The sequence below is a fragment of the Camelus ferus genome, chromosome 21, assembly GCF_009834535.1.
Source record: "Camelus ferus isolate YT-003-E chromosome 21, BCGSAC_Cfer_1.0, whole genome shotgun sequence".
Classification (NCBI taxonomy): domain Eukaryota; kingdom Metazoa; phylum Chordata; class Mammalia; order Artiodactyla; family Camelidae; genus Camelus; species Camelus ferus.
The window spans coordinates 25,847,319-25,990,008 of NC_045716.1; the positions used below are offsets into that span (position 1 = coordinate 25,847,319).

Here is a 142,690-nt window from a genome sequence, read left to right on the forward strand (position 1 = left end):
GGCATCTAAACCCCTTCTCTGCCTTGGCCTCAGCCCCTCCTGGCTCATTGGGCCTGGTAGGAGACTCAGTGTACTCCCTGGGGAAGGGTGAACTGACCCCTCTGGAACGGCCAACAGTTTCTGGAAGGAAGCCAAACCTCAGGGCCAGAGGGCACTTAGAGCAAAGCTGTGTAGGCATTTCAGCCACTGTCCCCGCTGGCTTCTTGCCCAGAGTTCTTGGTAATATCATATGAGGGGGGAGTCATATGAGGACTGTTTTATTGTGGGGCCAGGGTGTGGGTATCAGGGTGACTGGGCAGAGGCCCCGGGAAACAGGCCCCTCTCAGTGTCAATTCTAATTTCCAGTTTGGAATAGGTGGCTTACAGGGAAAATTGGCCTCAAGTTCTGTCTTTTTGAAAAGAAGGCAGAGAAAAATCTGCCCAAGTCACCGTGGTGTCCTGGAGAGTCTGTCTTATCTCTCCCTGGTCACTGAGGACACCAGGTTGCCCCGCAGCCGGGCCTCCCTCCTGCAGAAGTCCTGGCTCAGCGGCCCGAGCTCTGCCCTCTGCTCCACACCGATTCACACGGGGATAACCTGAGTTTCTCTGGGACACAACAGCCTGGTGGCGGGAATGGCTACAGTCACAGCTCTGTCTGCCCTCTGGGCTGGGGTGTCCCCTCACCACCACCTCAGAGGCACACTGTGATGTGTGAACAAACAGGAAGGCGACTCCACTCTGCAGCTCACTGCCTCTCGGAGGCCAAAGTCACACAGCACGTGGCTCTGTGGCTGCAGGTCCGTGTCCTCCCGGGCTGATCTCCTCAAGAGCCGCCCCACAAGCTGCAGGCCTGGGGCTCCAGCCCTGAGCACCCCTCTGAGGCTCCTGCCAAGCTCTGTCTTCGGCTGAAGCAGTTGAGCAAACCAGCCTCCCACATTTTGTGACACCCGAACTTCTTCCCACAGCCACTAGGAACCCCAGGCCTTCCTACTACCTAAGTCTTTGAATCCGGGACTTAACATTTTGTTCCCCGGAATATTTCCTGTCTGATCCAGGGGAAAGGAAAAGACAGAGTTGAGCAAAGACTCCGCCGCTGGGGCGGCTGCAGGCGCTCGCGGAGCTGGCTGGGCACAGACGCCGTCCTCGCCGTAAGGCAGACCCGATGGGGTTATCCTTCAGCTGACGTGGCCTTCTGAGAAGAAGACGTACTTTCTTTAGTGGAGAATGAAGGCAAACATTGTGGGGTTTTCCTGGCATGTTGGAATCTAAGCAATGGGGAACATCAGGGTGCATGTGGACTCGGTTCTTCTGTGAACTAGAGCGTCCGGGCGGATCAGTCTGCCCCGAGGGAGGCGACACTCTGAGGTGGGGGTGCCGTTTGTGTCCTGCCACAGACCCGGGCTCCCTAGGCCGTTCCCACTCTTGATTCCCTCTCAGTGACCCTTCACCCCTGGATGAGATGGTCCCCAGCCTCTGTGGGAGGCTGGAGTCAGGTTGAGTCTGCGGCCTTGAGATCCTGGCACTTCCCTTGCTGTTCTCCTGTCTCCAAGCTTGTCCCTTTGGGGCCCCTGAGAAGTTGACTCTTTAAGACAAGGTCCACATTTCTGAAGGACCATCAATCCTCCATTTCTGTGTCTTTCAGAAGAGGCAAGTAGAGACCCTAATCCCTGCACCAAGAGTGCCCAGACTTCGGTACATTCAGGAACCCTTGACATGGCCTGTTTTTGCTCTGCACCTCAGCTTTTCTTTCAATGGAAAAATACTGTGTGTTCTGACCCCTCGGTGGGGAAAAGGAAGAGGGAGCGAATGACTACTAAAGCATCCTTGCAGCCAGCTTGCAAGTGTTAGTAAGTCACAGCTCTCCAGGAGTGCTCAGGCCTGCCCTGACCTGCTACCTGCCTCCTGAAAAAACCAGAAAGTTTAGATCAGCAGTCGTGTGGGGCCACAATGTGGGAAGCAGCCAAGGAGCTTGGCTCTGCTCTTCCTCCTGCCCGTTGCCTCGTACTGCTGTGGCACGTTTATCTCAGGGCTGCACCTGGACCCTGGCCTAATAAATTCCTCCAAAGGTATGCAGACTACACAGACTGCTTCTTCAGGTGTTGGATGAGGCCAGGGTAACATAGGGAATAAAAGGGGAGATTGTCATAAACATTGACTCAGGTCAGGGACAGAAAACCACTGGAGCTTAAAATGCAAGGCTCTGAGTAAGTTAATGAGCTACTAAAAAGACAAGGCAATGCTACCATTATCAGATCTGAAGCTGGAGTAAAAATTTAGGCATATAAGAATAGGCCTCAAATGTGAAGGGGGGAGGCTGGAATTTTGTACTAAGCCAGGCAGACTGGTGTAGTCGGAAGGACATTAGACTTTGAATTTCTTTTATTGATTTATAATATTGTATTAGTTTTAGGTGTATAACAGTGATTCAATATTTTTATAGATTATACTCCATTTAAAATTATTATAAAATAATGGCCATATTTCCCTGTGCTGTAAAATGTATCTTTGTTGCTTACTTATTTTCTACATAGTGGTTTGTACCTCTTAACCCCAGACCCCTATGTTGCCCCTCGCCCTCCCCTCTCCCCACTGGTAACCACTGGTTTGTTCTCTGTATCTGTGAATCTGTTTCTGTTTTATACATTCATTTGTTTTAATTCTTAGATTCTACATATAAGTGATACTACACAGAATTTGTCTTTCTCTGTGTGACTTATTTCACTAAGCGTAATACTCTCTAGGTCATCCATATCGTTGCAAATGGGTGTATTTCACTCCTTTCCATGGCTGAGTAATTTTCCATTGTATATACTACGTCTTTTTCCATTCATCTGTGGATGGACCCTTAGGTTGCTTCCATATCTTGTCTATTGCAGGTAAGGCTGCTATGAACATTGGGATGCACGTATCTTTTCAAATTAATGTTTTTATATTCTTCAGATGTATGCCTAGTAGTGGAATTGCTGTATCGTATGGCAGTTCTATTTCTAGTTTTTTGGAGGAAACTCTGTACTGTTTTTCGTAGTGGCTGCACCAATTTACGTTCCCACCAACAGTGCACTAGGGGCCTCTTTTCTCCACATGCTCATCGATATTCATTATTTGTAGACTTTTTGTTGTTGGTCGTTTTGACAGATGTGATGTGAGATCTCATTGTGGTTTTGACTTGCAATTCTCTGATGATTAGTGATGTGGAGCATTCTTTCACGTGCCTGTTGGCCATCTATATATCTTCTTCGGAAAAATGTCTGTTCAGGTCTTCTGCTCATTTTTTAATCAGGTTGCTGATTTTGATATTGAATTGTATAAGCTATTTATTTATTGTGGACATTGATCAGTCATCATTTCCAAATATTTTCTCCCATTCAGTAGTTTGTCTTTTCATTTCATTTTCCTTTACTGTGCAAAACTTTTAAGTTTAATTAGGTCCCATTTGTTTATTTTTGCTTTTGTTTCTTTTGCTTTAGGAGACAGATCCAAAAAAAAAATATTGCTATAATTTATGTCAGATAGTGTTCTACCTGTGTTATCTTCTAGGATTTTTATGGTTTCAGGTCTTTCATTTAGGTCTTTAATCCATTTTGAGTTTATTTTTTTATATGGTGTTAGAGACTGTTCTAGTATCATTCTCTTACATATAGCTATCTGTCTTCCAAAGCAAAAGAATTATTATGTTAAGATATGTTCCCTCTATACCAACTTTGATGATAAGTTTTTTTTAAATTGAAGTATAGTCAATTTACAATGTTGTGTCAATTTCTGGTGTACAGTATAAGGCTTCAGTCATACATGAACATACATATATTCATTTTCATATTCTTTTTCACTGTAAGTTACTAAAAGATGTTGAACATAGTTCCCTGTGCTATACAGTATAAACTTGTTGCTTATCTATTTTATATATATTAGTTAGTATCTGCAAATCTCAAACATCCAATTTATCCCTTCCCACCCCTTCCCCCCTCTGGTAACCATAAGTTTGTTTTCTATGTCTGTGAGTCTGTTTCTGTTTTGTAAATAAGTTCATTTGTCTTTTTTTTAGATTCCACATATAAGTGATATCATATGGTATTTTTCTTTCTCTTTCTGGCTTACTTCACTTAGAATAACAATCTCCAGGGGAGGGGAGTGGGAAGGGACAGACTGGGAGTTCAAAATTTGTAGATACTGACAGGCATATGTAGAATAGATAAACAAAATTATACTGTATAGCACAGGGAAATAATGTGTAAGATCTTGTGGTAGCTCACAGTGAAAAAGAATGTGGCAATGAATATATATATGTTCATGTATAACTGGAAAATTGTGCTCTACTCTGGAAACTGACACAACATTGTAAACTGACTATAACTCAATTTAAAAAAAAAAGAATAACAATCTCCAGGTCCATCCATGTTGCTGCAAATGGCATTGTTTAATTCTTTTTATGGCTGAGTAGTATTCCATTGTATAAATATTGCTAGCTCATCAAGTTTCACCCCCAAACAAACATATAACCAAACAATCCCCATGGGAAGTTTGATTGGAAATACATTAATCTGTAGATCAACTTGGAGAGTATTGACGTCTTAACAGTTCTGAAGTTTCAATCCATGGATATGGTAAAATCTTCATCTACTTATGTTTTCTTTAGTTGCTCTCAAGGATGTTTTATGGTTTTCTACCGGTATGCAAAATACTGGTCCCCTCAGTTTGGGGGGAGTCTGGGCTGAGCTTGGGGCAGCTGGCCCTAGGCAGGTCACTCCAGCTGTGAAAAGCCTCGTCTGTTTACCCCAGTGAACTAGACAACTATTGTCAGTTTCTCTGTATGACAGGTGGGGAAATACTGGGAAGCACTGGGACGTCTTTCTAGTTTTCTGTTCCTGACCACTTACAATAAATTGCCGTGTCGTGTGCGGGAAAGAATGCCATCCATAACACCCACCAACCCCCTGAGTCCCTGAGCTGCCCACCATTTGCCCCAGCCCGTTTGTTTCCATGAGCTGGTTTGTACAATGTGTGCCCATAAGTTAAGAGGGTATAGTCTTGCAAAAACAATAATGTTGTTATGTACTGAGCATTTACCAGGTTCTGGGTGATCTACAAATGTCTTCTGAAGTCTCCAAGAAATCCTCTGAGGTTGTTAGTATTCTGTTTCACAGAAGAAAAAGCTGGAGTTTTGAGAAGCAGAGGAACTGCTAAGTGGTAGAAACATTTCTGGGAACATGGCAACTAGATCATCTGAAAACACTTTCTCTTCAAAGCTCACAGAAACACTGGGGAAACTAGAGCAAACTTTTTTTTTGAAATAGGTTGTTGAACTTGGAAGAAAGGAAAGAAATCACTAAGGTCCAGAGAAAGATCTTCTCTAAGTGAAGAGAAAGCTGAAAACCAGTTATCAAGCAGTTTGTTTTCCCAGGGTCACTTTGGGACAGGAGAGAAGGCCCAGGAACTGAGACAGGGCTTAGAGCCCGACCCTCAGGAGGCTACACTCTCAGGGAAAGGTTTGGGGTCAGATCCGGTCTTGTTGGCAAAAGGAGAGTCATTTATTCGCTCACACATTCAATGACATTTTGGAAAGCCTGCTGCTATAAATGCTGGGCTTGTGTTCCAGGCACTTGGGGTACAGCGACAACACAAATATAGATCCCTGCCTCTGGAGAATTTGTATTCTGGTGGGGAAGGGACAAAATAATTAATAAACAGAATAGGTAAGCATGATAAAAGGAGATGCGTTTATTGAAAAAAACAAAGCGGGGAGAAATGGATCAGGAATAACAAGGGAATCACTTACCTTGGCCTGGACTCCGGGGAGAAAGAACCCTCTCCTGCGAATTCTCAGCCACAGATCTGCCTTTAGGAGGCACTTTTGTGCTAACTGACATTAAGTACTTGCAGAACCTCAAAACACTAAGGCAAGTAAGGAACATAAATTGGCCCTAGGTTTTTGGTGCCTTTCCACATTATTCTAGGGGTATGGAGAGGCACTGCCTGACGAACACAAAAGGAACCCCTCCACCCAGGCTGCCAAGGGTTCTCCAGACAAAGCCCAAATTGAGCTCACGATGAAAAATATAAAAAACTCTTCATAGCAGATTCAGGATTCAATTCAGTGTCTGTTTGATCCCAAATCCCATGCTCATACCTTATCTCCATGCCCTCTGCAGAGGCACCCGGACTTCTACCACACATCCTGTGGGCCAGACCCACAGCATGTAGGCTCACAGAGCCTTAGGGTTGGAAGTGACCCAAGAAATCGCCTACTCCAATCTCCTGACAATGCAGGACATCTTTCTGTAACATGACACAGATCACCATCAGCCTCTGCTGAGCACCTGCAGGGAAGGAGCGTACATTCCTTCCCCGGAGAGTGGGAGGTCTCACTGCAGAGGCCAAACAATTCTACCTAAGGAGACTGACAGGCTCCTTAGTCCTTCTGGGCCAGGAGATCTCGGGCAGGATAATTAACCAGCTGAACTTAAGCCTTCTTATCTGTAAAATGGGGGTACTGTCTCAGAAGATCGTGCTGAGGCTTAACAGAGCAGTAGATACACGACAGATAATGTTATTCCCCCCTCTCTTTAATGTCTGTAAGTGATCAGTGAAAAGACTCACTCTGCTTTGCACGAGCCAGATCAGATCCACTTACAGGCATGAGATTTTTTAAAATTCAAATTTTAGGGAGGGCAATTCTCATTCAGTTCAACATGACAGTGGGAAAGAGTTTTGCATTAAAACAAACAAACAAACGATTGCTCATTTCTATTTAATTTTCAACCCACACCATCTCTGCATTTTGAGGCCTCTTCTGTGGCGGGTTTGAAAGCTTGTGGCTATTTATTCCATCTGGGATGGGATGCAGGGCGAGTCTGAGAGCCTTAACTGGGGACTAAGTGTAAGCTTCACTGCGAAGTCTGACTTCTTTTTTGGTCATCCAACTTTTTTATTTTACAGATTCAAGAATAAATTTTACTGACTTAGGCTCCTTAATTAAAAACTGAAGGAATTACTTAAGTGCAATATAACTCATGTGTTTTAAGTGTAGGGTTTGATGAAATCTGGTAGTCACAGACAACTGCACAGCCACTCCAAACTCAAGATACAGAACAAATCCTTCACCTTAAAAGTTTCCCTTTTAGGCCTCTGATTTTAAGAGGGACATTGGCAAATTGGCTGGGACCCAGGGTGAGAAGTCTTGAAGTCCTGGCATAGGCCGGTCACCTCAAGGAATGAGGGGCCTCCACTGACTCACCGAGGAAGGAAGGTCTGCAGGGGACACGGCGCTCAGACATTTGAGGAGCTGCTGTGCAGAAGAAACGGGAGACAGCGTAGCTCATAGGGGGCTTCTGCTTAGGGGCAGAAGCGAGAGATATTTTGTTTCAACATAAAACGCTTTCGAAAAACAACATAACAACTATTTACAGATGTGAAGGTGAGTGAGAAGCAGAGTTAAAAATCAATTACTCTAGACCCAGCACTTGGGACGTGGCGAAGTCAGAATGTGAACCGCAGCGTTCTGATCTTCATTCCAGATCCTCCCACCCACCCTTCCCCTGCGGAAGCTCCGCCGGAGGCCCGGGGGCCTGGGCTCGAGGCGGAGACTCCCGGATTGGGGTCAGCGGCTCAGATGTTTGTCATTTTCCACCGTCTACCCTCGGACTTGGGCAGAGCCTTCCCGGGGAAGACAGGAAGCCCTCCGAGCGTGGGTGGAGGAGGGCGAGGCGGCTGCGTCCTCCCTGCCGGAGCAGCCTCGTGCCCCGATTCGCCGTGTGGGCCCAGCAGCCAGGCCAGCGGGGAGCCCAGCGCTCTCCGCCTGCGTGGGCGCTGCTCCTGCCCCGGGGCTGGGGGCCCGGCAGCGGGGGGGACGCGCCTGCCACCCACGCGGCTGGGCTGGCCCGAGAGGCTGTGAGCTTGGGGAGGGAAGGCAACTGTCCAGAGGTGGGAGGACAGACACAGAGCCCCCTCGGGTGGGAGAGGAGGAGGGGCAGAGGGTGTAAGACAAGAGGAAGGGCTGGGGCGTCAGCGGCTCAGCGTCTGGGGAGCCCGCAGGTAAGAGCTCGAGCTCACAGCGGGAGGGGAAGGGTGGGCCTTGAGGGACTTCGCTCCATTGCATGGGGCTTCCTGGCTGGGCAGCACCGGTTACCGCTCCGCAGGAAGACCTCAGGGCGGGAAGATGCTCAGGTGATGGTCCTCCGCCAGGCCCTTGGCCTGGGGGCCCGGGAGGACCCTCAGGCAGTGGGCTTTGGCTGGGTGTGACCCAGGCATCTGCGGAGGAAGGCGCCTGTCCTCCCTGCTTCTCTCCCCTCCTCTTCTCCGGGAGGGGCCGGCCATGGGCGGCCCCCTGCATCGTTAGGCAGGTGGGCCAGAGTGTCGGGTTCACTGAGGGTTTTTCAGGTCCGCTCAGCTAGCAGGAAGCAGGACAGAGGTCACTTGAACTCAGACCACAGTCCCTGTTAAATACATCAGCTTTTAAATCAACCTTTGTTCAAAGTCCAGTGAGTTCCAAGACTAGACTCAACAGCAGAGCGAATTCCCCAGTGAACCCCGCAGCTCGTCTTCCTCCGGGATCCAGGTAGGAACTGACTGTGTCCCCCTAACTGAGGGCACTGGCCACCTGGGCCCGAACCACCTTCGTTTTTCTTTTTCCTTTTCTAAGCAGTAGTGGCTGTCCAGGTCAGAAGAGAGGCTCGTGGGTAGGGAGCCAGGCCCCTTTGGTGGTGGTGGGGTCGAGGCCTGAAGGATTGCTGCCCTCTGAGTTTCCCTCTGCTTGAGATGCCCCGACCCTTGCGGGTTAGGGTCTGCTTCAGGAAGGAATTGATAAACTGATTCTCAGAAAAAGCTTTCCCAGGATTGCACGGGGGGGGGGGGTGTTGATGTGCAGTCACAGGGAGTGTGACAACAGACCTCCCGGGTCACTGGGGGGCTACTTGCAGGGACTTCCCACTATACACAGGCTTTGGAATTAGGGATTTTCTTATGGAAACAGCCCTTAAAGGAGATACTGTCTCACTGGATAATAAAGACAGGGGTCTCTCCTCTTTTCATCACGTTGTAGCACTAAGAATTGAGGAAAAACAGTGGATTTTTAGGCTGGCTGAATTTTAAAACCCAGATCCCCAGTTTCTACCCTTTGGAGTGTCAGGTTCTTTGGCTCTTGTGAGGTCCTGAAAAATCCTTTCTTTTTTTTTTTTCTTTTGACATCTTCCCCCCTCCCCCGCCCAGGTGATTCTTGGGTGCAGGTAGTTTTGGGAGCCACTAGTAGCTTATTTCCTACACAGAGGAGGGGTCAAGGGACTTAAATGTGACTGTCATCTGAGGTCAGCTTCCCAGCTTAAGGAGACTCCCGGTCTGGGCTGGCTTTGTAAGCATACATTCCTGCTACAGTCCCTGCAGCGTTGCACCCACGAGCTCTCAGTCCCATATCCAAAAGTCATAGGGGCTCTTTGTCTCAGGACACGGTTGTCTAGTCATCTGGAGTCACATGTTCTTTCCTGCAGCAAATAACTCAGGGACTTTGAGTTTGTGTGTTATGACAGAGTAAATTGTTCTTATCTTTGACTCTTATTTATTCTTTGCACCATAAACCATGAAGTTGCTGGTAATGATGCCCTATGTTCATAGGCCCCTGGCGCGACTGCTCTTCCCCTCCCGGGGAAAGACCATGCAGCGGATTACAACAACCTGGGTTTTGACTGAGTTGTTAGTGACGGACCATTAGACAAGTCACTTCGTCACATGCAGCTTCAATTCCATTGTCTATCAAGCCTCTCGTCTTTTCCCCAAGGCTGAATTGAAAATGAAATTATAAATGTGTTTGAGCATAAACACAAATGTGCTTACATTGCAAATGTGTGGATCCAAAGACTTTGGGGAACAGTGGGAAGGAACAGCCTTTGGTCAGCAGGGAGATCTTGTCTTGTCTTTTAATCTCATTGAGCCTCTGTTTAGTCACATATAAATAAAGAGTTGGGATGAGATGATCGCTAAGGTCCTTTTCAGCCCACCAGGTATTATAGATCCTGGAGCTTTGAAGTCTGGACCCTTCTTCTCATCTGGGTCTGAATTCAGAAATGAGCTCCCCAGGAATGGCTTTGAAACTCAGCCTCCTCCTCCCTCCTCAACACCATATCGCATCGTTTGTAGCCTTTGTCATCAGCAATCATCTTGTTTACTTTTTGTCATCTTTGCCAGGTGTTACAGGCTCCAAGAGAGCAGGGGTCTTGTCCTTTGTGTTACCTCCTGTGATCCCGGCTCTTAGAAGGGCCCCTGGCATAGAGGGGTTGCTTAGATATTCTGATGAGTGGAAGCTGCTGTCGCAGGGAAGGGGCTACAAGAATAGAACCAGGATGTTTGGATAAGCTGCTCTTGCCAGAGAGAAGGCTGAAGGACTCTGATACTCTCTCAGGCCCCTGAGGTCCTGAGTCTGATGGAGGGGGAGTGGGCATCTATGGTCACACCTTGATTAAACGATTTTCTCATTTGTTGCATGGGAATTTGATGAGAGTAGCAAGTTAGAGCTCGAGTATTTTCCTGAAGATCTCAGCAGCTCTCTTTCTCGGACCTTCATGAGGGTCTCCCCAGATCTCGTTCATCTCTCTGCCTGGTGGGTATCACGGCTAAATGATTGAGAATGAAAAGCCTGAAACCCAGAGCACTAACTCACTAAATCTCGATTTCCTCATCAGTCGAATGGGCATCGTGGAACCTGATTCCCGATGTTACGAGGAGTCCATGGGACGATGCCCAGAGAGCCTAGTGCACGCTCAGCACTCCTGTTCTGATGATCTTCAGGCAGCTTGCTGATGGGCATGAGCCAAGGGAGGGAAGGCGCCCAGGCAGTGGCAAGGGGTCGTGATAAACACAAAGGATAGCCCCTATGGGGGAGGGTATAGCTCAAGTGGTAGAGCGGGTGCTTAGCATGCACGAGGTCCTGGGTTCAATCCCCAGTCCCTCCTCTAAAAATAAATAAATAAGTAAACCTAATTACCTCCCCTGCCCCCCAAAAAGATTAAAAACAAAAAAGACAGCCCCTAGTCTACTCAATGGCGTCTCTGGGAGGTTCACCCTGGTCTGAGAGGGCTACCAGCTCCTGAGGCTCTGTAAACCCTGCAGCTCCTCTGCAGAACGGAGTCCAAGGTGCTTCGGTCTAACCAGACCTGCTTCTTACTGTCAACATATGCCTGCTTCTGGGCTTTCAGAAACTTTCAGCATCCCCTTAAATTTTTAGAGCCTTTTTCTTCCTTTGAAGATGGGCCGTTGGGATTCCATGAGAACTCATAAAGGGTGCCTAGGCTCAATACCTATGATAACAGTAGCAAAGATTTTCTTTTCAAGATTCTAGCTCCTGTATTGGGTAGTTGTGTCTGAAACATTCTTCACTGTGCCCTGGGCTCTATGAGGGCAGAACAATGTCTAATCTGGGTTGAGCCTCGGTATCTGCCTCACAGGAGGGACTGATTTATGAGTTATTGATTATATAAATGATCCTTGACATTTAGAGGATGGAGTGATTCCTTCAGACGGCGCTGACTTGGAAAGGGTTGGTGTGTAACCTAACATCTGAGCTGAGCCTTGAACATGGGTAGGTCTTGGATTTATTCACTTGGAAAAAGTGTTTGCTTAGGCCCTTCTATGAATAAGTTACCAAAGGAGGGTGTTTCCGGCCGAGCATGTGGCGTGAGCGAAGGGCAGGCTGGGTGGGGGTGACCACACATAGGCTGGTTTCATGCCTGCTGGGAGCCAGAGGGGAATGAGGGGATTGTGTTGAGCCGCAAAGACTGAGCAAGGAGTCTGGACTTCAGTTTCTTGAATGACTTCTTGAAGTTATTTTTAGAGACTCACATGGTGAGAGCAAGATGAGGAAGTTTGTCTTGAGGCAGTGACTGCGGAAGACTGGGGGCTGGAGGACTCTGGGACACGGGAAAAAGTGAGGGAGTAGAAATGCAAGTTCACAGGGTCTTGTAAAATGAGGCGTCAGTTTCAGGAGACACTCTTGCTCTGCCCCCCCCCCCCAATCCCTCGCGGGATGGTTTGGCTCTGTCAGCAGCACAAGGGTGACCTTCCTCGGAGGGCATGTCTGATTCCACGCGATGTCGACTCCGTCTCTCTCCCAGCCTGCAGAACCCTTAGGTAAGCAAGGAAAGTGGGGAAGGCCTTGAGCTCCAACCAGGAGTCCTGCCACAGGGGACAAAGTGTCATCATGATGGATGGTCAGGGGGAGCGGCATTTAGTACCAGCAGTCCACACGAACTGCGAGGTAAGCAGATGCCACTCTATCATAAATGAGAAATAAGAACTACCCACTGGGCCTGTGATCTCTCTATTCCATTGGAACACATGTCATTAATTTCCCACACCTGACATCGGCTGCTGGCTAAGACCAAACAGTAACCGTCACAGGGGGAAATACAGTTAGTAAAAACATATTTTTGGGCCCTATTTACTTTTTCTATTTTTGATACTAATTTAAAACAAATATACTTGAGCGTTTGAATTTCCAAACCTCTTGCTTTTCGAAGGAGAAATCCACGTGGCTTAAATATTATCTGCAGCAAAAATACAGGATCTGCTCTACATTTTTGAAGGTAGTGTATTTTTGAAGAAGAATGAAAGTGAATTGCGTTTATCTCCTCCTTGTTCAAGACACCTGCCCATAGCAGCTGAGATACAGGAGGGTTTCTTTTATGATGTTGGAAGAAACAGCGCGTGCCCAGGCTCTGAGGCGCAGGCAGGAAGCCCACGGTCGGGGCTGACGGCTGCGGGGAACTCCGCCTATAGCTGCCGACTTAACATCTGTTGTGGGCCACGAGGGGGCGGCCGGTCCGTGAGCCAGTGGCATGTGGGTTGCTAAAGGAATTTACCAGAGATGAAGTATGGGAGTAGAAAGGAGTTTATTAGGGAACACTGCCATAGCCCACAGTGGGCCACACAGACGAGAGAGGTCTGCGTGAGCCCTGAGGGCCTGTCACTGGGGGTTTTATAAGGTCGGGTCGCAGGGTGCCTGATCGGCTTGTGGGCAAGTCTGATTGGTTGTGGGTGAGGTGAAAGGTTTAGGGTGAGGTGCGGTGGGGTTTATGGCTCTGATAAGGTGAGCATTCCCCGGGGCTATTAGTTTGTTAGGGGAAACACGCCCAGCAAAGAATGTCAGACATCTGAGAGCCCAGTGGGGGTTGTCGGACTTTGAAGGGCATCCACTGGCCCAGCAACATCCCGCCTCTAGCAACTGTATTTTTCCAACAAAAGCCTAGTGATGTCTTTGTGTTACTCAGTGAGCAGGTGTGTGTCTGCTGGAGAAGCTGCGTTCCTTGCGGGGCTTGATGTGCCGAGGCGCCTGGCCGGGCTTCTGGGGAGTGTTGCTTTCTCCTCGCTGAAGTTCAAGGTGTTTTCTAGACCAGCATGGAGTTCAGTGCAAAGCGAGTAACATTCAGGTTGAACGTTACCCGACAGCTCCTGCGTGCTCTTCCCCTCGTGCCTGGATGAAACAGAAACAATTTACCCTGTGGTTACATCCCAGGTTGTACAATCAAATATCCTTCTCCTGTGGCAGTCCCTAGGGTTAAATATTGTTAAACATTGTCTTGCTAAGTTTTTGCTTTTAGTTTTTCATGGCTCGGGTGTTGGTTGCATAAGTGCCTTGTGAGGAGAGGCTATGTTTTCTTTGTAGTCCGATGCTCACTGCATCATTGATTCCTCACTATTAGGTAAGATGGTGGTGGGTCCAGAGTACTCGTGACTAACGGTTGTGGGTTACTGGATTTATACCGTGATCCTACGGCATCCTAGATTTGAGGAGATAGGCAAAGAAGACAGTGCTGGGGTTCTTTCTTCCCTTACGGTAGTCACTGCAGCTGGCTGTCACTGGTGACCAACCCCTTCTGATTTTCCCCACCAAGCAGAATGTTTTGTATCCCACATCCTTCCTCTGATCTTTTGGAAATCCAGTGACGTTGTCTTCCCTGGTGAGAGAACCTGTTCACTGGTTCCTCCCTGGTGACCGGGATCTATGCATACAGACATGTGTCTCAGGTGGTGCTTCCCTCACTCCGTCTTCTCCACCCTCGTCTGTCCCTCGGGTCTCTTGACTGGTGTACCTTGTACTCACGTCTGTCAGAGCTGGTCTCTCCATGTGTTGGGACTCTCTGGCCAGCTTAGTTCTATAGAAGCTCCCGGGAATCCTCTACCTCCTGGATATGTGGCATTGGATTCTACTTTTGTAATTCCCTAGCTTTCAGACTACGTGATACTTCTGGATTCAGGGAAATCTGAGTTCGTTATTCGAGCTTGATTTCATGGGGAACAGAATCTTCAGTCCTGACTTTTCAGCAACTGAAACAAACTTTGCAGAGGTGGTCCAGAGTGAGGAGGTGGAGAATCCCTGAACTGATGATCAAGACGCCTGCCTGTCCCTCGTCCGTCAGTCAGTCTCCTGGCTGCTTCACAAGGGAAACCAGGAGCCCGGCTCAAATGGTCTCACAGGACACGGCTTCTCATTGCAGCAGGCCTTCCGGTGTGTGCGGAGCGGGCTCTTCTGCTCCAGATACTATGCTGAGAAATTTTACATGTTTCATCTCTGGTAGTCTGTGCCTTGTCCACATGCGTTTCCTATTTTCGGTGTACTTTTATCTCCAGCTTGAAATTAAGGAAGTCACTCATGTTCTCACAGCTACCAGGTGGTGACACCAGAATCAAAAACTGGGTTTGGCTTTAAAACTCCGTTCTTTCTAATGTGCTTTACCCAGACTAGAAAGCTGAGGGAAGACGGAACTAAAAGTCCATATTCCCTTCACATCAGCCACATACCTGTATGGCTGCTTTAGACTTTTCGTTACAGGAAACTACTCTGTTCTGAACATCATTTAAGATGACTTTTCCTGTGTCAACCCATTGATTTTTTTTTTTTTAATGGAGGCACTGGGGATTGAACCCAGGACCTCGGGCATACTAAGCATGCGCTCTACCACTGAGTTATTTCCCTCCCCCCAGCCCCTCTATTTTTGAAACTGCTCCATCAGTCCCTTCTCCCTTCACCGTTCACCCTGCTAAGCCAGGCCCTGAAACACTCCATCTTTCCAACCTTAGCCTCTGGCTTCTCTTCCCCGCAAGTCACACTGGCCCCACAGTCTAACATTCTAATGAGCTCTGTGCTCATTGTGAGACAGGAGGAACGGGGCCAGGGCACGGCCGCTGAAGGAATGACGCAGCAGTTGAGGACAGGACCAACGGGTTAGAGCCAAGATGGCGGAAGACGCGACTTCCAGGAGACCTGGAGCCTCGTGGCGCTCCCACAGGTGCCACGACCGGTTCTAGGCTAACCTTAAAAGGTCAAAAAGTGGGTGGGGGCCTGATTCCTGGAAATCCCTGCCCATTCCCCGAAGTATTTGGAATAACCCTCCTACTCATGAGCGTGTGGAATTACGGAGCCCACAGAGCCTAACAGCCGCGCAGCGCGGGCGCGCGCTCTGCCTGTGGGGGCGTCTCTCTAAGTAAACTTGCTCTCACCTTGCTACGCCTGGCTCTTGAATTCTTTCCCGCGGGAGGCAAGAACCTATCCCCCGGCAGCAGGTGTACCCAGAGGCACTCTCGCCTCCCAGCCTTCTGGTTTTACGCGCGTCGTGCTCCAGCCTGGGGTGAAAGTCACCACTTCCTCCTTCTACTCCTGATGTGCGTCAGGGTGAGAAAAAGCCACGGGAGCCCATGCTGGTTGGTCTGTTGTAAACTCATGAGGTCTAGTTCTCTGTCTAATGAAAAAAGTTGTATTTAACCTAAGTTGTTTCTTAGAATTTTTCTTCTTTTTTTTAGCTGCAGTCTAGCCGATTTACAACGTCGTGTTAGTTTCTGTGAAATTTTGACTCGACCTGTTGACTCATCGTAGGGAAGCAATGCTGTGGCTTTGGACGGCCCTGCCACCTGCCAGCCCCAGGGTCCAGTCCTGTTTAGTTTACCTGAAGTTTCTTAAAACTTTGAAATAGCTGCCAGCTTTAAAAAAATGGGGACATTTCACATAAATCTAGATTTCTTGGTTCTCTTGAGGAGTCGGAAGACCCTGCACGCTGGGTCTCACTTCCTCCCAGCCGCTGTCTGCGAGGGAGGGAGGGAGCAGCGGACCCACAGGCCTCTCCTCGCCAGCTTCACAGGCTTATCAGTCTGAGCCCAGTGGATATTTTGGTTCATATTCTCAAAGTTCCCGATTTGTCTCAGTTCCTTTGCAGGAGTGATTGGAATGAGGTGAGTTGACCTCATCGTCCTATTCATCTCATTTTTCCCACTTCTCTCTCCTGCCTCAGGAGAAGTGTTCCGACTCGCCAAGGCCACGCCCCTCTCCCGTGTTCTCCGTCATCCCTTGCTGTGCCAACATTAAAAATAAAGCCATGCACCCGCCCTGCTTCCCCCTCGAGTGGCTGCCCCGGCTCCCTCACTGCTGTGTTTCGGATGTGTCTGTATTCACTGCCTCTGTTACTTACTAGTATCACTTGCTCCTTAGTCTTTTATCTGTCTCGAACTTCCTGTTTTCTAAACTTAGTGGCATTTTCTGTTTTCATTCTCCTTACCTCTCAGCATCATTTCGCGTTAACTAGCCTACCTTGAAACTCTTCTTTTGGTTTGGACCACACTCAAAAGTCTTGGCCTTCTGACTGTTCCTTCTCTGCTTTGTCGTCTTGTTGCCTAGATACAGGCCTCACCACCCGGGGCTTTATCCTTGGCCCTCTTCTTCTCATATTCTCACTCCTGGGCGTCACCTTGCACAGCCACGCAGCCTCTAGTCCACCCTCTCCTGAGCTCTAGGCCCACGGAATTAGGGCATCCCTGCAACTCAGAACTGAGAGGAGCTGGAAGCACAGCTGTGTTCTGACTGAGCTGCGACCTCAGAAGGCTGAGTCGCGCGTGGCCTGCTCTGTGCAACAGAGGCCTCTTGCTCATGATCGTGAACCCACAAGGAAGCTGCGTGGGAGTGAGGGGAGCTGTAACTAGGGAGAGTAATAGGACCTGCTGTACCTCCCGGACACTAGTCACGGGCAGTGTAAGAAAGTATTTTGGGCACCTGTCCTGTCTGAGGCCATCTCTGCGTGGAGAAATCTGAGAGCAGGATCGAAGAGTTAACACAGTATGTCACGTAGTTCCTCCACCTCTGCCCTCATGGCTGCCATGCTGGGACAGGTTCTTCACTGCCTGTGAGGAGCCTCTGACCTGGCTTACCTCCAGTGTGTCTTCGCTCCAGTCCATCCCTCCTGCCATTTCTGGAGCCCAGCTCTGATCCTGTCGTTCCTCTGATTCTCAGCCTCAAGCGGTGCCTGCTGACACCGAACTAAGGTCGGATCCCTTGGGCTGGTGTTCAAGGCCTTTGTGGTCTAACTTGTCACCCATTCCCAGTGACATGTTGGCCCTCCTTCCTTGGCTGTTCTTCAGTCTCACTGGGTTGCCAGCTATTCTTTGACCAAACCCAAGAAGTCCCCACGTCTGTGCCCGACGTCCCCACTGCTCTCTGTGTCTACAGTGTCCTCTTCCTACCTCTGTGCCTGGTGAAATCTTATCCATCTGCTGTCAATGTCCAAATCAAATCTTCCCTAATATGTGAAACTTGCCTTAATTTGCCTCATGTTGTAGGTCTTATGGTATTTATACTCTGCTCATGGTGGTAGCTATTTTTGTATTACAACTTTCCCTGCACCCCTATTTAGCTGTGAAGTCCTTGAGAATAGACGTGTTGTTTTACTTTATTCCATCAATCATTTAACAGTGTTTTGCATGTAAGTGTGAGGCAAGTATTTGTGGTGTGGACAAGTGGAATTGGGTTTGGGGTAATATGTCTTCTTGATGTTCAGTAGAAAGTTGAGGGGCCTATGTCTGTGATCCTAAACCAGCTTCACCCACTCCAGGGTGCTAACTGAGGAATCTCATTGTTTGGCCCCAGACATGAATGGAACTTGGGTTTCCACTCATAGGGTGATGGAGGAGGAGAAAAGGCCTCAATTCTTAACGTGGTTAGGTTTGGGGGGTGGGGAGGGCCCCTCAGACTTAATTCATAAGATAAAGAGCCCAAGGGAACTGTTTTCTAAAATTTATTTTTCATCTTTTAAATTTTTATTGAATTATAGTCGGTTTATAATGTGTTAATTTCTGGTGAACAGCGTAGTGATTCAGTTATACGTGTATATATTCCTTTTCATATTCTTTTTCATTCTAGGCCACTACAAGGTATTGCATACAGTTCCCTGTGCTGTACAGTAGCACCTTGTTGTTTATCTGTTTTGTATACAGTAGTGTGTGCCTGCAAATCCTAACACCCACGGCGCCTGTTAAAGGTTGTCTGCATCTGCTTGATCCTGTTCGCCTGGTTCAGAACTAGAGCATGGGGAGGGAGGCTGAGGCTCAGACTGCAGGTTGCCGCCCACTCCCGTGCTGTTGGCCAGGCAGGCCTGCGGGCAGAGCTGGATCCTGAGGACTGCGTGGGGTGACCAGTAGCCTCTCCTAACCAGGCTGTCACCTTGGTTCTCAGGTTGAGTAAAGGTGAGCTCAGGGTAGCTGTTAATAGTTCACCCAACCTTGACATTCTTCTCTGACCTGTGAGGGCGTCATCCCAAGACTGAGGGGAGAGGTGGGGCCCTCGAGCAGCCAAGGGTGGTTTTAAGCACTAGTTTCTCAAGCTAGTGGGGAATCTAAAAATGCTTATGATCAGGTTTCAAGCCTGGAAACTAAGACAGTAGATCTGAGGTGGGGCCTAAGTGTCTTTTTTTTAATTTTTATTTTTTGTAAGTCTCTGCAGGTGATTCTGAGGGCCAGCTAGGATTGAGAATTAAAATTGTGAGGTGATTGTGAATTAAATGAGATAATGTAGCATGCCTGACATGGTGAATTTTTAAGTGGTAACATGATTCATTATTGCTGGCAGCACCTGATGGTCAGATTTACACTGTCAGCTAAGTAGACCTGTTCTCTCAGGTGAAAGCAGCTGGTGCCTTGGGGCCAGGCCCGACAGCTCCCAGGACCGAGGGGCTGAACGGAGGGCCTCCGGTTCTTGCTGGCTTCGCTCTTCGAGGAGTCGTCGTTTCTTTTCCTTCCTGAGAAGAACTTGCTCTTCCCCTGGCTTGTGCTTTATCTGATGGGTAGCAATTTCAGGGTTCTTTTACAAAATACCTGGAAGCTTATAGGAGTTAGGCAAATAACTCTGTTTTAGAGAAGAAAATAATTTGGAGCACACGGTGTTCCCTTCTGTACTGGGAAGTGCTCTGTGCGCTTGTCAGGTCCCAGTGTTCCTCGGGAGATGATGGGTTTTTGATGAATTCAGTGGCTTCAGGATGCCTTCCCTCCCAGCCCTGTCCCCTGCGTGGGGTAGGCTTATGAGCATCCGAGCCCACGGCAATTTTTAATTGGACATTTCCACATGTAGCAATTACTGTGGGACAGGGGACTTTTGGACGTGCTGGGTAACAAGGCAGACACGCTTCTCAACAAGTCCCGCTGACGAGGATCAGCTGAAACGGAGTCTCTTTCCCCAGTTAGCCCTGCTCAGACAAGTCCTGCAGGCTCCAGCCCCACACACTCAGACTGAGGGAAAATGAGGCTTCTTCTCAGCCTTGGCCAACGAAGCTGGACCCTCCTGGCCTTCTGAGTCTCACTGGTGTAGCCCGGATGCCTCAGGGACAGCTCCTGCTCCGAGTGGAGCTGCTGGGGACGGTGGGTGTTGACTGGGGACCGAATCCGGGCCCATGTTGGTGGCGGCCTGGGAGCTGGGGAACCTTGGGCTACCTTGGACTTGGAGAGTCCCCTGGGTCCCCCCAGCTTTTTCTTTCCTGTGGAAAATAGCCCAGTGGCTTCAGTTCTTTCTTCTCTGGCCACATTCAGAGGTCCAGGCCTGCCCTCCTTTGTCATTATCTAGCCTTCCTGATTTCTAAACTGTACCTGCTTTTCCCTCTTGACCATGGATGTACTATTCTCTTTCTTGGTAGCAATAATCTAATCCTTTTGGAAGAAGGTAGGGGTCCAAAGCTGCGATTAATAATTAAGGTTGATTAGGGAGAAGGTAGAGCTCAGTGGTAGAGAGCGTGCTTAGCATGCACGAGGTCCTGGGTTCAATCGCCAGTACCTCCATTAAAACAAATAAATAAGTAAAAACCTAATTATCTCCCGCCAGAAAAAAAGAAAAAAAAAAAAAAGGTAAAGATTAAGGTTGATTAAAAAAACCTCCTTGGCTCTGACCCCAGATTTTTTCCCGCCCACGGCCAGCACTTTGTTCTCTTTCCCACAGACAAGCGACTTTGTTGCCAAGAATTGACTTTTTTTCCTCAGAGCTCAGAAATGGTTATGGCTTTCTTTCATTCTCAGTATTTTATTTTGGCTGTTTGACCTGGGGAACAAAGCCTACAGAAGATCTGAAGGACTCCAGCTCAGATGACCGCTGCTGTGTTGTATACACCCACAGGCCTTCACTGGCTCTGTGTCTGTCCACCGCAGGGCTCTGGTCTCTGGATTTTCTCAGGAAGCTGAAGATGGGGCCGGGGGCTGAAGAAACAGAAAACAAGATCCTTTTTTTTTTTTAATTGTTACTTTATTTACTTTTAATTTTTAAAAATTGAGGTATAGTTGATTTATATTACTTTATACAGGTGTACAATGTAGTGATTCAACATTTTGGTTGACTGTACTGCATTTAAAGTTGTTATAAAACATTGGCTGTATTCCCTGTGCTGGATAAAATATCCTGTAGCTTCTTACTTATTTTACACGTAGTAGTTTGGGCCTCTTATCCCAGACCCCTATCTTGCCCCTCCTTCTCTCTCCCCACTGGTAATCACTAGTTTGTTCTCTGTATCTGTGAGTCTGCTTCTGTTTTACACATTTGTTTGTTTTATTTTTTAGATTCCACATATAAGTGACACCATACAGTATTTGTCTTTCTCTGTCTGACTCGTTTCACTAAGCATAATACTCTTTGGGTCCACCCATGTTGTTGCAAATGGCTAAATTTCATTCTTTTTTTATGGCTGAGTAGCATTCCATTGTGTGTGTGTGTGTGTGTGTGTGTGTGTGTGTGTGTGTACACACAGCATCTTCTTTATCCATTCATCTGTTGATGGACACTTAGTTTGCTTCCATATCTTGGCTATTGTAAATAGTGCTGCTATGAACATTGGAATGCATGTATCTTTTTGAATTAGTGTTTTGTTTTCTTCAGATATATACCCAGGAGAGGGACTGCCAGATCATGTGGCAGTTCTATTTTTAATTTTTTGAGGAATCTCCATACTGTTTCCCACAGTGGCTGCACCAATTTACATTCCCACCAACAGTGTACTAGGGTTCCCTTTTCTCTGCATCCTCACCAACATTTGTTATTTGTGGTCTTTTCGATAATAGCCATTCTGACAGCTGTGAGGTGATATCTCCTTGTGGTTTTGATATGAAAGAAGAGGAAGAAATCGGAAACACTATCCTTAAATACAAAGTCCCTTCCTACTTAGGTCCATAGTCCCAGGCATCCTTATCACGGAGCAATGACACAGCCTTGCTACAGTGACTGATCCCAGCTCTGATTCCAGGACCAGCGTAACCCCAGGACGTGGCCTAGACAGACCCAGGGCTGGAGCTGGCCCAGAGCCAGCCCTGCTGCCCCCTGGTCAGACCATCTCTCTACAAGATGGCACAGGAAACACATAGTTTTAGGGCCCCCAGGGTCCCATGTAAGGCCAGGCTTTGAGGTTTTGATCAGCTTTCTCCATTGGTATAGTTGAAGGTATTAAATATTTCATCAGTCTGGTGTGGGCACCAGCACTGATCCTTCAGTGGCTGAACTGTGGTGGGTGCAGACGGTGGAAGGAGCTAATCTAGGGCTGGGAGCAGTGACTGGTTCCCAGGCAGCCTGGGAGCATTTCTGTCAGCATGTTTGTCAGTGTGAATGGGCTCTGTCTAACTCTCTGGGCTTCAGCCATAGATGTGAAAATAAACCCTGACTTTAAACACCTGAGGCTTCAAAGCCGTAAGTGTAGACCAGAGTGATCGCTGTCTGGCCGCTGGGATTCTTAAAGAAGTAAAAAGACAGCTTGAGGTTTTGCCCAGAAATGGTGACTTGTGTTTTCTTTATATCAGGTATTCACGTCTCTATTGAGACAGGGGGCATCTTCGCCTCTTCTCTCCCCAGACACTGGACCGTCTTACTAGCAGGGAGGTTTCACGTTCCACCCTTGAGAAAAAGAAGATCCCCATGGCTGACACCAGAGAGCGTGAGATTGCTGACTGTTGGGGGGGGGGTACCTTAGAAAAGAGCATTCATACGCTGATCACAAACAGCCTCACCTCTTGATGAAAACATAGCATCTAAGGGCCTTTATTTTGATTATAAGGACATGTTTTGAATTCTGTAGGATTTGGATGAGGTCAGAGGGCTTTTTTCCCCCCTTCAAGGCTTTGCAGGCCCATGAAATTGAGAGCTGTTAGGGATCTAGGAGTAAGTGTGGACATAGATGAGGATTCAAGCTGGGGGTGGAATTGACGCTTACAGCCTAGGGAATCAGCAGAAAGAGAAGGAAAATATCAGAGTCCGAGGGGCTGCGCCGCGGCGCCTGCCCGTGGGGAAGCCCCACTCTGGTCCTGCCCTCTTCTCCCCTGACTCGCCCCCTCTCCTCCCAAAGCAGCGTCTTCCTGGCGTTAGGTCATGATGTGGCGGAGCTGCTACGGTCTCCCAGGTGTGGGCACTGACCACGGGATCGTGGCTTCACTTTTCTCTTCCCTGGATCCTCAGGAGTGTGGGCGCAGGCCTCGGGCCCTGGTGAGAGATCACTTGAAACATTGTCTCTTTGTTTCTTCTTTCCTTGGCTGCTTAGTCATTCGTGTCCCTGGTGGCCTGGCTGCCAGACTTGGCTGAGACTTGTGAAACAGGCAAGCGAGTGGGGCGTGGGAGGCTGTCTGCCCGGTTTGTACTGTCCGTCTCTGTGGGCGCGGAGGTCAGAGATGGCTCTCTCCAGTCACCATGGCGTGGCTTTGAGGGAGCCCGGAGCACTTTGTCGTCTCCCCTCCACCCTCTACCCTGGACCCTGTATGGTCGTCTACTCCTGTCCCTCCAGGAGAGACAGAGGAGGTACTGGAGGTTGAAGACAAGGATTTGCCCTGCAGGCAGCTGAACCAGCAGAGTCTAGCCTTCTGCTCTCAGGCCTCCCCTTACGTCAGCCGTCCTGGCCTCCATTCTCAATCCCCTATGAAAAAAATAGCTTAAGCCAGGAAGGGCTGGGGACCCCTGGCAGGAATCTTGGCCTTAATAACTTGGGTGCCAGGGCCCCAAGCTGTTGGTTTTCAGACTTTTCCTTTCCTCCTCCATGGCCCAGGACCCGGCTCCTGCGATGGGGCAAAGGAGGGGCAGCACGTTTGGAAATGGAAGGGGCTTCAGGAGGGAGAGACCTGACCTGGCTGTGGGAACTCTCTCTCTACGGGGCATCTCTGCTCGGCTCTGACTTCTCTGTCTCACTTCTAGTGCATCAGGTCAGCTCTGAGGCCTGGCTCCTCTGATTTTTAATTCTTTGATGTCTTCCTTATCTTGTCCTACCTGACCACTCCTGCTAATTGTTCAGGTCTTAGAAAAGTCATTTCTCCAGGAAGCCGTTCTTAATTCTTCCCAGCCCCGTCCCCTACTCCTTAGACCCTTTGCTGTGTTCTCCTTTGTCACTCGGGTCTCCCCTAGCAGGTCATCCACCACATGTTACTGTGAACGTATGTTTCCCTCATATGAGAGGCAAAGTATAGGTCTCTCTTGTCCACAGATTTACCTTCAGTACCGAGAACTTGGCAAGCTCTTCAAATATTTAAATGAAAGTGGACTTGGATTTTCTTAAAATTTCGAGGTAATGTATTTGGAACCAATTTCTTTTGGTCAGAGGACAGAGAGGAATTTGGTTTTGGAGCTACTGAAATTGAAGCAACTATGTTCAGTACCCAGCCAAACACATGGGTCTGAAACTCAAGTGCAAGGTCATCTTTGGGGGAACTAAATTTGGAAATTGTTAGCAAGTCCTAGAAGGTGGCCTCCTGTACCCTCACTGTTGCTACCCAAACAGTCTAGATTTGGTGCGATTAGAAGAACAGAGCTGTAGGAGATGAGGACAGATTTCTCACCTCAATTAGATTTTCTTTCCCATGCATTGACACATCTGTTTTTCATCACAGAAATGGCCTCCACCTTCAACCCCCGAGAATGTAAACTGTCTAAACAGGAAGGGCAAACCTATGGCTTCTTCCTGCGAATTGAGAAGGACACCGATGGCCACCTGGTCCGGGTGATTGAGAAAGGCAGCCCAGCAGAGAAGGCGGGCCTCCAGGACGGAGACAGGGTTCTCAGGATCAATGGTGTGTTTGTGGACAAGGAAGAGCACATGCAGGTAAACGGGGCATCTGGGCTGCTTCTAGGGTCTCTTCAGTCCCCGTATCTCTGCTGATAATAGTTTTTGGGGTCAGTGGAGCTTTCCTGGCTGCCACTGGCAAGACAGGACACCTTTATGGCTATACTCTCTGCTGGCTAATCAAGTCTCCTACAATTAACCAAGAACTGTAAAAATTATCCCTGGATTTGAACAGTGTCAGGTCTAATATGCGGTGCATGTTTGCTACATGAACTATGCTAGGCAATTTCACATTCACTGTTTTGTGAAATCCTCATCATAACCTATGAGGTACGTATTCCTATCACACAGATGAGGGGGTGCAGGCTCAGCTAGGTGAGGCTAGCTAAGGCTCAACTTAGCTAAGGTGTTCATGCAGCGAACATACGGAGGGTCTGACCTGGCCGCAGTTCTGCCTGCCTCCACGGAGGCGCTCTTTTCACCGTGGTGTGTTGTCTCCACACAGACCCAGGAGGATCCGCTGTGTTCAGGGGCAGCGTGCTTCCCTAGAAAGGAGCAGTCCTAGTAAGAGTCCCCTGGGTGGGGCTGGGCTGCAGTCTAGATTCCAACGGAGGCCCAGCCTGAGCTGTGCCTGGGTCTCGGGAGGGGCCAGCTGGAGATGGCTGCGCACTGTCTGCTCACTGGATGTCAGGGATCCGCCAGTGGGACCTCCAGAGCCAGATAATGAGCCGGATGGTGAGCCCTGCACCCCCTCCCACCCCCACCCCGGCGGTTGGTAGAGGGTTATTGGTTAAAGTTATCTTTTCCTTTCTTCCTCCTAGGTTGTGGATCTGGTCAGAAAGAGTGGAAATTCAGTGACTTTACTAGTTCTGGATGGAGATTCCTATGAAAAAGCCGTGAAACAACAAGTGGACTTGAAAGAGTTGAGTCAAAGTCAGGAGTCGAGTTTGAGTGATAAGAAGCCACTGTCCGTGATGAACGGAGGAGCACCGACTTGGGCCGAGCCACGGCTCTGCTACCTGGTGAAGGAGGGGACTAGCTATGGCTTCTCCCTGAAAACCGTCCAAGGTGAGCTTGAGGGCGGGGCATGGACAAACAGCTTTCCAGAAGAAAGATACTGCTACGACACTGCTGGTGGCTCCTGTAACTCACTTTCAGTTGCTGTGGGTATCCAACAGCAGCTTCTCTCTCTCCATTCCGCCCTGGCCCTTCCTTTGCTTTGCACAGCTGTGCAAAGAGGGGTCAGGACATTGGACAGCAGCACCGTGGGGGACACTGGGCACTCCTGTCCTCCGGGGTTTGTTACGCTGCAGCTTTGAGGCCAGAGGGTTGGAGGGTTGATGCTTCTTTGTTACTCTTTTCTAGCTTCCTTAGGGTGAAGGTGGAGGGGAGACTGGAGAATCAGAGGCAAGAAAAAGGAGGTTCCTCATAATGGCTACTTTTAATAAGAATGATATCTCTTTTCATCTTTCAGAGTGCCCAGGTGGTCATTTATTCAAAAAATTCTTGAGCCCCTATTTAAGTATCAGACACTGTTACACTTGCTGAGGACACAGCAAAAGTCCCCACTCTCCTGTGGCATTTAAATAGTACCCTTGTTGTCGGAGAATAGTTCTTGCCTCGTGCAGGAAAGAATTCAAGAACAAGGCAAAGTGAAAGCAAGTTTGTTTAGAGAGATACACACACTCCATAGACAGAGTGCAGCCTGTCTCACTCAGAAGGGGAAACAGCTGAGGAGAAACATACTCCATAGGCAGAACGTGGGCCATCTCAGAAAGGTGAGAGGGAGAGCCTGAGAGGTGTGGGGGGTTTAGTTTAAAGTAAAAGTAGATACATGCTCCACGGACAGAGCGCGGGCCGTCTTGGAGGCGAGAGCGAGCGCCTGCATGGTGAACGGCTGTTAGGCTCTGTGGGCTCTGTAATTTCACATGCTGATGAGTAGGACGATTATTCCAACCGCTCTGGGGAAGGGGCAGGGATTCCAGGAATCAGGCCCCTGCCCACTTTTTGACCTTTTAAGGTCAGCCTAGAACCGGTCGTGGCACCTGTGGGAGCGCCACGAGGCTCCAGGTCTCCTGGAAGTCGCGTCTTCCGCCATCTTGGCTCTAACCCGTTGGTCCTGTCCTCAACTGCTGTGTCATTCCTCCAGCGGCTGTGCCCTGGCCCTGTTCCTCCTGTCTCACCCTCAGCTGTGGCCACGCTCTGAGGTGCCTCCCTGAGATGGAGCTGAGGGTTCCATCGTGATTTGAGAAACCCCAACCATCAGGAAGCAGTGGAAGCTCTGCTTCTGGAATTTCAGAGCAGTCAGGCTGACCTGCCCTCAGCTGACCAGGGTTTTCTAATGGTTTCCCTGGGATTTAGGTTGGAGCCATAGCTGTGTTAGACTTTTGGTTCTGTTGCTGAAATATAGGCCCCCGTCCCTGATGAGCCGAAGTGAAACTCAGAGAAGCTCTTAGTGCATAGGAGAAAAGAGGCAGCTTTATGACTTTGCCGAGCAAAGGGGGCTCACAGCAGGCTGGTGCCTTCAACACTGTGAGCCCCCTTTGGGGATGGGGTGGGTGGTTATACAGCCATGGCTCAAACAATAAAACATTGTTAACAGTCAAGAATCATTTTCTTGTCATAAGACTGAGAGTGGCGTCATGATGTCTCCAGGCGACCAGTTCTATAGAGGCTAGAGAGTTGGTTGTCACGTTTTCGATCTCTTTATCTCGTAAGCACCCACAGCGCGGTCTTTCTGGTAATTTAGCTTTACTTTGTAAGGTTACAGTTCCACGACCTTCTCCCAGGAGAACGACTCAAAAACCAAGCATGATTATTACTTTCAATTACCAGAATAAAGTAGAAACAGTAAAATTAATAGCTTTAGTTCTAGCCTGGAGCTGTGAGTAGCAACCAGTCAGTCAGGTTAGTTGACCGTTTTAAGGGCAAGCATAAAAGTAAGCCATCTGTTAGCCCAAGTGCGGCCATTTTATTAATTCTCCTTCAGACCCACCTCTAACGTTGTGCCTTCCCTGTCCTGTCTGGTACTGGAGAGGCACGGTGCTGGGTCATAATTTGATCAGTGATAAACAGCAGACCAATAGCAAACACAAAATAGTCTCCAAGGCTTATTTAACGTGTAGCAAGAGAAATAAACTGGCTATAAGAGGTGTTTCTCAAGTTTGTCAGCTATTAAAACAGTGACGTAGGTGGCCAAGGGAAGCTTAGCATTTCTTAGAGGCTCATTATCTGTAAAATGATAAAAAAAAAAAGAAATTATAATTCAGATTCTATTCATTTGGCCCTGGTGTAATGTACATGGGGAATGGTGGAGATTAGCTCTATGAAGAAAATGTTTTCTTCATGACAAATATGTAACAAGGTAACAGGAGAAATGTTATGTGTTTAAGGAAGCAGAGTTTAAATTACTGGTACTTTTTACAAATGATTTATCTGGTCATCATGAAGCTACCCTTTGTCCAGGCTGAGATATGAGTATCTTGAAAGAGTTGGTGGTATTTTTAAGAAGCACCTAGATCATACCACCCACTGATCCAAACGGCCTGTGTGTGTGTGTGTGTGCCTTCCTCCCCGTCCTGTGCCTCTGTCCTCATTAGCTGGTGTCAGTGAGATTTGCTGACTCCACTGGGATGTGATGGTTGGAGATGGTATTAATTAAAGAGGACAGAATGGAGCAGATGCCTCTGATTCTACAAACGTGAAGAGAGGGAGTGAGACCCCATGACGTAGCATGGGCGTGACCTGGTGCCTCCTTGTTCCAGAGGCTAGTGCCTCCTGAGGTCCTCCTTTGCATTTAGTTGGGGTCAGAAATCCTATTCACATTGACAAAAACCAACGAGTAATGGCTGTGTTAAGCTGTGTGCTAGGAGCTGTCACTGTAACTCTAGGTCAGAAGCCAAAGTCTATTTGAGTTAGCCCTAAAACAGAAAGTTCTACTTTTATATTATTGGGAGAAAACCCTTTATTGCTGGACTGTGTGTGAGGGAGTGGTGACACCTGTCCACCCCCTTCTCCCTCTCAGGTAAAAAGGGAGTGTACCTGACTGATATAACACCTCAGGGTGTGGCTATGAGAGCTGGAGTCCTGGCTGATGACCACGTGATGGAAGTGAATGGCGAGAATGTAGAAGATGCCAGCCACGAGGAGGTGGTTGAAAAGGTACGTCCCAAAGGAGGGCCCTTCTTACTTGTCTTTCAGTCCACTTACTGGGAGTGACAGGAAGCCCGGAGTGGTGGTTTATGATGGGAGGAGCACAGTAGTGAGGAGTTAACCCTTTGTATTAAGAGTGAACAGACTCACCAGCGGTGTAAGCAGTGTTTTTTTTAACTGAAGTTTAGTTGATTTACAATGTTATGAGTTCCAGGTGTACAGCAAAGTGATTCAATTATACATATACATACATATATAAATATATTCTTTTTCAGATTCTTTTCCATTATAGGTTATTATAAGATTGAATATAGTTTCCTGGGCTATAAGGTAGGTCCTTGTTGTTTATCTATTTTTTGGTGGCGGCGGGGGGCAGGTAATTAGGTTTATTTATTTTAGAGGAGGTCCTGGGGATTGAACCCAGGACCTTGTGTGTGCTAAGCATGCGCTCCACCGCTTGAGCTATAACCCCTCCTTGTTTACCTGTTTATATGCAGTAGTATGTGTATGTTAATCCCAAACTCCTAATTTATCCTTCCCCTCACCCCTTTTCCCTTTGGTAACCATAGTTTGTTTTCTATGTCTGTCTATTTATGGTTTGTAAATAAGTTATTTGTATCATCTTTTTTTCAGATTCCACATATAAGTGATATTATATGGTATTTGTCTTTCTCTGACTTCACTTAATATGATAATTTTTAGGTTCATCCATGTTGCTGCAAATTATTTCATTTGTATAGCTGAGTAATATTCCATTGGGGGTATATGTGTGTGTGTGTGTGTGTGTGTATATGTATGTATGAACTATATATGTGTGTGTGTATATATATATATATATATATACACATACACACACCACACATATTTATTCATTTGTCGATGGACATTTAGGTTGCTTCCATGTCTTGGCTAGTGTAAATAGTGCTGTGTGAAATAAGCAGTGTTAATATAGGTTTTGGAATAGTCTTTGCTAGTTCTATGTTGTCATGAAGAAAGTGTTTTAAAAAACCATTATCTTTTGGGTCTTATTTGTAACTGATTGGACTCCCCCTCTGAATTTATAATAAATTGATTGTTGTGCCAGTGCTACTAAGCTGTTCTAATACAAGCTGGTAGATAACCAATGTGGTGATGAATGTCCAGCTACACATGGGGAGCGATGGAGGACCTTTTAGACCCCAAATCTTATGTCTCAGAGTGGTTCTATGAGACACAGAAGGCACTCTGAGGTTTCCCTTTGAGGTCATGTGGAACCTTGAAAATTGACCAGCTTTACCTTCTCCTGGTAGAAGGATCTTTCAGGTAGATCTTTACTTTCGTTTCTTTTCCAGTTTTCACCCAAGTATCTTTCTGGGTTTTTTTTTTTAAATTTTGGGGCAGGGGTAGTTAGGTTTACTTACTTACTTACTTTTAGAGGAGGTCCTGGGGACTGAACCCAGGACCTTGTGTGTGCTAAGCATGTGCTCTACCACTTGAGCTCTTCCCTCCCCCCACCCTTCTGGGTTTCCTGAGTTCCAGCTCTCTCTCATCTTGGGCTCAGTTAGCATCTGTGTGACGTCATACTTAACAAAGGGAAACGGCAACTGTAGAAGGCTTACACTCAGGCCTACAGCCCGAACATCCTGTTGAGTCCAGAGACTGTGCCTCTGTGTGGAAACTTTCCCGTTTCCCAGCGTCCTTCTTGGAGGTTGATGTTGGTCCTCACCTGTGCATGCTGTTGCAGGTGAAGAAGTCCGGAAGCCGCGTCATGTTCCTGCTGGTGGACAAGGAAACTGACAAGCACCACAGTGAGCAGAAGATAAAATTCAAGAGAGAAACAGCCAGTTTGAAACTGCTGCCCCACCAGCCCCGGGTTGTGGACATGAAGAGGGGACGCAATGGCTATGGTTTCTATCTGAGGGCAGGCCCAGAAGAGAAGGGTAAGGTTGGCGAGGCAACCATCCAATTCTTCGTCCCAGTCTGACTCCAGAGTCCCAGCAGGCCCCCAGCTCCCCATCAGATCCATGATGGAGACAGTGAGAAACTAAAAGGCAGAGCTGGGCCAGTTTCCGTGTCATATGGCAGCCTGATTTTGGGCGTTCCTAGGTTTCCAGAAGCATAAGGCGGCAGAATTTGGGATCTGGGCAGTGATATGCTGGTAAATTGGCTCTCTGGGGGAGGGGAAGCCCTGATTTGTAGCATTTGTGTGTGTGTGTGTGTGTGTGTGGAATAAATACCCCCCCATCTCTGATTTCAAGTTACCCACATGCTGTCACAGGATGCAAAGCTGAGAAATACTGTGTAGGCCTGGTTCTCATGAGCTCGTAGGAACCAGCTCCAACACCCCACTAGGTCTGAGGCAGAGGTGTGGACTGGGGTCTGGGACTTGAATAGAACCAGGAGTCTTCCTGAGACCTTGTAATTCAACAAGTAAAGAACTCAGGTCCTTCCATGGAAGCAGAATACAGAAAACAATGTAGGTTCAGGCCATGCAAACTGTTACCCACCCAGAAGTTGCTGTTTTCTTTTAACTATATATATATTTCTATTAATTTATGAACTATTAATTTGGTTCATAATATGTAGAAACATCCTTGAGGCCTTTGAGAATATCAAATGAATCAGACAAAAATTCTCTAGTCAAGGAGCTTCCAGTTTAGTAGAGAAGACAGGACATGTGTGCCTATGACCGAAGCTAGACGGTCAGAAGCACCTTAACACAGAAGCAAACAAAATACTGGGGAAGTTCAAGGTTGGAGCAAGTTTTTCTCACTAAAAAGGTCCTGGAAGGCCTCATAGTGAAGCTAGCACCTGAGCGCAGGCTTTGTAATGGGAATAGAATGGACGCCCTGGGGTGCCAGTGGGAAGGGCAGTAGTTGTACTCAGCATGCCTTTTATATATATTTTACAGGGGTCTTAGGCTCCAGCAGAAGTCTCACAGCTTGTTTTTTAGCAGTCTGATTATTTATTTATTTGGGGGTAGGTCAAATCGTCAAGGACATAGACTCCGGAAGCCCGGCGGAAGAGGCTGGCTTGAAGAACAATGACCTGGTAGTTGCTGTCAATGGCGAGTCTGTGGAGTCCCTTGATCATGACAGTGTGGTGGAAATGATTAGAAAGGGTGGAGACCAGACTTCACTGTTGGTGGTAGACAAAGAGACGGACAACATGTATAAACTGGTAAGTAATACAAGGCCATATATTCATGAATTAAGGTTGGATTCATTCACTCAGGCCCTCAAACACTGGCTAAGTTACCACTTCGATTTTCAAACTGGAAAGGGCATAACGATCATCACTAAGGCTGCACTGAAGCTCAAACTGGTAGACAAAGGAGAATGCCAAGTGGTTAGTACATGAGTTTTAAGTCTTTAGATTCAAGACTTTGAAAGAATTTGCCAACATAATTGCAGAATTTCTCTTGGTGATCTAAGGAAAATCTATGAACAGTAGCCTGGAAATAAGGTGTAGCTGTGACTTTTTCCCACACAGGGAATGACTGGATTTTAAAGTCTAGACCAGTAAATCCTATTAATCCCAAGTCACAGCCTAGGAAGGGCTATGAAACGGCTTACAAGCCCTTAGCAAGGGAGTAAACAGACTCACCGAGACCAAGCTGTGTCAAAATACCTTACTGCCTCTTAACTCTTAAAAACAGCTATTGTCTGCATATTTTACAGTTTTTATAACACTTTTATCACAAGAACTGAGGTTCATGCTAACTTAGCAGACATTTGGGGACCTTCTAAAGTACCCTTTGCCTTGCCAGGTGTTGGTCACAAAAATGAACAAATATGAACTTGTTCTATGTGATACACTATAAAAGAAGCATCCAAAGGTATAGAAATGATACAGAGGGAGGAATGTTACGGGTGGTGGTGGTGGTGGTGACCCCTTTTGTAGATGTGACTTGAGCTTCGTCGCCCAGTTTCAGAAAGACAGAAGCCACTATTTGAATCCACGTTTTAATGCATCCCTCTCAGCACTGCATTTCGATTAAATATTTTAAGACATTTGTGTAAAGTAGATTAAAGAATGAACTGGATGATGGAAAAAAGAATGGGTTTTTAGCTGGTTGAACAACCGTGTCTAAAGCATCCTTGATACTGGAACAATGTCAGCCTGAACAGACGTTTCCCATGGCGGGCTGCCTGTTCCTGAGCTACTTTATCATTAGATGTGGACAGAGATATGGAGGATGTACTTAACAATGTGCTGATGGATAATTTACTAGACACTATAATTTATATTCAAAATATCCAGTCAGGATAGAAAGGAGAATAAAAACTAAGCTTAAGTTTAAACAGGAATAAATTTCAAGTACTATATTAGCTTAAAAGTAAATTTTATGAATATCAAATGGTGAGACCTGATTTGATGACTTTAGAAAAAGAGCAGAAACTTGATGATACTCTAAATAGCTGCCCGCACCCAAGAAAGGCAACTTAAGGTTACATTAGTTGGCACTTGGCTTTTGGAGATAATAGTATTACTGTACTGAGTTGGTCAGACTATACTTGAAATTGCTGGTAATGTAATCTTGGGTCAGTCACCCTCCCTGACCCTGTTTCCTTTGCTGTAAGATGGGGGTAGCTACTGTGAAGGGTGGCCATGAGTGTTAAATGAGGTAATATTTAGAGCACTTAGAATAAATCCCTGGCACATGGAAATGGTATTGTTTAAATATAATTTTATTTTTTATATTGAAGTATAGTTGATTTACAATGTTGTGTCAGTTTCAGGTGTATAACAAAATGATTTAGTTGTACATACATATATGTATTTCAGATCCTTTTCCATTATAGGTGATTACAACATATTGAATATACTTCCTTGTGCTATACAGTAGGTCCCTGTTGTTTATCTACTTTACCTATCTATCTAGCTAGCTAGCTAGCTACAAAACTGAATCACTTTGGGGTACACCTGAAACTAACGCCACGTCGTAAATCAACTATACTTCAATTAAAAAAAGACACTGTGGGAATATTTAGCTTGAATAAGCATAGACTTCGGGGAAGAGAGAATATTTTCAAGACTTTGAAAGGCTAAATGGTAACTATGTGAGGTGATGGATGTGTTAACTTGATTGTGGTAATCATTTCACAGTGTATATGTATATCAAATCATTATGTTGTACACTCTGAATATATACAATTTTGTCAGTTATTCTTCATTAAAGCTGAGAAAAAATATGAAGCAAAAATTGACAAAACTGAAAACAGAGATACAGTTATACAATAGTTGAAGACTTCAATATCCCATTCTCAATAATGGGTAGAACAACCAGACAGAAGACAGGGGAGGAGCCAGAGAACTTGAACAGCACAGGCCCTCTAGCCCCGACAGACAGACGCAGACACAGAGCACTCTAGCCAACAACAAAATACACATTCTTTTCAAGGGCACATGGGATAGTCTCTAGGAAAGACCGTACGTTAGGCTGCAAATTAAGTCACAGTAGCCAAAAGACGGAAACCACCCGGGTGTCCACTGACAGATGAATGGATGAAAAAACTGGCATATGTATGAATTAAAAAAAATTTGTTTTGGTGGGGGAGGTAATTAGGTTTATCTGTTTTTAGAGGAGGCACTAGGGATTGAACCCAGGACACACTTAGACGTGGTTACATGTTTATACTCATTACTCCATAACCAAGCTCAGTCTTCCTTTAGACCTGTTCTGTTTTGGGTAGTAGAGAATTTGACAGCCCATAATCACATGTATCTGAAGGAGAAGTGGAACATGCAGTACTTTGTAAACTACAACAGCTCATTTAATTAAGTGTGACTACTCATACTTACAATTAATGTTTTTCCCTTTATTTTCAAAAGGCTCGCTTTTCTCCATTTCTCTACTATCAAAGTCCAGAACTGCCTAACGGTTCTGTCACGGAGGCTCCCGCTCCTGCTCCCGCTCCTCCAGCTGCCCCTCTGGAGGCCTCAAGCCCAGACACTGCAGAGGAAGCAGGCGACCATAAGCCCAAACTTTGCAGGCTGGTGAAAGGTGAAGATGGTTATGGCTTTCACTTAAATGCGATTCAGGGTCGGCCAGGCTCATTCGTCAAAGAGGTATGCTGATGTGGTTCCAGCAGCCCACGAACACAGCCACGATCAGGAGGGTCTCACTCGGGCTCACATAAATGCTGTTATGGTCCCGCACCCTTTAAGATAGCTACTGGTACATCCTAAGCTCACACCTTTTGTTTCTTAAACATCTGCTCCACCTAATTGTCTCTTTACTTTGAAATCAGATAAACAGAATGAGTGGCATGACTGTAGTTGACAGTCACCATCAGCTCTGACAGGGAGTGACTCTTGTTTGCTTCCGTGCATTGAGCATAATGCCCCTGCCCTGTAGGGGTCGACAGAAGACTCTCTCCATAGCTCTCAAGTTGGGAATGAAGGAGGGGGACCTATAAAATCCCATGTCTTCAACCCATAAGACAGACAGTGGAAGTCAGCCGCTGTGACACTGCTCGTTTGAGCACGGAAGTTGTAGCTTTCATAAGCAAAAAAGCACGGCAGCACCACCCCCAACTTCCGCACCTCAAGGAGCAATAACATAATTAAGAGTAAGTTCTCCAACTCCCCATCTTGCCTCTGAAGAAAAGCTAGGCTAACATTCTTTTACCATGTTTGAAAGTCCTAACTCAGAAGCTCTATTCACAGGTGCAGAAGGGCGGCCCTGCCGACCTGGCAGGGCTGGAGGACGAGGACACCATCATTGAAGTGGATGGAGTGAATGTGCTGGAGGAACCCTACGAGGAGGTGGTGGACAGAATCCAGAGCAGCGGCAAGAGTGTCACGCTCTTAGTCTGTGGGAAAAAGGCCTATGATTACTTCCAGGCTAAGAAGATCCCTATTGTTTCCTCCATGGCTGATCCCCTGGACGACATCCCCGACTCCGAAGGAGGAGCCCCGGCGGAACCCGAGCACGACTCCCACCTGGCAAGGGAGCGCGTGAGTGCGGATGTGCTACTCTTAGCGGTGTAACTAATCAGAGCGTGGCAAGCCCTTAGCAAGCGCAGCACGTGTCTACGTTTGCCACAGAGTTCCTGAAATGCTAGGAAATGACAGTGTAGACAACTAGCAAATCCAGCTACCACGAGGGAGAGGAAGCAGCCTGAGGACAACAGGCTTCTTTCTCAGAGCATGGAGCTGACAGTAACTGTCTAGAATTGATAAAGCAAGAAATAAAGGCAGCTTATCAAAATTATAATGGGAACCACCCAGAGAAACTGAACCAAACTATTTACGTATAAATTCGGGATCTGCCATTTATCAGCCTTGGGCAAATGGATTTATTCTCTATGCCTCAGTTTCCCCACATATCAAACAAGGATAATTTGTAGGATTGTTTTCAGGATTATATTAACTAAGGCTGTTAAAGTGTTTTGAACAGTGCTTGGTTCATGGTAAGCATGAAAATGAATGACGGTGGTTAGAGAAAGTATTGTTTTTTTTAAATAACTGGCAGGCATTCAAGTTTTATTACCGGGTAAAAGTAAACATTGTTCTGCATGTATTTGGATTAGATAAATTCCTTGGTACGTCTCAATTTCTTTCCATAGATGAACTTGAGGTCCAAAAGTAAACTGGCCATCCAAGTTCAAAGAGCAAATGTCTGGCAAAGCCAAGACACTAAGTTTTCTATTCTTACTTCCGTTACATTAATCCTGATTGGTAATGTAAAACACAAACACTCACTCTTAGTGAATACATGCTAGTTCCGTCCACTTGGACCGCTGAGCAAAATGCCACAGGCTGGGCGGCTCGCAGACAACAAGCACTCACTGCTCCCGCCCCGAGGCTGGGAGGGCCACGGCTGCGCCCCCGACAGACCCGCGCCTGGGGGGGGGGGGCCTCTTCCAGGACGCGGACCGCTGGCTGTTGCTGTAACTCCATGCGGGGGGACGGGCTGATGGCTGCGGGGAGGCACTGCCCTCATGACCCAGTCAACTCCCAAAGGCCCTACCTCCTAGTGATATCGCCTCAAGGAACTGGATTTCAACATACGAATTTTCGGGAGACACAAACATGCAGACCACAGCACACATGACAGTCACTGGCCTTGTAGTCTGGACTGTTTCACAGAGAGAGAATTCTGGTTGTCTGCTACAATTCTATTATCTCTCTACAGGAGGTCGATTACAGTACTGAGCTAGCTTTATAGGAAAGAAATGTGTGCGCGTGTGTGTGTGCGTGCGTGTGTGTGTGTGTGTGTATATATACAGAGAGAGACAGAGAGACAGAGAGAGAGAGAGACAGAGAGACATGAAGAAATGAGGGGGTAGGGCATAGCTCAAGTGGTAGAGCGCATGCTTAGCATGCACAAGGTCCTGGGTTCAATCCCTGGTAACTCCTCTAAAAAATAAAGTATGTAAACCTAATTACCACCCCCCCAAAAAAAATTAAAAAAAAATTTTGTTAGTGCTAAATAGTAAGCAGGAAACAAAGCCAAGTGTAGAATTCAGGCACCGGGCTTCTCCTGAGCGACTCTACCCCCGACTTAAGCCAGGCAGCTCCAGGAGAACAGACCGCCAGCTCCTGATGTGCACTCTTACCACTCACAGACCCTGTGTTTCCTTTCGCACAGGCCCACAGTACAGCCTCTCACTCTTCTTCCAGTTCTGAAGATACGGAGATGTGATGAGCACAAGCAGCGGTTCTGGCTGATGGCTGTTTCTGGGTATTTGATAGGAGTCCTTTCCCAGGGAACGAGCTGCCACCCGTTTACTGTCTGTCAGGGAAGAGCTCCACTGGAAAGCAGTTCATCACGTCGGACTGTCTCCTGCTGCCGCCTGTCCTAGGGCGGCTACTGCAGACGGCTTATTTATGGTCACCTTGGGAAAAGCGAAGGCAGGAGCCAGGTGCTTTTCATGTGATCTCTTCCAAGCTTCAGGTTACCTGCATTTCTCTGTGTGGTGTTATCCCTTCTACAGGCCCCTAGAGCACTGACGACGATTCATAAATCATAAATCTATGTATGTGAGAGGTGCTGTTAAAGTGTCCCAGTAGACCAGCTTATTAAAATCATGCTTTTCTAAGACTGCTGTCATTGCTAATGTCAATGCCATTAAAAATGCTTTTTAAATATGCTTCAATTTTCCCTGATATAACCTTAATAGAGCTTTTGTTTTTGATAAACTTCCTATGCTTTAACCTTAATTTTGCCTCTAGAAACCTCAAACAAAATAAAACTCAGAATTATATCCTAGCAATAAAGAGACTCTCTGGTAATAAAATTCAAGATTTTTTAAAATTGCAGTTCTGAGTGTCCTACAGAATCTCCAACAGCTTCATTTTACAGATGGAGAAGCTGAGTCCGAGGCTGGGGAAGCGACGTGCTCCAGTTAACAGCTACTCCTCGTTTCACCCCACACGAGGAGCAGATGGAAAGAAAGAGACGTCATCATTGAATTGAACGCAGGGTAGTTCACTCTTAAATAATACTAAGTTGAAAGGAAATCAAGAAAAATGATGTACTTCGAAGTCTCTCTCCGTGGACCCTATTTCCGTCGCCATCATTCCTTCCCCAGAACAGATAACCCCTTGCTTAATTAAATGGGGCAGTGGTTGGGAGAGGAGGGGTGGGATGTCAGCTCACGCGAGATTACACAAGCATAATTCCAAGCTATCCTTGATAAAATGAAACTAAGGCCAAAGTTTTACCACCTCTGATTTTAATGATAGTCAATCTCAAGGGAAAGCTGTAACTTTCTCTATGTGATCCTCAACTTAAACAGAAACCCTGTGTGCCTGACCAGCTGCCTTAGATTTCTCCTATCCAGAATTCCAGGGTGCTCCCCCCCTGGTTTCTTGGCTCTTTCCTACCCCCACGACCTCCTGTGTGCACCATCCTCAAACCCCCGCCGGGCGCTCCGGGCCAGGCACTACCTGAGTTCCTTCTCTCGCTCGTGTTCCAGCTGATGCTACTGCCGATCACAGTATCATCTGCGAAGGAAGATGTCAGCTGGAGGTAGAACGTGCTGCCACAGCATGTTGTTTGTTTTAAAGATATTGGGCCCTGGTCCCCTCCATCTTTTCCCTCTTATATCCAAGTTCAGACTCCACTGGCTGGTAGCAGTCTGTAATAGGCATGAGTTCAAGGCGCCATATGCTTCTCCGGTGCCTGTTTATGAGCCAAGTAGAGGAAGAGAATGCTGGAGAGAGCACTGACCAGGAAGATCACGTCAAACCAGCGGTGGTAAAAGTTGAACTGCAGCTCCCCAAGGACCTCAGTGACAATGGTGCGGTACTCCAGGGGCATGCTCATTCGGATCAGCAGCACGGAGGAGACGAAGTACATGCCCTGAAGTGACACGGATTAACCCAGAAGTCACTGTGAATGTAGTGAGGGACAAGCCAAGGGAACTTGAAATATTGAAATGTGTGAAACACATTTCTGGTATCTTACGGCTGTAAACATGAAGCTAGTTCATTAAACTCACCATTATCTGTGCTAATAGCAGGACAATGACATTGGAAGACTTACTGCTGGAGATGGCATAAAAGAACTGTCAAGAAAGGGAGGAGAGATGAATTTATACAGAACTACTAGAGTCTTGTGTCAAAAACATTTTACTATGTAGTATGGCTAACGTTTAATTAAAAGTGTCTCTTCCATGCCACAGTTCTGTATAGGACGATTCCTGTGATTAAGGCTATAAATCAGAGGTTTAAATTGACTGCCCCAAAAGGGTCCAGTCATAGTTTTCCCAGACGGACAGCTGGTTGTTTTAAGAATCATAACATGAAAGGATTCCAATTGCCATCAAACGTTTCAGAAGCTATGTGATACATGTGACTTTAACATCATGATAAAACATTAAAACAAATTACTCCAGGCCACTCCAAGCCCTGGTAACTGTTACTAGGCTCCTGAGCTTTTTCTACAACTGCTAGGTGCCTGGAGATCCCTTCTGCCCTCCCAACCTCTGCTCTCCTTTCATTTAAGCAACTCTTGGAACTTGAAGTCCCTACCTCTTCTACCAGAGAGGAGTTACCTTCCAGCTCCATGAAGCCTTCCTGTGCTGATCAGAAAACAGCTGAACACTCTGCTCCTCTTACTTCCATATCCTCCTGACAAGGGATTCCCACGCTCTCGCTCATTCACTCCAGTGCCTGCCAAGTCCCTACCAAGTGCCAGGGTCTGTTCTAGATGCTGGTGACACATCGGCTAACAAAACTGCCGGTGACTCACTCTGTCACCTTCGGTAAACGTACTGACCTGACTGGTGCATGACGTAAATGCATCATCGCCTATTTTGTATTAGTTTAACTTTTTCTTTTCTTCCGCTGTATGTCTTTTAAATATTTATGACTGCTCTTCAAGATCTCAGAAGGCAGATATCTTAATCAGGTAAAATCATCTCACGGTGCCCCATGTACTTAAATAAAGTACTTTTTAACTCTGTGATACAACATACCTTGGTGAGAGTGATCAGCAATCCTCTGATGGATGTGACGATGATTATTCCAACCAGGATGAAGGAAATGTGTTGGGACCAGAACTTCACCTGCCACCATCACAGGAAGAAAAAATACTTGTTAAATCTCTGTCCAGAGAGATGAAAAGACTAAGCAGATGCATTCTGACTGCTTATGTGGCTACAAGAGGAAACTTCACTAGCCCCTACCTGATCTTAAAATAATTCTTAGGGAGGGAGGAAAATGAGTAAGTGGCAGCTGCAACACCTGTAGGAAGACTGCAGACTTAAAATTAGCAGACTTAAGACTCAAGGGGGGAAGAAAGCAGACGAAGGGAAGAAAATAACAGTAATAAACCAGAAGAAACAGAGCTAAGGACGCCGTTTCAATACAGTAAGTGAAAGGCACGAATTAAAAGGAAACCGAATAGCAGCGTGGTAATTTTTAATATATGTGAACGACAGTCCTCGGCTCACCCAAAACTTTATAAAGAATTTTTCTTTTTATAATAAAAGAATATACAGACAGTCTTAGCTACAGTCTAGGAATTAGCTGACGTCCATTTGAATCACATGATAATTGTTTCTCCTCTTGGACTGCTTCAGAGTGAGAGGGAGCTTCGGTACCCTGTGCCTGATTGAGGGCTGAAAAGCATGGGAAGGGGAGCTGCACTGCTAACATCTAGGAGACGTTCATTCAGGATGATGAAATGTGGAGCATGTACTGAGGTGCAGATGGAGGCAAACACATGCACATCAACTAGCCTCCATGCTGATGAGGAAGAGCGTTTCTAAAAACTCGCCCCAGCAAAAAATTTAAAAGAGGAAAACACATATGCAACAGCAGTAAAACATACTTCACTGTATACTTTATACACCACTTGAAGGAAAGACACCATGCTTCTTCACATGGAGAGGGTACACTATCGATTCATCATCAAAACGTACACTTTCAACTGTTTCTCGAGGAATGGAGGTCAATTTGCTCTGGTATATTTTCATTTTGTCCAGCTACCAGGGGCATGTCGAGCTGAGACGGATGGCTGGGGGAGCATGCAGTCTGTGGCCAGGATCCTAGCACAGCTAAATGGCCCTCGCAGGGACGAAGGACATGACATTGGTCTTGTTATCAAACTGCTAATCAGCTAGGATCACTGCCCTTATATATACTAGTCTATAAATAAGACATTAAACTTAAATCGGGACAAAGAGTGTGTTTAATGACAGTGGTATTATAAGACAGGTAGAAAGATGATTAAAAAGAAACTTTGTACACAGGTTATAGTTACCATTTTTAGCTCAAAGTCCCATTGATAAACATAATTTTTACAGCACAAATCATTTCAGTTCTAACACAAAACACTAATTAGTAGTTAATTTTTTACCAGAGGAATCAAAGGTGAGCTGTGTGTTTGAAGACCTTAAGCGTCACAGAGAGAAGTATGTGAGTATTTGGTGAGGGGTAGCTGGTGCGGGGTAGCTGGTGGGGGGTAGCTGGTGGGGGGTAGCTGGTGAGGGATAGCTGGTGGGGGGTAGCTGGTGAGGGGTAGCTGGTGAGGGGTAGCTGGTGAGGGATAGCTGGTGGGGGGTAGCTGGTGAGGGGTAGCTGGTGAGGGGTAGCTGGTGAGGGGTAGCTGGTGGGGGGTAGCTGGTGGGGGATAGCTGGTGGGGGTAGCTGGTGAGGGTAGCTGGCTACAGAGCAGAGGAGGAACTGCAGAGATGTCCAGCATCCAAGACAATAAGTCCCAGGCATTACCTATGGTTTTATGCCCTTTACAAATCTGCCATATAAATATGACAAAATACACAGAGGTGAGTGAGAAGAACAGAAGCACAAACAAGGACTTATAGTAAGGAGTTAGAATCTAAAGTATTGTAATTTATAGCAGGTAAAATAGAAAGAAATAACAAACTAGGATTTTGATACAATTCTTACGTCAAATTGGATTCCCAGATAATTCACAGTGATTTCAATGCCTCTTGTGACAGGATCAGTTTTCCCAACTCGATCAAAAACGATATTAATGGTTGCCTGCAGAGACATACCCTTTTACATTAGCGGGTCTCAGTAATCACTATTTCAAAAAATGATTCAAAATAATGAATTAATCACCAAATGTATCTTGCAAGTGGATATTCCTAAAAGTGCAATTCTACTCTCAATTTAAATCATATATAAGATATAACTATCCTATACTTCTTTTCCATACAGAGTAAAGGGAAATAAGGCTACAACATGAAAACTTAATTTATCAGGAGCCAGAAAGGTAGCACTCTGGTAGATAGAGTCAGGGTAAGAGAATCAAGGAATTTGCAGGGTCATTCCCCGTGGTTATTCTCTGAAAGCTCCAGGAGCAACCACTCAAACAAGAAGATAGTTACAGCCGGAGATCAAATGGAATTATGAAAAATACCTCATATAACACAAAAGAATGCAGAAAAAAGAACACATGGGACAAATAACAACATATAGCGACATGACTGTTTTAAACTCAAGGTATCAATGGTCACTTGAAATGTAAATGGTCCAAACCAGCGGTTAGCAAGCTCTGCCACTGTCACATGACAGCAGCCACAAGCAATGTGTAGATAAATGGGCTCAGCCGTGCTCCAATAAAACTTTTTCAATAAAAGCATGTGGTTGCTGGATTTGCCCTGTGGGCTGCAGATAGCTGACTCCTGGTCCAAATATGCCAATCAAATGGCAGAGACTGGCAGATTAGATAAAAAAGCAAGACCCAACTATTATATTGCTTAAAGAAACCCATTTTAAATACAAAGATACAAATAGGTTAAAAGTAAAAAGATGGAAAAAGATGTATTATGCTAATGCTAATCAACAGAAAGCTGGAATGACTATATTACTATCAAAGCAGATTTCATAACAAAAAATACTGCCAAGGATTAAAAAGCTAATTTCATAATAATAAAATAATCCCTTCAACATGGGGTACATAATGACCCTAAATGTGTATATACCTAATAACAGAGCCTTAAAGTACATGAAGAAAAACTGGTAGAATTAAAAAAAGAAATAGACAAATCTACAACAATAGGTGGAAATTTCAACCTCCCCCTCTATAATTGATAAGTAGTCAGAAAACCAGTGAGAGTACAGACACTTTCACAGTACGATCAACCACCCTGAACTAGCTGAAATTATAGGCCGTTCCACCCAACAAGAGCAGAATACATGTCCACTCAAGTGCACATGGAACATCCGTCACGGCTGACCATATTCCAGGCCAGAAAACAAATCTCAATACATTTAAAAAGATTCAAATCATACAAAGTATGTTCTCAGATCAGATGGAATTAAATTAGAAAGCAATCACAGAGTGATACTCAGAAGATCCTCAAGTGCTTTATAACGTTCTTGTAAATAACCCACAAGTCAAAGAAGAAATCAAAAGGGAAATTAGAAAGTATCTTGAACTGAATGAAAATAAAAATACAATATATCAAAAAAGTTGCATTTGTGAGATGCAACTAAAATAGTGCTTAGCAAGAAATTTATAGCACTGTAACACTTATATCAAAAAAGGTTTCAAATAAACGATCTTAACTTCCACTTTAAGAAGACCCCCAAAAAGCAGAAAAAGAGAAATAAAAAAGATCAGAGCAGAAATCAATGAAATAGAAAGCAAAAAAGGAGAGAATCAACTAACCCAGAAGCTGGTTCTTTGAAAAGTTCAATAAAATTGATAAACTTTTATCTAGACTGATGAGGAGGAAAGAGAAAAGACAAAATTGCTAATTTCAAAGAGGAAAGAAAATTGTCAATATTAACGATGAGAGAGATCACTTCACATCCACTAAAATGACTATAATCAAAAAGATAATAAGTGTTGGCAAGAATACGGAGAAACTACAACCATCGCACATGCTGACAGGAATGGAAACTGGTGCAGCTGCTTTGGAAAACAGCTTGGCAGTATAGCAGTTTATTAAAAGGTTAGAGACCTGATTATCTATGTAGAAAATCCTATGAAATCTATAAAAAGCTTCTAGAACTAATAAGGGAGTTTAGCAAGGTTGCAGAATAAGAGATCAATATATAAAAATCAGTTGTAAATTTATATACTAGCAACACTCAGAAACTGAAATTATTAAACATTCTTATTTATAATACAATGAAAAAACTAAATACTTAGGAGATAAATCTGACAAAAGATGTGAAAGATCCATACACTAGAAACTATAAAACATTGCTGAGAGAAACTAAAGAAGATCTAAATAAATGGAGAGTTGTATCATGTTCATAGATTCAAAGACTAATTTTGTTAAGATGTCACTTCAAACTGATCTGAGGTTCAGTGACATTCTAACGCAAATTCCATCAGGTGTTTTTGTAGGCATTAATAAGCTGATTCTAAAATTCATATGGAAATGCAAAGGTCATAGAATAGCTAAAACAAGTTTGAAAAATAAAGGCAAAAAATATCTATCAACAGAAAAGAACAGAGTACAGAGCCAGCCTCACATATATTTGGTCAATTAGTTTCTGACAAAATTGCAAAGTCACCTCAATAAAGAGAGAACACTCTTCAACAAACGGTCGTAGAACAATTGGATACCTATGTGAAAAAAAGTGAACTTAGATTCATACTCCAATCTCATATTAGAAAATTAACTCAAGATAGATCATAGATGTAAATGTAAAACCTAAAACTATAAAATTTCTAGAAAAAAACATATGAAAAAAAATCTTTGTGACCTTGGGTTAGACAAAGATTTCTTAGATACAACACCAAAATAACCCATAATAGGAAAAAAAAAAAAAAAAAAAGACAAGTTGGCCTTCATCAAAATTAAGAATTTCTGTTTTTTGAAAGACACTGCTAAGAGAATGAAAAGTCAACCTACTGACTGGGAGAAAAACATTCTGACACACTCTCAAACCCAACAGAAAGGAAAATACACCTAATTAAAAACTGGCAAAAAAGTTGAACAGACACATCACCAAAGAGGATATACAGGTGGTGAATAAGCACATGAAAAGTTGTTCAACATCATTAGAGATCAGGAGCATGCAAATTAAAATGATTTGGTGCTGCCCAACACCTATCAAAACACCTAAAATTGAAAAGACTGACCACAAAGTGTTGGCGAGGATGTGGAACAACTGAAACTCTCAAACGCTGCAGGCAGGAACGAAAAATGGTACAACTTCTTTGGAAAAGTTTGGCCGTTTCTTCAGAAGTTAAACCTACATCTGCCACATGGCCCAGCCATCCTACACCTCCGTGTTTTCCCCCAAGAGAAAAGAGAGCATATGTCCATATACAGATTTGCACACAAATGTTCATAGCACCTTTGTTTGTAATATCCCCAGACTGAAAACAAGTATCTATCAGCAGGGAAACAGGTAAACAGATTGTGGCATATCCATACAATGGAATACTGTTCAGCAATAAAAAGGAATTAACTATTGGTACAATCAGTGACATGAATGAAACTTAAAATAGTTATGCTGAGTAAAAGAAGTCGGGAGGGGCTTCAAGATGGTGGCAAGGGAGGACAGGGAGCTTACTCTCTCCCAAGAACACATCAAAAGGACATCTACATGTGGAAAAGTTCTGAGTAAAAGAGGCCAGACAGAAAAAGGGTACGTACGATAACATTCCATTTACAGAAAATCCTAGAAAATATAAGAGTGTACAATGACTGCAGATTAGTGGCTGCCTGGGGACTAGGGCTGTGGGAGAGAGGTGTTACAAAGGGCCTTGAGGAGGCTTCTGGAAGTGATGGATGGATATGTTCTTTATCTTGATTGTGTCAACTTACCAAACTGTACACTTTAACTATGTACAGTTTACTGAATGTCAATTATACTTCAATAAAGCTGTTTAAAAACGATACGCTCTCCTAAAGGCTGCATCTCAGGAAAAACCTTTTAGTAGCTTAGCTAACTGAATATACTGTCTTCATCCATGCTCTCCCACTGAAGGAGTCAAGATTTTAAAATATCTTCTGAAAGGATATTAAGATCACTTTATTCGAGCATTAGATCTGTTGAATCCAGAAACCTCCATCTATCTACATTGATCAAAATTAACCAAAAAGCTGACAAAGCTCCTCTTTGTGCAAACACAGCCCCAGTAGGAAAGTCACCAAACCAGAAAGTCAAATCAGCCTTTTCTATAATCACACTGAAATCCATTAATACCTACAGATGAGTCACAAGTAAAGACAAATAATGCGGTGCACAAAATGCACATAAAGAATAGAGCGTTAAGGGGGAGCTACAAAAGACTCCGAGCTATGAGCACAGAAGATGGATTTATCAAACATGTTTCAGAATTTATTTTTTTAGGTATACACAAATTATTAAAAAGGACAGGTAGTTTCTGTTCTAAGCTGAAGGGAGGAGTTGTGTTACATACAGTCATACACTCATGGGTAAAATGGAACGCAGGGTTAAAATAAGAAACTTTTATGTCCACTTCACATATTCCATAATCTAAGACTTTACTAATGATCTCTGACAGAAGAAAAATGCAACCTCCCTTTTCTAGGTGACCTGAAAAGAAGGAGGGGGAAAGAACGAGGCTCAGAGATGTGAAAGATCACGTTCTCTGTTGACTCAATTGGATCTGGAATTTAGTTCAATGCCTCAACCAAACCCACTTTTCTTTTTCTGCCATTATCAGGGAAAATCACCTAAACCCTGACAACTAATAATATACATACCATGAAAATTTTCCAAACACAGTAAATAGAGAAGAAGTAACCCAGAAAATTAAAATATTTCCCCTTGAAAGTTTTGGAGTATTCTATTCTCTCCTGAGGGAAAACAAACACAAAACCTGGTTAGTCTCAGCAAAACGTAAATTTATACCCCACAATAATATTCCTGCCTCTATGAATCACCGTTCAGGCTGAGCCAACAATTGAAACCACACATGATAATATTAAAATAACAGCAGGAGTAGTGGGCAACGTTTACTGATTACTTTAAGCCAGAAATTAGGATAAACACCGTATATGCATTATCTACTTTAACCTTCATAACAACTTCTGTGAGATGTGTCCTGTTTTCTTTATCTTACAGGTGAGAAATCTGAGGCTTAGTGAGGTTACATAAATTGCCCAAGGTCACATAGCTAGTGAGCTGGGTCTCACTCAGGTCTGTCTGCTTCCGAAGCCTATGTGAACCTCTGTACTATATGGATATCCCTGTGAAGTGACTCTCAAAAAGGATCTAAATAGTCTGGACAATCTTAACTTAAGAGATTTTGCATATTTAAATTATATTGCATTTTAGACGTAAACAGGAAAGTTACTTCTTGCATTAGGTCACTTCTTGATCTGGATCCTTTAAAATAAGGCTAGACCATAGCAGTAGGTGTCTTATTGCTCTTACAATATTACTAACTTATACGGGAATAAGAAGCAATCAGAGGAGCTGCCGTCAGAGCCACCATCCTGGTCTCGGCTCAGTGGGGAGCGGTGTGGGCCACCTTCCTGGATGCTGAAAAGCTTCTTCTGACGATCCCACTAATTTCTATTTTTGAGAGTCTTCCATTAAGGATTTTGCTACTGGGAGGGGCAATGTCATGAAGAGTGAAGACACCTAGCGCTTCACGGCTAACACTGAAGCCATGAGGCGTCTCTCGTCCTGCTTGGCCACAGAGGACACTGAAAAGCTATTTAGTCTTGCTCTCTCTCTCCGATCATATTGGTAAAAATCACACTTCGGTTTCCTTGCTCTGTACCTTGGTAGCATACAGATCAGCTGTTTCCAGAAAAAGCTGCCTGCTTAGTTCTTCCAAAGCATCCACTTCCTGTTGAATAACAGTAAGATCTGGCACGAAATGGGCATTAAGGTTTAACTCACATAGAAGTTTCAAGGAATAGCAAAGATGAAAACATATGCTTTTTGGTCTCTTCTATAGTGGATCTTAGGAATTGCTCCTAGTTTCAATTTCCCATTTCACAGCCAGCAGCACTACAGAACAGATTGCCCAACCTCAGACACAGGTGTGTAAAAGATTCGCCACCAAGAGCATCACCACCAAACACCCACCACTCAGTTTCTCACTAGCTCAAGTGGCTCAGGTGGATGGCTCTGTTCATTTTTTGCTTTACCCACTTACAGTAAGGCAAATGTAACATTTGACATCTCGAATGGCTACACAGTAAGAAAAACACCTACAATAAAGCAAAGGTTTCTCCTGAATTAGCTGAATGAAACAATGTTAGGAACGGGAACTAACATTTGCTGAGCTCTAACACAGGCTGGGGTTTACAGACACTACCTCCTTGGTTCTTTACAGACATTGCCTCCTATTATTCCCACAACACTCCCATGAGATAGGTATTATTATCCATTTTGCAGATAAGGAAAGTAAAGCTCAGAGAGTCAAGTAACTTGCTCCAAGTCACACAGCTAGTAGGTGCGGAAGCAAAGTCAGACGTGCCCGACTCCAAGGCCTGCTCTTTCCATTACGCTGCGCCGCTTGCCGAGAACCCAGTGAGGTCGTTTGTGTGATTATTCTCTCCGTGTAGGAAAGGGCTCAGAGCAGTTAAATAATCCTGACACTTTGGCTGACTTGACTTAGGGTCCCTAAGATAGCTGAAACCTAAGCATTGGTTTTTATGAATTTTTAAGTAATAAAAATAGTAAAGATAGCTCCTTCTAAAAAAAAGCATGGACTTTCATCCAAATCCTCCCGCCTCTCTGTGATTTTTCCCACTATTTCCCAAATCAGCAAATGCCCTTCAGGTCCTTCCTCAGTGGTGAGTGGCTGCTGTTTGGCAGGGTCCAGGCCACTGAACCAAAAAAAGGGTTTAACTAGTTACATGTCTGCCTCCCTCATGAGTAGGCAGTGCGCTCCCTGAGGAGAGAGGCTGTCCTCTGCTCACCACTTTACCCCTCAGCACTCTGCCTGGAAATAGGAGATGTGAAATAACTGTTTCCTGATTAAATTAATTCAAAAGCATCCTTTCCCCCTCCTCTCCAGTGGTCATCCTACCCCTTTTTTCCCCCCTCCTTTTTTTGGTCTAATTCTCATCTGCATTTGACACCAGAAAGATATGTCATTATTTATAGCATAAATATGTTACATTCTTTCACTCCAAATGAGGCAAAATGGAAACTGTACTTCCTTAGGCTAGAGAAGGAAGCAGGAATATGCTATCTCACTCCAAGTCCCCCCAAACTTGGGCTTAGTAGCCTGGTAGCTGCAAAGAGATTTGGTTACTTAATTTGGGAATTAGCATAACACCGCAACCAGCTGGACCAAGAACCCAATCTCCTTGCTTCTTTAAAGTCAGTGGAGATACAGAATTGCTTAAAATTTGTTCAGGAAAACTGACTGCTTTAGAAATGGGCCCTTACAGTCCCATATACAAACCATCCATTCTGGGGAGCCATCGTTTTGCAGTGGGAAATATAATAGTGTAGTGGAAAGAACTAAGAAGAGACCACAGTTCTGGTCTTGTCTTTGCCACAAACCACTGTGTGACGTATGGGTCTATTTTCTCGTCTGTAAAATGGGACGACTGAGTTGTTAGGACCCCTTCGGCTCAAAGACAATGGTTTTATGCTCCAGTGATTTTCAGTGGCTGTTGGAAGATGATTCTGTGCACGCTGTATTGCCTAAGCCTAGCCCTGGCCAGCTGAGCTCTGATGCTGCCAGGGCTCTCAGAAGAGACTAGCCCAGTACAACTTTCTTCTGCTTTTGGTCCAGAGCTGAGAAAAAGAATCAAGCAGAGATAAAGGATACTTTCACTCCCTGGTGCTGAAGTGGTAACACTCTTTATCATTCCCCAGAATCCTGATGGTTTGTTATGCTCCTCCCCCTTCTGGAACATAGTTCTCCGTGTCATTGCCATCCTGAAATGAAAGAAAATAAAACCTCAGCAAGGGAAGCATGGACCCTCATAGTTCATTCTCATTCACCTTCCAGTCTCATAACTGCCCCTTTCATCTGCTGAGCTGTTCAGGGAAGGAATCAAATTCTGGAGTCACACTTTTCCACTATTGACAACTGAGGGCAGACTAGCCACTCCTAGAAGCAAGGCGGCCGAAGCAAAGGAGCATAGAGTTGGAGTGGGCAAAAATCTGAGGACTGGCTCTGCTGCCTGGAAGTTGTGAGACCTTAGAGTTTTCATTTCCTCATCTCTGGATGATTGTGAAGATCAATGAAATAATATATAAGAACCCATGTGGTCAACTACAAAGTGCTGTACACATATTAATAATTATTACTGTTATCATTTAAGGACGAAATACAATAATAGCTCACATGTCTAGCTAAAGGATAAGGTACAAGGTAGGAACTCAATAAATGTTTCTCTTCCTCCTTTATAAAAGTAGACAAAAGAAAAAAAAAAAACAGGAAAATCACATAAACCTGGCCTCTTCTAAAACATCATTCTCCCTCTAATGCCAATCTCCCCCCATGACTGAGTAAACCAACAAAAACTTGTCCTTCCTCTTGCCCTGTCAGTCTACGCAGGATCCACCGCCTCAGTGGGAGTGGCTGGCATGTCCAGCCCACCATGTAGGTATTAAGAACAGGGTCCTTGTGAGGAAAAATAAGATCATTTGTGTATACACGGTTACCTGAAGGGTATCATGGACCAAGGCCTATGGGCTTAAACCAGGATGAGTCTAACAAAAATAGCTGTAGAACTAAAGAAAAATTTAACTCAAGGTGGATTATTTTTGGGTGACAAGAGACAGAAGCGGTAAGGATGAAGAAGCAGCGTTGGTATTTACTGTTAGGACCAATGCAGATGGTACCAATGGTACCAAATACTGAATGATATTTCTGTGGGCAAAATTATTTAAGCCATCGGCTAAAATGATATTAAGAACAAAGAATATTGTGTATTGGTCATATTGACTTGACTGTCTCCTCCTTAAAATGACATTCACCTGGATACTTAGTGAATGAAATACAGCTCCAAGTTGTAGCTCTCTCTGCCTTTTCCTTTAATCACATGTGTTCAATGTAACTCAGCATTGTTGGAAGATGTCGTTAAAAACCAAGAAGAGACTCAGACCCAGGGAGATTTTGACTTGGCAAGACTCGTAAGTCTTAGCTTTCCTACTCTCACAGTTGGGAAGGCTGGAACGAGAAGGAAGAGGCTGTGTCCCACTCATCTGGAAGTGCACAGCAGCCCACTCTGCTGGACTTAAGGGAGGCAGAGGGAGCAGAAGCACAGACGCCCACCCCAGGCGTCCTTTGTTTCAACGTCTATAATACAGCAAACACAATGACAGTGCAGGGGAACTGGCTGAGTGTGTAAAGGTAGGGGACACTGTATTGTGGACTCACAACAGGCAGAGATGGAATCACTAGAAGAAGTGAAGGTTGGCTGCACACGGACAAGCATGGCCTTGTTATAAACAACTCACCTTCACTTTCAAACTTTACCACTTAACTCTAAACCAATTTTGCTCTTACCAAATAAGTTGCAGATGAAAAATAAATATTCCCATATTAAAAAAGGTAATAATAGCAAACTTCCTGAGACATGGTGAAAAGGAATAAAAAACAATGTGAGGTACTACAGAAGTAGATGACTTTTATCTTGAACTTTTCTTCACTGTCGTCACCACCGCCTTCATGGTCATTAATCATCACTATTGCCTCTTTATGATAAGCGTAGTCCAGGACAAGGAATCATCTACTCATTATTAGCTGCATGCCATTTAAAAATCCACATTGTGGAAAAACATATGTACTTGGCGGAGGTTTGGTGGTAGTTTGCAAGTGAAGAAGCTGAAAAACGTCTCCTGTGGTTTAAATATGCCATTCTGTTGTTTTCTGGCCCCCATTGCTTCTGGTGGGAAGTAAGCAATTACTTTTCTTTTTTAATTAAATGTTTCATTTTGAGGTAACTGTAGATTCACATGTGGTTGTAAAAAAAAAATACAGACATACCATGTACCATTTCCCACCTTTCCCCAGGGGACGCAGTTTGTGAACTGATGGTACAGTATCACACCCGAGGCACTGACACTGACACTAGATACAGAACGTTCCCATCACCACGAGGGTCCCTCACGTTGCCCGTGTACAGCCCACTTCCCTCCTCTTACATCCAACCCTGCTTTAACTTCTGGTGCAACTGCAAATCTGTTTTCTATTTCCATTTTGTCAATTCAAAAATGTTATATAAACAGAATCATACAGTATGTAACCTTTGCAGATTGGCTTTTTTCACTCAGCATAATTTTCTGGAGAGTCGTCCAGGTTGTTGCAGTAGCTCGTGACTTTTTTTTACTCAGCGGTATTCTGTGGAACAGATATACCACACTTCGTGTAACCATTCATCCATTAAAGGATAGCTGGACTATTTCCACTTTCGGCTACTATGCATAAAACTACTATAAACATTAATGTGCAATTTTTTTGTGTGAAGCCTAAGTCTTCATTTCTCTGGGATAAATGCCCAGGAATGCAACTGCTGGGTTTTGTTATTTCCATTTTACAGATGAGGAAACTGAGGCAAAAAGCGGTAAAGTCACACCATGAGTTGTAGGTCAAAGATTGAGACTCAGACCGTCTGAATCCAGAGCCTATGCTTTTACCCACTGTGGTAACAGATTTCTAGAAATGTCACTTTGAAGACATACACTTTAAAAGTATTTACTAAATAATAAAAGCAACAACAACAGCTGGAAGACTTAAAGGATTTTTTAAAGTAGTTGGAGAAAAGGAAGTTGAAAAGATTAAAACCAGGCATAAATAAGTTTGTAAAAATGCAGGACAATAGACTTTTAAAACATCCAATGCAGAATACCTTCAAATATGAAAGTTATTCTAATAATTTATCTCAAGAAAACTTATCCAAAGTCAGGAAGTAAGGCTAAATTTGAAAATTTTCTTTCACACAAGATTAGACACCAAGTCTTTGATGGTACCCTAACTTTAAAATGCATGAGCTGAAATTCCCCGTTAGCACCAATTCATAGTCAAATCACCTTGTTGAGAACTTCTAACATCACAAGTTTTTTAATGTGTTGATATCTTACCTTTTCTTTTTGCTTATGATCATGTCCATGGTCTGGAGCAGTCGCCGTTCCAGGGCTAAGATATCTGTGTCAGTCACATTCCTATAATAAGCACAAACTGTTAGCAACGTTTGGGGTTCTATTTTGGGCATAACACAAGGCAGCTGGAGAAACACATAAATCTCAACCGCTACCTGGTAGTTCAAGGGTCTGTATCTTTCTGGAGAATATTAAAATGACTATAATAAGCAAAAATGCTTTTGTTGTCATTTTTTATAGCGAATACTTCTGGGGCCTCAGGGAAGTGGAAGGTAACTAGCTCTCTCATAGACTTTCTTAGCTTTGATCCAGCGACATTTAGGATACATGCACACACACACGTTTAACTTCACATGGTCATCCACTGTTCTCCTTTTGGGAGGACTGATTGGCTGAAGTTGGGATTAGTTGACATTGCTGTCCACTAGAAACGTGCCTTAAAAAAATAGGGGTAAGGAGCGAGTGGAGAAGGTCAGACTGAAATGGCCATTTAAAAAACAGAAGACAAATAATAAGTGCAAGCGATGTAAGTGATAAAACTTATTTAGAAAGACTCCTAGGTCGATGCCCATAAGGACAGAGAATAAAAAGGCAGTGTCATAGATCTAACACTTAAACATTAATGACGGTGGCTAGATGTGACATATGTTTTCAAGAAGTAATGGGAAAAAAAGAAAAGAGACAAAGTTCTCATTACCTGAGGAAGTAGGACATGTAAGTGTATGGGCAGTTCACAGCACCAAATCCAGAAAGAAGAGCCATGAGAGTCACCCCAATCACACCTACCCGGCTGATGAGCTGTTCTATGGACAAGATCCCTAAAAATATCAAAACACATTAAGGCCAGGAGATATAGATAAAACGGCTTTCATTTGCACTGCAAAAGGACTTGTCACTGCAAATGGCAACCATTACATTTAATAACTTACATAAGCTAAATTTTAATTATTAATATGTAGATTTTATATAAAAATACATAAAAGTCTGTTGATTTTCTTCTTATTCCATATGCTTCCAGAATCATCTCTATTATTTGGTGATAGTAATATTAAAATAGCAACAACACTTATAAATAAACTTTTTAAAAATTAAAAAAAATTTTGGGTGGGGAAAGAGGTAATTAGGTTTTTATTTATTTATTTATCTTTAATGGAAGTACTGGGGATTGAACCCAGGAACTTGTGCATGCTAGGCACGCGCTCTACCACTGAGCTATACCCTCCCCTGCTAAATAAACTTATCGACTGTTCACTCAGGGTAGTGTGAAAGCTAACAAAGCATAGTACTTTCAGCAAAAAGCTTTGCAAAAAAAATTAAGAAAGTAAATCTTCTTGAAAAGTATCAATAGCAAGTAACACTTTTCACTGTAGTTACCTTCAATCTACACACTTTCCCCTCAGGTCATAAACTCTTTAGCTATGTCTTATTCATTTTTTCCACCAATAACCACATAATGCATCTAATAAATGAGCTGAATTTATAGATGAATGAGCAACTCAAAGGTAAATACTCAGATGTATTCCAGTTATCAACTGTTTCCTATATTTGAGAATGCTAAAAATCAACTCAGTAGTTAAAATGAATGCTGTTGTTCATGTATTTGGGGTAAGTGAGAGAAAGCAATGCTAAGGATAATGCAGGAGGTTTGGTAGCACAGGAAAACCCAGTTTAAATCTGTTTTCAATTCTTAGCTCTGGGTTAGAACCCACCTCAGCCATTCACTCCCATGGCCTAATACCAGAGCTGCCATGCAGGACTTCCGTTAGCTTTGAATCTGAACTTCCAATATTCAAGTCCTCTTGCTTCTTTATTTCCACTCCACCACTTGCGAGCTCACTGCGGCCTCTGGTCTCTGGTCTTTCGCTTCCTGGCCCCTCCCCACCTTCCATTTCCTTCTTCACAGAGCTTGGACTCAAAGCTTTTTCGCTTTAACTTCTCTCGCCGGGACTCTCAGTCCCCTACTCTCCTCCTGCAGCACCGAGACCCTGCAGACTCCCAACCCGGGGTCAGTCTAACACTCCGCCTTCCCTGTGCCTGTGTCTGAGCTGCCTCCACTGCTAGAAGCACACTGACATTGGCGCCATTACAGGCTTACGGCCTCAAGACTTCACAGAGCTCACAGCACTGCTAAGGAATCCTGTCTTTGCTCGTGGTCAGTCATCTCTCCCTCTTCCCCTCAGCAGATACTCTTTAATCCATTTTTCCAATCTTTTTTTTTTTTTTAGCTAATGCCCCTATTACATAAGAAAGAAGTTACTAGACATAAACTACCTTCACTCTACTGAAAATATTTATGTCCGCAACCATCCTCCCAACTTGCCTCCCTCAGAACAAGACAGCACCCAGAGCTGAAGACTTTTGATCTAATTCCCCTTCCACTCGCTCCAAAATCTTGTTCCGCTGCCTGTCCTCTCTCTCTCATATCGTCAATCTTTCCTTCTTTGCTGGTTCTTTCCTTTCCGTTTCAAGTCTCATTCCTGAGATAAAAAGTCTGTCCTTCGTCTTGATTTCATCTCTAGTTACCAATCCTCTATATTTACCCCTTAAAAGTCAAGCTTCTTTCACCTCCATTTATTCCTCAGCTGGCTGCAATTCATCTTCATTTCATTCATTCCCATTCCTCTACGCTGAAAGGCAGTGCTTTCACTAATAATCATAATGGCAGTGCAATAGGTAACATTTACCAAGCACCTGTTATGTACCAGATAATGTTTTAAATATTCTACTCGTATTAATTCATTTAATCCTCATAATAACCCTATGAAGTAGATATTACTGAATATTTCATTCTACAGATGAGGAAATGGAGGCACAGAGAGGTTAAGTATCTTAGTTAAGGCCACACAGCTAATGAGCGGCAGAGTCATGATTCAAACCCAAACAGTCTAGCTCCAGAGCTTGGGCTGTTAGGCATTATGATAATATGGTCATGAATTTTCTTCTTGTTGCAAAAGTCAGCAACATTTTCCAATTCTGGTTTTAGTCAATCTTTAATGACACTGAATCATTCCTATTTAAAATTATTTTCCTTTTTGGCCTTTTATACCACCATTTCCTTCAGTTTTCCCTTTTCCTTCTCTACTTGCTTTTTCTTGATCTTTTTTTGCTTTGCATGGGCCAGGATTCCCTCTTTCACTTCAGTCTATACATTTCCCTTGGGTGATTTTTGCCTATTTCCCCAGTTTCATCCAATGGCATTTAGCTGATGATGTCCAATTTTTTAGATTCCTGGACTTATCTCCAAGAAGACAGATAAATCCATACCTTTTGCCTAAGTTCCTGATTTGTGTATCCAATTGCCTACTGAGTATCACTTGGATGTGCATATGCAACTCAAGTTCAACATAATCCTAGCTCAAATTACGGTCCTTCTTCTGTATTACCTTAGAAAATGACACCATCAAATATTTAGCCAAATTAAAAAATCTATACTATTAGCCTCTATTCTGTCTCTTATTTCCCCTTGAATATATCAGTCTTTTTTTTTTTTTTTAAACCTCATGAGTTTATGTCTCTTGTGCCTTCTTACTGGGTCTGCCTTTGGTCTTGCCCTTTAAATCTCAGCTTGAAATACCACTTCCTCAGAAAGGATGACTCTAATCGCTTGCATTTAACGTGATACCCTTATCCGCATTATTCTCTATCACGGCAACCTGTTTGTTCCTTAATGACAATGACCACAGTTGGCAATTATTTGTTTATCTATTTACCTCTTTACTGTTCAGTCCCTCTTCTAGATTTTAAGTTTCAGGAGGGCAGAAACCAAGTTTATTCTGTTCATGGCTATATCTCTAGTACTTCATATTGATCTAGGTGCTCAGTAAATATTTGTGGCATGTTCAATGAATGAATAAGTCCTTATCCAAATTCTGCTGATGCTACTTTCCACATACCCCTTGAATTTGCATCCTTTATATGAAAAAATCATGTCTTATTGATCTTTGCTTTCCTTACTGCCTGGCACATGGAAGGTATTCAACAAATGTTTGTTGACTGTGGCTATATAATTATCACCCAATAATACTAAAAAAAAAAAAATCCAAGGGATTAATACAGGTTGTCAAAAATAAAAAACTGGAAAAATGTCCCCTCTACTTTTATTCTCTTTAAGGTGGTGTCCCTTTATTAAATATCTTTTTTTGGTTTAAAGTATTCTGTAGACACTATCTGCTTAATGTCAGCATTTTTGTGAAGAAAGGTCAATCGTTAGAATTCCTGTTTTCCAGCTCATAAATGGAAAGTCAGGTGGACGAGGCGGCTTGCAGAAGACATCTCACCGTTGCCACTGGCTCACACAGACTCCCTGCAGCTTCATACGCTTTCCCAGCCTCTCTCACTCTTTCCCACCACGGAATGCCTTCTGCCCATCCTAGGTTCAAGCACTGCACAAAGGGTACTTTTACAGACATTTTTTTCCCCATTGCAGGTAGGGATTAAGGCTTAGAGGTTTCTGGCAGAAGTTGTACTGGTTGTTGGAACTGTCCTGGAAAAGCTCTGAAAAGGCAGCATAAGCCCGGCTACTGCTCAGGCAGGGCCTAACCTTGCCCTCCCACTTACTTCCCTAGAGGATCAAATTAATTAGATACTTGAACATTCAGAAACAAAACCAAAATGCTTATTTACTGGAGCACAAAGGAAGGACTAAATCTGAAACTATCTCCCTAGCTCTTCCACTCAGTGTATTCTTCAGGATATTTCCATAGGATTTTTAAAAGGGATGAATGGAGGGACAATAATGTGATGATTCTCATCTCCCCTGGGGCATGGTCTGGCTGCACTGGTCACGTGAGCTGACTGCTCACAAAAAGAGAAAGGCACCAGTGTCACACTGCTGGGCCACCTGTGAGCTGTACTGTCACCGCAAGCAGCCCTGAGGTCCTTTCGTAACGGTCGTCCCTCGTTTCTAATACCACAAACAAATCTGTCTGGGGGTCTACTTGAAGTGGTGTATGTAAGAGTTACATTATCAGGGCCTCTCTGCTCCAAATCCTTCCACACACTGGCATGGGAATGCCGACCATATCAGCAGATCCTAAATTCCCATCTAGAGTATTACGTTCTTGAGCTCAACTACCACCTTGGAGAGACTCAAAAAATTTTTTCATTCACTAATTCAATAAGCATGTTTTAAACACTTACTATGTGCTGGGTTCCACACTAGGCACTGGGGAAACAAAGATAAATAAGATGTAATTTCTGACCTTAGGGAGCTCACAGGTTAACGAGAAAGTCAGAAAAGGAAACAAGTAATCGTTAAGTTTTAAAGGTGATATAAGGGCACTGAGGTTGGAGCAATTAACATCTCCTAACGATGGCCAGGGAAGTCTTCTTCGAGGAACTGACAAGAGCTGACTATTGGGAAACTAAACAGGCATTTTCCAGGCAGACAAGAGGTGAAGGATTGTCCAGACTAACGGAACAGTTCTAGACACTGTAAGTAATTTGGTAGGGCTGGAGGACTGACAGAGAGAGCAGCTGTCAGGCCTTGGAAGGTTTTATATGCCACGTTAAGAGTTTGAATGTTTTTGGTAGGCTCGTGTTTCTTAACTTTTGGGACCTTCTTTAATGTTATTTGAAATTTCAAAATAGCTATTTTTGTTTTTTTAAATACACAGCTATTTAGGATGTTGCATACGCTGTTAAAAACTGCACACTTCCTCTGATCCTCCTGCAGGAGGCTCTCATAACCTCTCTCCCCAAATCCCCGCTCCAGGCAGTGGGCAGACTCAGAAGGACGCATGGGAGGTATGGCAGATTCATGACACTGGTTCATTCAACGTTTATTCCAATGCCCTTTCACTACAGAACCTGGAAAGCCAGAGCTCTTTCCCAGATTTCCTTGAAACTAAGGTTTGAATGTTACCTAGGTTGCATCAAAATTCACATGCCTATGTCAGACCTCAAGTACATAAGTGAATAATGTGGAAGTGTTGACAGCACTTGGGAGCTGGAGCAGATGGGGCAGAGGGTCTGATGTCAGGTCCCCGATCACAGGCCCTGAGTGGCAGGTGACAACTTTCATGATTTTTCCCCTAATTTAGTATTGTGGTGTGGTTGGGTGTTTCTCTTTCCTATGCAGCATTTACGTTGGATGTCCTGCTCGCCTAGAAATTCAAAAAACTCCCTGATACACTATAATAAATCACTTTCTGCTTTAAACTAGTTAGATTCTGTTTTCCGTTATAAGAATCTTGATAGACACAGCAGGATAGTGAAATGAAAAGACGTGTATATATTTTTTTTAAAAGCTCCAGTATGAAAGTTCCAGTATATTTATTACAGGTGGGCTCTCTAATCAATCAATCAATCTATCTATCTATCTATCTACCTACCTACCCACCCACCCACCTACCTATTTCTGGAATAGTTCTAGAAGAACCTGCTAGCTGAGAGATTTTTGTTCATTGTTTTAAGCGCAGAAATTCGGGCTCTGTCCATGACCTGTTCTTGTATTTAAAACGAAATTTTTTGTGTGAGGAGAAAGGCACTGACTCCTAAAAAGCTTTTCATCTACTAATTATGAGTGTTTTATGTCATTGCTCTTTGTCAAATGTATACACTCCCTAAAGACGATCTTTATTGTCACTTGAACAGTGGCCATTTACCTTCTGGGTCACGTACCTCTTTGGGAATAAAAGCTTATGGATACCTCGCCTCCGAATACACAAACAAATTAGGAGTTTGGAATTAACATACACACACAACTATATTAAAAAACAGATAAACAACAAGGACCTACTGTACAGCACAGGGAACTATATTCAGTATCTTGTAATAACCTATAATAGAAAATAATCTGAAAAAGAATATACACACACATACACACGTAGAACTGAATCACTCTGCTGTACACCGGAGACCAACACAACATTGTAAATCAACTATACTTCAACTTAAAAAAACACACACAAAAACACATACAAATATATTCCCATAATTCTGCATATATCAGGAGGTTGAAGTTAAGGATATCTTTCTCTACCCCACCTCCCCTTAAAGTTTATTCACTAAAGTCAAAACTTCTGCTCTAAAATGATGGAAATCTGTTCGAAAACCAGCATTTGATACCTCCTAGTATGAAACAAAAATTCAGTTCAAAAACAGACATATTTTTAGAGAAATAACTTGCTATATTTCCCACAATCAGTAGTTGAAAAAATTGATTTTTTTCAAAATCAGAAAACTATAAATAACCCTTTCCCCTTCCCCACCACATATACACTCACCATGTTTTGGGCTGAGAATGGGAAATGGATCTCCTAGCTTCCAGAAGAAATACATGAAGGTCAACCATAAGAGACAGGAAAAAAGCAGTCGCTGTTTATGCACTAAGAAAGAGGAGACAAGATGAAACAGATTTATGCTAAAAAGCTTTCTCTACTTAAACATAGGGGACCATGCTAATTAGTATCCGGCTGGCCTACTCACTTGGTGAGTGAGTGATGGAACAATATAATATTTAGAAATTGCTTTCTTAACCTCTTACCATCATAAGAGAAATCTGGCTGAAATTAAGATGTGGGTTGCGAGTTAGGGGAGGCTTTTTTTTTTTTAAAGAATGCAAGAAGTCTTTTAAAATGACAGTTAATGGGGTTAAAAAAAAAGGTCACTTTCTGATAAGGTATCAATAACAATCCTCAGTACAAATCAAAAAGTACAAACAGTACCCTGGGTTGGAAAAATGAAAGAAGAGACATTATAGCAGAGACAGAACTAAAGCTGTGGCAGGAGGATAAATGACCTAATCATTCACACATTTATTTTGTGCCAACCTTTTAAAGATACTGTGTGTGAGGTGCCCCCAAAGGTAGTTACTGAAAGTAATGCAGAAATGAAGCTCTCCACAGCCTCAACCCCCAAGAATACTCATCTTAATCCATGTGCCGACACCAGAGGGCAAGATACTCACATAGTCGGATGTTGCTCACAATAAAATAGCCAATGTAAAAAGGCACCATGAAAACCAGGATCAACAGAATTACACACAGGTTCATTTTCCAGTGAAAGTAACGGGAGCTGAAATAAACGTCGAAGAACATCACTAGGAGGGGAGAGGGCAGTGACTCCCACACTCTTTAGTCTTTCAAAGGATCTCTTGCTCTTCAAACTCAATGCTGAGTATATCCCCGCTAATCATTCAACTAGGCTGTTACTATCTGCTCATTTATAGAGCTTATATTTATAGAGTTCTGAAAGGTATGTATGGCCATCTTAACCTTCTAAGAATTTCACCTATTAAATGGAGAATGTCAATACTCTAATTATATTCATAGGCAGAGTGTAATAATATATATCAATATATACTATTACTAATAGAATTCACTTACCACTGGGAGTCTTTTTTTTGGGGGGGGAGTCTTATTTCAATATAAGAGTTATAAGAAAATAAATGTTAATAACAACATGTGTTATAAAGACTCACCAATATGTCTGCATCCTCAATATAAACATCAGATTTGCATGACTATTTTACTACTGCTTATAAAATATATTTCATTTATTGATGAAAATAGTTTTAGGACTTTTTCTTTTTATAACAATTTATTGAGATATAATTCATCCATTTAAAGTGTGCAATTTAATGGTTTTTAGTATATTCACAGAGTTATGCAGTCATCACCACAATCTATTCTAGGACATTTTCATCACTCCATAATGAAACTAGTACCCATCAGTAGCTACTCCCTTTCCTTTCAACCTCCCCAGCCCTAGGAAACCACAATAGACTTGTCTCTATGGTCTTGAATACTCTGTTCATTTCATATTCATGGAACCATGTAATTTTGATCTTTTGTGACTGGCTTCTTTCACTTAGCATTATGTTTTCAAGGTTTATCCCCGTATGGCATCTATCAATACTTCATCCCTTTTTATGGCTGACTAATATTCATATCATTGTATGGATATACCACATTTTGTTTACCCATTCACTAGTTGATGGACATTTGGGTTCTTCCACTTTTTAGCTATATAAATAGCAATGCTATAAACATTTGTGTACAAGTTTTTGTGTGGACATAGGCCTTCATTTCTCCTAGGAATGGAATTGTTAGGTCATATGATAACTCTATATTTAATTTTTTTGAGAACTGTCACTGTTTTCCAAAGTGGCTGCATCATTTTATCTTTTCCACCAAAGCACATGAATGTTCCAATTTCTCCAGAGCCTCGCCAACACTTGTCACTGTCTTCTTGATTACAGTCATCCTAGTGGGTGGCAAGCCGTATCACACTGTGGTTTTGATTTGCATTTCCCTAACAGCTAATGATGCTGAGATCTTTTCACGTGCTTATTGCCCATTCGTATATCTTATCTGGAAAAATGTCTAGTCAGATCCTTTGTCCATTTTTAACTTGTGTTGTCTTTTTATTATTGAGTTGTAAGAATTCTTTATATATTCTGGACAGAAGTCCCTTATCAGGTAGGTGATTTACAAAAATTTTCTCCCATTTGTGGGGTATCTGTTCACTTTCTTGGTGATTTCCTTTGTATTTATTGATTTTAAACTTACTTAGGTCTTGTTTCATTTCCTTTGGATATATTCCCTAAAATGGAATTGCTGGATCACATGGTAGTTCTATTTTTAATTTCTGAGGTGCCTCCACACTGTTTTCCATAGTGACTGTACCAATTTACAATCCCACCAACAGTGCACAAGGGCTCCCTTTTCTCCACATCCACAACATGATTTGTTCTCTCTTGTCTTTTTGATGTTGGCCACTCTAACAGGTATGAGGTGATATCTCACTGTGGTTTTAACTTGCATTTCCCTAGTGACTAGTAATGTCGAGCATTTTTTCATGAACCTGTTGGCCACCTGTAAATCTTCTTTGGAGAGGTGTCTATTCAGGTCCTTTGCCCATTTTCAAATTGGATTATTTGGTTTTTTTTGCTATTAAGTTTGTATGAGTTCTTTATATGCTTTGAATATTAACCCGTATCAGATACATGGTTTGCAAATATTTTTTTCCCATTCCATACATAGGTTGTTTTTCTCTTTTTTTGATGGGTTTGTTTTTTTTTTTTTTTTTGCTGTGCAGAAGCTTTTTAGTTTGTCATAGTCCCATCTGTTTATTTTTAATGTTGTTGTTTGCGCTTTTGCTGTGGTTTCCAAAAAATCATTACGAAGACCCATGTCAAGGAGTTTTTTACTGTTTTCTTGTAGGAGTTTCAAGGTTCCAGTTCTTACATTTAAGTCTTTAATCCATTTCAAGTTATTTTTTGTGAGTAATGTAAAACAGGGGTCAAGTTTCATTCTTTTCCGTTTGAATATCCAATTTCCCCATCACCGTTTATTGAAGACACTGTCTTTTCTTGATCGAGTATTCTTGGCTCCCTTGTCAAACATGAGTTGACAATATATGCTTTGGTTTACTCTGGGCTCTTGAATAAAATCCAGTAACTAGCGTGTAAAATAACACTCGCCTCGTCTCAACAGTCACAGATCTGCATCTAGCTCGTCCAAGAAAGGTTTGGATTGTTAAAGAACGTTTAAAAGTAGGAGTCAGAACATACTCCTGTTTTACCATATAAGTTCTTTATTTATCTCTCAAGAGACCATAATTATCAACTCTGATTTTCAAAAAAGGAATTTGAGAATATAGTCTCTCTCTAAGCCTCAAGTGCCAGGCGTCTACCATGAGTTACACAGCTTAGTTCAGCACTGAGTCCGGACTACAGAGCACATGCCACTTTATTCTTAAAAGACTTTTTCACGCACTGATTAAGAAGTGCAAAAGTCTGTAGAACAGCTAATGTACTCCACACACAAACCCTGGGCCCCCAAAACTCAAGTTTGCAGTTTAACAAGCAAGGAATATTTTGGATAGACTGTTCAATAAACTAGCAGGTCTGTTATTTGGAGGAGGACACGAGTTGCCTTTGAAAATTGCTTTAAAGAACACTCTAAGTTCAATCAGATTGGATCATGCCTGTGAAATCAACAGAAGTAACTAGATTAGTTAGGACTGGAGTTCAGTTTTCACAGAAGCCCTTAACTAGCTCTGAGGAATTCTGATCTTTTCAGATAGAGATTTTTCAATCAGCAGAACAATGTGAAGGGTCATTACCGGGATTTAGAGAGTAGCCTGAGAAAAATAGAACTTCTAGGAGTCAAGCCTGGGACCTGGGCTCTCCCAGCCTCAGTCTCAGTTAGTACCTCAGAACGAACGGTCAGACCTGTCCGCCTGCTATCTCATGATCTTTGTCAAACCAGTTACTAGGTGGTTGGGACCCATATTTGCTATGATTATTACAGTTACTGAGACTAAACTAACAACATGGTGGCTTTTTTCAGCTATAGGATCTTGGTAAACCCTTCCACCATAAAGAAAGTAAGATAGGTCTCTTTAAGAGGAGAGCTGATTGGTACTCTTACTCACCTGCTATTCAATACTCCTAAGATTTCAAAGATGATGAGCTCAAACATGGTGCAAGAAAATGCAAAAGTTACAGAGAAGATCACCTGAACCACGTACTGACGCACCTGTTAAAAGCCAAATAGAGACTCAAAGTCATTTCCTTTCCAGTGTGAAATACTGAGTTGATGATCTTCTGGTTATAAGTCAGAAAACTTATTTTGAAGAAATTCTCAAGTTATTAGAAACAGGTCCATGACAGTAACTTGCCGGAAGCTAAAGAAATAGGTCAAAGCAGGTGCTGCTCCTGAATCATGGGTCACTATCACCACCAACCTCTTGTGCATGAAGGATTTAAAGCACAAGAAGAGGAAGCGACAGAGTCAGAAGCAGCACTCAGAATTCCTGCTGCACACTGACAAAAAATGACACATCTATATACACGGGTTAGGGCTAAAAGGGTTTCTTCAACATTGCAGGCCTTGGGCCAGTTTTGGAACCTCCCCTAGGAGGCCTTAAAGTATTGAGCCGAACAGAATCTCCAGAATTCTGGGCTCTTTCAGACAACAACTCAAACTCCCTGGGGAAGTTTAATGGCGAACATCCTAGAAATGACCCCAAAGTGGTCCACAACCACTGAGCTTATTACTAAATAAGGAGGATTAATTAGGAATTAATCCTAATTCCTAATGTCCAGTGTAGTTTGGTGTTTTCTGAATTCAAGGCTTCAGGGTCAGACCAGCCTTAGGATTTTGGTATTAACTTAGGATGTAAGATTGGTAATTAACACTGAAGGCCAGATACCCAAATGAATGAACATATTTATGAGACAGTATTATTAAATTCTCTCCCAAAGAATAACCGTCTGCTGTTGGTATATATACTGATATGACTAAGGCATGTATTTCTTGCTCCTGGCTTCTGGGCTATACATGACTTTCCTTAAAAAAAAAAAAAAATCAAGTAAGCTTAATTATATTCTCCAATTTAAGAATTATATTGTAGAAAAAACTTACCATCTTGGAAGTGAACGTGATTTTTCTTTAATGGAGGTATTTTTCTCGCCCCATTTAAAACAATCTATATTCACATAGCATTAGCGTAATTAAAATGATTTCTTACCTCGTAGTCCTTAAACAGTTGTCGCATGAAAAAAAGCCACCCAAATCCAAAGAAAAGTATCTGGAGGAGAAAGAAGATAGAAGGTCAATGTGCACAATCTTTTGAGAAATGTCTCATACAGACTATTTTATGATAAAAAGTTGGCTAACTAAACAGCTTATTTCAGAGATGAAAGATGACAGCCACCCATATAAGATCTACTTATTAAAGTCTTCAACACTGAGAATTATTGTTGAATTGCTCTTTAATTTTTGAAATTATCCTTGTTTTAGAACATGTTTTAAGTTAGACAAAAATTAAAGTATGTATTTTTCCTGTAATCTTATGATAATCATTTTATGACCCAGACAAATTAGCAAATAAGAAAGGAGTCAGTGAAACTTGCTTCTTATAGAAGATCCCTGTTTGCAAGTATTTAAGAAACAAAACAACTTCAAGGGAAAGGAGTTAAGATTTAAAAAAAACAAAAACGAAAGCCCTGGAAAGACTAATTTTTTAATGCTTTCCTTCATGGAGCTTTCTCAGCCTTTCCACCATCTTGCCTAATCCACATAAAGTGGTTTCCATCCCAGTGTAACGCCGAGATGGCAGGATCCCACTTTGTCAGTTTTGGTTGGAGCTGGCATCATAGACAGTAGCCACAGGACAGCTCTGTCCGGTGGGTGTTCTAAAGCTCATTTGTTTTTCACTGGTAAACAGAACCTCCTCTGTATATGCACACTCTGACACATCTCCTCTTTTCTTCTTACATTGCCTAGGAACTTTATCAAAGAAAAAAATTCTTTTATGCCTTCCCACTGACTGCAGGAGCAAGTGTGAACTCCTGAGCACGGCAAAGCAGAGCCTCCTCCTCCTCCTGTGGCCCTCCAGCCACCGCACTCTCACTTTAAGCCACATGGAACTGCCTTTCTTCTTTAGATACAACATTCTTTCATACCAAGACCCCTGCAGGTGTGGTCCTCTAGCAGGAACTTCTCTCCAGTCCCCTCTCTACTTATTCTACAGATCTTATTACTACCTCTACAAGGCTTTCTCTGGCCTTCCAAATACAAGTAACTTGTTCTTTTTATATAATCCTATTCTATCCTGTATTTCCCTTATCAAAGCACTTACCACACAGTTTTTTAATGTCTAATTTACATACATACTTTTTTTTTTTAGATATTAGACTGTTCTGGATCTGAAGGATCCAGGATCATGTTTGTCTTGTGAATCTGTGTATCCTCAGCACGCAGCACAATGCCTGGTACATAGCAGGCTCTCCATAAACATTTGCTGAGTGGATGAATGGTCCACATAAAAGATCGTTTATTCTTCAGGAACATTTAACCTCAATTTTTTGGTAATAATTTCTATGTGTTGTGCTAGGTGCTGGGGAAACAAATATGAGTAAGACAGTTATCACCCTCAAGGATGCAAAGTATAGTGAAGACACTGAATAATCACAATATAATATGGGCCATGCCGTGACAGAGACATGCACACGATACTGCAGAAGGACACGGAAGAGGGAGACCAAACCAATCTGGTAGAAAGTTAGGACAGATTTTTCTGGGGAAGATAATACCTTACATGAAGGAGGTTTTAATTTAGGGTTAAAACCTGATTATCAGGTGCAAATTTGGGGATTATACGCATTTTTCTAGAAAGAGGATCCAAGGTATTCACCGCACACTCAAAGGTTTCCACCACTATTTAAAAATGTTAAAAACAAAACAAAACACTCTCTTAAAGGATGAAAAAGAATTAGGCAGGTAAAAGACAGGTAGGAGGGTAGAAAGACAGGACTTTCTTTCCAGACAGCAAAGAGCATGAACAAAGACACAGAGGTAAGAAATAGTATGGTATACCCTGGGAACTACACACAGTTTGGTGCTACTGGAAGGTCAAATTCAAAGAAGTGGTTAAAAATGAGGCTAGAGAGGAGGAGCAGAGGACCAATCACTGAAAGCCCTGAAGGCCACCGTAAAGAGCTTGGATCATAGTCTGTAGGTGATGAGGAGTCATTTAAATCGGGAAAAGACATGGCCAGGGTTGTTCTCTATAGAGCACTATGTGGAAGATGTGTTTGAAAGAATCAACACTGCAGAGAGAGATGCATACATAGGAGGCTGTTGCAGCAGTCCAGGTGAGAGGTGATAAAGGCCTGAATTAAGATACCACTGGCTAGAGAGAGGGCAACAGAGTTGGGTACTTAGGAGGGAAAATCAGCAGGGAGGAATCAAAGATGACTAATTTGGGATACAGGATGTAGAGTGAGGCCACCCACTTTGTATAAAGAATATCAGAGGAAAAAAGGCTTGGGAATGGGGGTGGGAGGTAGGAAGACGATGAGTTCACGTCACTCCATCACTGCAGGCTAAGTGCTGGAGGGCCATCCAGGTTGATACAAAAGACAGATTATATGTGCATCAACTATACTTCATAAAAAAATTGAAAAATTAAAAAAAAGAAGACAGATTATGAAGGCAGGGCTGAGATACAGCTAAGAGCTGAAACCACCAAAGAACATGAGATCACGCAGGAGTAGCCTGTAGGGTGGAGAGAGCACCACGCCAAGAAGGAAACAGCAGAGGGTGGGAATGGGAAGAAGAGACCAAAAAGGAGACAGAGAAGGAAGGATCAGAGAAATAATAGGCATCAGGAGAGTGCGGTATCCTGAAACCAAGGAATAGAGTTTAAAGGGGTGTTAATAAAGAAGAGACTGGCAATAAAATGAGGACTGAAAAATATTCAAAAGACTTGGTAACTTGGAGGTGAGTGCTGACCTGCAGGAAAACAGTGTGAGTAGTGAGCTGGGGGCAGGAGCCAGACCTCTGTGGGTTGGGGATGTGTGGGGACTAAGGCAGTAGAGACAATCAGCACAAAGCACCCAAGGGAGAGCCTAGAATGAGAAAGAGAAAACATCAGATAGTAGCCCAAGAAGAACGTGGAGGAAAGAGAGAAACAGGCTGAGGCGAGGAAAGCAGTAAAGAGATAAACATGAGAAGGAGCTCATGAAACACTGAAGGCGAGTCAATAATGCTATTAATTTATTATTATTAGTAGCAGCTACATTTTATTGACCATTTAGTATATTCCAGGGACGCTAGGTACTTAGCCTTGTAATCTCATTTAATCATGAAAACCTGATAAGGCAGGTTTGCTGGTCCTCATTACAGAGACAGCTGAGGCTTACAGAAGTTAATCCATTTACAGTAAGGGTCACAATCAGGATTCAAGCTGAAGTCTGGGGGGCTGACTCAAAAGCTTGTGCTTTTAACCACTTCACAATAAGCTGTGTCATGATCAATGGCACAAGTGGAAAGGATGGCCTCAAACAGGAGCAGGGGCACCTTGTTTTCTGACATGGGAGAAAGGAGCTGAGAATGGTTGTGGGCAGAGATAACTGTTTACATTAAGATGTAGGAAGTAGAAGGAGCTCACATCTTTCGGCCTCACTTTTGTTGATATAGTAGGAGGCAAGGTCATCTGCCAAGACTGGCAGAGGTGAAAATGGAAAAGGAAACTTTGAAAAGAGTGATAAAGACTCAGAGAAATTATGAGGAGAAGGGAAGAAGCAGGTGGTAAAGTCAAGGAAAAAAAAAAGGTTCAATGAGCTCATGGCATCAGCAATCTGCACAGTTGTGTGATTTTCTCTAGCAGCCTTCAGGCCCCTGAGTTAGTTAGTAGTAGACAAAACACAGTAGGGACCCAAGTGTGGACTTCCGTATGTAGGTAAAGAAACAAGAGGGTATGAGAAAGTAGCTTGGATCCATGAATCCATATTTCATTGTGAGCAACTTTCACGTTGACAAAAAAGCTTAAGAAGACTTTTACACAACTAATACGAAAAAAAAAAGTACCAGGAGAATCCATTAAGTCCAAGATAAATATGAATTCTGGCAAGATTATAGAGGATCTAAAAAGCACACAGAAGAAAAAGGAAATTCCAAACAGTTTTTCAAATAAAACAGAAAGCGCACAGCTTCTTATTCAAAAAAGAGAATATTTTTGAAATTGTGCAGAGTCTTGACCTTGGGACTTAAGATTGTACTTTGGAGCTGATAAGTCTTGACTGTAGAGAAGGCTCAACACAGGGGTTAGATAACAGTTGCTTTTACACACAAACACACACACACACACACACAAAAGATTCCTACATTGAAAATTAGCTACAGATTAAAAAAAAAAAGATGGCCATTGGCAGGATAGTTATTAAAGAAATGACTGGAAAAGATCCCTTTCTTGGATCATTTATTTGCCCTTTTATTCATTTAACAAATATTTATTAGTATCTAATATGTACCAGGTCCTAGGGGTAGAACGGTGAACAAGGGAGCACAGATACTGCTCTCAAGGAGTCTATAATCTATGGAGGAGCTAGACAAGTAACTATGAAACACTGTGATGGTGCTGTTATAAGGGAAGTGGGCAAGGGTATTAGAAGAGCATGTATGCAGACATCTAGTTCAGACTGGAAACAGAATTGAAGAGGTAAGGGGAAAAGGTCCAGAAAGAGAAAAGACTGGCGGGAATCCGGAAGCATGATAGCATCGCTAGGTTAAGGAACTGAAAGAAGTATTGTAAGGCTAGTGTATAAAGTGAAGTGAGAAATGGTGAGAGCCAGGGCTGAAGAGGTTAAGAGCTGGTGTCTCTTGAGACCCCTAAAACCGTATTAAGGGTGTGAACTTTATCCTGTGGCATGGTGAACGATCTCTACACCAAGATGTTGCCTGAGGAGGACCAGCTTCAATATGTGACCTCTGATTTCAGATTTCATTTCAAATAAATCTTTCAGTGCGTATGAAAAAAGGAAAATGAGAGGGAGGTGTTTCTAAGGTAATCACTTCTCTCCAGAAAGGTGTTTTTTTATTAAGTAAATATTTACTGGGCCTCCACTATGTGCCAGAAACTGATCTAGATGCTGGGGAATACAGCAGAGAACAAGAAAGAGAGTAACCTGGACCTTAGGGATAAACACACAAACAATAGGATAGATATAAAGAAGAAATTGAAACAGGGAAATGAGATAGACGGGGCTGAAATGGGGGCTACTATGGGGGTAGGGAGTCAGGTAAAGCCTCCCCAAAGTGACATTTTTACTGATGCCTAAATGATAATGAAGTAGCCACATACATATCTGAACCAAGAATATTCCACCCAAAGGATCCTTTAGGTCTTCCTCATTTGTAAAGAGCAGGTTTAAGAATTAAATTTAATATTGCATGTGAATGGATCTGTGAAAGTTAAAGTACTATATAGCATACACGATCAGAAACCACTTTCTTCGTTCAACTTATCAATAATATTCATGTTAAAAATCTTAGCGGTTACAATGCAATCCATTTTCCTCACTGATTTTCTTATTTTTATTCTGAGTGAAAAAATGCTACTTGAATATTGTCATTTTTCTTGAGTTGGTACTAGGATTAAAAATAACTCCGAACTGTCATAAAGGGCAACAGGAAGCCTTAGACCTAAGTTAGAAAAGCAAGAGAATTACATGTCCAGCATTTTGTAGATCGATACATTTGAATACTATGAAGGCAATATACATAGTAATTATGAAAACTTATAAAGAATGGTAAACTTTAAAAAAATTATTGTATCTGGATGTTCTTTGTTTCATACTCTAAAAATGTTTTAATAAAAGTTTTTCAAGAAACAAGGATAATGCTCTACTCCAAAGACAGAAGCATTAGGTTAAAGCAATACAAAAACAATAAAAAAAACCCCAAAGACTTAGTTTACTTTAAGCCCCCAAAGGAACTGTTTCTGTCATGTGCCACTTGAAAAAAAAAGACCAATTAAAAAAAATTCTATAAATTACTGGAAAAATGGAGGGTGGGAAGATAAGTACTTAGGTAGTTTGAGCTTCTACAAATTTTAACAGTTGGCCAACAAATATCTGAGTGCTTGCACGTGGAGGGGCGACAGAGCTATGAACAAGCCATTATCTCAAAAAATAAATTCATAAATAAATACACAAATGATATCAGTGCTATGAAGAATGCTGTGAAGAAAATAGAGTAACTCGACGAATGACATGGTAAAAGCAAGAGCTTCACTAGAGGAAGCTTCTATACAGCAGGGACAGTCAGTGTCTTACTTATGTTTTTATCCTCAGAACTTTATATAAATGTTCGATATAAGTTTGTTGACTGTACCAATGAATGAAGTTGGTCAATCTGGAAGGTAAGAGGGTCAGAAAAAGATACGAAGGGCCTGGGCAGCAAACAGAGGATAAAGGATGGAGGTGTGACTGTACAAACGAAACCTGAGAGTTTGAGGATCTCTGAAGTGACGACGCCAAATTCCTCCGCACCCGGATTCAGGATTTGACAACTACCCGGCAAAGCCCTCACGTGTCCCCAGGGGCCAGCCCGGATTGGCGAGTCGCGCCCTCGGCGCCCGGAACCACTGTTCCTTAGTCCGCGGGACAGGGGCCAGAGCAGCGCCCCAGGGCGCTCTGGGGACCGCTCCCTCCTCGCCGCGCACTCGGAGCGCGGAGGCCACCTGACCTCGGCTGCCAGACGCGGCCGGGAGAGCTAGGGCGCGGGGGCGCCGACGGCCGCAGGACGCCTCCTGACAGCGAGGGCGGAGGGGACCGGACGCAGCGAACCCCACACCCTCGCCGAGGTCTAGGCCCGGTGAGGCGGGCACAGGCCGCGGGCAAGCAAAGCGAGGCCCCGGGCCAGCCCGCATCGCTGAGGCCCGGAGAAGACGGCTCGGGAACGGGAGGCTGAGGAGTCCCGGGGTGGGACGCGGTGGCTCACCTGGGAGGTAATCATGATGCTGGAGTCGATCAGGAAACTCATGGCGAAGCGTAGGGAGGCCCCGTGCCTCCACTTGCCACTCCCCGAGGCCACAGCGCGCTCGGGCCGCCGGGCCCTTCACACAGGCCGCCTTCGCCCGGGGGCCGCCGCCGGCACCGCGGCTTAGCAGCCCGACGCCATCAAGCTGCGCGCCGGCCAGCCAATCAGCAGCTACATCCCCCGCTTCCCGCCTCGGGCTAGGAGTGGGCGGGGCGCCTGAGAGCAGAAGGCCGGGGGTGGGGCCAGGGAGAGGGCGTTCCGGAGGCGGGGCCCAACTAGAGGTGGCCTGGCTGAAAGGGGCGGGGTACGCTCATGTTTGAAAATTCAAAAGCCGATGTCATGTAAGCTAGTATTTCCATTTCTAAGGATGAAGGAGGTGGGGCCTGAACTCACACCGTATTTTAAATGGTAATTCTATTTCACAATGGCCATAGCTAATAAGATGAAGTTAATAATAATGATCATTATAATGAGTTAGACCATAAATCAGGCATTGTATTCTAAATGTTACAACGTATACCTGGCTCCACAAACAACTACATAATTATGGGTGAGGGAAGATTGGAAAGGCAGGTGAGATTTTAGCAAATACAGCTAACCAAATAAATTAGTGATGTGATAACAACAGCAAAAAGCGCACACTACCTGTAACAAGAGAGTGACAACCTCATTGTGCTTGGTGCCCATCAGCTCATACCTAGAGTGCTGCACTCTCGGTACCTCACTTTTAAGAAGCAAATAGTTGTATTGTGCACGGTCAGAAGTGAGTCACCAGATGAGCACAGAAGAACTGAAGAAGACTCAGGAACATTGACAGCTGTCTTCATGTAAAAGAATGGATAAAACTGATATGGCCCCAATAGATGGGGCCTTCCCTGGACAGATTTCCTGCCCCGCCCCCCGCCCCCTACCCCTGTCCTCTGTCTGCCTCTTGTCTGTAGAGAACTTTAGCCTCCTAGGCCTTCCCTGCGTTCCAAAGAATAAATTTAATCAGAGAAGTGAGAAAATGCAGAGAGAAAAGAAAACAATCAAGCAGGACAAAATAATAATGGTTTAGCCATTAAACAAAGTCAAGGACCTTTAGTTCCTCCTTAAGGGCTATATATAATATTCAGATCCATATCCTTTAAGCTGTTTTGCAGATACTGAAACCCCCACTAAGTGGAAGAAGTTAACTGTATGCTGCCCACAAGCAGGTAGACCCCGATGAGAAGGTTGATGATGTTGACTCCTGATTACCTCACCACCAACCAATCAGAAGAATATCCACAAGCTGATCACACCCCTTACCTCACCACCAACCAATCAGAAGAATATCCACAAGCTGATCACACACCCCACAACCCACTCCCCCCATCTTTTACAACCTTTCCCTGAAAGCCTTTGGGGAGTTTAGGCCTTTTAAGGACCAACTGCCTAGACTCCTGTCTCCAATCAACCTGGTGTCAGTTGATTGGCTTTGCTGCGCGTGGGAAAGCAGACTCAAGTTTTGTTCAGTAACAGTAGGACAAAGGACTGGAAGTTACATGAAAGTAAATTTAATTCAAAACAAGGAACAATTCTTTAAGAGTCTGAAAATGAGTTATTTTAGGAAAATGTCACCCCTGCCCCCCACCCATGTTGCAGTGGCTCCAATGTAGACTAAATCACTACTTCATCCATTCAATACTCATTTCCTGGAGGTTTAATGCACCGTTGTGGGGCTCATCCTCTCCTACCAGGGCTCTAGCTCGTCCTTGTACCTCCTGCAGTCTCACCGGCCTGAAGCTGACTCCAGCTGAGGGCAATCACCCAGTGTTGTCTGCATTCAAGTCTGCATTAAAAACCTGGAAGCACAACGTTGAATGGACCTGCGTCTAGGACCTGGTGCTTAGACGACTGCAATCTGAGTAACTGAGACTCATAGACTTAGTATACACGAGGGAAGATGTCTCTCTTTCTTAGACTTGAACTCTGCCCACATTAAGCAGCCAAAACTACCTGTCAGATGTCCAATCCCCGATCCAGAAAGCCAGGGAGCAGTGGAGGCAGCCCTACTAAGGGAGAGTCTTAGACCAGAGACCTTTGCATCCCTGGCTACACCTATCAGGAAAACAGGTGGATGGCCATGCAGATGCTCCCATGTAGGCATTGACCTATACACACTGAGTTAGAGTCTCAGCTAACTGGATCCTAACGCCCCAGCCAAGCCTCAGAGAACTGCAGGCCCTGCCAATATCTGACTGCAACCTCATGAGAGACCCCAAGCTGCTCCAGAACTCCTGACCCACAGAAACTATGAGAGATAATACATGCTTATTGTTGTTTTAGGTCACTAAGGTTTGGTGTGCTCTGTTACAGAGCAATAGGTAACTAATACACAAATCATCACAGGTAACATTTTTACTAAATATTTGCGTGGCAGAGCCTAAGGCTCTATCCTTGTAACCTTTGATTTTCATTCTTCACTACTCACTGTTCAGTTGTTAAGCTAAAGCCACGTACTTTAGGATATTGTTACAGGCGCACCTCTAGTGTGGGTGGTCCTCTAGTCCACAATCATTCAAAGACTCTGATCACCATCTTCAACATATGGTTTCCAGAGTTGCTCTGGGAAATGACATCCAGCAATTCATACAAAAATTCCTCCTCCTTCCTTTATTTCTGATAAAGCAAGCTGCCTGCCTTCAGCCCGGAATTCCTGGGACCTTCAGGGAATCTCTTCCTCAGATATATTCCCATGTAGTGTTGGCTGCTCCAGTGCTGGGGAATGCTGAGCCAGTTATCTCCCTCCTGCCCTGGGAGATGTCTCAGTAATATTCATTCATTCATTGATTCATTCATTCATCAGACATTACTCTGTTCCAGGCACTGTGTGATGAAGTACTGAATATTCGGAGGTATATAGTATGAATTCTCTTCTTGAAATCACTCTTGATAAGTGCTATAATAGTAGTGCTCACAAATACTGAGGGATCACAAAGGAGGGAGCAACTGCCTTTGTCTCGGGGAATTTGTGAAATTTTATAAAGAAGGAGGCAACTGAGCTGAATCTTGGAGAACGAGAAGGAGCTGACTGTAGGAAAAAAGGCAGGAAGGGCAGAGTCCTGAAATAACATGGAATTCATTCATCACTCAGTGCCAGGCCTGCCCATGTTGGGGACCAGCCAATGTTTCAGTAAGCCTGGGCCACGTGCGTGTAGGGACAGATGTGGGAGGTGAGGCTAGAAAGGTGTTGTACCTACCAGTCAGGGGCTTGTATGCAATAGAGAAAATTTTGGCTATGTTAAATTTTTTAAAAAAGGAACTTTGAGGGTAGTTTAGTGACTTAAAGGAAGGCTGATGAACCAGGATCTGAAAAAAGAAGAACTAAGCATCTTCCAGAAATCTAGGTAAGCAGAAACTAATTGTGAGTCTCTTTGAGGGCTTCTGTCAAGATAAATAAATTCCAACCAAGTTTTAATCTCTTGATTACTTCACTCAAGATTCACATTTCAGGAAGAGAGTATATGGTTGGCCCATATGAGTTTAAAAAAACCCATGACTCTTGACCAGGGGAAGTCAGGTAAACATTACTAAGAGTCCTACCAAGACAATATCCAATTGAGGAAGAGTATTTTCCAAAAAGTAAAACTGAGATATTAATATGGAAGAAAGGAGAATAGATTCAAGGCAGGTAAAAACAGACATCCTCTCTAGGTGGGTTGAAGCAGGTTAAAAAGGCTTTATAAGTCATGGTAAGGAACTTAGAATTTATTGGGTAAGCAACTGGGTCATTGAAGAATTTTAAGCAGAGAAGTGACACGAAAAATCTCAGACAGAATCTTTTGGCTAATTTTATCTATGTTTCTCTGTAATGAATAACTTTAACTCATTCCACAGTTTTCAATGACATGGAAGAGAACAAATCCTATTCTTATTGTCTCTTCCCAAAAGGCCAAACAAGTGTACTTTGATTTTTCCAGAGACTTGTGCAGAGAAAGGGAGAGGACAAACTGTCCAAACCTCAATTGATGAGGAGAGTTTTCAGGTTCTTCCTGAATCAGATTCTCCACCATTTCACCCAAAGGTGTGCTGGGGGTGGCTTGTACTGGCTTGTAAGAGTCATTTGCTAAATTTCCTGGAATTTTGTGACCCAGTCGTTAGGTATAGTCATTATAAACAATTAAACTACATAAACTTAAACAAAAATGAAACACAAAGGTAACACTCAAAGCTCATCACTTCTTAATTATTTTACTATTATCTATGCCCTTGAGGTTATTTATCGTACAGTGGAAATATTTTATAATGTTGTGCTGTTGCATATCTCTTCTCGGCTCACTGTCCAGGGACATTATATTGGTGGGTTGAAATTGGTGATGGTGGCAGAATTTACGCCAAGGAAATTGGCTAACGGGACAAACCAGGGCTTCTTTACCCCAGAAAGAACTGGTTGTTACACATTTACCAGCGTACCACTGCCCCCCTCCCCAGACCCCAACCCCCTTGTCCCACAACCCCTTAATTTCAAATGAAGAACACCAGAAACTGGGGGAGTCTTTTAAGGGGTAGCATGGCCGACGGATCAAAAGGAAAAAAAAAAATGATGGTGAAAAGTCAAGTTAGTTTTATTGTTTGGTAACAGTCTAACACATGACTATTAGCTCCGACATAAAGATGGGGAAGGCTGGAGAAATTCAGGGCTCAGTCCCAATACCGCCGCTCCCCTCGGCCGGAGATCTCCCCAGGAAGTTTGTTATGAATATATCTCTTAGCTGAGTCTTTACTAATCCTGCTTCATAGATGGAAAATTTGCAGAAAAAGGCAATGAAGCCATCTACTCTTCCCTCCAGGAGACTTGATCAGTTCTTCCAGAAGACTCTGTCTGCCCTGGAGAACTTCCAGAATGCATGGGGCTGGAGCCTCCAGTATACCCCACTACCTCATCGGTCACCGTGCAGTGGAATTCCACTCTCCTGGCTTTGGGAGCTGCAATGCCTAGGGCAGTGGGAGTGATGTGTCTTCCGTAAAAACCTTTCTTTCTTTTTATTTAACTACTGAACCTAGAATTTTATTTCCTTTTTTCCCTTCCTCCCTCAATTACATATTTAGTTATGATACTATAATTACAAGAAGGGAGAGTCTCCCTGCCTATCTCACTATCACTTCTAGGCACACGCTTATTTCCTTTTACAGTTTGTATTTATGCTTAGAGGAGTTTCCAGCCAACTAGGGAAACATTTTCATCTAAACTTTGCTAACCTGCGTTGTGTGATCATTTGCACATGATGTGCAGAGAGGGATAACTCAGGGTGAGGAGCAGGGGAGGGGAGGATGAGGGGGAGTGGGATGGGGGCTGCCGTGTGAGTGGCATGCTCATCCTGACCCCGCCAGCCCCAGGGACCCTCCTCAGGAACTCAGGAAGAGCAGCTGTCTGCACCAGTCTTGCCTCAGACCTTCTGCATGACTTGGGCTGAAGCGTTCCTCCATGCAGCTCTTGGAGGATCCATGAACTCCCTTCTGCCACGAGTCAGAGACCATCTCAGGGGCTGGAGCCTCTCTCCACACGAGCCCTAGTAAGCCGAGTACCTGCAGCACCACTCTCAGCAATAAATTCTTGCATGATGAAATATATTCTTTTTTTTTTTTGTAGTAAAATTCTAAGGACTTCAAGGCTACAGAAAAATTGACCTTTCTCCCGCCCCACCCTTACTTCCTTCACTTTACTCACTGGCTTACTTTTAATCAGCATCTCAGAAACCATCTGTGCCATATTTGAGAGTGGTGACTGTTACTGCTTCAGTATACATTTTACAATAAGGACTTGGGACAAATTTGGATAAGACCTTCTTCCCTTTCAATTTCCAAATTAGCGAATTTTTAAAAAGGCCCACTTATTTCTTCTAGTATGCTCCTAGTGTTTCTTGCGTATTGAGTCATTTGATCCACCTTGTGAAGGAGGGGCAGAACTTATCATTCACAATTAACCTACGGAGAATTGTTGTCTGGAGCAGGTAAATGACATCTCGGGGTTCCCAGCACCAGAGAGCTGCAGTCAGCACTTCTGATTTTGAACCTCAGTGTTCTTCGTGGGAAAATCTGATCCCTAGGTCTCACTGAGCTTCAGGCATATTTGTCCAATTCTGTGTTGCCGGCTTCACCTGGGTGCCAACTAACAAAGTCGCGATGAAAAGCAGATAGGCCTTTTTCTGATACCCCAAATGCGACGCCTACGGATTATGGAGCCAGGTTTGAAATTTTCTAGCTGAACTTTGAGTAACTCTGCCCCTCCTGGTCACAGATCTCCCTCGACGGAGGTGTCATGGCTGCTGTTGGACAAGCGGCCCTTTCCTTCGGGAGAGAGCTGCACTTGTGGTAGCCTGCTGTCCGGGGCTTCTTAGTACTGGTAGTTCCACATACCAGAAAGGTTTATTCTAACAAGGGGACGACCAGGATTAGGATTTAAAGCTGGGCTTTAACGGAGCCCAGGGGCAGTTATCATCTTGAGTCAGTTGTAATGATTTGCCTCAGATACTGAGGGACCCAGCTGTCCAGAGTAAGGTCCTCCACAGACACACAGCTGCCTGTGAATGGAGCCTGGCAGCTGTGTGGCAACTTAAGATGGGGCATGAAGGGACGTTTTCCACGGGATGACAGCAATTGCCAGTCTGTCCCCAGCCATCTCTCAAGGTCAAATAGGTTCCTATTAAACATATGAGGTCAAGAGTCTGTTTGGAGTCTTCTCTGAGAAAACTAATCTCCAGAGTGTCTATTCCACACTGAAAAACTCTCACCAGGTAACTGCAGGGCGGGATGGGAGGGTCAGATAGAAGCTACCCACCTGCTCTTCTTCCTGGTCTCCCCGGGGCCGCACCACTCTCAGGCACCGCTCAGCAGACCCCAGACATGGCATCCAACTCATTAGTCCTCATGGTACCCCTGGAGGTAGGTTGGTGGCAAATGCCATCTCCAGTTTGTAGACAGAAAACAGGTACAGAGAGGTTAAGAGATGACAATAACACAGCTACTAAATGGCTGAAATAGAAAAAAAAAAATCCTGGTCCCTTGATGGCCTGTGTCTGTTTTTTCCAAAACAGGCTTCCTTGTTTGTTGGGAAGACTGAGAGGCAAAGTGGCAACTTCCACAGCGGTGGGAGGTGGCAGCGGCGGGGGGAGGTACAGACACTGAAGCAGGATGCTGCTTCCTTCAGGGAAATACACTCACACACTTGTGCCCTGGCCGAGACAAGGAGACCAGGGGACTTCACCTACACCTCTGCTCTGGTCCCAAAGAGCACCAGCGGTTTCCACTCAGGACAGGGTGCAGGTTTTCCTTTCCTCTTTCAGAGGAGGTCCTAGTTGGGATAGACATGTTATTCTGGTAATGATGAAGCTACTCTCAGGCTCTGAGTCTACATCTTCTTAAAATGTGTCTTCAGGAGCAAAGCTGTAGAAGCAGTGGTGCAGCCGTTGGGGTGAGTGCGATGGTGCCTGGTTCTCAGGCCCTGGGATTTTGTTACTTCCCTCACCGCACAGAAGAAGGTCTGTCTGGAATAGTGTTGACTGCAAGGAGAAGGAAGATTCAAGCAGTAGCCAGCAAGTCACGTGTCTACAAGGCAAATATACCTCCTCTTCCATTCAGTTGTCCATCACCTGACACATTCCTTCATTGAGAGTTTGTCACTTTGGATTAATCTAGGTAAAATACACTCGAGGCTTTCTCTTTTCAAATATAACTTTTCCCTGGAGTGATTATCAAAAAAAATCATACCTTAGAAAGAATTTAATTTTTAGACCATTTTGCTTTAGAATGGAGCACCAAGGAATGGGAATACTGTCACGGGGAAGGGATCGTTTCAGAGTAGGCTTTGCTCTGGAAAAACATATCTAGAATGACTCTTAAAAGAAAGGTGGTAACCAGAGGGCAGCACAAGGCATCTGTGTTCTCTGGGACAGTGCTGGTTGGGGGGACAATAGCATGAAGGCAGTTTTTCTGGGTACCCTGGTGGTCTCCCGTCCAGAGCCCTGCCGTGTCAACTTGGTTCCTTTCCCTCCTACCTTAGCCTTGGCACTGCAGCCCAGGAAGCACAGCTTTGGTCTAGCTGAAGCATTTTGGTTAGTAATTTCTCCCTCTGCTCTGGGAATTGATTTACCTCTAGGTAAAACTGCTCCCAGTGTGAAATGTGTACTTACACTTGCGGTCTCCTCCAGCCTGGACTCTGTGTTTGAGGAGTGTTGACTGGGGAGACAAAGGGCAGGAGAACTTCCAGATCCCTCTTGTTCCCTTTAGCCTCTGCGTCCCTTCCAGGGATGAAGCCTGGCCTCGGGCTAGATTTTGGGACTCTGGCTGTTTGAGTTCCGCAACTGTAAGAGGCTCTCCCTCATGCCTCTCTGGCGGCCCTTCGGGTACCTGTCTTGCACCTGAGCAAGGCCTGGGGGCCGAGTCTCCTCAAGACCGGCCAGCAGGCGGGCATCCTTCAGCTCAGAACTGGGCTTGCCCCGGCCCCCGGTGAACGGTGTGTAGACATCAGGCTAAGACCTGATGTCGGAAGAGGACAGGAAAGGAAAGGACCTTCTTTGCTTCAGGAAGCAAACTGAGACCCGGCCTCGAAGCCTTTTCGTTCAGTGACCCAGGTGTCGGGGGTGGCGTAAGTGGAAGGTTGGGGTCTTGTTCTCTTTTTTTGATGCTGCCCAGAGCAGAATTCCCACCCATACAAGGGATGTAATTACATCAGAACCCAGGGGCCACAGTGACCCCAAAGAGAGACCAGTGAGGACTCCGGACGTCTCCTGGACTGATGATTTAACCCAAACACTCCAAAATGGTGAAACGAGGTTTGGAAGCCACAGAAACGAGTTGAGACAAGAAATAATATGACCGATTCCATAGGAAGGCTGGGCTCCCGGGGGTAAGTTGACCTTGCAGATGGGTGCCCCACACATTAAACTTGGCTTGCACACGTTTTCTCTGGCCTACATGGCATGTTTAAAATTTAGTTGGCAACATTCAAAATTGGGGAAGTTTAACTTAAAAGACTGGATTTCTGGCTCCTCTTGAAAAATCAGATGGCCAGGTAATGCTGCCTGGTACTCACTGCCCGGAACTGAGGAGCAGCTGTCGTGTGCTGTCCAGTTCTCACAGCTGAGTCTGCCATGAGACCAGAACAGGCCCGCTTCACCCACGTAAGCCACAGGCCTGATCCTGCAGGCATTCAAGTTTGAGACCCCAGATATGTGGTCACATGATGTCTGCTACGGCAGTGCTACGCTGATAACGTTTGTCTGAGTTTGTGAGCTTGAGATAAACAGGGAAAAAGCTATGAGGCAACCCCAATTCTGATTGGAAGGATTCCTATGGGGAAATGGGGATGAAAGCAGAATTCCCCGTGGCTGTTGGTGTAAGGGGCAGGGCAGTCATGAGACTGGGAACTCAAAAGGGACAATGGGTTTATCTGGGAGGCCTTTATAAAGGGGACAGGCAGCTTCCTAGCTTCCTAGCTTCCTTCCATGCGCGTTCTAGTGCAGTGCCTGTCTAACCAGGGGTGGGAGCCAGGGGAGGGAGCCAGGGGAAGCACAGAAGAGTCAAATCATGTTGGCATCTTTAGGTTTCACCTTGCCCTGTGTTAGCTCGGGTGTTTTCTTTTCTTTCTTTCTTTGGTATCACTTCAGACGGTTAGATCGTCCGACCTGGCCCGGCTGCTGGCCTTGCTCAGCCTGCTCAGGGGCCTGGTGTCATCCCCGGGCAGCTCCGGACACACCGAAGGCGCCTTCTCGGTCGGCAGCTCTTGCTTGGGTACCTTCTCGGGCTGCAGCTCTTCTTTCTCAGCCTCTTTCCCCACTTCGGGGGTCTCGACCACTTTCTCCCCCTCCAGCACGGCCACCAGCTCCTGCCCGGCCACCAGCTCCTGCCCATCTGTGCTCACTCTCTCTGCCTCCTGCCTCTTCTCGCCCACCTCTGCTTCTGCCCCCTCCTCCGCTGGCGGCTCCTCCCCCTCGCCTTCCCGGGCTCCCACCTGAGCGTAGGAAGGCAGTGTCTCTTGGTAGGCCCTGGACAAGTCCCCCAGGGGCCCGGCACCCATCTTCTCCTCGAACTGACTGAAAGGCTTGGCAGACAGTGGGCTCGTCTCCACCATCCCGACCTCAGTCAAAGGGAAATAGTGGGACACGATTTTCTCTTCCTCGAGGAGCTGGTAGCCCTTGGCCTTCTGGATGGAGGAGACAGCAATGGAGTGGAGGGACTTCTCAGGGACCTCCCCCAGCGGCTGCTCCGTGGGCTTCTTGAGGGCAGAGCGGATTCTCTTCAGGCCCAGGTGACTTATCTCCACAATGTTGAGGAACAGGGACACAGAGGCCACAGACAGCATGAACAGGATGAAGATGGTCTTCTCCGTGGGCCGGGACACGAAGCAGTCCACCACGTTGGGGCAGGGCCAGCGGCTGCAGCGGTAGAGAGGCAGGATCCGGAAGCCGTACAGGAAGTAGTGGCCCACGACGAAGCCCACCTCGAAGAGGGTCTTGAAGACGATGTGGCATATGTAGGTCCTCAGCAGGGTCCCCTCCAGCCGGAACTTCTTGGTGCCTTTGGGGTTGCTGCTGCTCTTCTTGGCGCTGCCCTGGTCGGCCGCCAGGGGCGCGCTGTCGCCGCCGTCGCCCGGGGGCTGCGGGCTCGGCTCCTCCGCCTCGCGCTCCTTGCGCTTCTCCTCCATGCGCACGTGGTGCACCGCGTGCCCCACGTACACCAGCGACGGCGTGGACACGAAGATGATCTGCAGCACCCAGAGGCGGATGTGCGAGATGGGGAAGGCCTCGTCGTAGCAGACGTTCTCGCAACCTGGCTGCTGGGTGTTGCACACGAAGTCGGACTGCTCATCCCCCCACACGAACTCGGCGGCCGTGCCGAGGATGAGGATGCGGAAGATGAAGAGCACCGTGAGCCACACTCGGCCGATGACCGTGGAGTGCTCATTCACCTCCTCCAAGATGTTCCCCAGGAAACTCCAGTCACCCATTTCTTACCCACCTGGAGGAGGGAGAAGGCAAGACTGAGCGGCCACAGTACAATCCTGAGTCTGTCTGTGCTAACTCTTGGGGTACCTCTCCTTTCTGAGTTGCTGGAACAGCCAACATGTAAACAGCCTCTCTGGGGTGCCTCCTCCGTGCAGACCAGTACTAGGGGATGAAGAGGCATTAAAGAACCTGCTTCCACTAGCTTCCTCTTCTGTGAAATGGGTTCTCATTCACTTCACAAGCCATCTGCAAGAATAAACGAGGCAGTGTCTATACAAGCCTTGCACTCCACCCTAAATAAGGATTCATTGATCACAAAGAGAAACCCATGTTTATGTGGATAATTGGATCAAGACCACAGCCTGAACTAAGGGTCAGGTGACATAACACTGAAGAAATACTCTAAACCGTGGGTGTCTGGGCCCCCAGCAAAATTTTTGTATGTATGAAATGGTCTGTAGCAACCTTACTTTTGACTGTGTTGAGATGTATAATGATTATATGTTGGAAGGGAAGTGGAAGGAAATTTGCATTTTGGGGATATCTATTTTGTGAGACCTTTCACATTACATTTTTTCATTAAATTTGATTCTGCTAAAAAAATTTTTGATTTTGCTAGACTACACTCTCCATGAGGATATGGACCACACCTGTTTTATAAAGCTATATACTTAATGCCCCTGTCACAGAGCCCAGCACATAATGAGAGCTTGTTAAGTGTTTAACTAGTCTGATTCCCTCATATGAGAAGACTGAGTCACAGAAAGGTGAAGTGCGCTGTCTGCGATAGGACGGCCAGAGAGCAGCAGTGCTGTCTGCCTGACCCCGAAGGCTGGGTTCCTTCCACTTCACCATGGGGATATATTGCCCATGACTGGAGCTATCCAGCTCTGGGACTCCTGTACTTAATTTATGTTTCCTCTCTTCTAGGGTGAAATCTGGAAACCTTTCTCAATAGCTTTAAAAATTGAGAGATGTATATATTTACTCTTTTAAACTCAAAGAATGGGGAGAGTGCTTTGGGAAGAAATCATGTTACAGGGTGAGGAGAGTCTACTAAGTCAGTTTTAGTGTCCCACAGAATGGAAAGGTTTTAGGGTCTGTAACATGTGGCTATTTTAATAGAGCTAAATTTTGGTCTGTAGGAAAAAAATACCATTAAACATGATAGTATATAACGCCCCTAGCAACAGCAATGACTAATGGACGTGGGATTGAACTGACAGGGGCGATGTGTGCAAACTGGGTCATTTGTCCAGGGCAAACCTGTAGTGCAAGCTGGTGATCTCTGAAAGACCATGATCGAAGCCTCCACCTCAACAGATGTTCCCCGAGCTTGGGCAACTCTGCAGTGCTGTGGCGTGTACTCGTCCCTGCACTCAGGCCAGGGTGAGAGCGCGTGCTGCGGGCGCTGGGCTGGGCTTCTTTCAGCCATGCCGCACCCTACAGGGTCAGAAGTCCGTGGAGCCAGAGGACTCTGCTCACCACATTTAATGAGGGTGGTATTTGCTAAACACCCGAATGAGCGGTGAGAAGTGGAATCTTCAGTTAGGTGGGGTTTTCATCTTTAGGAAAGGATAAGCAAAATGAAATGGAAAGCTTCTTCCCAGCCTGCAGTTTGGAGCCCGGCCAGAGTATTTGGTGGCAGATACTGAAGGCAGGCTCGAACGATGCCCAGCCTGTGCTCTCAGTTCTGCTTCTTGTTGTTGAAGAGCAGCCCCAGAAACTCCCAATGATGTCAGGCTTCTGACAGCAGCTTCTCTGCCCCGGGAAGGTGAGAGCAGCTGTGGCAGCCCCAGCCGTGCCTCCGCCATTAGGAAGGGTTCCTTTTAGGAATGGGGAATTGAGAGTTGGGGAGGGCCCTCTGCTCAAACCCAGCAGTTCAGAAGCCCAGTCACATGTATCTAGTTATACTTCCACCTTTAACAGACCTCAAACTACAGTTAAATCTAATATTTTCCCTATTAAGAGTGGTGACCATTCCCATCAGCTTCTGGAAAAAAGGTGGGAAACACCATCAGGTAAGCAGCCCAAGCATAAATCTGATTGGTGGCAGAGCCAGGTAAACCCAAGGGTTTTTTTTTTGTTTGTTTTGTTTTTCTCTTTAATCAAATAGTTCAATTTAAAATTCATGTCAAAACAACAATTTGTGTAATTTACTCCTATGAGATCAAGTCTGGCTCTAATGCACTCTAAACGTAGTGTTGCTAATGTCTTACCCCCATTGATACATCAGCTCAGTTTACTATGTTACTTGTACTGTACCATATTAATCCCTTTGGAATTTCAGGTGTATTTCACTCATGGACCCACGTGAATGTGTGTGGCGAGCACAAGCTCTCAGGACTGGACATCTACCAGTCTTGTTTCCCCCTTTTAGGATCCAAAGCTCTTGGAGGACAGGGGCCATTTTGTTTCCATCCTCTGTGAACTATCATGACACTAAACAAAGACCTTCACAGAGTAGAAGCTCCAAGACAACAGTGGATGGGACCAGTGGTCGTCATTTGAAATCTGAAATTCTTGATCCCTGAGTGCATGTAATACCAGTATTACATACAGGCTAGGGAACTCTAGTCTTCTTTGCTTCAGCTGGCAGGAGGGAGATTGAGAACTTGCAAAGAAATGGTAAATTCCAAAAAAGGACAGTAAATTGATCTAAAATTAGGTGTTTTGAGGCGTTGTTTTGTGTAAAATTAAAGACATAAACTGGGAGGCCAATGATTCTTGACACATGAGAGTCATGACACACATTCGTATCACGTGAAGACCCTCCTAACCACCCAATTAGTAGTTTCCAAACTAAAGCCAGACAGGGCTGTGTCCATCCACACCCCATCCTGCTGTGCTAGGACTGTTGGAGTGGTTTGCTCTTTTTTTTATGTCTACTTACAAAGTTTCTTGTAATCATGGAAGAAGGGAAACTAACTTAGGACAAAATCTTTCCAATTCCATGCTATCAAAACAGGCCAACTATACTGTTGAGAAAAACTTTAGAGGTGCTAAGGAAAGATGCCCTGGGTTTCTGACTTCTAAAACTGAAAATTATATTTAAAGGAAGTCAGATTAGAGTATATCTGAGCCAGCTGTTCCCCTGGAGCAGGGAGACATCTAAACCAAAGGATTTCTCATCTCTTCTTCAAAGAGGCAATTCCCTGTTTTATTTTGCTTGTGAAAATCTATTAAGGGTGGAAAATAAACCCCTGGAGTTCAAGCCTCCACCCCCAGGGCATCCACCAGTGCACCTCCCCCGAGGACTGTGGTCTTAGGTAATGATTAGAATAACACCTGTGTTTGGGTAACTCTTATCTATTTATAAATGATACATTGTAGCACATCTTATTTCAGTCCTCATAACAACCTGCAAAGTAAGCCAGTGGTTCTCCAACTTAGAGTTCAGGGCCCAGTACAGTAACAACAACAAAACAGGGTAACCCTCATAGGGCTACCAGCTCCTTCGTTTGCCAAGCAAGGACACAAAAATAAGAAACTTATCAAACCATTAAACTAGCTATGACTGCAGTCTGTTTTCATCATCATTTCATAAAAGGGGAATTTTAATACCACAAACATAGATAAGACATAACTTCAGAATAAAAGACAGGCCTTTAGAGCAAACATGTTTAACTTGGTGAAAAAGTCACTGCATTGTTTACATTATTGTCACATTTTTGTCGCAGGCTGCTGAAAAATTCATCTTGACCAGAACTGACAGGTCCAGAGATGGCTGTTTGCGAACCAGTGAACTAGGCATTACCAGCCCCCATTACCAGGATGGGAGGCAGACTGGGGAGTTAAGTAAGCCTCCCACGGGGGCCCGGCCAGTGAGGACAGAGCCGTGGGAGCCCTGGTCTTCAGTTTCAAGTCCAGGGAGATTTCCAGTAGAGTATAGCCTTCTCCCGCCTTTGAAGATGCAGAACAGCACATACACAGCCGTGTTAGCAAGTTCCACCAAGAGGACTAGACCGCTTCCCATTCTGGTTGGTCAAGGGGTAGAAATGTGCCTCCATTCGTGTTAGAGCAGCCCCTCCAACCACCGGCTCTGGTAGGGACCACGGAGCCTGCTCCCAGGGAGAGTTTAATGGTCGTCAGCCAGAGCCCTTCCTGGGCAGCACTAGATGCCCCAACACCGAAATGCTGCATGTGAAGCCCCTCCCCCACCACAGCCCGACAACCACCACCATTACTCCTACTGCAGAGTTTGAGTGAAAAAGTGCAAAACTCTTTCATAAACCTCAAGTTTACATGGTTGAGGTCGCTCAGAATTCCTGTGGGCATGTTAATTCATTCGGGAAAATGAAAGGCCTTAAAAAAATCAAGTTGTAGTTAGAATTTGGACATCTCTACCCCCCACCCCCGGCTAATTCCTACATGTCTTTTCCTTCCAAACCTCTGTCAACTTAGGCCAATTCAAAGGAGATTTTCAGTACTGGACTCTAAGTCCAGCCACCCCCACTGAGGACCGAACCTTAGTGGCAACCTTTTTCTTTTTGGAGGAGCCAAGATATGCCCTGAGATTAGGCTGGGAAGGAAGTGGGGGGTGGGAGGGTGGGGCAGACCACACACTAATATCACCCAGGAGGAACTTGCCAGTAAGAGCAGGGTCCCCCGGAGAAATACAGGGCTCTCGTCCTCTCTTGGCGCTCAGCAGCAAAATGGCAACTTCGGCCTCTTTCCTTTGGCACCTAAAAGCCCACCTCCCACTTCTCTACCCCGCCCCTCCTGTGCTGCACGGCTGAGCAGATATGACTGGATTGGCCCTGATGGGTAGGTTTTACTGTCCAGCAATATTTTAAGCTCCCAGCCAGACAGCTTTTATGAAGGGAGGGATGTTTGGAAAACAATAGGAGGGAGAGAATGGGAGAGCTGTGCTGGGCGCTGACGGGAGGGGAGAGGGGAAAAGCTGATGTGGGAAAGCTCAGCTGGCCCGTGCAGCCTCCCAAAGTTTCTTTTAGCCGCAGACCGGCCTCTACAACAGGTCTTCGGCTTCCCTCCGGAGGGCACGAGCCCGGGGGGGTTTCCCGGTGCCTTGTTATCAGCTTAGAGAGTCTCAGGGATGAAAGGGCAGTCAGAGGCCACCTGTGTGCATCCCTCGGCCCCAAGTCAAGCTGGCTCAAAGTCACCCCGGAAAGGCTGGTCCCTGCCAGAGGATGGTATTTCATCTTCCATGGGTGCTTTGTTCTTGCGTCTCGTAGCTTCCGTCAGGGCAGTCTCCCTCTTGAAAAGCAGTCTTAAGACTCCAAAGAATTCTGGCACCATTTGTCAAGGTAATGACATTCCCCACTTTGTTTCACTCGTAATTCCAAATACTCTCGAAGAGACACAAAATCAGGGGGGATCATGCAATGTCAGTAACAGACGTCAGTGCCTCCCTCTCTGGAGTGGGGGTAGGATGTGTTTGGTCACCAAGAGGCTCTTGGATGAAACAGCAGGATGGCTTAATGAGGGGTGATCTTGGGAAGCTAGCGTGGAGGGCACAGATGCATGTTCTCTGCCTCTCTGAATCTGCTCCCTCCCCACTGGCTAGGATTGTCTACTGCACTGGTATAAAAAAAATGGTTGTTTTGACCACATTTTCCAAACAAAAAATCGAGGTATTTTATTCTACAAGCTTGCTTGTGGAAACAATGGAGCCAAAATAACTGAAACTGGGATTGTTTTAGGAAATCTGCAACATATTACTAAATCGAAGGCAACTTTGACAGTGAGCCAGAAAAAAAGGCACGTGCCTCAGCCACACCCCTTATTTCCTGGCCTTTTTTGCCCATTCAGTGGTGGCAGTTAGAAGGAGGATGGTACTAACGTGTGGGGGTCTCAAATTCCATTTTTATTAGAATGTTCACTAGCCAACAGCCTTATTTACTTTTAATTCTGATTTCTTCTGAACTTCTGATTTTGAGGGCTCACACTGACAATGCCCTCTAGGGAATCCCTCAGTTAAAAACAGCTGGTCAAGTTTGTTCCCAGTATCAATAAGGCCAGAAGTCAGAGGAGAGAGGAAAAGAGACCCCATCATTCTTTCTTTTGACAACATTCAGTATGGCTGCAATATGGGTGCAGTGTCCTGCACACCAGGGTCACAGCTTAGTTAGGTTCTTTTCTTTTCTTTTCTTTTCTTTTCTTTTCTTTTCTTTTCTTTCCTTTCCTTTCTTTCTTTCCTTTCCTTTCCTTTCCTTTTCTTTTCTTTTTTAAGTTGAAGCATAGTCAGTTTTCAATGTTGTGTCAATTTCTGGTGTACAGCATAATGGCTCAGACATACATATACAGACATATTTTTGTTTTCATATACTTTTCCATTATAGATCACTATAAGATATTGAATATAGTTCCCTGTGCTGGACAGAAGAAACCTGTTGTTTATCTATTTTCTATATTGTAGTTAGTGTCTGCAAGTCTCGAGCTGCCAGTTTATCCCTTCCCACTTCCCCACCCTGGTAACCATAAGTTTGTTTTCTATGTCTGTGAGTCTGGGTTTGCTCCTAAGCATGCCTTGACCGAGGTTGTACACTCCCCTCTTCCCATAGGGAGTGTCAGAGCCAGGAAAGACCAGAAGGGACCACTGGTTCCACTCCCCCCATCTTACAGGCAGGGAACGCAGCCCCGGGGTGGAACGGCACTGCGGCGGGAGGGGCAGGGACTCACTAAGCAGCAGGTTCTTTAGGGGGGAGCAGGTGAGCCCCGGCAGGAGGAGAAGGGCGGGCAGATCTATGGGGCCTGAGGGGACCGTCCTCAGTCAGTCCCAGTGACGGGACTCGGGAGACTCAGAGTCTCCCTCTTCGCTGCTGAGCTGTGAGGGGAATAGGCCTTCGAGAAACCCAGGACCAGGGGCTGTGGGTGAGCCGGGTCCCCTCCCCGCGTGCCTAGGGCCTGGCTCTGACGTAGTGGGCCGTGTCTGGAGGTTCATGCAGCAGGGTCTGTCAGGCGCCCGCCCTCTGAGGCCCCTGGGACACGTGAGTAAGTGCAAGAGAGACCCCCGCCACAGCAGAGCGGGGGGCAGGCAAGGCTGACCGAACGCAAGTCATCCGCCAGATGTGACAAGTGCCACTCAGAATAGCACGACACGACAGGGTGAGGGGGTGGGAGAGCCGTGGAGGGAGGTGGTGCCGATGGGACGTCGCTGAGAAGGTGAGGTTCGAGCGACTTTCAGGGACGTGAGGCGGGAGGGTGTCCGGGGACGCTCTCAGCCGCCGACAGGCCGGCCGGGGGCGCGACACAGGGCGAGGGCCGGGGCTGCTGGGAAATGTAACTTTTGTCTCTTGATTGTTTATCTACGTAAGGCTTGTTCACTTCCCGTCTTTCAAACTCCAATACCATGAAGAACGAAGCCCCACCCCGCAGCCGACATGCAACTTGGCCCTTTCTCCCCACCACGCACTTCTGCTCAGCCGTCACTCCGTGCCTGGCGCTGTGCTGGGAACACGACAGTGGGGCAAGGCCCAGGCCCCGGTGTGATGCCAACATAGCTACATCTGCTCAAGGAGAGGGGGGACGGGGTGGGGGTGGGGGTCCTGGTCTTCCAGCCCCAAACGGCCCCCTCACCCCTGAATCTGGCCTCGGGGCCGGGACCTCCATCTTGCAGGAAACTGAACAGCCACGCGGCGATGCCAGGCTTTGGAACGGATGGTCTCGGCTGTCCCTGCAGAAGTGACTTTCCTTGTCTCTGCCTCAGTTTTCTTCTTGTGCAAAATGGGAACCGGCATCTGTGGCAAGGAGCTGTCCTGATTAAATAGAGCAACGTGGGCACAGCTGGGCGCCGTGCTTGGCGTTCAGGGAGCACTTGACATGCAGCGACCGCTATCGCCGCTGTTAGGAAGAAGGTTTGGAGACTACTGGAACGAGACCAAGGGTTCCCTGCCTCAGCAGCACAGGGCTCAGTCCTTGCCGCTTCTTGCTTGCGTCGCCCAGAGATGGAGATGGCCAGGAGGTGAGCCCTGGCCCTCTGCACCCGCGCCCTGGCCAGCTTGGTTCTTCTTCATCACAGCCATTTGGCTGAGGTTCAGGGGCTCCCGTGCCCTCAGGGGCACAGGGTGGGGTGGAGGGCGGATCGGGGGGCACTTTGACTGGGGCGAGGATTTCCCGCACAGACGAGTTGTCAGGAGGAGGCCGGGCTCTCTATTGACTGGAGCAGCTCATGCGTGAGAGCAGACCATGCCAGCTCTGTGGAGCACGACCCCTCGGCCCAGGCTTCTCCGGCTAACAAAGTTATCTTTCCCGATCTGCTTAGGCAGGAGGGGGACACACTTCCCGTCCCTGTGCTGAGCACACAGAGCAGGCAGGACCCAGGCCAGGGCTAGTGCAGGCTGTCAGCCTGCCCCCACCCCGCTCTTCCCCTCTCCCTGCTAAAAGTCCTGGGCTCTCCTCAGCGGCCCTGTCACCTTGGCTAGAGGAGCACAGATGCAGGAGGCGGCCACTGGCTGGCCAGGGGGTGGGGGGAGCGCCCTGGCGTTCCAGGTGCCTGGGGAGGGGCAGCGACAGCATCCCAGAAGAGGGGTACGGAAAGAGCCCGCTGCAGCCTAAAATGCACTGGCGTGGGAGCAGTTACTGATGCTCTGGGTCAGTGGGTCTTAAACTGCAGTTCTCAAAACCAGCAGCGTCAGCATTGCCTGGGAATTTGTTAGGAATGCAGACGCCCAAGCCCTGCCCTAGACCTACTGAATCAGGAATCAGTATGTTGGGCTTGGAGACCAACATACTGTTTTAACGAGCCCTCCAGGTGATTCTGACCCCCCTCGAGGTAGCCCCAGCCACTGGCATGGGTCACCCTGGCTCTGGTGTCCAGAACTTTCCTAGCACATCCCTCTCCCACAATTCCCGACACTCTGCTGCCAAGACAGGGCCCCAGAAACATGTCCCTGGTCCCTCCAGAGAACAAACAACCCTTGTAAGTTCCCGGCTGCCTCTCAGCTGCCATATCAGCCCATCCTACATTTGTCATATCATAAATCAGAAGGGGAGAAAAAAATCTATACTTTTCTCTCCATTTTTTCAAGCCCCAGTGAGGCTAAATAATTTGCTTGCAGTCACAGAAGGAAAGGGGGCAGGGCCAGGACTGGAGCCAGAGCTGCTGGACTGCAAAGGGTTTGCTCTGGCAGCCCACGTTGTCTCCTTTAATCAGGGGACTCAGTTCTGCAGCCCCGACCTTTTAGAACAGGTGGGGACTCCGGTCTTTGTGCTAACCAGTTAACATTTGGGTGTTTAAAATTTGTTTGTTTGTTCTGACAAACCAACATAGCTGCAAATACCTTCTGAGTAGATGAATTCACTTGTCACATATCCACGTTTTAAAAAAATTACAAATGTGTGGCACAAATACCTGCGCAGGGAAAAAAGATCAAACGATCCAGCAGCAGGGAGTGAAGCTCTCTCACTACCCATCCCCTTCTTCCTGTGCCGTCTCCACTGTGACCGCGCTGAACGGTTTGCTGTGTGTTTTTCCAGACCCCTTCAGCTCTTTTTCACTTAATGTATCGTGTTATCTTTGTGGTCTGCACACAGATCAGTGGCACCCTTTCAATGTCTGCGGTAGTACCCTGTAATAAGGACGTAAGGACGTCCTGTGCATTTGCTCAGTCTCTTCTCTGTTGAAGGGCTGTTTAGGTTGCTTCTTTTTCTTCTTCTTCTTTTTTTTTTTTTTTTTTTTTGCTATGACAAGATTTTAAAATGATAAACGTCCTTATGTATATATTTTTGAGCCCATGTAGGAATGTTTTTGTAGAATGTATTCCTAGAAGTAGAACTGATTTTTCAAAATATGAGTAAAATTTGAGTTGGTGGGGATTACCAGTGACTGCACCAGACTGTCCTCTCAGTACGGCTTGTGAGTGAGCCCTTCGTGATAGGTTCTTACGATCACTCGCTATTGTCTGTCTTCACAGTTTTTGACAATAGGCTGGGCAGAAAATATTTTTTTACTTTAATTTGCGTTTTTTCTGATTACTAGGCAGATGGAGTGACTCATTACATGTTTACTAGTCGTTTGCATTTCTTTTTCTCTGAATTACCTACTCATATCCTTTGTCCATTTCTTGGTGGACTTATTCCTTGTTGATTTATAAACTCTTTTTATAGACTATGGTTATTATTTCTCTGTCATCGTATGTTGTAACATTTTTTCAAACTACCACTTGTAACTTTGCTTTTAGTATGTTTTGCTATACAGAGGATTTATATTTTTACCTAATCAAATCTGTCATTAAAAAAATTATGGTTTCTTAATTTTATGCCTGGCTTAGAAAGGCCTCTTCAGTTCATTAAAATTCAGGAAACGATTAGAAGAAGTAGATTCTGTTGCAGCTCAGCATTTAAACCTGGATCCTTGAAAAACTGAATCATCAGAGCATTATGATTATTGCTGATTCTCCTCCTAGTTTTTAGCCTCTTTTTTCCCCACTGCTGGCCTTTTAATTTGAATAATAAGGGAATTATACAATTTTTTTTTTCATCAGCTTGCTGTAATTGGCAACGGATTTCATCACCATCACCATTTCAAGGGCCTGTTCTGATGTGCAAATCGGAAAATGAAACGTGGGAATCATCTGTGCCCTTTGCTTCCTGTGGGTGTTTTTGTTTTTGCCTCCTTCTCGTTCTAGATGCCAGAGTTGTGCTTATATTCAGATATCACGTGTGGGTGGAGAAAGAGAGAGCAACAATATTATTATCTTCTGTTTTACAGGCATATTTTCTAATCTTTTATGGGGAGGAGATTTCTCTTTTTCTTTTTACTTTGCCTTTTTTGTGTGGCAGAGAAAGGTATCATCTCAGCTGGTCATCCTGAATTCCAAAAGAGCCTGCCTCTTACGTATTCCTTGACCACTTGATTTATGTTTGACTTAAGCAAGGGGTTTGAATCTGACCAGATTCATCAGGAAGAACGTGGTTCTGGCGGCAGGAAAACCTCATTGTCTATGCCTTAGTCTAGCTGGTCTCTCAATCACTAAGGACTTCAGTTTCTCCAGCTTTGAAGTGGGATAATGCCAACACCATGTAGATCATCTAACACGGTTCCTAGTCCAAAGGAGACTCCAAACAAGTATGGTTTCCCATCCAGCCCTCAGTTTCCTGACCTGTAACATGGATGAACACTGAGACACACCTTGCTGACTTGTTCTGAGGGTTAAGTAAGAGAATAGAGAATTTTATAAATAAATGTGACGCAAAGGTCATGCTTCGCAAGCAAGCTTGGTTCCTTCTGGGGTCATGCTGCGCTCAGACCACGAGATGGCGCCATCAACACAGCGAGCGGCCGAGATGGTTCTGTCTGAAGTCAAAGTGGAGAAAGGGGAGCCTCACTTCCTTTCCTTCCCTCTGAATATAGTAAGTTTAGCAACATTTCTCATAGTTTACTTTTCATTTTTGCTGTAAGTCATCTATTACTGTCAGAGCTTTTCTTAGGCGATAGACTTGCCCTGAGGAATGGCTGGGAGTGGGACCCAGACGTCAGAGAGTTCTTTCTGAAACACAGACCGGACCCTGTCCTTCCAGCACTTAAACCCTCCGCGGCTTGCTGTTACTCGGGCTGTTGTTCAACGTTTCTGTTTATTAAGCCTTGCTCTGGACTTGAGTATATAAAACAAGTCAGTCAGCCCGAGCTCTCAGGAGCTCCAGGAAACCAGGCTCAGGGTGCCGCTTGCAGCCTTAAACAAGGCCTGTAGGGCCCTCTGCCCTCTGAAGCCCGCCTTTCACTCCAGCCCATCCCTTGCCATCATAGCTTTGCACCTGTCCCTCAGCCTCCACGATCTCCTGAGTTCCCTGTGCATGTCACCCTGGTTCTTGCCTCCATGCCTTTGTCCATGCTGTTCCCTCTAACTTAACCTCCCTTCCCTAACTCTGACTCATCTGCTAGGACTCAGTTTGGGCTTTACCTTCCCCAGGACTTCTTCTCTGACCCGATCTAGGTTGTTTTTTAATAGTTCACTTATGTATATATCTCCCCCACTAGTCTACGAGATTTCTGAGTGCGGGAAATGTGTCTTACTCATGTGTATTTTAGGAAGGCTGAGCAAATAAAAGAACTCAGTGGGTTTTTGGTAAATGAATAAGTGAGTGAGTGTTAAGCAGAGAGAGAGAAAACAGGCCGGGTAGATGAGATGGGAGAGATGAAGATGTAGATGTGGAAAAGGGAAATGATTTCAGGGATGGATGGTCTGACTCTGGGAGGAAGGGGAGTCCTTTTCGGGCTCCAGGCTGTGCCTCCCACAGGAGACCGGGGTGAGCCCTTTCCTCTCAAAGCCCCAGCGGTAGCCCCAGGAGGGGCCACCAGGGGCTGGGGGACTGCACCTCCTTCAGCCGCGCGGCAGCTGTGAGGGAGCCCCAGCAGTGGCCTGCTTCTAAGAGTCGTTGGACTCTGGTCTTCAGGGACCCGGGATTGAGGGTCTAGGGCTGGACAGGCAGCACTGAAAGGCAAGGACGCTGCCAGGGATGACCCCTGCCACAATCTCTTTTCCCTCTTCGTCTGAGATAGGAAGACACCTGACAATGTCCACTGAGGGCACCCGAGAAGGGTAGGAAGGGGCCCTTGGGGTGAGGAAGGTGACCTTTCTGTGCTGAGCTGATATAGGGGGAGCAGCCAGTATGGTTCCAGGAGGAAAAACCTGCAAGGAAGGAGTGACAGAGAGGCAGTAGGAGGTTCTGGTTCCTGGTGATTTTAGATCTGGGAATCAGTGCTGAGCCAATGGTGGGAGGGGAGCAAGAGAGCTGAGCACAAGCTGTCACCCTTTGGCCCCTGGACCTGTAAAGCACGAAGCCTTCAAAACACCCAGAGAGCTTTCCCCCTAAAAACAGCAATGGAATCGCTGTACTCCCTGACTGTGGTGCTCCCTAACCTTGATGCTCCCTGACCATGGTGCTCCGTGACCGAGATGCTCCCTGGCCGTGATGCTCCGTGGCCATGATGCTCCGTGACCGTGATGCTCTGTGACCGAGATGCTCCCTGGCCGTGATGCTCCCTGACCGTGATGCTCCGTGACCATGGTGCTCCCTAAGCAGCAGACTCACTCTGCCAGGTGGTTCCAGGTGGGACTTTTGAGGTGGCATGTGGCCTTCCCATTGCCTGGCCCCGAGCCTCTCCGGTGAGAATGGTGCCACAGTGTCTGTCCCCTGAAGCTGGAGTCTCCACGTGCTCACACTTGTGAGGTTCCGAAGAACTGAAAAAAGCCAGTTTGAGGGTCCATGGCCAGTTTGTACCCTGCCCACCCTCCAAGGTGACACCGGGAAAGAGGCTGACCTGTTTCTGAAAGCTTGCTACCTCAGGGCTCCGTGCTTCCTCAGATACTGAGGCTTCTGGGGAAGCCGAGACTTCCCTCAACTTTTGTGCCTCTGACATGACTTGCCAAGACCAATGTCCGGCAGGCACAGGTCCTCTTTCTCCAGGTCGTCTGTCCGCCAAAATTAGTCAAAGCCAGATCATACACCCCGGGCAGGAAGGGGCTCTGGACACGTACCAGGGAGGTGGGGGACCCCATGGGAGCAACTCCTAGGCTCCCGGCGTTACCACGTCATAGGGCTTCAGGTGTGCCCCCGGGACCCACAGCGGCATGTCTGTTGCTCCCCCAAACTGTGTAGGGGGGACATCCGGGTAACAAGTCCTGCTTTACCTTGGTGTGAGAGCTGCCAAAGGATGGAGAAGCATGTGGAAAGGGCAGAGATGGGATTCAAAATCCTTCAAAAGGAGGGATCCTGCTGGCTGTAAGTGCAGCTCATGGCCAGCTTGGCTCGCCTGAGCCAAGGCTCCAGGGAGGCAAATGCCCTCCTCTCTTAATTTCAAATGGGAACCTCCCTAGAGGGCACAGGGGGCTCTCGGCCTGAGACTGCAAGGAGAGCCACTTGGAATTTATTTTTTGTTGAATTGTTCCTTCATTTTCCTTCTGAGCGGGTCCCCAGGCATCCAAACAATGCCTCTCCAGGCCGCCTGGCATGGCTGTCATAAAACGCAACTGAAATCTGTATCTATGGAAACAGACTGGCTGCCTTCTGCCCCTCTCACTCCCCGCTCCCGTGTGGGCCAGGAGGGGCCTAGACTCCAGGCTCCAAGCCTCGTCCTCCCTCCTCCTACCAGAGGCAGCGGACATGCTGGGAGGAGGGGACCTCAGGGTGGCGGCAAAGCCTCAGACAGTCCCGGGGGAGCCGGTGCAGCGGGCGGGGTATTTGTCTGCCAAGGGCTCCTGGGAAGACGAGCAGGGCAGCTCAGAGGGGACGGCACCGACCTGGGCGCCCAGGGCTCGGTGCCCCTCTCCTGGCTTCTGAGCGCAAGGCCCAGACATGTGCCCAGTCACCTAAAATTATTCCCTGCCTCCTTCCATCCAGCCTAGACTTGGCTAGGATTCTCTGGGCCTTTCTTTCCTCTGCCTAAAAAGGTAAATTCATGGTTCCTTAGGGGTAATAGGAGATGGTGTCTGATTTGAGAGGTTTATTTGTTTGTTTGTTTGTTTTGGACTTGAATGAGAATCCGTCAGCTTCAACCTGGCAGAAGGGACCGAAATGGAAGCAAAGACATCAGCGCTCTTTTCCTCCCCAGCCCAACCCACGGGTTTTCTTTCAGAGGCAACCTAGTTTCAGAATAGACCCTGCAGACGGCTCTAGGTGGTCCGTGCGGGAACCTGGCTGGGACGGTAGTGGGAGCAGGGTGATGACATGTGGAGACCTCACCATTCAGGCAAAACGTACGTCATTTGACAGTCAGAGGGTCTAAGGAAGTCCCTTCCATTCCAGCGGCGTGCCTCTGCCTGGGCAGTCCAGGAAAGCTTCCAGAACACCGCCGAGATTGGCTTTGCGACACTAGGGGGCGATGATTTCTTCCTTTTGCTCCAGGCATGGTTTTTAGGACAAGTGAGCCAAAACAGTGGGTCAAGAAGAGGCCAATTATAGGTCTGCAACTCAATTGAGAAAGCTTTTTTTTAATCACACCAGAAAAGGTGGGCACAGCCTAGTGGGAGGGGCTGAGATGATGGGAAATGCAAAGGGGCAAGACCTGAGCCATTATTTGGGGGACCTGGGCCGTTATTGTTTATTGTGTGACCACATTTCCTGGGCTGGTCTTCCTGTGCCCTCCCTGGTGGAGTTGGATGCCCCAGATGTCCCTGCTCCCCGCCTTTTCCTACTCACTAGCCCTTTTCATCACTGAAATATTTGCCCCGTGTCCCGCAGTGCCCCAAACCCCAAACCGCCACACCTGAGAGTTTCTCTGCTCCGTCTGCCTTCCCTCTCCCAGGCCTGTCCCCGTTTCCTCTGGTCCTGCACAAGGCTGCTGTGTCCCTGATTGTACCAGGGGCAATATTTGAGCATAAAAGGGCAAAAGTAGATTGTATAGAGTGTTGGTTCATGAGATGGCAAAACAGAGAGTAAACTCCATCAGACGGCAGACCCAGTCTCGGAGACTGGAGGCACAGGAGACAGAAACATTCTGGGGCTGCTCTGGTTAGAGCAACTGAGAGTCCGTTCTAAGAGTTATGGCTGAATGTGAATTTAACTCACCGATGGGAATGCCACCTGAAGCCTCTGTTGCCAGGGGCAGGGCTGGCGGAGCCCTGGGGCCATGGACAGTGGTTAGCAGGGGCCTTGCTCTGCCGTGAGCTGCTCACCCTTAGCCTTGCCCTCCGAACGCCTGCTGGCTGACCACAAGTGGTAGCCTGTATCAGTAGGGCCTCCAGGCTTCTCCTTGGGCGTTCATTCTCCCCTCGGCCTGTCTGCAAACCCACTAGAGGGGAGACTCCAGAGGAATTTCTCTCCTCACTAGACCCAGCAAGCTCGCTTTCCTGACCTTCTGAAGGATGCGGGGGTCTTGCACAGAAGACCCTGCAGTTAGAGTTCATCACTGACTTCCTCAGCGTGGTCTAGTATTTTCTTTGCTCTCAGATGCTGCAATCAGACAGCCTGGCTCTGAGCCAGCCACTCACTAGCTATGTGATATTTGACAGATTAACTCTTTCAAGTCTCAGTTTTGTCATCTGTAGATGGGGATGATGGTCATGGGGATTTAATGAGATAATGTCTGCGAAGTGCTTGGCCTAATGACTGGCCCATAAACGGTTGCTGCCACTATCTTGAAATGCAGTAGAGGGTGGTGGCTAAGCCAGCTGGCTGAGACCTGGACTCTACCACTTACTAGCTGTGTGATATCAAGCAAGCCATTTCACCTCTCTGTGCCTCAGTTTCCTGACGTATAGAATGCAGTTTGATAATAGCACCCACGTCATAGGGTACTTGTTAGGATCGAATAGCCAATGCACGTAGCGCGCCGAGAACGGCTCCTGGCACGTGGCAAGTGCCCAAAGGAGGCTGGCCCCCACTGCCCGCGGAGCTGTGGCTTCGATTATCCCAGAGTGATCTGCCTTGGGCTCTGGAATGCTATGGTGTGTGTTTCAGGAGAATTATTTTCTCGTCTGACTTACTTTGCACTGCGATGAATCTGTACTTGTTGCTTGTCCAACTGGTAAATGCCGGGGCCAGGGACTCAGAACGCGGACGAGGGAAGCTGGTTGGAGATACAAGACGTGGTGCAGAGGGTTCAGAAAGCAGATCACGCTGAGGTGCTTGCGGGGCGCCATTCAGCCAGTGGTCCTGGAGTTTGTTTTACTATGTATCAACGTGGAGGGGCAGATTTTGGTGTCATTCCAATTTTGCAAGTGGACAAATAGGTGAGAAAGTCAGATTATGTGTCTTGCCCCAAACTTGCAAAGGCAGGATCTGTACTCCACCCACACACCAATCGCATTTAAAAATAAAAATTAATCAAAGCAGCTTTTGGCATTGCTTGACAGGACAGGTCGTGGACAGTGTGTTTGACATGTCATTCAGCTGTGTTGGCAGCCTCGGGGGGTAACGCCAGGAACAAAGCACATCTCAGGGCTTCTGTCACACTGCCCGATTATTTATTTTGAGAGTCTCCAACAGGAAAATATTAAGGGGGGGAAAAAAAGGAAAAAGCTATAGGTAGGAATCAGGAAAGATCAATCTAGAATAATCTAAATTTTTCTTTAGTTTTTCAAAACATACACTATAATTTTTAGGATGCTTTCTAGGTTCTGAACCACTTTGTTAAGGTAATCTCTAAATTATCTTGCTGTCTTCCAGGAGGAAGATCTTGAAGAACAGAAAGATCAGAATGGGGGCGATGTGTCATCAATCTTTCCCCTAAAGTGAGCAGAATTAATCTGGAGAAACAACCTATTAGAATTGACAGCTGTTTAAGTAAAACTGGTAGAAGGGGACTGGGGAGAAAGGACTCTGCTGCCTTCTTAAACGGGCTGATGATTCCGTAGCAGAGAGAGCTGGGGGTCTGCAGTCCTTTGTTGGTGGTCTGTGGCGCAGGAGCCTGGATTATCCTAGAAGCTACTTACTTTGGACTTTGGGAAGTGTCATGACATTTGTTTTGGCAGTAAATTAATTTTCCAACTCAACATGTTAGCTTGATTAAAGATGTTTTATTAGAGTGATAGGCATACGTGTGCTGTAACTTCTTTTCATTTACAAAATATTTACTGAGTACCTAATTTGGGCCAGGCACCGGCCTAGGAGCTGGCAGACAGAGCAATCCCCTGCTGTCTGCTTCGTCTGGATTCATGCTTAGTCTCTGAATGAACAGAAGAGTGCTCTTGCTTAAAGTCTGGCCCGCTGTTTCTGCCAGAACTTTCTCTCCTGAAGGAGGCCAACTTCCTTCTCCAAACTCTACATGGTGAACAGGAGAAGTCCCCGGGTTGGGCGGGGTCAGGCTGAGAAATGGTTCTGTCAGTTACTGGAGCAGAGAGACAGGTTCAGCTCTATTAAGTCTTCATCCAGCTGGGTTGGAAATCGGATCCAAAAAAGGAGAGCACAACAACTTGTTGATCAAAGTTCTAAACAGGAAGATCACCACCGTCCATCACTCATGCAGTCAGAAATGGACACAAGGTAGTTTCATCTGCCAAGAACATCCTAAGAGTTAGACATAGGTGGATGCGAACGTCAATGTTATTATGAGAATGGAAACAGTACACACCGAAAATTCAAGAATCTTTTTTCTAGCAGTTAGCACTTACTAAATGTACATGACATGCTTTGCACCTTTACATATATCATTTCATTTAATCATGTAAGCCCTATAACGTAGCCCTTTTATTCCCATTTTACAGATGAGGGAATGGAGGGTAACTGTATTGATTGACTTGTCCAAGGTCACAGTGCTAAGAAGTGGCAGAATTGACATTTATACCCAGGTCCCCCTGAACTTTGAAGCCTGCGTCTTTTCCATCACGTGGTACCTCTCCTTTGGAGAATGTGGAGACAGGTAACAGCCGGAGTTCAAGGCTCTAGTGGGAATGTTTGCTTTCTCTGGATAAAGAGACAAGGAGGGGAGGAAAGAGTCTAGAACTGAGCCTTAAGCTGGGGGTTCGTGGAAGCAGGTCCCCCGTCGTTTGAAGTTCAGCATGTTTTACTGGGTGGGCCCTGGAGTGAAAGGCTCGGAAGCACGGCGTCTGCCCGGAGGTGGGGGTGGAAGAGCTCGCACTCTCACACGCCCGTGAAAGCCGGAGAGAAGATATAATCAGTCAGGAGGGGCCTTGGATGAAAGAAACCGAGACACGTAACTGGCAAATGTAAAAGAGCATAAAGGGGACCAAGACCCAGAGGAGCACAGACAAAAGGGCCACACAGCTCATCGCCACGCTCGAGTTCTTTCTGTTTAGACACCGAAGTCCTCCCCCAGCCCTTGTCCCTTAGTCTGGGGCACGTGAGGCTCTGGGGCTCATTCACGCGAACTCCATCCCCTTTACGGCTCCCTGTATAATTAGATCCAGCCTTTTAAGGAAGAGAGCTCTGGCAGATATGTCTCATGGTTTATGCATAGCCCAGTCCCTTTCATGTTTCCTGCTGTAAATTTTTGCTTATAAATTGCATTTTTGAAACCTTATTGTAACCAGCCCTGGGGGCGGGGACTCCCTTTGTCACCAGACCAGTGGGCTGCTGGTGGGCTGACGGCTGGAGCAGACTGGGAGGAGAGGCCGCAGAGGCGCTGTGTAGGGAGAACGAGGCAGGAGCCTCGAGAAGACCCGTGCCCCGGGGATTTTTGGTCTCAATCTTCCTGCATTTTGTACTGTCCATAAGAAATCCACCTTGGACAGCCGCCTCTGAGGCTCTCCAGCTGCCTTATGAGACGTTAAATTCCAATTGTAGGAGTTTTTGCCTGTTGCCATTTCTTTTATTCTTAGAAATAAAAAAGCTTTCGCCTCAAAGGGATTTTTTTTCTCCCTCATGTTAGTTTTAAGTTTAGCCATTTTTTATAACCTCTTTAACTGGCCTTTTTCCCACTAGCATCATCAAATTGAGTTTGTCTTTATACCTGCTTAGGCGTTAATTAGCTTAGTTTAAGAGTGGCCTTAATGCGGCTCTAACTGTAACTTGAGAAACAATCACCACAATAATGATAACACTGAATATAATCAATGAAAGAAAACTGTAGGTCAGTAGGGAGGGTGACTGATGATTTGTCGTATTCGTGTCAACACACTTATCTGTTGGTCCAACAAAGATCTAAAACCCATCATTCTTGACAACCTGTTCAAAGTCTGAGCGTTTACGATGAAGATGATCACTTTAGCTGCTTGAAAAACTTGAAGAAAGAAAAACAATGAAGTATGCCCTTGTTTGGTTGGAGTAATCCATCCTATCTATACCTCTGCTGTGGAATTTATTAAATTGCATTATAATTATTGGTTAACTTGGCTAGCTCCTCCAATAAAACCTAAGTTCCTTGAGGACATATTAATTAAAATTAATGTCAATAACAGCTTGCTGATCCTTGATTAAATAGTGTCAAAAAATTCACTAATACAAAATGAAGGGTCAAGTTAATTAGTTTAATGAAATAATTGGGGCTAGGCGGCATAGCTAGCCAGGTCCCACCCAAATTTATCACCACCCGGCTGAGTTTTGGCAACTCCTAGTGGCAGTTATCTTTTTGACCTTAAATATTTATGGGGATGCTTTGGGGTTCTGTTGGAATTTCCAGGGCAAGAGCAAGAATTCTAGAAGTCTTTTGGTTAGTGGTACCCATTTGTTGGCCAATTCAAATAATTAGGTCCAGAAGCTGCTGGGGAGGCTGGAATACACCCTTCACATCTCTGCTTCCAAAGGCTTCCAAATTTGTCCACAATTTCCCCAATTTCCCCCATCCTGCTTTCACCTTCCGTCCGCATTCCCTCTTTTTACCCCAAATAATCAAAATGGACTGCTACGTGTGAGAATGGGGGCTGGGTGGGGGACAGGAGCCAGTGTCCAGTTGTCTTAATTCTAATTCATCATCATTGCAGGAGTTTTACTGCACCAGGAGCTCAAAAACTGTTTGCTGAATGAATGAATAAATATAATTTGTTTCACTCAATGTCACCAAGCACTAATTTGAACTTCTTTGAAGGTTAGACAAAAAAAGGTATAAACAGCCAATAAAAGAGATCAACCTTTGGTCCCGCTAAATCTTGAGTATCTAGAGTACAGACCGGCCACTAAGGTGCCACGACCACTCGTAAGCCTAGATTTAAAAAATTGAAAGAACTGCATTGCACATATACCAGATCAGCCTGAACTTCATAGTTAAAACTGTGCCTAATTCTGGCTTAAAGGGAGGCTTGCATTTGGGTGAAATTGAAGGTGGGTGTGCTTGCGACTCAGGATTGGATAACTGATGCTGAAACAGGGCAAAGTGTACCAAAGCATCCAACGTGGCTGATGGTAGGAGCAGAAAATAAATGATGATGAAAGAAAAAGCAGACCTCTATTTTTTAAACATATATTATTAGGTTCTGGGACCACAGAATTCATCCAATTATGTTGGCAAAAATTGTACAGACATTTGTATGTAGTGTGTTGGAGAAAGCATGTTCAGATGTATCAGAACGGAGTCATCACAACATATCAACAAATCCTGGCCAAAGATGAACTAACCTGACAACTATAATATATAATAATGAGCCAGAATTAACGGTTACTATATTGACGTATGCTCAGGGCTGAGAGCCACTGTACTGGGCACAGTCATCCTCACAACAGCCAGGTGAGATAAGGAAGGAAACTGAGCTTCATCAAGGGAAAGCGTCTGGCTCATGGTTGCACAGCCAGTAAATCTGATTTAAAGCGCACGTCTTTCGATTACAAGTCCAGAGCTCTCGCCTCACTCAGCAAACAGTGGCTGAGTATTTTGCAAGTTCAAGATGCTAAGTTAGGTACTTGGAGGGATGTCAAGATGACAAAGATATGGTCCCTGCTCTCCAGGTGGAAAGAAACCTGGGCCAAATGCCTATTAGTTATATACATATTTTTTTTTATACACATCATCTGTTTTAGTCCTAAGAATTACTCTCTAATGGGGAATATTACTAACTCAAATTTAACACAAGGAAATGGAGATTCAGAGAAATTCAGCAATTCAGCAACTTGCCCAACTCCAAATAGAAGTAATAAGTAAGTGATGGAGTCTGGATTTGAATCCAGATCTCCCTGTCTCCAAAGGCTGTTTCACCAGGACTTGCACTTTGGTAGAGTAGGTGGGAAACATATACTACTAGCTATATTATAAGCCAGCATACAATTAACTGTAATAACGGAGCACAGTCTGGACTAGGGAAGGCTTCTTGAGGGACGCAGCCATGCTTTGGTATCTGACTCCTGAGGGATTTCCACTTCTGCCTTCTCCTGTAAAACGTATCTTCCAGGAGACTTTGAAGAGTCTGATAAATGCAATCATGCCAGTGGTTTCCTATAGAATTGGTGAGGAGGATAACCCTTTAGTATCCAGTTAGCAAATGGAAAATTATTAAAAAATTAATTTCCCCAGCAAATTATCTTGGGGGAATCCTGGCATCAGAAAGCAAGTTGGCTTCACCCCAGTCAGGGGCTTAATGTGCTGGCTTGCAGCCGTGGGAGGAAGCTGGCCCCAGCCAGAATGAAGACTTCCACGGCTGTAGCATCCACCCCTCATCGGGGCCTGCGGCTCAGTCACGTGGGGACATGTCGCTTGTTGGCCCCAGAGGCCTGGATTCTGCTGTTCTCTTTTCCAAACTGTGTAGCTAGGATCCCCCAGGTTCTGGGGCAAGACGCGCCTTCGCTGAGTGAGAGAGCAGGCCATGGATGTTTCCTGACCAGCAGAGCCAGGAGAATGACCAGCTCAGTCACTCCGTGTGCTTTGTGTGTGATCAGCCCACAGTACGCTGGTTCAGAGCAGAGGCTTTAGAATCAGACAGATCTGGGCTTGAGTCCGGACCCCGCTGCTCGCTGGCAAATTATGTTTACTCTCTGGGCTTCAGTTTCTCATTTTGAAGTGTTAATAATACTACCCAGCCCTAAGGTTGCTGGAAGGTATAAGTAATCTAATATGCTTGAGGTACCCAGGCCAGAGCACGCACGGCACACAGCAGCTACCCAGTAAATACCCGTGGAGGTAAAGTCTGCTTTTCTAAGTTTGGCTTTTGGTTTCAGGCCATCATTTCATCTTGCTCAGTTTCCCTTCTAAACAGAGGGAGAAACAGGTCCACCTCCCAAGCTTGGCTTAATCGAGACTGCGAAGTAGCATGAGGATCTTGAATGAAATGTTCTAAGTTGACACAATATATTCCCAAATGTTCAGATGATAATTGGTTCACAAGAATAGAAAAGATTTCAAGTGACTATATTCCTCTAAGTATTTCCCAATTACATTTTAAAATGTCCCAGATAGATGAGAATCTATTATATTTTACAAGATTTACGGGAAAGAGATACAAATTACAAAACTGCTGTGTTTAACAACTGAGCGAACCCTATTTTAGAGCTAACCTACAACCTTTGTGCTGGAGCCCAGATTTATTTCTTCTCTTCACTTTGCCAGAGGGGTAAATTCCTTAAGGACAGAGACCAAGTCTATTTTGCGCACTATGATATCTCCAGGACTTGGCACATAATAGGCATTTGGTATTTGTTGAATAAATGAGAACCCCAAATTCTGAAATTGAATTATAGAATACTAGAGTGCAGAGTTTGATGAAAACATCGCCCACCCCCCACCCCTGAGCCAAAGACAGAACCATCTTCTCCAGCTTCTTGGTAAGGACTTTTGCTGCCCCTACTTAAAATACTTCAGTGACAGTTAACTCAGCTTGTTTCATTATTAAACAACTCTGATTATTTAAATGACTTTTACTTAGGTGGAGCTAAATTTTTATTTAATTATTGTTACGTATTTGTATATTTTCTCGTCCTGAGTCCCTCCAGACATCTTATCTTCTAGTGTGAAAACACTTTAACCTTTTCTCATGGCTTTATTTCTCTACCTCCTTATTCTGGATATCGAATCCCAATCCTCGCCAAGGTGTTCAGTGCCTTCGTTAGCTGAGAAGCCGTGAAGCAGTCCACAGCATAATAAGAAATGTTTCAGAAGATTTAATCTGCAATCTGAACACACTGGCCCAAGTTCAGTGTTCCTCAATTCAATTCCTGTTCAGGAAATTACAGTGAAACTGATGAAAATCCAAAATAAATAGAAAATTCTCAAGCAGCCAGAAGTGGGGAGAGGGCACATTACATACAGGGGAACCAAGAGACAAATCAGAGCTGACTTCTCATAAGACACAATGGAGGCTGGAAGAAAACGGAATGACATAGGTAATAGGTGGAAAGAAAAACAAACCCTTTCAACCCAAAATTCAATGTTCTGCGATAATACAAAAATCTGAGGTGGAATAAAGCATTTTTAGTTAAATGAAAGCTGAGAGGATTTGTTGCCAGCGGATCTATATTATACAAAATGCTGAAGGATAGTTATTAGGCTGAAGGAAAATGATACCATATGAAAAGTCAGATCTACAGGAATGAATGAAGAACATAAATATGTGGGTAAAGATAGAATATGATCTTAATTTTTTCTGTTAATTTCATTAAAAGGTAAGTGACCACTGAGGATAAAACTATAAAAATACATTGTGGGGTATATAATATAGGTGAAAGTATAATATATGACAATAATCACACGGAGGATGTGGTAGTAAATGGATGTATAATGGTGTAAGATTCTTGCATTTCATGCAGAGCAGATCAATAGTAATTCTAAGTAGACCGTGGTAAGTAAGGATACTTATGGTTATATCTGGAGCAGCTACTAAGAAAAGAAAGCCCCCCAAAGAGCCAAGAGAAGAAATAAGTTGGAATGACAAAGAATGCAATTAATAGAAAAAAACTAAAAGGCAAGAATGGAGAAACAAAGGGGGAAAAATCCACATGGGACCAATAGAAAAGAAATATAAAGATGATAGATTTAAATCAACATTCTCAATAATTACATTAAATGAATATGGACTAAATACTTTATTTAGAAGATAGATTTTTTTTAGATGAGAAAAAAAATCAAGACTCAAGTGTATATGATGTCTACATATACCACAGGAGACACAGTTTAAATACAAACAATACACATGGAGGCCCACAGTCAAAGGATGGAAAAAAGATTAACCAATTAAAGAATAGTATAAGCAATTTGATATGGATACATTAGTACCAGTAGACTTTAAGTCAGGGAGTATTTCCAGAGATGAAGAGGGATATTTCACAATGATGAAAGGGTCAATTCATCAGGAAGACATAACAGTCCTAAATATAAATGCATTTAATAACAGAAGAAAAATGAGACAGGACTGAAAGGAAAAAAGCACACATATCCAATTGTAGCGGGAGATTTTAATAACTTTCTCTAAGTAATTTATAGAACGAGTGAAATAAGAAAATCAGTAAGGATCAAAAGCTTTGAACAATACAACCAACAGCTTGACTTAATTGACATTTATAGAGCACTCCACTCTTACCACAGCAGAATAAACACTCTCTTCAAGAGCTCAGGGAGCATCACCAAGCTGGACCATATGCTGGGCCATAAAATAACTCTCAGTACTTTCAAGAGATTAATATCTCACAGAATATACTCTGTGACTACAATAAAATTAAGTTAGAAATCAATAACAAAAAGATGTCAAGAAAAATCCTCAGATATTTGAAAATTAAATAACACATTTGTAAATAACTCGTGTCTCAAAAAAGACATCACAGATGTTATTAGAAAAAAGTTTTCACTGAATGAAACAAAATGTTGGCGTATTCCTAAAGATGTGCCTGAAGGGAAATTTAAAGCATTTTTTTTTAAAGAAGAAATGTTTAAAATCAATGATCTACATTTCTACCTTAAGAAGCTACAAAAAGAAGAACAAATTAAACACAAAGGAAACAGAAGGCCGGAAATAATACAAAGTTAAAGTCAATTAAATAGAAAGATAAACAATAGAGAAATTAATAAATCTAAAATTTCTTTGGAAAGATTAATGAAATTCGTAAATCCCTGGTAAGGCTGATCAAAGAAGAAAACTCTAAAATTAGGAATAAAAGAAAAAACATAATTATAGATGCTTCAGATATTAAAAGGGCAATAAGGAAAATTATAAGCAATTTTATGCCAATAAATATATATGACAATTTAGATTAAAACAGACAAATTCATTGAAAAAATAACTTAGTAAAATTGACTTAAAACCAAAAACTGAAAGGAAAAAAAAGAAAAAAGTCCTCTAATTACAAACCTTCTCACAAGGAAAACCGCAAATCCATATGGTTTTACTGGTGGATTTTATCAATCATCTGAGTAGGAAAAATACTATTCCTGCTTAAACTCTTCCTGGAAATAGATGAGGGGAGGACACGTGCCCAGATTACGTGATGAAGTTGGCATTACACTGATTCCAACCAGAAAACTGACTTTCAAGAAAAGAAAATAGAGGACTGTTATCTTTCAAAAACATAGATTAAAAAAAAAAATCCTCAACAAAATATTGGCATACTAATTCCAACAATGTATGAAAGGGATTTCTTAAAAAATTTATTAAGGATTATTTATTAAGACCAAGTGGAGCTTACCCCAATAATACAAGGATAGTTTAATATTTGCAAATCAATGAGTATAATTTACCACATTTACAGAAGAGAGAAGAAAAGCCATATGATCAATTCAATAAATACAGAAAGAACGGAAAAATCCCACCCTCATTCATGATTAAAATGCTCACCACAGTAGGGGTAGAATGTCTTCAATCTGATAATAGGCAACAATAAAAAATTCTGCAGCTGACATCGTATTTAATAGTAAAATACTGAATGCTTCTCCCCTCAGATTAGAAAAATGTGCCCTCTGCTTCTAGTTAGTATTGTATCGATGGCCCTCGCCAGTGCAATAGGGCAAGCAAAAGAAATAAACAGCATAAATCTTGAAAAAGAAGAAGTAAAACTATCTTTATTCTCCAATGGCATGATTGTCGTGTATGCAAAAAAAAAATTCTAAGGAATCTAAAAAAGGAAAAAAACCCTACTGGAACTCATAAGTGCACTTAGAAAGTCACAGAATACAAAGGCAGCATGCAGAGGTCAGTTATGTGTGCATCCACTAGCAGCAAAAATATTGGACAATAAAATTTTAAAATATTATTACAACAGTGTCAAAAACACCAAATGCTTAGGACCACATTTGATAAAAGTGCGAAATGTGTACAATGAGAAATACAAAACATCATTGAAAGAAATTAAAGCAGACACAAACCAACAGAGAAATGTATCATGTTCGTGGATTGGAAGGGTTGGAAGAATCAGTATTGTTAAGGTGCCCATTCTTTCTCTGCAAATTGATCTATAGATTTAATGCAATTTAATAAAAATTCTAGTGGATTAAAAAAGTGTAAATTGACATGTTGATTCTAAAACTTGAAAAAAAACATGGAAATGCGAGAGACTTGAATAGTCAAGATAATATGAAAAAAAAGAACCAACTTGGAGAATTCCCATTATCTGATTAAATAAATATTTTAAAACTATAGTATTTAACACAGTGTGCCATTGATGTAAGCATAGAAAAATAGATCAATGGAACAGAATATAGAGTCCAGAAAGAAACCCATATATATATATGGTCAATTGATTTTTGACAAATTATCAAGTGAATTCAGTAGAGGAAAGGAAAATCTTTTCCCAAATGATGCTAGAACAACTGGATAAATGTATGGAAAAAATTAACAGTTACTCTTACCTCACATTACATATAAAATTAGCAAAGGTGGATCATAGGCCCACACATAAAAGTTAAAACTATAAAAATTCTAGAAGAAAACATGAGAAAATATTTTTGTGACCTTGGGGTGGAAAATATTTCTTAGAGAGGTCCCCAAAAGCACTGGCCAAATAGAAAAAAAAGCTAATAAGTTAGGGTTACCAAAATTCAAAACTTCTACTTGCCAAAAGGCACCGTGAAGATGAGAAGGCCAGCCACAATCTAGGAAAAGCTGACATCTGAAAAACATGTATCTGATAAAGAATTTCTTTCCAACATATATAAAGAATTCTTGCAAATCAATCATAAAAAGGTAATCTAACAAATAGAATGGGCAAAATACTTGACACTTCACAAAAGAAGGTGTATAACTGACTAATATGCACATGAAAATGTGCTCAACACCATTAGTCATTAGGAAAATGCAAGTTAAAGCTGCAGTGAAATATTACCACATACCCACCAGAATGACTAAAACTATAACGACTGGCAGCACCAAATATTGGCAAGACGGTGGAGCAACTGGAACTCACATACGTTGGTGGTGGGAGTGTCAGATGGTACAACCACTTTGCAGCAGCGTAAGCTTTTTAAGAAGTTAAACATACACCTACTCTATAAGCCAGCAGTTTAACTCTTAGGTATTAACCCAAGAGAAATAAAATCATGTCGGCAAAAAGACTTGTGCAAGAATGTTCATAGCAGCTTTATTCATAAAAGCCAAAACCCACAAACAGCCAAGTGTCCATGAACAGGAGAATGACGAAACGAATGGTGGTCCATCCATACGATGGAATTCTACTCAGCAATAAAAAGGAACAAACTACAGATATGCACAACCTGAATGGGTTTCACAAGCATTATGCTAAGTTAAAGAAGCCAGACACAAAGGACTATGATTGCATGAGTCCATTTATATAAAAAACTGGAATAGGCAAAATGATAGTGATGGACATCGGGTCCATGATTGCCACAGGGTGGGGCAGGTGAGGGGACTGACTGTAAAGGGACTGGAGGAACTTCCGGGGGTGATAGAAATGCTCTGTATCTTCATTGTGGTGCTGATTATATGACACTGCACCCTTGCAGAAACTTAGCCCGTTGTATGCTTCAGTGGGTGAAATTCACTGTGTATGCAAATTATACGTCACTAAAGATGATTTAAAAACACAATCTTATGAGGATTGGCATTATTATCCCTGTTTTACAGATGGGAAAAGTGAGATCAGAAAGGTGATATTAACTTCCTTAAGTTCATGCAGCAAGTGGCAAAGCCAGCGTTTAAACTTCGATATGTCTTTTATGCCAAAGGCCAAGATCTTTCTGTTATGTAAAGAACTTTAAAATGATTGTGTGTGTATGTGTGTTTATTATTTATACATGCAGGCATGTTCTGTTTCTTCAACTTGGAAGCTCTTCAAAGGTAGGGGCTTTCCTATATTCCTACTTTCTGGGTCGAGCTTGCAGAATGCTCTGTCACAGAGTCAGACGTGTGCAGACCTGGGCTGGCCCACACTCCTGTGTGCAGTGACTTTGAATGGACTACTGGTGTGTCCACGGTTTTGAGCCCCTTGTCCCACCGGCATCTGGAGTCCCTGGGCTAGCTGCCCTGGCTGAGATCGGCTCCACATGTTTAATCCTATACAAATATTTTCTTCTGTCCCATGAAAAAGATTCAGAAGCACTGACGGAGACAGGGAGTGCTGCTGGAATTTAAAGGTGAGAGCAGGTGGAGGACTCCGGCTGAGACGCTCTGGGTCAAGGACCCATGGGGAAGAACTTGCTAATCAGAGAAGAAGGGAAGGGAGTAGGTGGAAGGGGAAGAGAAGGTTGGATTGGAGCAAGACTGGACTTGACACATGTTTGGGGACAGTGAGCTGAGCCACCAGCTTGGAGCACACATGGCTGGGGACAGTGAGCTGAGCCACCAGCTTGGAGCACATAAGTCTGGGGACAGTGAGCCGAGCCACCAGGCTGGAGCAGGGCTTACGGAGATGTATTTGAGAGGGAGATGGATTCTTTTCTGGTGAGGGCCTGGCATGGGGCTGAGGAGTCAGGATGGAGTTCCCAGTACAGAGCTCCCTGTTCAGATTTCACACGGGACTTAATGCGTGAAACTAGGGGTAGGGAAGGAAAGTGTGTGTTTTTAAGAATAATATGCTGTTCCTGGACTTTGTGGCCAAGGGTCCTGCTGGATGCTGGGAAGGGCCAGCCCTTCAACCTGGATCCTCTGGTGTGGAGTCCAGCTTTCCTTTTCACACAGCATTTGCTCCCAGCCCCTGGCTGCCCTCCCCGAGGGAGGACATCCGTGGGGACAGTTCCTGTTTCCCTGCCTTTGCAGGCCCTTGCCTTCCTGAATGTGATATGATTGTTTCTCTGGGCACAGTGAAAAGATGCCAGTGGAGAACGGAAGTATCTCATGCCTCAGCAATTTTTTTTTTAAGGCAAAAAAGAAAAGGCTATTGAACTTGGGAACCCTGGACCTGGAGTCCTCTCTTCCTGGTGTGGGAGCAGGGACATTGTACAGTCTATCAGTCAGCCCTGTGGGCCAGATATCCAACATGGGAACAGTTTGACTCCCATCCATCAGCTCGGCAGTGACAATAGCACTGAATTCCTTCTTGCTCTCAAACGGCTATATTTATGCTTTTCCCCTTGGGAACGTTGGGACATGGAAATGGAGGACTTTATCCTCCGCCTCCTCCTCTCCCTCCCCTCTCTCCACATCCTCATCCCCTTTAAATATTCTTTCTTTCATCCACTCCTTTATTCACTTGTTCAACAAATATTTCTTGAGTATCTATTATGTGTGAGATACTGTGCTAAATATTAAAAATACAGCATTGCTTAAGAGACCCCCATCCTTGACCTTGTGCAATTGTAGCCCATTAGAAAAGATCCTCCACTGTGTGAAGGCGTAGTTATACCAGGCGTGGAAAGACAGCAAACACAGAAAAAGAGAAGTGACAACAAAAAGGAGTAGATCGCAAAGCTTTCTGAAGGCTGGGTTTTTGTCTAATTGAACTTCAACCATCTTGCAGTACATACACACAAGGCGCATGGCAGGTGCACTATGATGGTTTGCAGAGTTAGTAATGACCAAGTGAACGAGAAGTCACACGGTATGAAGAAAACACAGGCCCTGGGGTGCCACAGACCTGAGTCTGATGTTCAGCTCTGCCACTGCTGCGACCTCGGGTAAGGGGCGTAAACTCTCTGGGTCGCAATTTCCTCAAAAACGAGGATCACGATACCATTGCTGATACAATACACTACTGTATGGTAATAATAACATCACTGTGGGAATTCTGTGAGGATTAATGAGTATGTGAAGCGTATACATATGTGAAGTACCTGGCACGTGGTGGTCAGTAAACAGCCTACATAGATCTTTGGTATCATTAATAAGGAATCATAAAGGTTAAATGAGCAGAAGAGGAAAAAGTTACGGAAATATGGAGAAAGGTGTGGTTATAGAGCACTGAGGCTCGCGTAGGGATGGGGAGGCGCTGAGCCGTGCCTGGAAGGTCCCCCGCACCTGGGTAAATGGGGACAAGGCAGCACGAGGGCAGAAGCAGCGGTGAGGTGCTGGACACATCATGAGCGCCTCTGGGACGCGGCAGAGGAGGCGGTGGACCAGCATGGAGGCTCCTCCAGGACTTGGCTCTGGACCAGTGGAGGCTTAAAGGTGGAGCTGGGATGTGCTAAGCGGTGTTGGGAATAACCAGCCTGGAGCAGCATGTAGGGTGCCCAGAAAGGGGAGGCGGGGGGAACAGTTAGCAGCTGACACAATAACCCGAGTGGCATGGGGGCCTCGATTCAGGGCACAACAGAGCAAAAAGGAATGGGTGGATGTGACAGCCCTTGTGGTGGAACGATCAGCAGGACCAGCTCTAGAGGAGCCTGTCTGGGACCCCGGGGCAAGGAGGGAAGGAAGACTCTCCTCTCAAAGAAACCGAGCCCACCAGGCCCTTCAGAGGCCTTTTCCAGAATCTCTGCTGTGTTGAGTCTGTTTCTGACACTTCTTAAAAGTTTGTCTCTTCAGATAACGTTTTTGTTGTTGTTTGTTTTATCAAACTGGTCTATCACTTAAGTGGTCACCCAATTCTTTTTCTGGGGGTGGGGAGGGGAGGTAATTAGGTTTATTCATTATTATTATTTTTTAATGGAGGCACTGGGGATTGAACCCAGGGACCCCAGGCATGCTAAGCATGTGCTCTACCACTGAGCCACACCCTCCCCCCACAGAAGATTTTTTTTACCTTTAAGTATGTCTTGTAATATTTGTTTTTGAAAGTCGGACGTGATATATATGGGGAAAAAGAAACAAGGCATCTGGGTCTTCAGTGTGAGGCCTTATGTTTATCTGGCCAGGAGTTAGGCCATGTTTACTGTTTGCTGGAGCTTTGGTGTCAGAGGATAAAACGTTCTCTAATGTCCTTATTTTTGCGTCTCCCATGGTCTTTGGGTTTCCTTGGAGACTCTTTCTTAAATAAGGTCATAGCAGGTTTGAAGGGGCAAGAGTGGGGCATTCTCCTTCCCCGGGTCAGTTAGGCTCTGGTGAAACAGCTTCCCTGAGGGAAGGAGAACAGAGGGCCCTGGGCACGTGTGGAAATGGCTGCTTTCGCCACCCTCCGCCCCTTTGCTGGGAGCGTGAGAGTCTTCTCTAGTGTTCCCAGTGAGAACCTGGTGGGGCTCCTGAAAGTGAAACTCAGGGAAGTGTGGGGGACCCCGTAAGACTGACATCCCTTCAGTTTTTAACTCCCCACCGTTCCTCGCTAACCCCCCAGCAGTTCAGCCGTTGTAATTTCAGCGTTGGCTGCAGCCGGGGGCTTCTGCTCCCGGGAGGCGGTGAGTCTGTGCCCGCCCGGTGGCCTCTCCAGTTTTCAGGGCAGCACTTTGCTCTGTCACTTCATTCCGTCATGGGTCTAAGGAGAAGGACTGATTTTTCACTTTGTTCGCCTTTTTTTTCGTGATACGAGGAGGCATGTGATGACTTCTAAACTCTACACGTTGGACCAGAAACTGGAAGTCCCGGGGCCTTTCCTGTTTGAAATGAACTTACTTTTGATTGGCTGGTCTGAAAACCAGAGGAAAGCAGTTACCTCAGTTTTTAGAGGTAAAGGGGAGGGTTGTTTTGCTTAGTGTTTTAAAGGAGTGATTATTCATCATTCACTCATTTATTCAGAAGCATATCCTGAAGGCATCAAAGGGCACCACGTTGTGCTGGGCTTTCCAGGAGTTAGAACAACAGTAAGACGGGGTTCCTGGTCTCAAACTGCAGGATAGCCTCCCAGCTTCGTTCTCCCCACCAAAAGCTGTCTTCCATATCTGAAGCGTGTTCTTCCCTCCATTTCAGCCAGCGTAGCGTGGGAACTAGCACATCACTGGAATCAGAGCTCTCAGCCCACATGCTGGTTCTGCGACTCATCAGCCGCGCGTCTCGGGCGCGTTTCTTGGCCTCTCTCAGGATAACAGACCATCTCAATGAATTTTCATAAGAATTACTTTACAACCACATGGCCTGTAGGAGGTAGTTAGTAAATGGTAGCTTTTTAATTCTATTCTCTGATGGTATCAGAAAACTATCACATAAAATACACCTAACATAAAATTCACCATCTTAACAATTTTTAAGTGTATCGTTCAGTATTGCTAAGTATATTAGCATTGTGGCGCACCCAGTCTTCACAGCTTTTTCATCTTGCAAAACTGAAGCGCTATGGCCATTAAACAATTCCTCATTTCCCCCTCCTCCCAGCCCCTGAGACTCCCATTCTACTTTCTGAAGCTATGAGATAGCCCCTTTAAAAAAAAATAACATGAATATGAGTATTCATCTTAAATGGTCTCTGGAATGAGACCTGAAGACTTTACGGCACTCCCTGAGCTGCTTTTTGGGACATTCATGCAAGAACTACACACCTTTGTCAGGGCCCAGCTGAATCGGGGCTGAGGGAGCCCTGGGTTCTCCCAGCAAGATGCCAGGCTCCCTGGTACCTCCAGCAACAAGCCAGTGATCCCCGCAGGTTGTGATCTCCATGATTTTAGATGAAAAGGGTTGTGATCTCTGAGCCGCAGCTGGCCTTCTCAGGGTGTTAAGGTCGCTGATAGATCACCTGAGCTCCGACCTATCACCCTGGTCCTCATTAGAAGCAGAGTCTGATCTCCACGCGGGCGACTCCCACACCTCCACACCTGGAGCATCAGACTCTTCTGGATGTTTCGCTGGTCCGAAGCTGAACTCATTATCTTTCCCTCACATTTTTGGTGCCTTTCTTTCTCTGCTCCTCATCTCTGTAAATGATGTTTCCATATTTCCAGCTTCCTATTCCTTATTCTTTGGGATTTTCTTTTAGTTTCCCCCCTCTCCTTCACCCTCACCTTCTACCCACAGCCAGGACCGGGTAAGCTGAATTCATATTTCCCTGTCTTCCCTCTCCTCTCACTCCATTGTCGCAGGTCATCATTGCTCCTCAACAGGGACTCACGTGCTGTTTAAGAGTTTTGTAGAGTTTCTTAGCCTGGGAGTCCCTCTTCATTTGCCAGCTCCTCTGTGCACCACTGCCAGATCAGTGTTTGAAGAACCTGCCTCTGGTTGCATCATTACTCACAACCTCTGATGTTTCACAGTTGCTATAAGATGTAGGCAAGATATCTCAGGCATCGGTCAGATTGATAACAGTCTGTTGCTGAATGTCCTCCAAAATTTGTGTCTAATGCTTTTTACATATATTAATTATCTGTTGCTGCATAACAAAATGTCCCCAAATTTAATGGCTTAAAACAGTGCACATTTATTATCTAACAGTTTCTGGGGGTCTGGAATCTTGGTGTGGCTTAAAGGGGTCCCCCAGCTCAGGGCGTCTCATAGGCTGCAGTCATCTCATGGTTTGGCTAGAGGAGGGTCAGCTTCCAAGCTCACCTGGTGGTTGTTGGCAGGACTAAGGTCCTTGTGGGCTGTTGACCTGAGGGCCTCAGTTCCTCACTGGCTGTGGGTCAGAAGCTGCCCTCAGTTCTTTATTAACTGGGCTGTTCCATAGCGTAGTTCCTACGAACCATAGGTAATCCTCAGGGATTAGTCAGGGACTGGGAGCATCGTCAGGGACTGGGAGCATAATCAGGGACCGTGGGCTGCTGGGGACTAGAGGCCACCGACATCTGACCTCTGCACAGGAACTTGGGAAGAGTAGAGCCAGGCTGTCTTATTATTCCACTTAAAGAAACTCTCCTCCTGACCTCAGTAATGCCAATGAGCTAAAAGTCACACGGGACAGGAATTGAAATTTATTTAACCTATGAATTTTGCTAGCATTTAGTAGTCAGAAAATCCCTTATATAGTGGTTACTATACACCCATTTTAAAGATTAAAAAAACAAAATTCAGAGAGGAATAGTAACTAGGTGGAGCTTAGTAAATAGCTAGACAGTGACTCAAATTCCAGTGTGACTGCAAAGCATTTGCTCCATTATAGCCACTCAGTTCTGCCAATATCTGCGAGTAACTAGTATGTGCAAATCTCTGTGGTAGAGAATTGAAGATTTCACAAGGTATAAGGCCTGGATCATATAGCCTTTCAAAAGGCTATGATCTAGAGTTGAGTTTGGGGCGAGAGAGTTGGTTGGTGCAGGGTAACTGAATTTAATTCAAGACAGTGAACAGTCCCATCCAGACAGAGACAGGTGCAAACACACATCACACACACATACTCACATACATTTGTCTGTCGATGGGAAAATGGATTTTAAAATGATTAATTACAACTGGGAAGACTGGGGAAAGTTTCTTAGAAACCTCTTCTGACTCCCAGACCTCTGATTTTTGATTTTTTTTTTTTAATTTACCTAATAATAATAGCCATTTTCATTGAAAGTTAGAACTTTTTTTTTCTTATTGTTACTCATCACACATGCAAGGACTGGCTAGCTGTATTTCCCCACTAGACTCGATGCTGCATGAGGGCGGGGACCATGCCGTCCTGTTCACATCCGTATCCTTTGCCAGGATGGTGGTTGGTACAGTGTATGTGCTTAATGAGTATTTGTCTAACAAATAACCAAATGACTAAACACAAACTATTATCTATAATGTGATTGTTAATAATAACAATTTGGGGGGCGGGTAGGTTATAGCTCAGTGGTAGAGCGTTTGCTTAGCATGCAAGAGGTCCTGGGTTCAATCCCCAGTCCCTCCATTAAAAATAAATAAATAAAAAGAAAAAGTTAAAAAAAAATAACAATCTTGCAGGGCTAGGGTTTAAAATTGCTCCCTTCCACTAAGCACTGAGTAAATACAGCAATATGGCTACACTCCGTTCTCTTAATAAAGAACTCAAGACACCCTCCAAGCACGCTCTGTTTATCCCCACATACAGCTTGACAATAGGTGTGGGTTGACAATAGAGGTGCTATCATCGTACCAGCCACAAGAATAGAGAGATTCTTTATCTCACCCGTGGCTGCATAGACGTTTTCAGGAGCAGCTGTTAATGGACTTGATGTGTCTTTACATTCAGTCCATTGCCGAGGCTGCTAAATCCTACTAAAGCTGTCAGGTACCAGAGCCTTCTGCGGACTTCCCAGGGTCTACAGTGCTCCCCAGTAAATTCATGGAAATGGCTGCAGGATGGTGCAAAAACAGCTGGTCACCTCCCAGCAAAATTAGCTACAACTGGTTTCATCACTTGCTGAGAGAAAGCAGGAAATCTCATGCAAAAGTCAGCAACATTCCCCAGAATATAATAGCATGTAAATCTGGTTCTGAGGAGCCCCAGGTGCCTGGCTGGTTTTGGAAGACTCAGAGGCAGACAGAGTTCTGTAGTCAAAAGAATGTGAGAGATTTGAGAGCCAGACCTGGGTCTTCGATTTGGTGACTCTATTCTAGACAGGGCAAATATTTTGAGAATGGTGAGAATGACTTCTCAGTGCAGTTAAAGCAGAAATACAGACAGATGGAAAACCCGGAGCCCCGCTCAGAGCAGCCCGCCTCCCCAGCCTGAGATGCAGCAAACTGTCTCCCCATCCCCTCAGGTTGGAGACACTAGCAAGGCAGACGCAAGCCTGCCGGGGGCAGGCGAACCACGGCCTCGTTGTCAATAATGTACTTTTTTTTTTTTTTTTTAAGTGGAGGTACTGGGGATTGAATGCAGGCTAAGCTTGCACTCTACCTCTGAGCTAGACCCACTCCCTGCCTCAATGGCATACTTTTTTATTAAACATTTTTTGAAAGAATTATGAAGTTCCAGAAAAGCTACAAGTATAGTAGAAGTAACCATTTTTCCTTCACCACTTGGGAATAGTTTTGATAATTCTCTGATTCCATATTACCCTGAAAACTTTGGTATGTATTTCCTACAAATAAAGACAACCTTCTATATACCAGCAATACAATCCATAAAACCTTTAGAAAATTAACCTCAGTACGTTACTGCCATCAGACCCACCTCAAAGTTTGTCAAGTGTTGCGTAATTTTCTTTATAGCAAAAGGATCCAGCTCAAAATCACATGTTGCAAGTGTCAGCTCTCTTTGGTTAACTTCCATTTGGAAAGTTTCCTTAATCTTTGTTTGACTGTCACATCCTTGACACTTTTGAAGATTACAGGCTGGTTACTTTGTAGAATGTCTCTTCATTTAGGTTAGTCTGCTGTTTCTTCAGATTAGATTCGGGTCACTTATCTTCGGAAGGAATAACGCAGAAGTGATGCTGTGTTCTTCTTAGTGCATCATACCAGGTGGTACAAAGTTTCATTTTTTCCAGTTACTGATGATGTGAACTTCGGTTACTTACGATGATGTCTCGATGATGTCTCCCAGGCTCTCCAGGCTCAAGGTACTTAATTCCTCTTTGTAACTAAGAAATATTTTGTGTGAAAAATGAAACTATGTAACTATCCTATTCCTTAACAGACTTCCAATTTGTTTATTATCTTATATCTGTAAGGGTTCATTGTTTCTTATTTTATTAAATGAATTATAATTTCTTACTGTCATTATTTATTTTGATATTCAAATTGTCCCTAATTTGGCCACTGGAAGGCTCTTCATGCTGTCATTTGTGTGCTCCCTGTCATTCTTTGAGTACTTTCTTCAAAAAAAAGATGTTACAGGCACAACTTATACTTTCCCTGCCTCAGCCTTGAGCACAGACATTTCTCTAAGGAGCTTTGGTGCTTTTAAGTGGAGAATGACATTTAGAAGCCAGGATCCGGGCAACAGGTGTGCTTATTGCTGTCGGGGTGTTGCTGCTCCCAAGACCTCTCAATGGACATGGTTTTACACACACACACAAACACACACACACACAACTCTATATTTATTTCTATATATAGCTATACATGTTGCAAATTATACCTCCAATTCCAATCCAACATCACAGAGTTTGCTCTAATTTTCTTCTTTTCTTTACTTAGAACTCTGTTTTCTGACGATGGGGAACCTGCCTTCCACAGTCTGTAACATATTTCATTACTTGATCAATACCTCTGTGTGAAACCAGTCTCCCATCTCCAGGGCCCTCCCCTCCCCTGCAAAGATGCTGCCCTCACTCTACCCCAGCTTTTCACACCAGGCTTGGAGAGAGTCCTGAGGCAGGAAGGAGACTGATAAAGCTACTCAGCTGCAAACGTGTGCTACCTTTCACGAAAAAGGAAGGATGACTCGGAGGGCAGAACACAGAGTCCAGAGGGTGAAGGGCTGTGAAGGACTTATTCCTGTGCCTTGAAACCTAATCAAGGGGGCCTCTTCGTTGTGTCAGAATTGTGATTGGCCGGGGACTCTTTTTCACCTTCTGTTTTCCCCATTTTTGAACCAAAATTTCTGTGCTATCATCCTACGACTGTCCCACCATTGTGTGTTGGGGGCGGGTAACTTGTCTCTTGCGTTCCACATGTCCCCAGATAGAGAGGAATTGTGCCCCAGAAGAGGTTCTTAGCAGGTTACACCCAGGATCCTTGTTGACGCCTGGTTTAAAGGATGAAATTTTGGACTTTGAGATGATGAGATTAAAGTTTAGATGAAGAGACTTGTTCATGATGCAGTGGGATGGAGATCATGGGGTGGGGTACCAGTCAGCTGGGGCCCGCAGGCACCGCAGGCTGGGTGGCTTCACACCAGAAATGAATTTTCTCGTGATTCTGGGGGCTGGAAGTCCAAGGCCATGGCTCAGCAGGGTCAGCTTCTCCTGAGGGCCTCTCCTCTTAGCTTGTGGAAGGCTGTTTTCTCTGTGTCTTTACACAGTCTCCCCCGTACATGCCTGTGCCCAGATTTCCTCTTCTAATAGGGGCACCAATCCTATTGCGTTAGGGCCACCCTAGTGACCTCATTTTAACTCAGTTACCTCTTTAAAGACCCAGTCTCCAAATACAGTCATATTCTGAGGTACGGGGTGGGGGTTAGGACTTCAACATAAGAATTTTGGAGGCACACAACTCGGCCCATAATAAACGGGCTATTTTGTATGTGGGAGGGACGTCAATCACTGGGGACTGTGGGGTCGACTGTGGTAGCCAGAATTCCAGGGTGGGTCCCGAGATTCCTGCCCCTTGGGGTATATACCCTGTATAATCCTTTCCCCCTGAATTTGAGTGGGACCGATGAATATGATGAGATAGTCACTGTGGCGGTTACCTTGTGTTTTACAAGACTCCATCTTAGCAGACTGGCGAGAATAAGCTTCTCCTGCTGTCCTTGAAGAAGTAAGCGGCTGGGCCGCGAGAGAGCCGCATGGCAGGGACCTGGGACGGCCTCTAGGAGCTGAGAGTAGCCACCACAGACCCACGGGCAAGAAAGCAGGGACCTCGGTCCTACAGCCGCAAGGAACTGAACTCCGTGGACCGCCACACGCGCTTAGAAGGAAACCCAGCGCTGCGTGACATAGTGCGGCCCAGCCGACGCTTTGATTGCAGCCTTGTGAGACCCTGCGCAGAGGGCCCCGCTGAGCCACGCCTGCACTCCTGGCCCACAGGAACCAAGCGATACCGTGTGTTGTTCTAAGCTAAGTTTGTGGTAATTTGTTACACAGCAATAGAAGACTAATCCCACCGGAAGTGTGTCGCCCTCGTCTGCTACTGGCTGCCACCCTCTGCGCTTGCTGCGCTTCGGACTTCCTCCCAACTGACAAGCAGTGGAAACGAACCAGCAGCTTTCGCAGTGAGTGTTGGGGTCACCAAGCTCGCTTTTGCTTCTTGGGAACCTCCAGGGTTGGGCTTCACGGAAGGAGCCAGCAGCTGGCACCAGTTTGTTACCCTGTCTCCATGGTCCCCAGATTCGCAACTGAAGCTTGCCCTTCATTCTATGTGGTGAGTGAGTTGGCAAGGCCAGCTGCAGGGGTTCCGGTTAGGAGGCTGCTGTAGAAGTCCCAGAAAGGGATAGCAATGACGTGACTAGAGATGGCAAGGAATCGGGGAATGGGCTGGATTTGAGGAAAGGCAATCGAAGTCACGCTCAACTTCAGGGCCCAGAGACAACCAGCCACTGTTAGTATTATTAGCCATGTGACTGTTTCGGTGTGTTTTCTTTCTGTCTTCCTTTTCTATACCCACATATCTGTAATACTCTATTTTTACAGTGAGGGGATGACACTGTGTTTATAATTTTGTATATTGACAATTACCCTTATCTTGTTATGATCAACTATCTGAAGTATTAAATATTATTTTAAAACATGACATTTAATAAGTGATTGCCTTTTTCATGGTCCCTGGAGCCACACTAAAACATATTAACCTAGCAGAAATCAGGAGAAAAAACAGAATGAGTGATGCTGAGAGGTAGGGGAGTGTACACCTGCAGGTACCACTGACTGTCTCGCTGGGGGAGAGGGTGAGAGGGCATGCCATCCGTGCCGAACCTGGGAGCTGGGAGCGTGGTCTGGGGAGCAGGGCCTGGTTCAGCGGTCAGCCCCTGACAACAGCACACCCCATCCTCCCGCATCCATCCTAGCTCACTGTCCCCAACTACCAGGCGCCGGTTGGAACCTGCAGCATCTCATACAGGTCAACAAGCTTGTCGTGTTATAACTACTCGCTGGGCACTTAGCATGATCCGGAGTGGCTAAGGGTAAATTCTCAAATGGCCTTTCAGGAGGGAAGCAAGTACAAGCTGGGTATTAGGAGACCAGCTGGCTGTTAAATTTTTTTTTAATGTAAGTCCATCAAACAACAGATCAACCATCCCTTGAGAGCCTATACGGTCCACTCAGGCCTCACAAACTTCCCTGCAGTCCGCTTCCCAGGCGTCCTTACACAGATTACATCACACACACCCCCACCCCCGTCCCCTCTTCCACAGTATACGGCAGGTAGAGCGCGCGGTCAAGTTGTGCAGGCTTATCTTGGGTCTCCTCTGACAATTCTCTCCTCCCACTTGCATTCCCTAAACCTATCTCCACTCTTCACCTTTCCCTACCAGGGGCAAAGCAGGGTCTCTTTCCCACACACACACTTGGAAAGTTGTCAAATAATTTAAGCCAAGGTGTTTGCTGATAACAAAGGTGCTGTGGCTGATAAGGAAAGTGTTAGCTGATAGGCTTAACAGCCCAGAAATATTTACATTTTCATAGGGGCCTTTTGAAGAGAGACAGAAGCTGTCTGGGGCCTCAAAGAAAGAAGTAACACGTTGGGATGGCTGTGGGGGCCAGAAATTTGGGAGCAGGGTTCCCTGGCATAGTCTCACGCCATGCATGCTAGTCTTCGCAGAAGCGTTCCCCACCCACCGGCAGATAGATGCTTAACTGCTGCTGGATGGGTGGGCGGAGCCCCAGAGGCCCAGCTAGCCAGGTTAAAATGCAACTTGATCATGGAACTCTCCTGCAGCACAATATTCAATGGCTCCCTGTTGTTTACCAAATAAAACCCAAACTCGCGCGTGCAAATGCCTTTGTAAAATGGCATTTCTTCCTTCTAGCCTCATCTCCTTGCAGCCCCCTAGAATCTGACTACACAGAACCAATTCTAATTGTTTCAAATGTGCCCAGGGATTTTCCACTTGTGGGTCTTAGTTTAAGATATTTCCTTCTAACTGGAATGCTTTATTCCACCTCCTATCTTTCAATGCTCTTCTTAAATCTACTTTACTTTTGGGAGGCTTCTCTGATCCACCTGAACAATGACTTTTCTCCCTCTACTGGCCCTCAATATCTTATTTCACATCTGCCCCTCCCGTGGGCCTTAACACAGCCAGTCCTGTATTCCCTAGTAGGCGAGAGGGCAGAAACAATCTTCTGTCTCATTTTCACACATCCTGCAACTTCAAAAACAGTGCTTCATACACATAAAGACACATAATTGTTAGGAATCTTGACCTGACTTGAAGAGGACTCAGCTTTCCACATCAAGTTGCATTTTCAAAAGGACTTCAATGGGTGGAGTCCCAGGGCAAAAGGTGAATGAATCCTGCAGTGAGGTGTCCTGTCAGAGCCTTGTCCCCAGCCTGCTGGGGCCCCCCTCTGCCTCCCCCAACCCCACCTGCACCTGTCAATGTCTTCTCACAGCTTCCCCTGGCCTGCGCTCCACCCTGGGGGGAGCTCACTGTCTGGGGGGAAACTGTGAACCCGAGACCCTGAGACGTACCTCTTCGCCCACCCCACTCCTTTCTCTTCCTGATCCTGGCAGTCTTTCAACTTTTCCTTTCTACTCAGGTTCTTTCCTCTCTCTTTTTCTTTCCCTCTTCTTTCCCTCTTTGCTTCACCCTCCCCATCACTGTCCAGTGTTGTAAATGAGTCTGGGGCTGGGCTGGGGGTGAGAACATAGAGAATCAGACTCAAAAGGCTGTCCCACTGGGCCTCATCCTTGCATCCATTCCAGTGGCGCCAGGCTTCCCCCTTGTCACCTCGCTGCCCTTCTCACTAACTCAGACGCCTCAGACCTGCAGCAACCTCTCTCTGTCCTGCTGGCCTGAATTAACCAAGAATGGAGAGGATTTCAAAGCAACGGCTTTGTTCACAGACACCCGTGGAATGCAAAGTACTGTCTTCTTCCATTTTCAGAACAAACAGCTGAGCATCAGGCATTCTGCTCCCCACAAAGCCCTGCTGGCCATGCCCTTCCTCCCCCTGCTCCTCACCTCCAGGTCCCTCTGCCCCACAAGTGCACTATCATATGACTGTGGGCACCCCAGGGAGGTGCAATTTAATCTTCAACCTGTTTCTCCAAGGAGATTGCTTTTCTGGAGCACATTTTTGGGAGACCATAGATGTTTCAGGTCTGATCGTCCAGCACTCCTTATCCTGACACTCTATTAATGTGTCCCCTTGTTTTCCATCAGCCGTCTCTTTTCATCTCTAGCCACGCCAGTAACCCTTCCCTTGCTATCATGTTTCCTTAAGCCTGCTTTACCCCCAGATCACCCATGAGTGAGAGACCGCTGCGCTGGGCATGAGGATGGCTCGCTTGGGCGTGTCCGGGTGCACAGCCATCCCTGGTCTGTCATGGAAACGATCCCAACACGCCGTGCACTGCAAATACTCCCAGATAAGCCAAGTCCTCTAACTGCTTGTGAAGTTGAACTCTGGTTCTGGTGCAAGCACCTTCAGGAGCTGAGAGGACACTTTTTTAGAATATTTTACGCTCACGTGAAGTGTTTGTAAATCTCAGGTTTCCTTATATCCTTACCCCTCCTAGTACCCCTCAGCTCAGCCTGGCTTTAGTTCATTGGAGCAGCAAAGGCAGTCTTCCTCAAGTGCACCCGGACGAGCCGTGGTTGGATCCACATTTCTTGAGAATGGAACAAATGTCTAGAGATTTTGCTTTCAGAGCTGACCTCAGTGTATGCTGTCAGCAGCTCCCAGGGCCCTGGGGACATCCAGCTGGTGCAATAGTCATTTTTCCAAAGTGGCTGGTCAGCTGCAACCATATCCAACAATATGGGCCCAGCAAACCAGACAAAATATTGAGAGAAAGAGATAAAATGCCATACGAGCCCATGTTTTAACATTCAAAAGCAGGAAGATGATGCTAGGTGTCAGGCTAGTGGTTACCCTGGGGAGACAGTGACTGACACAAGATATGGGGGTGTCGTGGGTGCTGCTAATATTTCCTGAACAGGAATATTCACTTTGTGAAGTTTCATAGTGCTGTACATTTGTGATTTGTGCACTTTTCTGTATGTGTGGTATAGTCCAATAAAAAAGTTTTTTTAAAAAGTGGTTTGGCAAGGTTCTGGCTCCTGTGCTTGGGAGCAATGTGAAATGAGAACATTATGTTCCTATGTATTAAATTATCTACTTCAATGGCTCTTGAAGGTGGCAAGTCCCTTGCTACCCTCACACACGGCCATCACAGGGCAAGATGCCCAGTAAAGCTATATGGTGAAACTTGTAGGGAGGGTATAGCTCAGTGGTAGAGTGCGTGAGGTCCCGGGTTCAATCCCCAGTACCTCCATTTAAACAAACAAACAAACAAACAAACCTAATTACCTCTGCCACCCCCCCCCAATAAAAACAAAAGAAATACAATTTTTAAAGTGTATAGTAAAACCTAAGGAGTTCTAGGAACTATACTGGGCATTCCTCATGCTCTTGGATAGTCTACCTCTGAATCCTAAATAAGGGGGAGGCTAAGAAGGCCAGTTCTCCCAGTAGGAAAGCCAGAGGGGAAGGAAGTCTTCCTGCTCCCTGGCACTGGGGTGTGGCTATGTGGCTGGGGTATGGCCAAGCCTTTGAATCTTCAGGGGAGTGGAAAATGTTTAAGGCACCAGAGGCAGAGATTCAGATGCCTAGGGATTTGGGGTTGAGGGTCGAGTAAAAGCAAGAGTCCATCAGCAGTGGTGCTGCCACAGCTTTCTAGGTAACCTGTCTTCGTTGCTTGATCTAAGTGAGTTCCCAGGTACCCAGCCTTGCCTGGGTTCTGCCTGACTTTCAAGCCTACTCATCATTTGAGGATAACACCCGATACCTTTTCTAAGTACCTTTTCTGATTAAGGGAACCAGAGTATGTTTCTGTTATTTGCATTCAAGAACCTCGACCAGTACAAAAGCTCCCCTAGCAAAAGAGATTTTCAGTTCTGCTTGCAATCCTTTACCCCAGTTTTATCACATGGCTTCTCATTCACTTACTAGAGATTATTTGGAGTTAACTCTGTTCCTATTTCAAAAATACCAACATTCTTGCAGGGCAATTAATCATTCATACTTTGTTTCAAATCTAGCTGCTTTATCCCTTACATCTAAGAGGAAAATGTTAAGAAGACAGGATAAAATAAGCAACAAAGTCCGACTGTGTACACAGGACTGTATTTAATACCTTGTAATGGCCTCTAATGAAAAAAATATGAAAAGGTATATCTATATAGAACTGAATCACTATGCTATACACCAGAACTTAACCCAACATTGTAAATCGACTATACTTCAATTTAAGAAAAAGAAAAGAAAGAAAGAAAATGGGGTGGAGGAGGGGGGGTTCAGGACAAGTTCATTTTGGAACGTGGGGCATTTCAGAGAGGGCGGGAGTGAGATATCAAGGTGGGGGCCTGGGGAGCTCAGAGGGTCTCATGAGGTCAGAGGATTCATACGGGGTGAGGAAAAGAGGGTGCCGTGAAGCAGGAAAGGGCTCAGGGCAATGTGTCGGAGAACCAAAGATAGATTTTGCAACTTAACTTCAGGCTGGTCTTCTGCATTGAAGTGTTTTTCGTTTTGTGTTAGGATACGTAATTGGGAGGTCCGGCCTGTTAAAGAGCTCTGGGAGCGATTACAGGTGATTTATCACGTTATCGCGAGTCCCAGCTTGTGTACAGGCACCGTCCGGAGAAGCCGTGTGGGTTCAGGATCCACCCCACCAGACTAATCTCTGTAAAACAACAGGAGCTCACGCAGGGCCAGTTCTGCCAGACTGAGCTCATTTCCTTTGTCGATGGGGCTACCAGGCTGCTGGGTGTCAGCAGGATGCAGACCTGTGAGGCCGGTACAGTTAAGTGGATTTGTAACTGGCTGAACAATCACACACAAAGACTAATGATTAATGAATCTGGGTCAGCTTTAAGGGGGGTCTCCAGTCGTTTGCTGCAGGGTCTCAGTCAACATTTTTATTAAGGATTTGGGTGGGTTCGCAGAACATACTGATCAAATTTGCTGAGAGGGCTAGCCCCCATGCTGGACGATCAGCTCAGGATCTAGAAAGCGCTCAGCCACCTGAAGGACAGCCCAGACATGAGGGGACGGGGTTTAATAGGGGTGAGTGGAAAGGCTCACACTTAGTCCTGAGATGCCAGCTGAACGCGGAGAGGCTGGCGGTGACTTAGCACAGCTGAGGGAGAACTACCCTGGAGCGGGGGCACGATGTGACCGAGGGCGCAAGAACTCTGCCTGGCTCGCCGCTGCTCAGGCCACACCTGGAGAGCGTGGCTGCTTCGGGGTGTTGCCTTGAAGAGCAACGGGGACAAAGTGCGACACGCTCAGAGGTGCGGGTCTGAAGCCACTTTGTAGAAGAGACAACAGCTGAAGGGTGTCAGGAGGGCTTGGAGTCAGGCCACCTGCTCTGAATGATCTGTGGGCTGCAAAGTGAAAGGTGAGTTAGGTATGTCCTGGTGGTCTCAGGGTCAAACACACAACTGGGTGGATGCGGCAGCTTCCACCATAATGATAAAACTTATGGACAGTTTCCAACAAGCAAGGAAGCAGGGGTGCGTAGTGGTGAGACCAGAAGCTTAGGGGTTAAGCCTTCGTTTGGGTCAGAAACATGCCACTGATTAACTGTGCCTTTGGGCACATTTGTTTGACTCTTATTTTCATGAGGATTAACTGAGATATCACAGCCCGATGTGTGGTCTGCTACACGCAGGGACTCAGTATGTGTAGAAACAGCTCAATGAGGGGTTGTTACTGTTGCTTCAAAGTCGAAGTGGCCTCAGGTGGGAGTGAGTTTGAGCACCGCTGGCAAGACGCACAGGGGATTTCATGGGTCTCACGTGGTGGCGGGGGTGGGGGGGTGCTGGCAGGCCCCTTCATGCTGAGCTGATGTCCTTTGCACAAGTGAAGTGGGTGTCCCGGCAGGTGAAGGGGTACGTGCGAGCCTCACCTCTGTGCTTTCTTTTAGGTTTCTCCCCAGAGCAGCTAGATTTTGTGGTTTACAACGCCAAACAGGTTGTTTGCTCCTCAAACTATGTCCACTTAGAACTTGATCCGTAGGCCAGGTATAGAGGGCAGCTCAGTGGGGCAGGCAGAGCTCAGAGGCAGGACGTGTGTGCAGCACGCGCGAGCTCGGGCCTGGGTTCCATCTCTAGTACTGCCATTGAATACATAGATAAAAACCTAATTATCTCCCCCCAAAATAAAGTGTAATTCATAATCTTAATAATAGCTTCTCTTTACTGAGTCTGGAACGTAAGAGAGTCAGTGTGTAACTCATCTTTCCATATATCTTTATGATAATGTTTTGATCTAATGACATAGGAATATTATATAATAAACATTTTAACATAACAACATGGGACTATTCTACAATAAATGTCGCAGGAACATTGAGAGGGAAGCAATTAATTCCAAGTGGAGGATTAGAAAAGGCTTCTTGGAGAAAGTGGCATTTGAGTTGGGTCTTAAAGAACAGACCTTAATTGATGGGCGTCACCGGGGGAAAGGCCTTCCAGGCCGAGAAAGGGCCTCAGCAAAAGCACAGAAGCAACTAGCAGAGACAATGAGCTGTCTTCCCAGGGAAGACTCTGCCATCACCCACGTCGTCATGATGGTGGGGTGTCAGTGTGAAAGTACAGGAAAGATTTTGTAGCCAGTGACTTGTCACCATTGCCCGCTTCCTGAGTTACCTTTGGTTTTCTTATTCAAATAGATGGAATGCCTAGAGCAGGTATGGGGACACCCGAGGTCCGAGGCAGATGGCCGCGGGCAGCGGGCAGCGCAGGGAAGGATCGCGGGCAGTGAGAGCTGCACAGCAGGAGAGGAAACTTGGATCTGAGCCGAAGTGGGCCTTCTCCATCCACCTGCCTGGGAGAGGCTTTGTGGCTCTGAGAAGGCCATTTCTGGCTGGGTTAAGCCCACCACCTGGAAGGGGCTCTGCGGGTGGGACTCCATCAACACCCAGGCCTCGAGGCCCTTCACTGCTTTCTCATGCCCTCCTCTGTCCACTGGGCCAGGCTGGGAAGATGAGAGTGACTGGGGGTCAATGTCAGGTCATAGGGAAGCCAGACCCAAGGCCTGGGTGGTTTTCCTATAAATGGAGGGAAAAAGACACCCTCTCTACCCACCGCAGTCTGCTTGCTCCCAGCAAGCTCTGCCCTCGGGAAGCAGCCGTACCCAGCTCTAGACTGGCCTTAGGACAAGATTGCGCTTGGAGCTGCCCCAGCCCAAGCTGACCACAACTGGTCTACCAGTGAGGGAGGGGCAGGGTTGGACCCCAGAATTTCCATAACAGTGGCACTTAGGGAGGGAAACCAGGTTGGAGGGGTGTTAGCCGCTTCTGCAGAGCAAGCACTGTTTTTACTTAGATTGCACAGCGTGAATCCAAAGTAACTGTGATGTGTTAGAAAAGAGCGGGAAATGACCACGTCCTTATCAACGGGAGAGATGCCGATGGAGATGAGAAGGGCTGGACCGCAAGCCACCCCTCAGCTCACGGGCCGTGTAGACCCTGGGCTCACCCCTGGGCTTCGGGGTAGGGTGGGAAGTGGGATTCGGGGTGGGGCTCCGGCTATTGGGTGGAGAAAATGTTTAGCCTTCTCTGGAGAACTGGGAAGCCTGAAAGGAGCTTGATCAGAAGTCCGGGTGAGGAGGAGCCATAGCTCAGGGAACAATTCGGGAGCCCAGGAGTCGGCCCCTCTCCACCCTACCTAAGTCAGGGTCCTGGTCCCATTCCTTCACGCAGCATCCATTGAGCACTTGCTTTTTGTTAGATGCTGGGGTTGGGGGGTTACACAGGGTGCCACAGATGGACAAATTAAGATCCTGAGCTCAAAGAGCTGCAGGTTCAGGGAGAGAGTGATCAAAACTAAGTACGAGATTGAGGTGGGAGTTGAGGACTGGGGAGGTGAGAGCAAGGAGGTAGGAGAGATTGCTCAGTAATGACAGAGCAGTAACAGCCGCCGTTTGCGGGGCATTTACTGGGCTTCACACCTGGTACGAAGCCCTTTGTGTGTCTTTTCTCACTCGCTTCCACAATAACCCCAAGACATAGGTATGGATTGCACCCATCTTACTGAAAGGCTATGTGACTTGCTCAAGGCCACACAGAATGGCTGCAAAGCCTGTGTTTGTAACAGTCACACTCACAGCCTTGGGATGAGTCAGAGACATGGGGCAGGGCTAAGAATGGAGGGAGAATGGTTACTTAAGGAGCTAGAGTCTAGGAGGCACAGGCAGGAGCTAATCCACCCCTTCAGGCTAACTGGCGCTAACGGATGTTTACTTATCCAGTAGAATTTTATCTCCCCAAGAACTCATTCTGGTAAGAAGTGAGGGCACCAAAGCCATGGCAGAAGCAGGAGGAGGGCAGCCCATGTGGCAGGAAGATGGAGGAGAAAAAGGGCTTGAGACACATTTTGCTAAACTCTTAATTGTTTTCAAGGGACAGCCTGGCTCTCGAGAAGACTTGTCCAGCAACTGGGGAGAATCTGAAAACCGAGCCAGCTGAGATGGACATCACTGGGCTTCTCGGTCTAGTTAAGCTGGTCCATTTCATCAGAGGAGCAGAAGCAGCTGCAGAGAGTTCTCTGGGGACGTGGGGATTAGCTCCATGAAGGATGTTACTCCCCAGAGAGAAACAACTACACAGGTCACCCAGCCTGGACTTGGATGCAAATTCCTTAGTTAAGTCATTGAGACTTTCATCCAATCTTCCAGTTGAATTGTTTCTTGGAAGATACAGTCCTTGCCCTCAGGCAGTTTCTCTGAGATGGTGGGGAGGGTGGGGCAGAGGAGGATGGGAATAACCAGTCTTTCTTGGCTAAAAGATGTAAGAAGTGAGACAAAAATGAGCCATAGCATTAAACCACCAAAAGCAAAATACTGATACAGAAGTTTGACTTATTTCTCAACCTTCATCTTTTTATGTTTCTATTTTGGGAGGATTTCCCCCTTCCTTCCCATCACTTGAACGCTGACCTCTTTCCAGGCATCTCAGCTCAGTCACACTCACAGTGTATGTCATAAGATCTGTGGAAACGGCAGGACACACAACCAGAGACCAAAATGTCCCAGGCTGCTGGGCAAAGAAAGGTCAATCCATGGCTGAAGATGGGGACGTGGCATTGTTGGCAGCCACCCCCAGCCGTCCGTGGTGATTAGCAAATGAGGTGTGTCTGTGAGGACTGCGGTCTTGCACAGTCCCAATGTCAAACTATCAAGCATGTTTTTTCTGAATTTGCTTCCTTTTAATGTAATTTCGTTCTTCAAAAAGCTAGCTTTTTACATGTACAATGGAATGTGGCTTAAATTTTTTGCTTTGGAAAGACTTGCACATAAATAAGTTAACCTATCTGAAGTAGGAAAGAAAAAACCCCCAAACATCCACATGGTGAGGCCGCACATTTCAATCTTTGGTTTGGGAAACTATGGTGATGGGACAGTTAGGAAATCCAAGTCCTTTTTCCTCCCATCTAGAAGGGGCAGCTCCTTGGCAGAAATGGAGTTTAGGGCAGAGCAGAAGTCAGGAATGAAATCCAGGGGTCTGGGTGGTGTAGCTCCCCAAAGCGAGTGCTGGGTTGGGAGAAACTGGAAAGAGAGCTAATATCCACAGTCATCTCCCTTGTGTGTGGTTCTGGCCGAGAACGTCACACACAGCCTCATCTCATCTTCACAGCTGCCCTCTGCGGTGGCGTCATTAGCACTGTCTGCAGATAAGCACGCTGAGCTCCACCGTTAGTGCTCCTCGAGAAGACCAAACAGAGGATTCCTTAAGTTCAAATTTTCTTTTCCCAAGCTGTACGTATAAAGAAACTACATTTTCCCAGCAGAAGAACAAAAGGAAGGGAAAGTTTAGTTTGCTTAGACGAGGTAAGACCTCCGTCCCTGCTCTGCTGGTGTCACGGCCCCCATCTTCCTCCAGTAAATCAAAGGGTGATGTGTCATTTGGCCTGCTGACAGCTTCGGAGATGCTCTTATATTTGCACCTTCTTCACACCAGAAAGGGAGCTTTGAATCTCCCCCGGGGCTCCCGTATCTTGCATGTGAGTTATCTGAGATAACTCTCTGGACCAGCAGGATAAATCTGTCCTGGAAGCTTCTGCTTTGACTCAAGAGAAACTAAATAAAAGTGCTCAGAGTGCCGTTGTGTATTATTCACACGGTTTCAAAGCAACCCCAAGTGGAGGGTACAATATATTGTTTTAATTACAAGGGGATAATGGCCTAAAGTAAGGAATTTTACCAAGAAGAAATGAGTCTCCCCAAAGTAGCAGTAAAAGCTGGTGCAGTTGTTTTCATTGGCTTTCCTCAGGGCCAGGCCTCGGGAAGCTGGGGCAGAGGCTGGCCTGTGCTCGAGCTCCACTCTTCCCTGGCCGGTTCCTCCTGTGCTTCCCGGGGTGTCGTTTCTTCCTCCTCCTTCAAAATCCTCAGCCTCCGGAGGAGCCCAGGCTGTTCTATTAGGAGGAAAGCATGGGTTGAATGCATTTATACAGAAGTAACAGGGAAGTAACGTGCTACTTCTCCCAGAGGCATTTACATTTAAAACCCTCGGCCCAGAGAGGGCAACACTTAATTCAAAGGAATAAGTCTCCAGTGGCGGCAAGCAGGCCTCCCGGCAGGGAGAATTCCAAGAGAGGCTGTTAGAGGGGAGGACACCAAGGGGATGAGGAGGGACAATGGCATCTTCTTACTGATCTTTAATGCAAAAGGATAATGGCCCAAGACAGGGCATGGAGGAGGGAGAAGTTCGTTCCTCGGTTGCCCACGCCGGGTTTGTGGTGCTGCCCGTTGGCCTTGCCTATAGCAAGGTGTGGCCCGGGCTTCATCAATCGCTGTCTAAATCAAAACGACTCATTTCAGAAGCGGCCAAGCTCAACTCAAGTTGATTCAGCTGAAGAGGATGTACGTTCCCTGTAGAGTGGTGATATGAGGGAATAAAACGTGGTCCTCACCTTCAGGGAGATTATAACCCCCTCCCCCGGGAGATGGGGGTGACTCTCCGCCATGACGCCGTCAGATAACTAGCTAGGGCAGTGCATCCTGGGGGGCCGTGAGCTCTAAAACAGGAATCTCCAAAGCAGCCTTCTACCCACCCCCCCACCCCCTCGCAGCGGGACGGCCATCTCTAACACACTGCGGGCAGGACCCGGGCCTCTGCTCGTTGCCACACATTTGCTGACACAGACGCATCGACTAAGAGGTGGGTGGTGTCCCTTTCTTGGCAACAGGCCAGCTCAACACCGTCAACATTTCTTCCATTTCTGTGGGATGATATTGTGGTTTGTAATAAGATACATATTTGGTCTTCCCCATTTCTGGCACAGAGCTCCCCAAATCTTCGGGATTTCCTAAGAGATAAAAGTGATAAAGGGGTCTTTTGTTATTCGTAACAAGCCCCTTTCAATGACACCTGAGTGTATGTTAATAAACTCACTTTTGGAAAGCCTCTGTCTGCGTCTGTCTCCACCTCCCATTCGCTCTCCCTGCCGCGTTGATTCAGGTTGTAGCCCCTTTGCCTCACCTTTCCTTCTGGACCACAGTGGACTGAACACTTCAGCCGGACTATCTCTGGGTCTCAGACCCTCTTTCACACCCAAATGCTGATTTCTTTTCTCCATTTACTCAATGATTCCAGCTGCAATGGCCCTGGATCCCTCACCCGGTTCAGGCTCCAGAACTATCAGGCAGGACAAGGCCCCGGGTCCGTTTTAGGAGGGAAAGTTCAGCACCAGGACTCTGTTTAGCAAGAGCAGCAGCAGCCACTGCTCTCTGAGGTTACTTAGATCAACGGATGGGGACTGAGTGACTAGGTGAGCCCTGGAGAGTCCCGAGACTCTAAAGTAGCTTTTACACCATGTAGTGTCTCTGTGACATATTGTGGAAATCAGGAGATCCCCCCACATCACCCTGGAGGGACAGAATGAAGAATGCATGTGTCTTAAGTGTAGAGGATGCATTGAGATTTGTACAAAGGCAGGACTGACGGTCAAAACAAAAATGAACTATGCATTTGAGGCATCCACCTGAATCGATCGTGGTCATCCATCTCACGGAAACGTAGTTTTCCCCATTCAGCTGGGATGTGTGCTATCTTTTTAGAGCCAAGTTTTTCAAAATACGATTCCTAGACCACCTGCGTCAGAATCATCTAGGGAGCTGGTTAAAACTGTCGATTCCGGGGTTGGGGCCAAGTGGGGATGCTCTCAGCGGCAAAGAAGAGAAAACTCAACTCAAAGTGACTCTAGGAACTGGTTAATTCACAGGTTCGATAATGTCTTCAAAGATATCCTTTCTATCTCTCTTCCCTTGTGTCAGCTTTGTCCTCAGGTTTGTTCACCTCCTGCTTGGAAGATGGAGGGTAGCTACTGTATCTTCTAAATGCAGCCACAGTGACGTCCAGCAGAGGGACAGACTCCTTGCAGGAGAGTTGCACCTTTTTCCAGGATCCTCCCTGCCAGAGCTGACTTCATGGGCACGAGACCTGGGTGGTCCCTTCGGTGCCTGTGTGGTCACCTCGGTCCCTGGGCAGTCACCTCGGTCCCCGTGCTTGGAAGGGCCTTGTGCTTGGTTTAATGCTTGCTTAAGACTGTCACTGTCTTGAAATTCTTGGTGACTGTATCTTCAAACTTGTGTTTTGTAATTGAAGTATGGGACAAGGGAGCTTGTACGCCAGCAGAGGAGCCACGTGTCTCTCCCCTTCCTGGACCCTCTGTTTGCATGTGGCGTCCGCAGTGTCGCCAGAGCACAGAACACGTGGGAGTTCAGGCATCGCACGTCGCTTCTGGGCTGGAGGCTGAACGTGCACGTGGCTTTCGCCCCGTTCTCCAAACCCTTTCCTCCTGCCCGTCTCTCCTAAATCTCACAGAACCAGTTCAGAAACGCCTGTTACGCTGACTTGGCTGCACTTCCTTAACCTGTCCCTCTTCCTTCAACGTGGTTTTAAGCCTCAGAGTTGTCTCCACACCCTCTTTTTTTTGCCTCCTTTCTCCTACTTACCCTCTGTGTTGTTTCCTCTCTTCCTAGTCTGTCATTTATACCTGCCATTCTTCTTCTGAAACATTTCTTATGAAGCAGATTTTTTTGAAAAAATTTGAATAGCTGGCATGAGAATTCCCGTTGGGAGGCAACTGTCTTTACTGACTTTATTTAAGAAAAATCCATTGATAGACTTGGGGATGGAAGGCGACATGCTGAGGTTGGCAGGAAACAGGAAAACCAAAGAGATCGCTAACCGCTCTGTGTAAGGAACGTGGGAGGGGGACGGAGCAGGAGGGAGACACACTGGGGGTCAGCAATTTAGAGGGAGGAAAACCGAGTTGCCAGAAAACTGCAGGGGGACTTTTTAAGAACAGGAACTTTTTTTTTTTTTTTGTAATTTTAATAGCTTATTTTTGCATATTTATTTATACCTTAGGAGATCTAAATTGGATTTTAGCTGACAAAAATACACAATAAGATGTGTACGTGAAGAAATCAAAGTAATAGGAAAAAGATGTTCAGAAAATAAGATGAAAACAGTACAAAAAATGCCGTGAGGCTCCATCCGTGGTTTAGAAGACGACCAAAGACTGAGCTGGAACATGGGCTTTTCAAGGTGAAACTTTAACTGGTTTGTCCTTGCTGCAAGGTAGATCCCCCTCCATTTTCCCAAAATGTCGGCAAAGGCTTTACGAGGCCTGTGAGGTCTGCTGAGGAAACGGACCAAGTGTCACTTCTGAGTTAGCGGAGGGGCCACGTGCCCAGGAAGGTGAGAGCTGATAGACTGAACTGGTTCCAGCACCAGAGGCGACCACAAAAATGTAAGCGCTCTGAGAAAGCACAGGCATCTGGGGGACAGCACTGAACTTTGCACAGGATGCGGAACAGAGATTCAAGCCACCCTTACCTGGATCTCAAGTGGCAGGGTGCCTGCAACAGACATTTGGGCTATGTTAGATTTTTATTTTATTTATGATATCAAATTCACTTCCTTGGCTTTCCATAAACTTGCCTCACCCAAGAAGCCAGCCTCAGCACAGAACCCCTCTCCTCCAGCTAAGATATATGTCTCCGTAGTTCTTTGCTGGTGGCCACTGACAAGGGAAAGACACCGGGGAGAGTGAGGATGGGGGAGAGGGAGGGACCAGCACAAATTCTTGCCATCAGTGACATGGATGGTGACACATCCAGGTGTCAGCCTTGAAAAAGGCAGGCGCTGGCTGGGGCATACCCTGTGCATCCAGCAATGAGCTTCCTCAGTGAGGGTCAAGGACAGATGCGGCCTTTTCACAGCCTTTGCCCGTGGGCTGCTCCTTCGGGCTGAGCAGAGGAGAGGCTGTGTCGGGCAGGAGGACAGAGGGAGGCCCTAAGGAGATGACACTGGCTGTGGCATTTTGTCAGAGATGCTGTGCACAGAAGAGGTGAGGAGGAAGCATGAAAAGTCGACAAGGAGCTGCTGACATGCCCCGGGCCCCCCTCTTCCTGCCGGTCCCAGCCACGCAGAGCGGGCACCCCCTCCCTGGCGCCCACCTCCCCAGCTCCCAGGTGGAGGCTACTCTGTCCTCTCCCCTGCGCCCTCCCAGTGGGGCAGAGTGGCCAGGGCCCGAGGTGCAGGGTGCAGGGACCCTCTCCACGCTGCTGTCCCGATCTTGGGAAGCAGAAGAAATAGCGGCTGTGTCTATGCGGCAGCCCGCGGGCGCGGCAGCCCGCGGGCCTGGCTCCCCTCGTGTGGGGGTGTGGGCGGCCCGGAGCTGGGTGACTCGGGCAAGCTATCCAGTGATTTGAATTCTCTTTAAATATCCTCATCTATTAAGTGGAGATTGGCAAGACAGCACAGTTCCGGTAGAGTAAAATGAGATTAATTTATATAAGGTCTTTTATAATTTATAATTATATAAAGTCCAGAGCACGTATTTGCTCAATTTATTAATTGATTCAACAAATATTTAATGACTCCCTGTTAGGTCTCACCCACTGTTCAAAGTGCTGGGAATATAGAATATAAAGACGAATATATGTATGTTCCTGTATGACTGAAGCATCATGCTGCATGCCAGAAATGGACACAACACTGTAAAATGTGCTTCAATAAAAATATATATTTTAAAAAAACCTGCTGGGGATATCACAATGAACAATTCCTGCTCTCACAGAGCTTATAGTCCAAAAGGGGGAGATAGATAATAAATAATAACAAAAACAGGTAAATATACACAATGTCAGATTGTGCGAAGTGCTTTGGAGAAAAGTAAATCAGGGGAAGTAAGGGCCACGGAGGGTGGTGGGGCAGGCGGTTACTTTACGCAGGTTGATCGGGGAAGGTGTTACTGGCTAAACGTGTGTCTCCCCAGTGTTCACAGCCTTAGTCCCCAGTGTGATGGGATTTGGAGACGGGGTCTTTGGTAGGTAATTTGGATGAGATGCCAGAGGGCCTGCCTTCTCTCTCTCTCTCATGTGAGGACACAGCGAGAAAGTGGGCTCCGTCAGCCAGGGAGAGAGCTGTCACCAGAACCCGGCCAGACTGGCCCTCTGATCTCGGGCTCCAGCTTCCAGAATGCTGAGAAAATACATTTCTGTTGCTTAAGCCGTCCCATTTGTCTGGTGTTTTGTTATGGCAGCCCCAGTAGACTAATTCAGAAGGTCTCTCTGACAAGATAACATTTGAATAGAGATCTGAAGAAGTAAGAGGTCATGCCGGAGTCATGCAGGTTTTTGGGCAGAGTATTCTAGGAAAATGGAAGGGTATGTGCAAAGGCCCTGAGGTGCCAACATACTGAGTGGATTCAAAGACTCTCAAGATGGCCACATTGCCTGGTGAGAAGTAAGTGAGGGAAAGAGAAGAGATGAGGGAGTAAGAGATCTTAATATATTGTAAGATATTATCATAGACCCCTTTAAATAATCAATTTTTTTTCACCCATTCTTTTCCTGAGTTGGGAGTTTGGAACAACAGAATAGGTTTGTGGGAAGAAGGGTGGGATGGGGTGGGGGTGGGGTGGGAGCAGGAATGGGTTTTGACATGCCTTTCCTTTCTGCTCCTTGGACATCACCAGCCCCTCCTTCTCTAAGACCACCTGCGTCTCTGTTATCTGTGAGCTATTTACTGCCTCAAGAGCAGTGGCCACAGAAGACCACGTGTGCAGGACTACTTTCCTTGCTGACAAGTGCGTGTGCTCCCCTGTGTTCGCCATGCTGCTCTGTAGGTGACGTCCACCCATTGACATCGGGCAGGGCCACAGGGCTTCCTTTAGCAGGTGGAGGATGAGCAGTTGTGTCAGAGCTGCCTCTGTGCTTTGGCTCCGTCCCCTTTGAAGCCTGTGCTCTGCAGTGACAGCGGCCCCTCCGGGAGTGGCTGCGACTTCATCATGGGTCACTGAATGAGAAGACAAGTGGGAAACCAGTGGAGTCCACCCGAGCCACAGCCAATCCCCGGCCCTCAGGAAAGAAATATTTGTGCTTGTAAACCACTGAGATTTGGGTTTTTGGGTTGTGGTGGTAGCAAAAATGTGACCAATAAAATCAGATTCTGTACTAAGCATTTCCCAGTGTTATTTCATTTCACTCTCACACCAGTACTCGCCTGTCCAGGGGGCATTCTCATCCCAGTTTTGTAGACGACGAATCTGAGGCCCAGCAAGGTCGAGCAACTGGCCCACAATTACACTGGTCGCCGAGAGGCAACCTTCAAACGCAGGTCTAGGTGACGTTCCAGGCCGCCCACCGCTTTCATCCTTCCCCACGGAGCCAGTGGCAGGTTAATAGACAAAGAGGGCCGGTGGCAACCCCGTATCCCCTCTCAGGAGGGCTGGCCTTCTCTCTCCCCCACAAGCCCAGTGGACCCCTTTCCTCTCTCTGGGTCCCCCTCCCCTACCCCGCCCCCTCCGCTCCCACTGTCTCACTTTCTTCCAAATGTCTATTGAGAAGCACCTTCTGGGGTGAAATCTTTCCTAAATGACAACAAACAAACAAACAAACAAACAAGAAGTTTGGTCTCTCTCGTCCTCACCACTTCTGAACAGACGTGAAAATCTCCTGGCTGTTTCCTCCCCCTTCTCCCTTCCCAAACGCTTTTCTCTTTATACTGTCAATCTGTAAACCGCTGCATTTAGTGAGCACCTACTGTGTATCAGCCACTCTACGGGGGCTGGGGAGTGAGAGGTGAGTAAGATACTTTGCTGGGAGAGGTTAAAACCTAGTGGGCACCTGCTTGGAAAGAGAGCCTGTTATTAAAAGTGCTCTAAAATGAATAAGAACAGGGCGATGGTCCCACAGAGGAATGCTCAGTGCTCAGCTCGGGAGGAACGATGAAGAAGGTTCTCTGGGGAAGCCGACACGGGAGCTGAGTCTTGAAGGGCAAAGGGGAGGCGGCCTGAGGAAGAGGCAGGCAGGGAACAGCACGAGCACAGGCTGGGAGGCGTCCTTAGGGAGCACTGAGTGTCGAGTGTCAGGCTGAGCTGACATGTGAGTTACAGGCTGTCTGCCTGGGGCTGGGAGGGGAGGGCGGGGAGGGGGCGGCAGGAGGCGGCCTGCGGGGCGGAGCCGATGCGACCGCTGGCAGCCTGTGTCTGTAACTCAACAGGTTAAGAGGCCCAGCGCAGGTGAGAGCCCCGGGCCCCTATGGCCTCGGTCAGGACGGTGCCGCCTGCCCGGGCAGGCCCCATCCTCGTACATGAAGCTCCCAGTCCCTCGCACACTCTTTCTTCCCCATTGCTTCCTGACCCCACAGCTTAGCAAAACCCTCCCTGACAGCCTCCTTCACCCTGGGGTGCAAAGTTAAAGCATTCCTCTTTTCAGGCCCGTCTGCGTTATAACAAGGGATTAACAGTACCTCCGACACCAGCAAACATTTCTCGACCCTTCATGCCCCAGGCTGTGTACCAAGCGCCACGCGGGCACACATGGTATCACTTGATCTGTACAAGCACCCTGTAAGGAAGGTAATACAATTACCCACACTTTTAATAACGAGCAGACCAAGCCCTAGGGAAAATCCTAGGAAGATGACAGCCAGAGGTGGGAGAATCTGGGGGGAGGTGAGGGGGCTGAGGAGGGCTCGGGATGTGGGAGCAATTCCCAGGTCCAACGTCCCATCACGCAGGCTGACTGGGGACATGCACTCCTGAGTTCACCGGTCCTTTAGAGCCTCCGTGCTCAGCACTCAATGTTGGGAGTGAGACGGGGAGGTGCTCCGGGCTCTGGGTTAGTGACTGTTACTTTCAGGCTCAAGACGCGGCCGGCGCTGTACAGGTCAGCCAGCACGAGCCGTGTAGCGGGACTGCTGTTTGACGCTGGTTTTCCTGAGAGGGAGGGCTAGGGAGGACCGTGTCGGCGCTACCTGCCTGCCTCTGGCCCTTTAAAACTTCCCAGCCCTGCAGGAACCCTGTCCCCGCCAGCGTCATAAAGGCCACAGAGGCCAAACCAGGAATTTGCTGAGATTACGCAGGGCCACCCTTGCTTGTACCCAAGTTGTCCTTGATCTGACCCCCTCCCCCAAGCCTCTAACTTGACTTACTCAGATTCCTCCTCCTGGTTCTTTGCGTTCAGTCTTCCCTACTTTCCCTGAGGGACTCTGACGCGCTTACCCCGGCCCTCAGCTCCAGCGCTGGCTGCAGCCGACTCTGCCCACTCAAGCCCAGCCTCGTACCCTTGGCGACAGGCAGACGGGAGCAGGGAGGCTGATAGAGGTGGATGCTCAATAAAGTCTCCTGATGGAGGAAATACGATAGCTGGCTAGCTGGCGTTTACTGAGAACACCTCTGACCAAGCCTCATGTGCATGTCAGTTAATCAACAAACCCCCCTGCTGCTAAATCCCGAGGTCAGTTCTCAGTCCTCATCTTGCTTTACACGACCTCAGGCTATGTCGACTTCCCACACTTGCTTTCCGAGATGCCACACTCTGAGTTTTCCTCCTTCTCAGTTTCCCTGGAGAATTACTCCTCTTCCTCCTGACCTGTTAGCGTAACCAGGACTGGTCCTTGGTCCTGGTTTCTATCTATACTCACTTCCTGGGTGACCCCATTCACTCCCACGACTTTAAAATCTCTCTCCTGAGCTCGTATATCCAGCTACTCACTTGACATAGGGAACACCCATCTCAGACGGACATCCTTCTGATCGAGCCTGCTCTGCCCTCAGTTGTCCGCATCTCAGTTGAGTACAGTTGATGGCAACTATATGTGTCTGTGGGGTCATCTTCTTCCCCTACCACCACACTTTCATTTATACTTCGCATCCAGTCCTTCTGTAAATTCTGTTGACTGTACCTTCAAAACATGTCTGGAACCTGACCACCTCTCACCATCCCACGCCTACCACCTCTGTCGCCTCCTGCCAGGATTACTGCAGTGGCCTCCTAAGTGGTCCTTCTGCTCCCACCCTTCCCCTCGGTGGTACATTATCAACAGAGTAGCCAAATAGATCATTTAAGAGCGTATAAGCCAGACCGTGTCCCTCGTCTGCTCAAAATCCTGCAGTG

General features: G+C 45.6%; 3 protein-coding genes and 2 long non-coding RNA genes across 18 annotated transcripts; 1 reads left to right on the forward strand and 4 right to left on the reverse strand.

Annotated features, from left to right (window-relative positions):
- Positions 1 to 2,027: 2,027 nt before the first annotated feature.
- PDZK1 (PDZ domain containing 1) lies at positions 2,028 to 37,679 on the forward strand. Of its 11 annotated transcripts, none has more exons than XM_032464432.1 (10): positions 7,989 to 8,007; positions 23,703 to 23,783; positions 24,106 to 24,317; positions 25,100 to 25,346; positions 28,303 to 28,439; positions 30,154 to 30,349; positions 31,393 to 31,589; positions 34,245 to 34,481; positions 35,082 to 35,372; positions 37,009 to 37,679. In XM_032464432.1, exons 3-10 carry the CDS (start codon positions 24,108 to 24,110, stop codon positions 37,060 to 37,062), a joined length of 1,569 nt encoding a protein of 522 aa, XP_032320323.1. In that variant the 5' UTR covers positions 7,989 to 8,007; positions 23,703 to 23,783; positions 24,106 to 24,107; the 3' UTR covers positions 37,063 to 37,679. The 11 variants fall into 11 exon arrangements, with proteins under 11 accessions (XP_032320326.1, XP_032320324.1, XP_032320323.1 ...); XM_032464430.1 differs by lacking the exon at positions 7,989 to 8,007 and adding an exon at positions 8,475 to 8,530; XM_032464431.1 differs by lacking the exon at positions 7,989 to 8,007 and adding an exon at positions 22,700 to 22,717.
- On the reverse strand, positions 2,368 to 20,689 carry LOC116658765. The gene is made up of 3 exons (XR_004314067.1): positions 20,668 to 20,689; positions 3,860 to 3,870; positions 2,368 to 2,494 (listed from the first exon to the last, which is right to left on the reverse strand). It is a non-coding gene; the product is annotated as an uncharacterized LOC116658765 (long non-coding RNA).
- LOC116658764 lies at positions 25,739 to 30,158 on the reverse strand. Its single transcript, XR_004314066.1, has 2 exons — positions 30,029 to 30,158; positions 25,739 to 27,509 (listed from the first exon to the last, which is right to left on the reverse strand). It is a non-coding gene; the product is annotated as an uncharacterized LOC116658764 (long non-coding RNA).
- Positions 37,680 to 38,078: 399 nt separating the features above from the next.
- Positions 38,079 to 72,308, reverse strand: GPR89A (G protein-coupled receptor 89A). Of its 4 annotated transcripts, none has more exons than XM_032464442.1 (14): positions 72,092 to 72,308; positions 65,334 to 65,393; positions 64,236 to 64,339; positions 60,763 to 60,869; positions 60,080 to 60,181; positions 53,551 to 53,671; positions 52,836 to 52,916; positions 49,573 to 49,682; positions 47,560 to 47,654; positions 46,535 to 46,627; positions 41,778 to 41,873; positions 39,842 to 39,931; positions 38,864 to 38,929; positions 38,079 to 38,544 (listed from the first exon to the last, which is right to left on the reverse strand). In XM_032464442.1, the coding sequence occupies exons 1-14, from the start codon at positions 72,131 to 72,133 to the stop codon at positions 38,518 to 38,520; spliced, it is 1,194 nt and encodes a 397-aa protein (XP_032320333.1). In that variant the 5' UTR covers positions 72,134 to 72,308; the 3' UTR covers positions 38,079 to 38,517. The 4 variants fall into 4 exon arrangements, with proteins under 4 accessions (XP_032320333.1, XP_032320331.1, XP_032320332.1 ...); XM_032464440.1 differs by having other exon boundaries at positions 38,079 to 38,724; positions 72,092 to 72,306; XM_032464441.1 differs by having other exon boundaries at positions 38,079 to 38,724; positions 47,560 to 47,648; positions 72,092 to 72,305.
- A 9,349-nt stretch (positions 72,309 to 81,657) lies between these two features.
- On the reverse strand, positions 81,658 to 83,099 carry GJA8 (gap junction protein alpha 8). Its single transcript, XM_032464745.1, has one exon. The coding sequence runs from the start codon at positions 83,097 to 83,099 to the stop codon at positions 81,756 to 81,758; it is 1,344 nt and encodes a 447-aa protein (XP_032320636.1). The 3' UTR covers positions 81,658 to 81,755.
- Positions 83,100 to 142,690: the final 59,591 nt, after the last annotated feature.

What these genes read in the sequence shown, in the direction of transcription:
- PDZK1 (XM_006172749.3), top strand. Translation starts at nt 12,048, where the DNA reads ATGTCGACTCCGTCTCTCTCCCAGCCTGCAGAACCCTTAG. An exon ending in CGGACAACATGTATAAACTG is followed by an intron (nt 31,590 to 34,244) that starts GTAAGTAATACA and finishes TATTTTCAAAAG; the next exon opens with GCTCGCTTTTCTCCATTTCT. An exon ending in CAGGCTCATTCGTCAAAGAG is followed by an intron (nt 34,482 to 35,081) that starts GTATGCTGATGT and finishes CTCTATTCACAG; the next exon opens with GTGCAGAAGGGCGGCCCTGC.
- GPR89A (XM_032464440.1), bottom strand. Translation starts at nt 72,133, where the DNA reads ATGAGTTTCCTGATCGACTCCAGCATCATGATTACCTCCCAG. An exon ending in CATTCTCAGCCCAAAACATG is followed by an intron (nt 53,672 to 60,079) that starts GTGAGTGTATAT and finishes TGATATTTTTAG; the next exon opens with GGATCTTGTCCATAGAACAG. An exon ending in ATCTGGGAATCCAATTTGAC is followed by an intron (nt 39,932 to 41,777) that starts GTAAGAATTGTA and finishes TGATGGTGGCAG; the next exon opens with GTGAAGTTCTGGTCCCAACA.
- GJA8 (XM_032464745.1), bottom strand. Translation starts at nt 83,099, where the DNA reads ATGGGTGACTGGAGTTTCCTGGGGAACATCTTGGAGGAGGTGAATGAG.